General features: G+C 38.3%; 1 protein-coding gene and 2 long non-coding RNA genes across 3 annotated transcripts; 1 reads left to right on the forward strand and 2 right to left on the reverse strand.

Moving 5' to 3' along the window:
• Positions 1–6,361: 6,361 nt before the first annotated feature.
• Positions 6,362–7,369, reverse strand: LOC123309541. The gene is made up of 2 exons (XR_006537268.1): positions 6,964–7,369; positions 6,362–6,894 (listed from the first exon to the last, which is right to left on the reverse strand). It is a non-coding gene; the product is annotated as an uncharacterized LOC123309541 (long non-coding RNA).
• A 6,967-nt stretch (positions 7,370–14,336) lies between these two features.
• On the forward strand, positions 14,337–111,948 carry LOC123309801. The gene is made up of 3 exons (XR_006537290.1): positions 14,337–14,381; positions 19,506–19,573; positions 111,856–111,948. It is a non-coding gene; the product is annotated as an uncharacterized LOC123309801 (long non-coding RNA).
• LOC123309800 lies at positions 35,703–42,599 on the reverse strand. The gene is made up of 2 exons (XM_044893071.1): positions 42,278–42,599; positions 35,703–42,187 (listed from the first exon to the last, which is right to left on the reverse strand). The coding sequence occupies exon 2, from the start codon at positions 41,457–41,459 to the stop codon at positions 36,246–36,248; it is 5,214 nt and encodes a 1,737-aa protein (XP_044749006.1). The 5' UTR covers positions 41,460–42,187; positions 42,278–42,599; the 3' UTR covers positions 35,703–36,245.
• Positions 111,949–138,833: the final 26,885 nt, after the last annotated feature.

Raw genomic sequence — 138,833 nt, forward strand, 5'->3', positions numbered from 1 at the left:
ATGCAGCTATCCTAACTGATGATAGAAAAATTCTCGAAAGATGGAAGGAGCATTATTCACAGGTCTTGAATCAAAATAACGACTCGGATTTATCCATTTTAGACCTGCTTCCCGCGTATAGTCCGATGACATCGCTTGATGACGAAATCTCAATGTCGGAAATCATAAGTGCGATTAAAAATATGAAAAATGATAAGTTACCTGGTCTAGACGGCATTCCAGCGGAGATATTCAAAGCCTTGGATGAAGACATTGTCAATAGTCTCCTAACACTATTCCGCAAGATCTGGAAACAGGGAGATGTGCCACAAGACTTCAGAGACGCTTCAGTTATCAACCTCTATAAGAACAAAGGCGATACGTCGAATTGCAACAATTACACGGGCATATCATTGCTTAGTATAGCCGGTAAAATTCTCTCGAAGATTATGGCTAATCGTGGTTCCACTCTTAGAAAAGCTATTACCTGAATCCCAGTGCGGCTTTCGACCAAATCGAGGTACGGTGGACCTAATTTTTACACTGCGACAGCTACAAGAGAAGTCCCGTGAACAACAATCAAGGATTTATACAGCCTTCATCGATTTAAGCAAAGAGTAACAACTCTTTGATTTAAGTAAGGCATTCGACTCGGTGAATCGGAGAGCGCTATGGAAAATCATGGAACGTCTTGGAGTACCCGAAAAATTCCTACCATTGTGTAAAAGCCTTCATACCAACAACACCGCTAGAATACAGCATAATGGCTCCACAACCGACCATTTCTCAACCAACTCCGGAATAAAACAAGGCTGCGTATTAGCGCCTTTACTGTTCAATATTTTCGCCATAGCTGTATCGATAATTGCAGACATGAGTATGCCCGTAAGAGGTGTTGGGATAAGATTCAGATTTGATGGAGGCCTGTTTAACCTGAAGCGCCTAAGAGCAAAAACCCGTACCAAGTTCATCACGGAACTTCAATATGCAGACGACTGTTCACTCATCGCTAGCAGCTCAGAGGATCTACAGATAATGATGGACACCTATAAACATATATACGAAGCTTTAGGCCTTAGACTCAATATCGACAAGACCAAAATCCTGGTAAGTCCGCCAGAAAGCCTTCAAACAGATATCAGCCTGGAGAATGAAACTCTAGAACAGGTCGAGCAGTTCAAATACTTGGGAAGCCTCATAAATATTAGGGCTAGCCTAGACACGGAAATACAAAACCGTATCAATTCGGCATCGCGGGCATTCTGGAAGCTAAAGGACAGAGTTTTTCAAAATCACGACCTCAATCTGAAGACCAAGACAGCTGTTTACAAAGCAGTGGTCCTCCCAACGCTTCTTTACGGAAGCGAAAGCTGGACGCCCTACAGGCGACATATTAAACAGCTTGAACAAACGCAACAACGTCATCTAAGACAGATAATGCACATCAGATGGTGCCACAAAGTTTCGAATGCAGAAGTCTTGCAACGAGCGAGTTGTACAACAATTGAGATTCAAGTAACGAGGGCCCGACTCAGATGGAGCGGCCACATTCTGAGGATGCAAGACACAGGTGAAAACTTCAAAAGGTCAGTACGATTCTGAGCCCGTAGAACAAGCTTTGACCGCGACCAGACAGACTAGGGATACGAAAATAAAGCCTCTGCAAGATAGTGGGACGGTGTATGGAATTATGAAGAACATTGAACAAAAACATTACACTGTGGAGCAATCGACGATCCTCCAAAGAGAGAAACTGATGTCTCAGAAGCAATATACCGTCAGGGGTACCCCGAGGTGGATGAAATTTATCCCGTCTAAAGGAAAGATATTTCAAGAATCTCCTTTGAAACCTCTCAAGCGACCCAGCGTAAATCGATGGTGTTTGTTCCATACGGCACAAGAATAATCCAGGCCAGATCTCACTAAGTAATAATAGAGGGACTTCATGCGGTCCACGTCCGAAAAATGTAGTAGAACTCGTAGATTTCGACAAATAAAACCCAAATTCTTCTTCACTCCAGTAGTAATGATCTCAACATGTTTGCCGAACGAAAGTTTTCTATCGAATGTGACTGACGGGCAATGACGATGCAATCATCTCAGCTGCTCTTCAGGAAACACTAACAGTAATTCAGGGTTGGTGTGATGGGGGGCAGTTAGGCGTGAACCCCTGCAAAACCTTGATTGTTCCCTTTACCAGGAGAAGAAAGTTCCAAATTTCTCCCCCAATTCTCTATGGTAAGACTATTCAACTCATAGAGGAATCCGAATATCTAGGCATTACCCTGGATAAGAAGCTTCACTGGAACTCCCATGTGGAAAGAGTCTTCCACAAAGCCAGGCACTCCCTATGGGCCTGCCAAAGGATTTGTGGAAAGACTTGGGGGATAGCGCCGAAGCAGCTCCGCTGGCTATACGTCACGGTGATCAGACCATTGATCACCTACGGCTGTATCGCCTGGTGGTCCTGCACAGAACGCGTCCTAACCCAAAACAAATCTTCGAAACTCCAGACAACGGCATGCCTCATGATTTCGGGGGCATTCCGCTCTACCCCAACTGCGTCCATGGAGATGCTATTAGACCTTCCTCCCCTTCACATTTTTATCCAGGTAGAGGCAAGACTAGCAATCACAGGCTCCACCACCTTACCGTAAATGAGCCTGACAAACTCATTTTCTTGCCCAATCGTCTTTCAGTCCAACTGGAGACAGACGAGGTGATGGACATGAGAACTGATCAGATAATCACGAGAACCAGCACGGATGGAACCTTCAGTTCTCTGATTCCAAGCAGAGACGAATGACTCCGTCACAAGGAATTCTATCTACAAGGACCTTGCTGGTTTACTGATGGCTCCAGAACCCTAGGGATCTGGAGCCGGAGTCTCTACAGTCGTAGACCGCTGACCGAACTCAGTGCCAGTCTGGGAAAGTCGGCGACAGCATTTCAGGCAGAAATCTTCGCTATTGATCTATGCGCCAACCATTTGCTTAACATTGGTTGGGCGAGTAGGTCAATAAAAATCGTAACGGATAGTCAAGCTGCAATTAAATCTCTCGCAGCAGACAAATGCAACTCGGCACAGGTATTTGAATGCAGATCTAAACTATCCAAATTGGTAGGTTCACCGTCTGTTCCGATATTCCTGAACATTACTGTCAGTATTTCAGAGACGATGCCTATTGGCCCAGTCGTTCGAGTTCTATTGTTATTCGATTGCTGGCCAGTAAAACCAGCAATATCGAAACAGGCCCTCAAACAGACTGCAACTGATTTGGGTACCTGGACGTGGACATTCTGGCTTCAGTGGCAACGATGCATCGGATGCTCTAGCCAGAGAAGGCGCAACATCAACGCTTATTGGTCCGGAACCTAGTATAGGAATTTCCAATTCCTTGATCAGGGACCGGAACAACAGCTGGATAAGGCTAAAGGTCCTGGAGTACTGGCGCAACCATCCTGGACTGCGTCACTCGCATAGTGCCTCCCAGCCCGTACACCAGTCGTTGGCTAGGATTTTCTAGAACAAATCGGAGATCTATAATGGCGGCTTTCACAGGACATTGTAGACTCAGAGCCCATCTCAAAAAGCTTAGCATCGTCAATGACCCGATCTGCAGACTCTGCTTATAGTCCAGGAGGCAGGGTCTCTTTTTTTCAAGGAATTTCATCCCGGCTGAATTTAATACTGTAGGTTGTAGTCACATTGCAAATGACGAAACCGATCGTCGGCTTCAATACCATCGGTGGGTGCAGGCGTGGGAGGCGGCGGAACTCGGGAAAAAATGCAAAACTTCAAGTGATTTTATCCCTGCTGAAATTTTCTATATGTAATATTGATGTTAATTAGAAACATAATAGTGAAGTCAGCCGATCGGCGGAGGGTGGAAAATACGTCAGTCGAGCGCGTGAACTTGGGAAAAAAATTTGAAAATCATCCCGAATGAAAACACCTCCATATTTCTTACATATATGGAAATATAAAAATGACCGTCAGCTGCGTGTCTAGCGGGGGAAAGACCGTCTGACGGTCTTTCCCCCGCAAGACAGTGTGTTTTTCACTGAAATAGATTTTTTTTTTGAAGTTGTTCTTTTATTTAACAAATCTTATCACTATTTCAGTATCTTTGATATCGAAACCTACAGTTTTATATCAGCAGTTCACTGTTCTACCAAATAATTTTATGGCAATTCATTATTGCACCTGTCCTATGGAGTGACCTGCCGTCACACGTAGACATTTGTCTACAGCAAATTCGTGGTTTTCCAATCTCTATATTGAGACTCTGAGCAATAGATGATGCTTCGGAAAAAATTTCTGTGAAGCATGGATCATCGGAACGATGTTTTCCACATATATCTATAATTAAATTTATGTGACGTTGAACATCTACAAAATTGATAAAAACACCTTGTAGTGTATTTGCTATTGATTCCAATATATTTGAATATTTACTGGCTATCGTTAAATAAACCACAAAAGTGAAAGAATTTATTGCAGCCCATAACTGAGCAGCTCTTTTTGTTGTTGAGGAATTCATTGAAATTTCTTTTTGAATATAGTTTCAAAGTTTTCAGCGAAAACTCGCAAAGATTTATATCTCTCTGACCAATGAGTTTCACAAAACAAAGGATAATATTGAAGGTGTTGTGCTGAAAAACAATAAGGCGACCAGAATCTCACGGGGGGGCATGGCCCCCCTGGCCACCCCCTGCGGGCGCCCATGATGCTACCTACGAAGAAGAGGTCCTATATGGACTGACCTGCCGGAACATCTGACCTGAACCCTCTGGACTTCTTGTGAGGCCATCTTAAGTCCAAGATTTTTGTGACTCGGCCTGAAATTTGGACGAACTACGCCAAAGAATTGTAAATGAGTGTCTTCAAATAACCATGTTAGAGACGGTTTTCAGTCAAGATGGTATTATTGTATGGAAGTCATGGAGGAACAGGAAATGCTAGAATAACCTTCTTACCAGATTTCCAATATATACAAGATTTGCCAGATCCCTAAACATTTCAGCACCTACAAGAATGATACATCATTTCAACCTGATGCCTGCCTGCTACCTACTCTGTTATCCTATGCTCTCCAAGACAAGAAAATCTTTGTAGGTAAATTGAAAACATTCAAATATCCCACTGAAGATGTGAGACAACTGCACTCGATATATTCCTAGTAACCCAATGAACAGGAAATACTAAAACCACCTGCTCACCAGATTTCCAATATATCCAAGATTTGCCAGTTGGTTTTGAATCTGAGATTGAGTAATTTAACATTGACTTTTAGTCTTATATTCCGGAGTGTGTTTTTCACTGAAATAGATTTTTTAAATGTGTTCTTTTATTTCACAATGCCTATCACTATTTCAGTATATCTTTGAAATCGAACATTGAAATGAGGGAAAAATTAAGATCAGAGTAACATTTTACTTGGTAAATTTCAAAACAGACAGTTAAAATCAGTATAAATGAAAGAAACAAAATTTTACTATCCCTATCAGTCCTTCGTATCTAGAGTAAGTATACATCATAGTGTGAAGAGAATATGCAGAATTAGATTAAAGGAAATCTGGACCTCTTTAAATGATGTGATATTAGATATCGGGAAAAGAAGTCAAATTCCTGGGTCTTCTAAATATTCTTCATTGAAGTCATCCTAGCTTTCGTTCAGTTTCTGAACTTCTTCAGAAACTAAGAATAAATACATACAATATTTTAATTAATGGACATTGTCCCTGAAGAAGTCCAGAAACTGAACGAAAGCTAGAATGACTTCAATAAAGAATATTTAGAAGACCCAGTAATTTGACCTCTTTTCCTGATATGTAATATCACAGAATATGGAGAATATTTACGATGTATTATCAAAGTTCTTTTTCGGTTTTATGAATGAAATAAACATTTCGTAAATTCAACCTATAGTTTATATTTAATAATTTCAACACAATGAATTAACATACGATATGATTCTCATTGTTTCAATAGGCAATTGTGAAATATTTCTTCTTCGCAAAGCTTATTATATCAGCAGTTCACTGTTTTACCAAATAATTTCATGGCTATTCATTAATGCACCTGTCCATTTATTATCCACTTTCAGACAGAGTTTGAGGAGAATCTCTTGTTTGTATAAAATAATAATGGCTTGTACTTAGTCTCTCGTAATCTATATTATATATTGGTGTTGGGAAAAACCCATGCAAATTTCAAAACAGACACTTCGAATCAGTGTGAATGAAACTTATCCATCAAGAAACAAAATGTTACCTATTAGTTCTTCGTATCTAGAGTAAGTATACATCATAGTATGAGGAGAATATTTGGAATGTTTGATAATACATCTTATTCGGTTTTATGAATCAAATGAACATCTTGAAAATTCAACCTACAGTTTATATTTAATTATTCCAATACAATGACTTGACATATGGTATGATTCTCATTGCTGTATTAGGCAATTTTGAAATATTTCTTATCGGCAAAGCTTATATCAGCAGTTCACTGTTTTTCTCAATAATTTTATTGATTTCACAGGTATCTGTTATTCCATCTGTCCTTTTATTATCCACTTTCTGAAACCATAGTTTGAGGAGAATCTCTTGAATGGCTTGTTTGTAAATTATACTCATTGTTTGTACTTAGTCTCTTGTAATCTATATTATTTATTCGAGTTAAGAAAAATCAGCATTGAATGTGATAGGTTTTAAAATTTTCTGATTGCCAACTGCCCTATTCGCCTCAATCAGTAGAATTTATATGTTAAGATGACATTATAACTAATCGTCATCACATTCTCATTTAATTCGAAAATCTTGGTACATTTGAGAAGTGAGGTTCTCTTGCCCTACACTCCTCTCTTATAAACAAATACAGAATATTGCAGTATTTTGATCATTCAACACTACCTGAAAACAAAGGTTGCATTTGATTAAACTTAGTACTATGAGAGAATGATACAATTTATGGATACCTACTTTTATTATATATAGAAAATATATTCCGTTTGATCAGTGAATGTATCCTAGAGAGCACTTTCAATGCATTTCATCATATTATCATTGGTCCTACTTGATTCGTCGAAATGATTATTCAAATTGATTTCATTTTTGAGGAAAGTCGAAAAATTTCCAGATTAAAGGTTATGTAAACAATCAACCGTTTTGGTACTGCAGAATTAAATGTCCAAATTCTCTGTCAAATTTCAGAAATGATAAGACAAAGATGAAAGAGTGCCAGTTCCGAGTCGTTCCGAATCGTTCCGACCAATCTGGCCAATCAGGAGAAAGTGGGCGTCATTTTCGGTCGAGTGACTCTTCGATGCAGAGAACTTTCTATTGAATAAACTTTCGATCGAAAGACTTTTCGATTGAGAGAGCCGTACCGGTGTATTTCCGTGTCTAAGTAAGCCCTAGTATTCATGAAGCTTCCCAGGTATTTGAACTGCACGACCTGTTCTAGAGTCTCATTCTCCAGGCTGATATCAGTTTGAAGGCTTTCTGACGGATTTTGGTTTTGTCGATATTGAGTCTAGGGCCTAAAGCTTCGTATATAGGTATGTTTATAGGTGTCCAACATTATCTGTAGATCCTCTGAGCTGCTAGCGATAAGAGCGTAGTCGTCTGCATATTGAAGTTCCGTGATGAAGTTTGTACAGGTTTTTGCTCCTAGCCGCCTAAAATTAAATAGGCCTCCATCAAATCTGAATCTTATTCCCACACCCCTTACAGGCATACTGATGTCAGCAATTATCGAGATAGCTATGGCGAAAATATTGAACAGTAAAGGCGCTAACACGCATCCTTGATTCATTCCAGAGTTTGTTAAGAAATGGTCGGTTGTAGAGCCATTATGCTGTTATCTAGGGTTGTTGTTGGTATGGAGGCTCTTGCACACTGCTAAGAATTTTTCTGGTACTCCAAAGAAATAACCTCATTATTCACTGAATCGAATGCTCTGGAAAAATCAGTGTGGCAGAGTAGCCAACTTTCTGGTAAAAGAGCGAAATTTCATTAAGACTTCATCATGGGTTCAAATATTGATATTTGTACTAATTATGCCTGCTTGGCTGAAAGTGGAGTAAGAGCTGCTGTTTTCACTTCAAAAAGTCTCGTGGCATTGATCAGATCTGCTAAATAGATGAAGTTTACGAGCACAAGTGAAATAACAAAGATAAGAATGAAGAAACTTGAGCTCAGTAAGCAGCATTCAATAGTACTGGTATTAAGTTTATGATAATGAGTAAAAACAACTTTCTCCCAAAGACGGGTAGTATTTTTTTTGGTTCTGTCCGAAATAAAAGAGAATGGAGGCAAGTTTTCACTCGAAATGCTCAACAGAACTCACATCAACACTTAGTTCCCACCAGCATTATCTAGTAGAAGCTCGTGGAAAAATTCGATACGATACAAAAGCGAAACATTGAAAACCGTCAAAACTAGAAGTAATAAAAAACGCATAAAACGCAACAAAGAAGGTCCAGCCACCGCAGACCTAACATTCTCCACACTCCACTAACTCGCCTCTTTGTCAGTTATAATGAACGTGGTTCTGAACGACCACTAAAACCCAAATGCATGAGGTGAGTACGGATACGAATGGATTGCTTCTCTTTCTGGCTCCCATGAATGCCTTTATTGTCATCGGCGGAATAAAATAAGGCCTGAAAATTGAACTAATAAAAAGTCGAGACCAATACATCCTTCGGGTAATACATATCATATTGCTGTTGCCCTTCACATCGACGGTTATATACGCCAAAGATTTGCCGCGTCAGAACTTTCGAACCCTTTCAATCTCGAGCCCTTTGTCGATTTCTTACGTAGCCACTACTGTCGGCGGATTTCAGAAGGTATTGGCACAAAGGAACCGCTATTAAATTGATGATCCGAAGGACGCTTTTGCGGGGGTCGAACCCTTGGACCACCTTTCATGCTTTTCGCGAATCTTTTGTGAGTTTTTTCTTCTTTTTCTGGTAGACGGTGTACTAGTTCATAATTGCATGTTGGTCATGTGTGTCATATTACGAGCGTGGGAATTATGGCGTTGCAGTTTCACGTGGTATATGTGGGTTCTTGATTCGTATTGCTTTCAGCGAGAATGACGTTTGTTTCAATCGTAAATTTTTTTTGCTCCAGTAGAAATCCGTTGATTTGAGGTTATTTGATTGACCACAACCAATCAGAACAACATTATCCTTAAAAACTTTGCCATGAATACAATTTGATAATAATAAACATGTGTGTTACAATCCAAAAAATCGAAATAACGCTACCCCTATAGTTTTCGAATTTGAAGATTCCCTATTATCAAATACCTAATACTACATTGCACTCTTAGTACTTGATTCATATAATACGTCTTATTGAGTCGACAGAGAGTGCATTTCAATGAGTAATAAGAGGTGGGATAGCTGTTATTCAAGCTGAATTATTTTGCATAATAAAAGTAGCTACAGCTTTGCGGCACTCGTTTTTTACAGGGATGGACTGGATACACTTCTTTCGTTACCTCAATTCATGCATTATCTACGGGCATCATCAAAATCTGAAGGGACAAACTGAGGTCAACACTTGATTGTTACTTCAATTCAGAAAGACATGAAGGTTTTCCCCCCTTCAAATTCGATAACGATTTCCATCAGTAATATTCTAGTGAATAATTCGATCCCGATCCTGGTTTCCGTTCATTCAAGTACAACATAGTGGTGCATGAATAGCTACTGCATTAAAACAGAGATGGCTAATTTTCAAAATCTGTAACGCCCACCTACAAGGGTATAATTTCCTTGCCCAGAGGTGTTTAGCAAACGGTTCAAACTGGCAATCACCATAAATAGGTATATTTTGCATTCAGAAGCTTAGATTACTCGTTTTCATTCATCAGAGCAAATGATTATTCGTATTTAAGGAAATGGAGGTGTAGTTAAATGCACCCTGCACATATTTGAATTTTTAATGCTTATGTTTAATTATTCCAACTGATGATACCAGTATGGGTACATTGATCTAGAAATATATAGGGGTAACTGAAGTTTTTCTGCTTGATTCTCTGGTTTGGAAGAAAAGCTCGGATATATTCATAAAAAGCACGATTTTTATAATTGGATTAATTGAAATCAAAAAAGAATCTCTCCTATACAACGAGTTGTATAAACACATTTATTTTTTTTCACAATAATCCTTTCAGATGAAATTGTGGCTGCCCATATTGATTTATGAGCTCACTATGTCTTCTTCATGATATTACAGTGCTCTCACAATAAAGCTTTCGAAAAAAATCCTTTCATCTTTATTCTCTAGTATGAGTTGTCTATTAATTTCAACTACCACGCTCCTTCCATATAATTCATCCTCAATTTCATTCAATCAATCGAATGGAGAACAGAAATCATCAAATTATAAAAAAAAAACGATTATTTCAATTCCTATTCAGGGATATCAGATCACAGGTACCGCCGACTATCAGAGATCTGCCTCGATCTAACTCCTTTTATATCCCTCGACGGTCTACAAATTTAAAACAATCGAGACAGGAGCAGGTGTCTCGTAGAAAATGGAAGAGACATGTGGATGAACTGAATCGTGTTGAAAATTTTGATTAAGGGTAATCAGTCGTGAAATTGAAATATTGCGGTTCGTGCAAGACGGGGCTCTTATCTGGAAAGGTTATAATCGTAGAAAAAATGAGGTGGATTTTGAATGGGAGTCTCCTGGGTTAGGTAGTTTCTTTGTTCCATGGAAAATGATTTAACCGGTGGATTTTTAATAGAAGATCGTTCGTTTGGAATTCTGCTTAATACATATTTAGAACAAAATTGGTTGTGTATCGAGGGGATCTCGAGAACTACTGGGTGAGTCTTTGACCCGTACAAATACACTGCGCAAAAAAATTAACGCACATTATGGAAATCTCAAATTTGTCCTACAACTGAAGGTGTTCTCAATGATAATTATTTTTATCAGAATTATGCATGCATGTGTTATCCACTTTCAACGGTTTTCTTCAATACAGATGTTTTTTCCCAGCAGGAATAAAAAAAGATGATATTATCAGATTTTGAATGTATTGGCTCCATTCTAAATTCAGTTGTTCTCGATCAATTCTAGTGATCAATAGTTTTTCTTTCGTTTGATTTTCTACACTCGATCGCTATGCAACGCGAAACACGCAATTTGACCCAAGAGGAATGTGCCCAAGCGGTAGTTTTGCGAGAGGAAGGGTGGATATGTTGCAGCGATTCAGGGAGACAGGTATGAATGTCCGAAGACCAGGACAGGGTAGACCACGGGTAACAACTGCCATTCAAGAACGTTACTTGAGAGTTTCTTCGTTGAGACAACGGTTTGCAACCGCTCGCCTCCTTCAAATTCAGCTTGAGCAAACTCATGAGGTGCAAATTAGCACTCAGACAATAAGAAATCGCCTCAGAGAATATGATTTAGGGCCTCGTGTCGCGGCAAGAGGCCCAGCTCTTACCCCAGCCCATCGAAGGGCGCATATCCATTGGGAAGAGGCCGATTAGGAAAGAGTTCTCTTCACAGATGAGTCTAGATTCTGCCTCTACCATTGTGATCGACGTTCCCTTGTATACAGACGTCCACATGAAAGATATGCTCAGTGCAATTTCCTGAATACTACTGGTTTCGGGGGAGGATCGATTATGGTATGGGGTGGAATATCTTTGACTGCTCGCACAGACCTAGTGGTCCTTGATAATGGAGCTATGAATGCTGATAAGTATATAAAGAACATTCTTGGAGGGCATGTAGTGCCATTTGCCCCATACATTGGTGAAAATTTCATTTTTATGGACGATAATGCCAGACCCCATCATGCGCGCATCGTTCAGGAGTAACTTTAAGAGGTTGAAGTCAAGAAGTGGCCAGCAAGAAGTCCAGATCTCAATCCGATTGAGCAGGTTTGGGACAGCCTCAATAGAAGACTGAGAAGTTCAGAAAATCATCCAGCTACTCTTAATGAGTTAGGAATCCAACTCGGAGAAATCTGGGAAGGATTAGATCAGAACATTTTAAGATCACTCATTTTGAGTATGAACCGTCGTTGCCGAGCTGTAATTAACGCAAGGGGTGGAAATACCAAGTATCAAATCACTTATCAGTATTTCAGTATTTTGAAAATTGTTCATTTCTCTTCTTTCACATAGGATTCGGTGAAATCCTGAATTTTTCTTCCATTCAATGTGTCTTGTTTCGTTCAAAACCTTCCCGAGAGAACATAAAAAATAAGTTATAAAGTCAATGTAGAGTTAACTTCCATTAAAATTGAGATTTTCAGAATGTGCGTTAATTTTTTTGCGCAGTGCATTTCAACAGTAGAATCTTGTGGTCAAAAGGAACAATTTTCTCCTTCACCATTTTTTCCGAATCGGCTCGGTTAGAATAAGATACAGGCTGTTGAAAAACCAATGAAAATGTTATTTTTAGTTCTATCCCAACAGTTTTATCGAATGGAATGAATTTCCGGATATAGTTTTTCATTTATCTGATGAATCTTTTTCGAACACACAATATTACCCACGTCTTCCAGTTTTCTCATTATAACCTTTATGTACCATAAAAATACAAAAAATTCAAAGAACCCAACTCTTGAAACTGAGATTCTAATGAATATTCGAATGTTTTTCAAAAAATGCATTTAGTTCTCGTAGATCGAAATGCACTGGCCCACTGCCCTCCAGAACAAAATGGTTTTGTATATGTCTCGTCTGAAATGTCACAGCAATTACACAGCTTACCTGGCCCACTGCAGACATTGAAAGAGTGGGGTCCAATAGTCAACTTTAGGTACCATATTTTTCGCTGAATCCGAAAGACTTGAAAAAATCTACGGGCTGCATTAATTTCGTTCCCAAATTGAAGAGCTCTGGTCAGAACCAGGAAACGATTGGCCCAAGAAAGATTTGGGGAAACCTAGGCTGATAAGAGGCGTCCCAATCATCTAGAAGGCCCAGAGTCAAGGCCTCTTCGTATTACATCAAGACGATAAAGAAACCGACGGAGAATTTCCCGGCAATTGCCAGGATTTCATCAGAAAAAAGCGAGGCGAGAGAATAATTGCACAATGTCCAATATCTTCCGTTATATCCTTTCACCTCCCCTAATAGAGCAATTTTCGTGCCGTGGGAACGCGTAATTTGGAAAAGTGCCACTTTAGATTTATCGGACCGGTATAGATTGTGTTATTTCTGAAGATCTGATATAAAAGTGCCACCTCCCTCAGCACGCGACGGAAGGTGTAACGCCGGTTTTACTTTTCGAACCATTGAAAATTCCTTTGTTCGCTCTTTGTTGTTTGCTGACAGTGTTGTAGTTAATATTATTTATTGACACGCAGCGGGCTTGCATGATGGTCAAACGTTTCATATTCTCACCTACTTTTTCGAAAAAGAACAACATACCTTGGTTGTAGATAACAATCAGAATTATTCGTTGAAACAGATAGCACTGATTTTATGGTCGAAATTTAGATGCGACACAAATTTAGGTGATATTTTATGAATAAACACTATATAGGTCAGATATGCACGTCTGATTAGTTATGAGGTGTCAAATAGGGACCTTTTATGACGTTTTTTATTCTCTTCGATGGAATTTTCCTTCCACGGAATATCACTCATAATTTTTGTTGATGTTCTGTGACTGAAAATAATTTTCTTTCAGGTGCTCCAAATACTTCTCTCATCTTCTTCCATCGGATTCAAAAACGTTGTTCAAAATCAAAGGGTTATAGTTGAAATAGTTAAAATTACATTGCAGCTAGTGAAAATCAAATTCGGAAATTCTATGACAGAACTTTGATGTCATAAATGAATGAATGACACTTGTGAATCAGTGATAAATTGAAATAATATTCCTTACAATAAATGGATTTGAATCAAAAAATTGATTCCTCATCTCGAGAATGAAGAAACTGGTTTTCAACGAACATAATAGTAGCAGCTTCTTATGTACTTCAGGATCATGTCCATTGGAAACAGAGGTAGGCAAACACTGCAGTGGTATTCAATTATGTATATGTTTATCATAGAACTGAGGACATAGGGCTGAATTCACTAATCATAACTCAGATATGAGACTTTTTCATTGCATATTTCCTCAGGGAAGTAACAATAATAATATCGATAATTGTAACAACTTCGTATAACCAGAATACATCGATACAAAAATAATACATCAGCGCTATAGAATATACTGATACTCTGTGATATAATTTTCATCTCACAGATATGAGTGACACTTGTGAATCAGTGCTAGTGGTACATTGAATTAATTTTCATTTCTTCATAAACGAAATCGACCAATTCCTTATGTCGAGGAAGAAGATACTAATTTCCAACAAATTGAATAGCAGACCATTTCCATGGGAAACACAGGTAAGCAAACACTGCAGTGGTATTCATTTATATGTTTATCACAGAATGAGGACATTGGGGTAAATTCACCCATCATAACTCAGATATGAGGCTTTTTCATTGCATATTTCCTCATGGAAGTAACAATAACAATATGGATAATTGGAACAACTTCGTATAACCAGAATGCATCGATACAAAAATAATACATCAGCGCTATAGAATATACTGATACTCTGTGATATAATTTCCATCTCACAGATATGAGTGACACTTGTGAATCAGTGCTAGTGATATATTGAATTAATTTTCATTTCTTCAGATGAATTTCATAAACAAAATAGACCAATTCCCCATGTCGAGGAAGAAGATACTGATTTTCAACAAATTGATTAGCAGACCATTTCCATGGAAAACACAGGTAAGCAAACACTGCAGTGGTATTCAATTATATGTTTATCATAGAACTGAGGACATAGGTCTATATTCACTAATCATAACTCAGATATGAGGCTTTTTCATTGCACATTACCTCTAACAATTATAATATGGATAATTGAAAAAAGTTCGTATAACCAGAATACATCGATACAAAAATAATACATCAGAGCTATAGAATATACTGATACTCTGTGATTAATTTCCATCTCACAGATATGAATGACACTTGTGAATCAGTGCTAGTGATATATTGAATTAATTTTCATCTCTTCAGATGAATTTCATTAACAATATCGACCAATTCTTTATGTCGAGGAGGAAGATACCAATTTTCAACAAATTGGATAGCAGATCATTTCCATGGGAACCACAGGTGAGCAAACATTTCAGTGGTATTCAGTTAAATATGTTTCTTTACTTTTATTAAATGATGAATTCATAGTTCAACTACTTTTGAGAGATAAATAGTATCTGTAAACAAACAACGTGAGCTAAAGTAACCCACCATTATGAATCAGAAAAGATTCTTGGCATTATTTTCGAACCGAATATCAAGGTAGCTCTGTGCTTCTGAAGAAGCGGGTTGGACGAAAGGGAACAGTCCATTATCGTCATTGAGGGGAGTCCCTAAATAATTTTGACGTTTTCAAATTAAGTGCTAACTATTGTGAAGGTTTTGCTGCAAAAGATTGATAATTCAGATAGTGAAACTGAATTATTATGTACACCTCCAAAAATAAAACAAGCAGCTGATGTTACCATACAGAATTTATCACCCGAAAATCCCAAAAGAAGTATAAAGGTAGGTATATACAAAAAATTTTAAGATTGGTGAAGCAGTAAGAATATTTGTCATCATTTTGGCCTATTGTAGTGAACGTAGCATTAAAATATGAAGCATTTCCTCCATGATATAAAAAAATATTCAACAGAAGGAGACTATTAAGATTTGTCAATATACAAGTTCTTCCTGTGCACTTGTATCTTAGTATTCATTGTTATAGTCGTAGATGACGTGTAGTAATTAACTTGTGGTAAGGATCATAATTCATTTGCAAACTTAATCTGCGTGAATTTTGATCTACAATAGCTCGTTGAATAAGAGTTATACTATTATCATCGAATCAACATAATCGAAAGAACCTAGGCACAAATGTTTTATGGTTGCTGGAGCATATTGAAATTCTGTGACCTATCTTTCATGTCAGAAAATGATTGACAATTGTGAATCAGTGTATACGTGATAAACTCTGGTAATTTCAATTCCAATAAGTTAATATGATCGAAAAGTGAAACCGATTCTTATCACGGGGAGGAAGAGACTAATTTTCAACGAATTGAATAATAATTTGTACCCCAGGACCATTTCCTTGGGAAACACAGGTAGGCAGACGCTGCGGTGGTATTCAATTAGACTTGTTTATCATCGAATCAACATAATCAACAGAACTGAGGCAGATATGGCTGAATTCTCGCTCCACTTATTATTTCTCAGGTTTAATGGAAACGGTCTTACTAATTGACCAGCTGTGCCGCTGTTTAGCAAAAGTCAGTTGGCTGAGGTGTCTAGCTGCGTGTGGTCTCTTTTAAATGAATCCCATTATACCCGGGGCACTTTTTCATTAGTATGTCAAACAATTCCATATAAATCATCGTTACTCCTCTGTGATATGATGTATTTATTCTCTATTCCAATTACTCACGTACTGGAGTGGCGGGGTAAAAATTTGTTGTTTAATTATGTGAAATAATTCAACATCCTCAGGTTCGAGAAACTCCAAGTTGAAATTTTGATCGTATCTTATTCGTTGTAGGAAGTTGGACTGATGTGAATAATGTCTGGTATCGGACAAATTAACGTTTTTTCCTAATTAGGGAATTTAATATCTTCATTGTTGAATATGGACGATCGCGTTAATTATCAATTTGTGAGGGGTGGGACTCTGTATCGTGAATAAATTGGAGGGAAATGTTGTTTCTCTATATCTTTTTTGACATCTCCAGTCCCTGTCGTGGTTTTCCAACCAATTGTATACCATTCAGTAGTATTTTTATTAGAGGATCTATCACATGAAGCTCTTGTATTATATCAAAGGTTTTTCTCAAACTGTTATGACTTGCCTTGGTATAACTCTTGCATCATAAGTGATTACTGTCTCACAATTATGACGTAGGTACATCCAAGTTTGTCTTTCACGAAGACTGAACTTGAGTTCTTCATCTTCTCAACCGAGTGTTCAACAGTAGCTTCTGACTTCACATCACTGATTTATTCGTGTTTTTCTTGGTACTGAACCTTATTCCTCATCAAAATATGAACCCTTTACGAACTTTTTAAATTATTATCTTCAAATTTTGTCGCATGGAGAAGTCTCCTCGATATTACAAATTATATTGTCAAGCCCTTCTCTAGAATCTACGCGCTGCATCAAATGAACGTAAATATTCCGGTTTATTTACAGAACTTAAGGTGCTTTACCCCTGCAGTCGTTACAATTCATTGTCTGAGAAGATTTTATAGCTGGAATATAGAGTGTTGTTCGAAGTTTACCTGTTCCCTTTTTACCGCTCCTGAAAGGGTTTTTACTTGAATGGCTAATTGGGTAGTTATCTCGAGTTGTATTATGATAGATAACGTAATTTGCAGTAAATAGAGGGTAGAGCGCGTTTTGCGATTCCTGCCGCCGGTCGGAGTTCGAAGTCTTTTCGAAGGTTTTTTTTTATCTTGAAGAACTAGCTCCCCAACAATTATACAGATTTGAAAACTGATCCATGGATCTATATCTTCTGCAGAGCAGAGACCGAATATGAAATTTTATTTCAGTATTCCGATAAAAAAATCCGAATAATCCATCCAAAACTCCCGGAAAAGATGGAGTCAGTTGAAAATTCGTCAAGACCAAACGGTTGTGCCGAAATGGATGAAGTTCTCAGATTTTACACTAGAAGAGTTGCTCTTTCAGAATATGTATCACGTTTAGATCTACGATAATTTTCCTGGAAGAAAAACTATTCGAAAGCTGACCTTCGAAAAATTCCCAAAAAGTTGGGTTCAGTTAATACTTCCTCAAGAGCGAACGATTGTGCCGAAATGAATGAAGTTCTCAGATTTTATACTAGAAGAGTTGCTCTTTCAGAATATGTATCAGGTTCAGACCTACGATAATTTTCCTGGATGAGAAATTACTCTAAAGATGACCTTCGAAAAATTCCCAAAAAGTTGGGTTCAGTTAAAACTTGTTCAAGACCGAATGGTTGTGCCGAAATGGATGAAGTTCTCAGATTTTATACTAGAAGAGTTGCTCTTTCAGAATATGTATCACGTTCAGACCTACGATAACTTTCCTGGAAGAGAAATTACTTTAAAGATGACCTCCGAAAAATTCCCAAAAAGTTGGGTTCAGTTAAAACTTTCTCAAGACCGAACGGTTGTGCTGAAATGGATGGAGTTCTCAGATTTCATACAAGAAGAGTTGCTCTTTCAGAGTATGTATCACGTTCAGACCTGCGATAATTTTCCTGTAAGAGAAATTCTTCTAAACATGACCTTCGAAAAATTCCCAAAAAAATGGGTTGAGTTAAAAAACTTCCCAAGACCGAACGGTGAAGTTCTCAGATTTCATACTAGAAGAGTTGCTCTTTCAGAATATGTATCAAAACGCGATCTAAGATAATTTTCCTCGAAGAGAAATTACTCTAAAGATGACCTACGAAAAATTCCCAAAAAGTTGGGTTTAGTTAAAACTTCCTCAAGACCGAATGGTTGTGCCGAAATGGATGAAGTTCTCAGATTTCATACTAGAAGAGTTGCTCTTTCAGAATATGTATCACGTTTAGATCTACGATAATTTTCCTGGAAGAGAAATTACTCTAAAGATGACCTTCGAAAATTACCAAAATGATGGGTTCAGTTGAAACTTCTTCAAGACCGAACGGTTGTGCCGAAATGGATGAAGTTCTCAGATTTTATACCATGAGAGTTGCTCTTTCAGAATATGTATCACGTTTAGATCTACAAAAATTTTCCTGGAAGAGAAAATACTTTAAAGATGACCTTCGAAAAATTTCCAAAAAGTTGGGTTATGACTTCTCCCCTCCAAAAATCTCTCCTGAAACTGCCACGACACATGTGGTTTGAGAAAGGGGAATTCAAGACTGTAGCGCTCTATTTCTTTAGAGCAAAATTATACATCGATATTTCGCACAATCTATAATAATTAGTACCTGATTCTGCCTGATTTCTTATTGGATTATAGTACCTAGTTGATTCCCGAAGTGAAGAGAGTTCTTTTTCGAAAAACCTCCTTTCAACATCGTTATGATAAAATTGCCTACAATTATGCCATAACACTGGTCGATCAACCGAACTAGTCAACCACCATCCCTCAGAGTGTTGAGAGAAAGAACGCCTCTTCGAGGAAGAGTAGATGCTGAGCATGGTTTCGATTTTATCTGATCTCCTCAGAGCTCTAGAAAAAAGAAAAGTTAAAGGTTTCAGCACACCTAGTTGCTTTGATATCGAAGCGTAACTCAATTATTTTCCAGAAGCACCCATAATATGTCCTCAAGCGCTTAGTCAACTTGTCTGGAATTCTGATCACCTAGTAATTAAACCGTACATTATTGCCTTACATCCATTTTATTCGCGTCGTCTCAGCATGAGCCCTCCTCTATCGTCCATTAACTATACCGTCATTTTTTCAGGAGGAAGACAAACGTCATCCATGACTGGTAATCCAATATTACCCAGTGTGGGGCATATGAAAAAACTGGTAAGTAGCGCATTGAGTTCAACCGTCACATTTTTTACAGCACACTTTACGACGATGCCCGTGTCGTATAAAGCCGGAATATATGAATATGACTTTTCGGGAATTTGTAGGTGCCAGCTCCGCGTTCATAAAACGATCCGTGTAGCTTTTATTTGATTATTTATTAGATGTATAAATGCCTACACTTCATTTTACGATATTTATGAATTGCTTTTTTAGTGTCTCCAATATCAATTTACTTTTCGGTTCTGGCCGTTCCGGCTCGGTTGTTTTTCATTTTTAATTGCAAGAGTTGGACTGTTACGTTTTCGGTGTTTCGATAATATTTACATTAACGCGGGCCACGCTGTATGTCATGCGGGGAAATGGAAGAATTATTCTAGAGTCTGGTATTGGGCGACTGATATACAGGTAACATACTCCATGCAGGGGTCGTTTATGGATGAAAGATGAAAATTAGAGTGTGGTAACACCTACGTGGTTATGAACAAGTCATTTCAGCAATGAAAGCGTTAAAAGGAGTATGTTTCTATTATACCCAGGATTACAAATCTAAATTTCTTTTGAGAAAAAATATCAAGATACTTCTACACATTCTAATATATTCGGTTTTTTCACTTGTAACAGCGATTTTCATTCAAGAGCTGAATAAATAACTCGGCTCTACCATGTTTTTAGAAAATAGCTGATGAAATTCCATGCTTCCTCGTATTTCAGTATAAAATTTCAACTAGAGCTCTTTTTTGGTTTATATTCAATTTGTTCTAATGATCGGCTCTTGACTGTATCGTAATTCTCTTTTTTCTTGCTTTCTCTTTTTGGTTGTATAGTTATTATTCTTTTTGAACTCTTGTACGTCTTGCACTGCCAGTGTGTTTTTTTTCTTTATCTGTATGTATCTGAGATGTATAGGCTCCTGCCTCTTCTCTTACCAATATTAAATAATAATAATAATAAAAATTATGTAGGAAAGAAGAAACCAAGTCCGAATCACACCTCTTCTGAGGAGGGCAGTGTGAGGTTTCTTATCCTCCTCAGCGCGAGACTCATTAAAACCTAAACTTGCTTCTTCATTGGTTCTAGGCCTTTGCCAATAAACCATTGGTCCCTTGGTCGGTGTATTTCTTCTTGGACACTATCGTGCAGAGTTTTATGTGTTTATTCTCTGGTGGATATCATTTCATTGGATTGTTTCACCAAGCTTCTGTTCTTATTTGAATCTCTTCTCAATTTGTCTCTTGGCTACCATCTGTAAATGCTCATTCTTTTTCTGATGGGTTGTAGGCTCCTGAGTTCTAGATTTGGATGTCCTTTCACAATTTGAAATGTGTGCTCAGCCTTCCTTTTCATAAACTCGATGTATTGACTGTTCCTAACAAAGAGAATCTTCTAGGAGCTAGGGCGTTGCTTCCTTGCGGTCATCCCACATACTGGACTTTATTAAAACTTTTCAAATTGGGGGCGAGCTGTAGAGGGCTTTATTATTTGAACCGGGGTCATTGAGGCTCATTTAGCCTCTCGGGAACTGCGACCATGTAGATCTTTTGTTGTCTACCCTACTCATTCATATGAACCCAAGGAGATCGTCAATCCTTAGGGGCCTTAGCCGTTACCTCGTGAGTATCCAGGACCGGTTTCCCTATATGAATGGTTCTTGGGCCAGCCAGCTCTGGACAGCATACCATGTGTTCGGCTGTTTCTGCTTCTGATCCACAGAGCCTACGAATCGCATCTGGTGACTTTCTCATACTGTACAAATGATAATTGTACCGAGAGTGGCGTGTCAGCAGTCCCACCATCACCTGAAGCTCAGCTCGTGACAGCTTTAACAGTTTTCTACTGTAGTTCATTGAAATCATCAAGCATTTCTTTGACTGAGTAAGTCCAGGAGTGTTTCTCCAGAGGGTTATTCTGTTGTTCAACATCCATTATTGGAACGCTGCCTTATATTGGTATTTTCCAACAGAAAGGCTCAGGTCCAGCAGGTGTTACTATTGATGCTCTTTTTGCAAGTTCATCGACGTTTTACTTTCAACACCACAATGCCCTGGTATCCATAGTAGAGTCACTTTTTGCCTCTGGTCAGTTGCTTTATGGTATAACGGCACACCCATGTCAGCAGAGATCCCTGGCAGTGTGATTCAAGGGACCTCAGCGTGGCATGGCAGTCCTTGGTGATAGAGTTATGTCTCAGTGTGTAAAATAGGGGGTTCATTTCCCAAGGCTTTAGAGATCCTCAGTTTAGGTTCATATACGCCAATGCCGGTGCCCCTTTCTGCCACCACGTGGGTGACTTTTTGTTCAAACGATTTACGAAACTTATTGCTCTAGGACGGTCAGCTATGACCGTTTCTATGTTTCTAACGGACAGAGTGTTTCAAAATCACGACCTCAATCTGAAGGCCAAGACAGCTGTTCACGAAGAAGTGGTCCTCCCAACGCTTCTTTACGGAAGCGAAAGCTGGACACCCTACAGGAGACATATTAAACAGCTTGAACATCTGAGACAAATAATGCACATCAGATGGTTCCACAAAGTTTTAAATGCAGAAGTCTTGCAGCGTGCGAGTTGTACAACAATTGAGACTCAAATAACGAGAGCCCGACTCAGATGGAGCGGCCATATTCTGAGTATGCAAAACACAAGACTTCCCAAAATAGCTCTGTATGGCGAATTCACAGTGGGAGCTCGGAAACTAGGAGGCCAGTATAAGCGGTTTAAGGGTATACTGCAGCAATCCCTAAAATCAGTTAATGCCAATCATAACTGGGAACAACTAGCGTTAAATAGAGCACAGTGAAGGTCTTTGGTCCACGCAGTTATAATGGAGACTAGAGAGAATACAGCGGCGGCCAGATCTGGTTGGTGAATATCCATGCCCGGACTGTGGAAGGATCTGTAGGTCACGGTTGGGTCTCTTCAGTCACATGAGGGCACGCAGTCGCAACCAGCCCTAAGAAATTAGGGTTTGATAGCACCGATTTTTGTTTTGTTTCAACCGTTTCAAAGGGCGTTTCGACGAGGACTTAGCAGCTCTTATCGACAACAGCACAATTGACCTTGGGGTCGCAGCGCAGTGTATCCTATAACTCCAAAAAACATAATTCTGCGTCTGGAGTCATAAATACATCATCGAGACCTCTCTCGTCCAGGCCACAGAGACGAGGGGCGCCCATTTAAATTACAAATGCAATCACGGCGGAGTGACTCTGCGGGCACGAATATGCCAGCTTATGTCCGACCCCGAAATTAGGAACGTGAGCGGGTCGTAAAAACGCGAAAACACTCAAGGAACCGGGACCCACGCCAAGACGTCATCGACGCCGCTCATCGCGGCGATCGTAAAATTGAATTTTCGACAAAACCGAACGTGTCCCCGACCCGAAGAAGAAGAAAAAATCGTCCGCGGCACTTTACGGCCCCCGGGACGTGTCCGCCGTGGTTTCGGCAGAAGTGGGTGCTTCGGATTTATGTACAGCGTGAGGCATAAATTCGGGGACGAGGAGACTTTTTCGCGGGGGAATTTATGTGGATAATTTGGGAATCATGAATTTTCGACGGTAGTAAAAATTGTTTATATTCCGCTTTTAACGTGTATAAAAGTTTATGCGGCCGTCTCGTGTTTAATGGAAGACGCTGTCGGTTGTGTCGTGAGAGCTGTGCATTTCGTGGCATCAGTGTCTTCGGGGAAGTCGATGGAAAGATATGCGGGTTTCTCACATTTTGTAATAAAAATTTAAAGGGAAATCAAGTGTATGAAGTTAAGGCGTTGGAAGAGTTTGCGTCATATATAGAAAATGACAAGCTCTTCTTCTTGTGCAGCCACAACGAAGGCTAAGGTCCAACGATATAGGGAGTTGTAGAGAGTCATACCAGACAATTCAAACCATCATTAGGGGACATGCTTGTTTGCACGTGGATATATTGAAAAATTCTTAGCCTACTATAGAACCAAACAAAATTTCAATGTTAAAATATTTTATTACTCAACATATTCTCCTCTCAATTGGATACATTTATTACAGCGAACCTGCAACGTCTCTAGACCTTTCCAAAAAAATGTTTCTGGTTAGCTCTGCTAACCAGACATCCGCAGCTCTTATTATCTCCTCGTTGGAAGAAAATTTACGACCTTTTAAAGTTTTTTCCAGTTAAGGAAAGAGATGATAGTCGGATGGAGCCAAATCTGGTGAATAAGGGAATTAGTCTAGTAATTCAAACCCTAACTCAAGAATTTTTTGCATGGCAACATGAGATTTGAGTGTAGCATAAACAAATTACCTTTGGATAGCTTTCCGCGTCTTTTCTCTTTAATTTTCACCCGTAGAGTGCTCAGTTCTGTCGAATAGTAATCTCCGGTTATTGTTTTACCGTTATCCAAAAAATTAATCATAATTACTCCATGGCAATCCCAAAAAACTGAAGCAAGAACTTTTCCATCAGACTTTTGGTCACTAAACTTCTTAGATCTTGGAGAACCAGTGTGTCTCTATTCCATCGATTGTTGCTTTGTTTCTAGATCGTAGAAATGTACCCAAGTCTCATCTATAGTAACAATTCGGTTTAAGAAGTCTACATCGTTTTCAAATCGAACACAGATCGAAAGCGATGCTTCTATCCTTGCACGCTTTTGGTCAACATTCATTTTGCAGCAATTTGTCCAAATTGACGTGCACTACATGATAAACGCGTTCGTATAAAATATTCAGTGCTTCAGATCAAATCAGTTTTAGCCCAATTCGACGGTCTGATGAAATCATGTCATGAACTGCATCGATATTTTCGGGGACTGACACAGAAACTGGCCTTCCCGATGGGTCATCATCTTCAATAGAAAATTTAGCTCTTTTGAAGCTAAATCTATAAATCAATACTATTTCAAGTCGTTCGTGTAAGTTCCTCGTATTCCTTCTATAAGTCGTCTAGATCTAATTGAACTTATCCTGGAATGTTAAGATATTGTAATATTGCTGCTTATCATAATATATGTTGGCTAAATGACACCATAATAGTACCTACCATGTGATTTAGAGATCACTTGTATATTTAGTCGTTGTGGGAATATATTTGTAATGATAGGACTGTTAAAAATACATGATTGATGGTGCAACTGCAACGGATTAAAGAATATGCATTTTGCTATTCACTCATTCGCCTACTACAATGTATGTGAGAACGTTTTACTAGATGAAGATATACCAACGTATAACAATTTCCGTATTCCTTGGTCCGATAAATCTTCAATCCTTAATGGATTCAACGTAAACGATATTGTTAGGTGAATACCGGGAAATCGTCAATGGTTTCAAATGAAAATATGGCAAATTGCTTTAGGAAAACTGAATTGCTTTTGGCCTGGAACTATTTATCCAGAAAATAAGAGTTGAGTGAATGTGAAAAAGTGGAATCTCAAACACGATATTTTTGGTGCTCGTGTTTTTGTAGGATGTGTGGGCAGGAACTGGCGCAGGAATATACAGGGAAAACACTGTATGCACTAACGTAGGAGTTCAAAGCACTGAACTCCTGAGTCATGGACCCAAAGCTGGCATTGGAGTGTCGAAGGAAACTCAATGAAATAGTCAAGAACAACAAGGTTTCCTTAGTCTAGGTTCCAGGTCGATCTGGAACCTTCTGGAACTCGCTTACTGGCCCAGAGCCTCACTGGTATGGGAAAATGCACCTATAGGAAAGAGTTTCTGGAAGAAAGAAAAAGGAAACACTCTTGGGGAATTTTCCAGGAATGAATCAATCCAGAAAACTTTTCAGAATGCAGGCAAAGAAGTATTTTTTCTAAGAAAGAATAAGTTAAGCCTCCTCACCGGCTTCTTTACAGCATATTGTCGCCCTAGAAAACATATGATGAGAATGGGTTCATCAGAAACTGATGAGTGTAGATAATATGGGGAAGAAAACTCCTATTCTCCTGGTAACAAAATGCCTCGTCATTGCAAGCCTGCGCAAGGAATGCCTTGGACGAGAAAATTATAACAATAATGAGGACCTATCCTCCTTGAAGCCCTCTCAGAGATACTGAAGTTCATTGGAACTCTGGAGCTGTGAGAACAGCTCTGATATGGGGCACCTTGAGGTCTATTGAAGGTAACGAAACCACTAGTCAATTATTACCTGAAATACTCAGAATAGCTTGTGGTATTGGTCTAGCAACTGAGGTTTTTTAACACTATCATTGTAGGAATGTTGAAATTGAAACGTGTTTTTGCATAACTCTTTTGTGAGCTGTTGTCTCTTCTCCAACTAATAAAATCGTACGAAAGTTGCTGAAACACAGAGCTCACTCATTAGAAACCATCACCGGGCTCCTCGCATTCTTCTCTCCGCGCTAACAGCCAACCCTAAAAACAAGAAAGGCCATCAACTGGTCCGACGAGTTACGACCGGTATAACTCATAAGTTACTGTCACATCGGCCAAAACGAAACTATGCGCCATCGTGTAACGAAAACAGAAGCGTCGAACCGCAAATCTTACACAGTTGGTGTTTATAATTAGGTGACGATGCGAGATCAAATCACATATGAATGTTTAGCACGTCCCCCTGTTTAGCTCTCATTGTTTCCAGATTGCCTTTTTTGCCGCCGCGGACTCGGAGAGTGAAATGCCTCTACGCCATGTCTGCCTTATTAAGTGCGCGATTCATTTTAAAAATGTCGACTTTTTGCGCCCGCGGTCGAAGGAGTTGAATTAACGTTTTAAATGGATTCTCCGTTCTTGCTGTATTAAAAGTAAATGACGAAGTGGCTCGGTATTTAAGAGGAATCCTTGGACGATTCCGAATGCTCGGAAATGGTTTTTCTGTCAATTGTCGTTATTGCGAACGTCTGTGCCTAGCGGCTGGCTGGAATCGCTGTTGTACGTACTCTTATGGGCAACTCCGTCTTACCTGTTTGGGGATTTTATCGCTAGAGTATGCAGGCCCTGGAAGGATATCGAGAAGAATAGTTCTTTCGTCTTGAATGGATCTTTTCTCGACATAACAAAATCATTTGGTAAACGACAATTCAGTCAGGAGTTTTTCCAACATGAACAGCATCTTTAGATTCACATACAAGGAAAGATTAGACTAGCGATATACCCATCTAGATCTGAAAGATCCAGATAGGCTATTGCCTAACCTACCCCTAGCTAAAATGGAGGTCAGTTAGATGCTGAGAACTGGACATGCCTAGATGTTATGGTAGCAAACGCCACATGCAATTTCCAGCGTCCTTCTATGAAGCAAAAAGATTGGTTGAGAGGGACTCAGCTACCTGATAGTGTAGGATTGGACATAGACTCAAGATAGGCAAAAAATCCATACAGACAATCAAACTGCTTCCGAATCAATGTCAGTTGCCAACTCTGTGCCAAAGCTTAGATTCAGATCCACTACCTCGATTAGGATTGGGCAATACACTGCACTGGTATGCAGTGGGCTAATTAATGGGCTACAATAGATTCTTTCAGTGAGACACTTAAAACCTTACGGCAGCGATGGATTGTTTGCTTGTTTGACCCTCTGTAGTCCTCGCCGTTATGGTGGTGAATATGAAGACAACTCTTAGAGTCTGGGAACAGAAACAATAGCGTGGAAGTGGACAGCTTGGATATGGTGGAAGATGCTAATCATTTCTTTTTCATAGATGGCAAAGCACAGGCAGAAGGTGCTGTTAACACAAACCCTAACGGCTTATTGTTCCTGATAAAGATCTATGTTCTACACTAAACAGGCTTCTTGTGTCATCAGGAACTGGTGTGAGGATTGTGGGATCTCGTGTCAACTGGTCCATCCTCTGAGGAATCTTTTATATTACAGGTGGAACTTTATGCTGCTCTTATCAGCAGGCTGGAGAATATAGGCCGGGGGACAAGGGAAAATAAACGAGAGGCAGACAGGTTTGCCAACCAGGGGTTGGCTCAGCTAGAACTGGCGCTACCAATCTTTGGTACACTCTTCATAAGATGACTAGACAGGAAAATTTCCACTAGATAAAGCAAGGAAAGTGGTCTCAGGCAGTCGAAGCTTCTCATTGACGTACTAGCCTCTGAGTCTGAAGTGAAAAAACTCCTGAGTCTCGAGAGGAAACAACTGATCCTGGCGACATCTATATTTACTGGTCACCTGTTCAATAAACATTTAAGATCTCATTGGTTGTTCTTTTTGCCGCTGGTGCACGGATGAAACATTTGAACTTATTCTGTTCACCGGCAGTAGCCTTACAGAATTAAGGTCAACATACTTAGGAATCACAACTCCCACTATTCTTATGGTAAGAGGGTCTTCTCTCTGTCGACTCGTGGTATATCTGTCGGTATGTCGCAGAGTGTGAACGTCTCGAACTGTATGGGCTACTAAGCCTCAGTTCAGCCTAGAAGAGGCTCCACGCATTGCACGTGAAGAGGAAGAAGGCCTTCAACGAATGTTTCTGGAATACCTTTGCTGCTAGATTGAAAATGACCGACTAGATTTTACGAAGGCAATGAGACGAGATGGAATACAAGCTGTGGATGTTATAGAAACATCCTTCATAAGGAGATAAACTCTCTCGTGAGGAAAAATATCGGTTGTTTCAAACTGCACAAATAGCGAATGACGTGTTCGAATTCAGAATCATAATATTCTAGGGTCGAAGGGAAAATGGATTTAAAAAACATCCCTCGGTTCTGACCAGCAAAATTCTCCGGCAGTCGCTTCAGTTTATCGTTTTCGTACTCGTGAAATAACATAGTTTCGCGGACGTAACGTACTGGTTTATTACTTCCACTCGCATCAAAACCCGCAACGGTAAACTCGAAGTTTGAACGACTCGTATAAGTTATTTCGGAAACGGTTATTTTTCACATTTCAATTACGTATCATTCCATTCGAACTGTGTATATGTAAATTCGGATTGCGGCAGATACGGTCGCAATTTCGCAACAATACAGAGGCCCATTCTTCATGTTTAATATTTGGCCGCGGGGAATCGGGGCAGTTATTGCAGTAACTCCATGAAAATTTAAGGCCTTCCTGCATAGAACAATTTCCCATTGCAACTGTTACGTTGCAGTCGTACGAAACGAATCACTTATTTACGTCGGCTGAATGGAAATGTTATTGTTGGCGTTGCGGCGCGCAGGGTGATAATGACGATGAGTTACCTTACGCAAACGTGGTCAAGTTCGCGGGTGATTGATTCGTTTGATATTCATGGGTTTGTGTGCGTTTGTTTGCGCTCGTGCGGATGAATTGTCGGGCGCGGCGCCGTCCGTTCATTCATCTTCGAAATCTGCATACTTATAGAGCGTGTGTTCAAAAATATTCGTCAAGTAGGCCGTGGAATTTTGAAAGTCGATATTCCAAGTCTAAACACACTTCTAAGTAGGGAGGCAATGAATACAGTTGCTGTAGCTCATTATAAATCCTGCCGAATTACTTTTTCGCGATGTGTTGACGTTCAAACAGAAAAGTAAGTGGTCGACGAATGAAGAAAATCCCGGAGAATTGTCCAGCATTGTTTAAAATACGATGACAGAAGTTTCACGAACCTAAGTTTGGGTTTTATCTCAACCGCTGACTGCTGGAATTCCTGTTGGCATATGCCACACGATTTTGAAAAGAAGACATCAACTTGTTTCCATAAAGATTGACATATTATCAGAAAATTGTGTAGGTCGACCACCTACCCTTGTAGCATCCAGAAAAATCGGAGTTTGAGATATGCATCTGTCAACGGAAAATTGTGAGACCTATTTTCTTTGATTGAATAACAACCGAATATTATGAAACTGGAATGTTCCATAATTTTTTACCAAAAATTTTTCCAACCGCCTCAGATTGTTTGGATTCTTGTGATCTGACTCAATTCTTTTCGCACTTTGGTATAGAAATCTGCGGGTAGCTTCTTCCTGAAGTGTGGCTTCCCATTTTCCATACAAAATTTCGTTATATAGGTTAATGTCATCGTTGTTTACACTTGGAAAGATAAACGTTCAGTCATACAACATCAATCTTCGAAATTCCATAGCCTAATTGACGACGAATTTTTCTGAACTCACGGCATTCGTATTAAAATCATAGAGTCCTGAGCTCAGAAGATCAAGATTCAACCCAAATCACCCCTTACACAATTACAGGATGAATAATTCCAAAATATTTTGCCGAAAACTATTCGACATCTTTCTGTAGGTACTATTTGGCAAGACGAGTTTCGCGCAATTACCAGTGGCGTACAAGAGAGAAAGGTGACTGTTTAACCTCTCCCATATTGTACGCCACTGACGGAATTGCAACTTTAAGACAATTGTTTGACCCTTCGATACTTTCTACCAAAATACTGTACCTACTGCATTTTTTCAGATTTTTCAAGTAAACATGAAGCTTTTATTTTGATTTCAATGTGTATAGACCATATTAGTGAGGTTAGGCGGGAAATTTGAATCGCGATCCATCCGTGGATCTGGTCCCTGAATTCCCTATGCATTTCTTATGGGGCTAAAAATGCCGCGTACTTCTCGCCTGTTTTTGGATAATTTAGCGAATTCCTTAAGATTTATTTCTTTTGGAATGTGTTCTATGATCCTTTCTTAACAAGTTGAAAACAAAATTTCGTAATAAAATGGTATATTTTTTTAATAATGGATCAATATAAAATTGGTCAGCAAGATCCATGGAAGTTTGTCGTAGCTTCATTTCGTTTCTAACCTCTGAAGCTGACATCATTCTAACGCGCAAGCGTAGCATGTCATTTTCTTTGTTACGGTCGTAGATAGAGGAAAGAGAAGATACCGCATTGCGCAGCTACGAAGGAGAACTCTCTGTGTCCAACATCAACTTGTTTTTGTTTACGTTTACCCCAATACGAATTTATCTTTTTAGGCATATTTGCCACAAATTACACAATTTCCTGGCATGCCGACAACGAAATTCTTGATACTCAAGTCTTAAAACGAACGAAACACTATTACATCGAACACAAATACGATAATTAACATTCAAATATTGGGGTAAACGTAAACAAACATGGAGTAGATGCACACTAAATGTCAACAAAAACATAGAGATGTTGGACACACCTTTCCTGTTGTTGACGTTATCTTCCCCTTCCTCTATCTACGGTTACGGTTCATGATTGACGTATAGCAGAAATGATCTACGACATACGGATATATGCCGTATAATTATGTGTTCAAATTTGATTTTAGGACATATAAAAGTATATTGTGATGTAAAATGTACTTGGAAACAACCTCTAATAATTGCGGCACCCAATTTTGCATGTCTATATATTAACATTTACTTCTAGCTAGCGATATTCCATCTTAAAGTCGATTCCTATGTAAAAAAATTTGAATATGGATCTCCCGCCAACTGAGTGATTCTAACCTCACTAATGTGGTCTATTGGCAATATTGTTGACTTTATATACATATAAATTAGAATATTGATCTAACTTCCATGAGGTTTGAGGGTACTCGGATCTAAATTTTTTTCTTCTTATTTGAAGAGTGAATTTTAGGGACTAACAAGATTTCAATAAAGATATGTAAAATTTTTGTATGTGTATTAGTAAATTATAACAAAACGTCCCTTCTAAAAGTAGTTCATTATCAAAAGCACACTGACACTCAGAGAATGAAAGAAATTTCCATTTGAAAAAGTGATGATTTATAACAGTCATTCTAATATTCCCATGAAATGAAACTATTTCGGATTGAGCTATTCATATACGAATCAAGCAACACCATCCACATAATACATCTACATTACTAGATGAAAATGGGTATCATTTGTTACGGTTTCGATAGTATCTTGACGATGTTTCCTACCAACACTTCATTATGTTTCAGATGAGTTATTTTTTCATTCTCATTCGGGCAGAATGGAATAATCATGAATTTAATTATGAACATAGGAAAAACGCGTAAGAGGTGTCATTATTGCTTTAGTTAGAAATGCGGTAATCTACAATTACAGAGTGAGTGGAAAGTAACGAACAAAATTCGTATTTTTTGTACGAGACTATTCGTAGCAGAAACGGATTAACAATAACTCATCAGAAGTGTCAGTGTGAAGTTTCAGGTCAAGAAAGTAAACTAGAGTTTACTCCTAAAAGGAATTGTGAAAATCGAAAAATTGGAGTACCGAGCCTTCATCAAGTACCTGTACTTAAAAGGGTTAAGAAGTATGCAGATTTACGAAGATATGCTTAATATCCAATGTCCTTCGTATGCGACCGTGAAAAATTGGACTGCAAAAGAGGTAGATTTTCCGTTGAAGATGATGACCGATCGGGAAGGCCAGTTTCTGTGTCAGTCCCCGAAAATATCGATGCAGTTCATGACATGATTTTAGCAGACCGTCGAATTGGACTAAAACGGATATCTAAAGCACTGAATATTTCATACGAACACGTTCATCATATAGTTCAAGTCGATTTGGATATGAGAAAAATTGCTGCAAAATGGATCCCTAAATGTTTGAATGTTGACCAAAAGCCTGCAAGGGTAGAAGCATCGCGTTCGATCTGTGCTCGATTTGAAAAAGATGTAGACTTCTTAAATCGAATTGTTACTACGGATGAGACTTGGGTACATTTCTACGATTTAGAAACAAAGCAACAATCGATGGAATGGCGACACTCTTGTTCTCCAAGACCTAATAAGTTTTGTGTCCAGAAAACTGCTGGAAAAGTTCTTGCTTCAGTTTTTTGGGATTGCCATGGAGAAATAATGATTGATTTTTTAGATAAGATTCGAACAATAACCGGAGATTACTATTCGACATTACTGACCACTCTACAGGAAAAAATTAAAGAGAAAATTCGCGGAAAGCTATCCAAAGGTGTTTTGTTCTTGCAGGACAACGCCCCTGCACACAAATCTCATATTGCCATGAAAAAAATTCGTGATTTAGGGTTTGAATTACTAGAACATACCCCTTATTCACCAGATTTGGCAGTATCCGACTATGATCTCTTTCCTCAACTGAAAAAGAGTTTAAAAGGTCGTAAATTTTCTTCCAACGAGGAGGTAATAAAAGCTGTGGAGGTCTGGTTTGCAGAGCAAGAAGAAACATTTTTTTGAAAGGTCTAGAGACGTTGCAGGTTCGCTGTAATAAATGTATCCCATCAAGAGGAGAATATGTTGAGTAATAAAATATTTTGACATTGAAATTTTGTTTGGTTTTATATTAGGCTAAGAATTTCTCAATATATCCTCGCAATCGGTAATCCCAGCTTGAATTCAATTTTTTCTTGTAAAAAAGCCATTACGCTCTTCATGAGATAATCTTTTATCGTTCCCTACTAAAAGAAACCCCGATTAAGCGTGGAAAAACGCAATCTCCAAAACGTCCATTCGCAATTCCATTTAAATTCTTCGTATTACCGTGAAACTAATAATGATCATAATTTTGATTGCGATTACCGAGAACGAACCTGGACGGACGTCCATCCTGGAAGCGGTTTCGTAAAGAAATCCCTTCGATGTTTCGCGTGAATTACCGTCGTTCAAAAAAAAAACAGCCGGTCCATCCTAATCAAACCGTTAAGTCACGAAGCGACCGGACGATCAGCGGCAGCGCGCAGGGTAGGCTAATCTGTGAGTAAGTTATTCATTTTATTATACCGTGACAAATGTAGGTTTTTATTGCGTTTTAATTTGAGAACGACGTTTCAACGTAATCCGAAAGTTACGCTTACTGCTTTTCAATTTACCTCTGAGAACATGCCGCAACGAACAAAGGAAAGTCGGGACTCCGATGCGCCCGGACGATGGTGACTTAATTAAAAGCGAGAGTAAATAAGTGTCACGTGAACGGAAGAGGGTAATATTTTTAATTTCGAAGGGACCGAAGACGGCAGGATGGATTCGTCGGGTTTATTATTTATCGCGCTATTCTTTCCGCGGTAAACACGTCGTTCGCTATGGGCATTTCCCAGGGAAATTGTTTAGTTGAGTGACCGGCCATTAGTTGGGGCAATCGCTTGTTTTTGGACCGTGGAGAACCGGGGAGGGGCGGTTGGATTTATGCCTTATAGTGGGTGGTGGCATTGTGTGCCTAAGGACCAAGTAGAGCTCATGAAAGTAGTCGGGTATTTTAACAGTAGCTAGGGAAAATTGTCCAGCCATATACACTGCGCAAAAAAATTAACGCACATTATGGAAATCTCAAATTTATTCCACAACTGAAGGTGTAATTATTTTTATCAGAATTATGCATGCATATGTTATCCACTTCCAACGGTTTTCTTCAATACATATGTTTTTTCCCAGCAGGAATAAAGAAGGATGATATTATCAGATTTGGAATGTATTGGCTCCATTCTAAAATCAGTTGTTCTCGATCAATTCTAGTGATCAATAGTTTTTCTGTCGTTTGATTTTCTACACTCGATCGCTATGCAACGCGAAACACGCAATTTGACCCAAGAGGAACGTGCCCAAGCGGTAGTTTTGCGAGAAGAAGGGTGGACATACACAAGAGTTGCAGAAAGGTTTGGAGTTTCCCATACAAGTGTGTCCAGAATGTTGCAGCGATTCAGGGAGAGAGGTATGAATGTCCGAAGACCAGGACAGGGTATACCACGGGTAACAACTGACATTCAAGAACGTTACTTGAGAGTTTCTTCGTTGAGACAACGGTTTGCAACCGCTCGCCTCCTTCAAATTCAGCTTGAGCAAACTCATGAGGTGCAAATTAGCACTCAGACAATAAGAAATCGCCTTAGAGAATATGATTTAAGGCCTCGTATCGCGGCAAGAGGCCCAGCTCTTACCCCAGCCCATCGAAGGGCGCATATCCATTGGGAAGAGGCCGATTGGAAAAGAGTTCTCTTCACAGATGAGTCTAGATTCTGCCTCTACCATTGTGATCGTAGTTCCCTTGTATACAGACGTCCACATGAAAGATATGCTCAGTGCAATTTACTGAATACTACTGGTTTCGGGGGAGGATCGATTATGGTATGGGGTGGAATATCTTTGACTGCTCGCACAGACCTAGTGGTCGTTGATTATGCAGCTATCAATGCTGATAAGTATATAAGAAACCTTCTTGAAGAGCATGTAGTCCATTTGCCCCATACATTGGTGAAAATTTCATTTTTATAGACGATAATGCCAGACCCCATCGTGCGCGCATTGTTCAGGAGTACCTTGAAGAGGTTGAAGTCTCTCGAATGGAATGGCCAGCAAGAAGTCCAGATCTCAATCCGATTGAGCATGTTTGGGACAACCTCAATAGAGGGCTGAGAAGTTCAGAAAATCATCCAGCTACTCTTAATGACTTAGGAATCCAACTCGGAGAAATCTGGGAAGGATTAGATCAGAACATTTTAAGATCACTCATTTTGAGTATGAACCGTCGTTGCCGAGCTGTAATTAACGCAAGGGGTGGAAATACCGAGTATTAAATCACTTATCAGCATTTCAGTATTTTGAAAATTGTTCATTTCTCTTCTTTCACATAAGATTCGGTGAAATCCTGAATTTTTCTTCCATTTAATGTGTCTTGTTTCGTTCAAAACCTCCCCGAGAGAACATAAAAAATAAGTTATAAAGTCAATGTAAAGTTAACTCACATTAAAATTGAGATTTTCAGAATGTGCGTTAATTTTTTTGCGCAGTGTATTAAAATTCACTGAATTGTACCTGTGCCCGCTGACGAAAAACTGAACATTTCATGGCGAATCCTTGATTTCTGAGGTCTTTGCGACAAGACTTGATCTCCATCGAAGAATTATTCCACAATCTCGCACTGCATTTCAGCGATATCCGAATTGATTTGTTCGTGTGCACTGATATGGAAAATAATTATTTCCCCTGGCCTTCTTCAGCGGTCTACCAGTCTTTGCGGCTGAAACTATCGGATATCGTGCAAGTGTCAGTAAACCTGTTCACTGAACTATTAGTGCGTATCGGTGAACAAACAGAATACTGGACATTATTAACTTTCAGTGCAGAGGCGTCAGGTGGAACATTACTACCCGTCTGGAATTACTGAACAAACACAAATCAGTCAAACTGCTCGGAATGAGATCGATTGGAAGTGTTAAATGGAATTATAATCATGGTAATTCGCTGTTTAAAGGACTTAGTAAAAGAGATAAGAATGGATAATGAAGAGAAATACAAATGTACTGTCAACGTAGGAATGAATGCTGGTTAAAAAAAAAAGAAAGAGAATAATTATGAAACAATATACGAGCAAGTACACCTCGAAGAGAAAAAAAATAGGGCAACTGCTTACCTCGTTATTTTCTTGATTCCTGGATGTTCGGAGTCGTGTAGCTATGGATCACAGCAATGGATCGTATTTTCTGATTGTCGTAGTAAATATTAATAATAATTTATCGAGCGAGAGTACTCTCTAGTTCGGCCGTAAGAACAATACTGATTCCACATATGTCCGAAAAAACAGCAGTTGCGGATGTTTTCGTGGTGTAACTTGCAATCACCGCGAAATTCGAAAATTATTGACGGAAAACAAATACTTCTTAATTTAATTTGGCCCATAAAAACAAATAACAAAATTTTATTGATAGTTTTATGAATTAGGAAATTTAGATTCCCAAACATTCTCCCCCACCAAAAACGAATGTTTTTATCCCAAATTCAACGAAAAATGAATACAATCACGAAATAAATAATGAAAAATAACTAATTTTTCAGAAATAAAGGAATGTCCAGATTAATGAACAGGCAGTGGACATACTTTGACCACTGGACGCTGCACAGTGCCGCCGGACGCTGTTTTCAGTGTAACAACCCGTGCAACACCATCATCACCATGATGTAATTTCATGATTCGGGCCAAAGGCCAACGAAGAGGAGGTTGTTGGTCGTCTTTTATCAGAACCAACGAATTTTCATTAAGTGAGGGGTTGGATGTAGACCATTTTGATCTTTCTTGGAGCGAATGAATATATTCTCTGGACCACCTTTTCCAAAAATCGCCTTGAATGCGTTGGATTAACTGCCAACGATTTAGTCGATTTATATTTAAAGAGCTCAGGTCAGGATTTGGAATGGAGCTGACCAGTGGCTCAAAAACCAAAAAATGACCTGGGGTTAGAGCTTGGAGGTCATTTGGGTCTGTGCTAACCGCACAAAGAGGGCGAGAATTCAACACAGCCTCTATCTGAGTCATAAGGGTGTAAAATTCTTCATAACTCAAAACTTGGGTACCGATGACCTTATAAAAGTGGGTTTTGAAAGATTTTACCGCAGCTTCAGCTAAGCCGTTAAAGTGTGGTGCGCTTGGTGGGTTGAAATCCCAAGTAATTGAGAGGGTTTCAGCAGTGACTTGAGCTAGGTTGATCATTTCATTATAAGCTCCTTTAAAATTGGTGCCTTGATCACTTCTAATTGACAAACATTGTCCGCGTCGAGATATGAATCTCCTAAATGCCGCCAAAAATGTATCGGAACTGAGGTCGGAAGTTACCTCGAAATGAATGGCTCTTGTGCTACAACACACGAAAACACAAACGTAGCCCTTGTACGTTTTTGCACCTCTAGTCTTACTCATCAGTAAGGGAAAAGGTCCGGCAAAGTCGAGACAAACTGAGGTGAAAGCGCGTAAGGGAGTTACTCTTACACTCGGTAAATTTCCCATGAATGGATTATAGGATTTGGGTTTGCATCGAAAACAACGAATGCATTTTGACAAACATCTGTAAATCGCACTTCTAGGGGAAAGAATCCAGAAGCGTTGAAGTAATAAATACTGCATTGTCTTTAAGCCCGGGTGTAAAGAAGTTTGATGAGTCCATTCAATAATTAGATCCGTGAGTCTATGGACTTTAGGTAAAAGTAAAGGATGCTTAACGTCGAACGAAAATGGTGATTTTTGCAATCGTCCCCCAACTCTTAAAAGACCATATTGATCAATGAATGGAGCAAGCTTGCGTATTGGTTTTGGTAAAACCTCATTTTGTTTAATCTTCAGCCTAATTTCGGCGAAAACATCATTCTGAACCACCCTAATGAGATACTTTAGCGCATTATCACTTTCTTGAGGACTAATAGAAAGGTTAAACATTGAGATATCATTCCTTTTCAATCCGTTTGATACAAAGCGCAAAATATATGCTGTTATTCTCTGTATTTTTGGAAGAGATGAGAATCTTGAAAGCAAACAGAGAATAACATTTTCCGTGGTAATGAGTTTTGACAACAAAACAGTGGGCGCTCTTTCTTCCGGAATCTCAACACCATTTGAAGAATGAAAGTTATTCTGAGTAGGCCAATGCTCTTCAGATTTCAACAAAAATTCTGGACCATCCCACCACAGGGAAAACTGCGAAAGTTGCGCCGGTGATAAACCACGACTTGCACAATCTGCCGGGTTCAGATGGGAAGGCACATGATGCCAAGATGAAATGGAGATTATTTCTTGGATATGTCTCACGCGATTGGCAATAAATGTTTTCCATCTATGCGGAGACGAAGTAACCCAAGTGAGAACAATCATGGAATCTGACCAGACATATATGTCATTGAAAGTGAATATGCCTTTGAAACTTTCTATCACGAATGCTATGAGATTAGCAAGTAAAAGAGCTGCTAGGAGTTCCAATCTTGCGATTGATTGAGTTTTCAGAGGAGATACTCTACATTTGGCGCAAACAAGGGTGGTTTTAAAACTATTGGAATTCCAGAACCTGAGATATACCACACTGGCATAGCCAATTTCGGACGCATCACAAAAACCGTGAATTTGTACTTCAGAAGTCCTATCGAAGCCAAAGTATCGTGGTATCTTTATATTACCGAGACCGGGTAGTTCTACCTTGAATTGTTGCCACACTCGCTGTATGTGTTCAGGAAGCTCTTCGTCCCAAGATACGTGGGATTGCCACAACTTTTGGAGAAGCTGCTTTGCAAGCAGCAAGCATGGAGAAACGAAACCCAAAGGGTCAAATATTCTACTAACCTCGGAAAGAATCGACCGTTTGCTACAGGTTTTGTTGAGAGGATAGTATGAATATGAAAATACATCCGCCTTGGGATTCCATTTAAGACCTAGGACTTTGATGAAAGAAGGTTCATCTTTATCGAATGTGCAGTCGGTCAACACATCGGACCCAAAATCTTGAATAAGACTGGGATGATTACCGGCCCATTTGCCCAGTTCGAAACCACCTTCTCTTAAAAGATTAATGAGCTCCAATTGAAGAGCGCGAGTATCTTCGACGGAATCGCTACCGAGGAGCCCGTCATCAATATAAAAATTCTCTTCTAAGGCTTTGGCTGCTTTGGGAAAGCGTGCCTTTTCGGACTTGGCTAACTCCTGTAACGTTTTCAAAGCAAGATACGGTGAACACGAAACACCGTAAGTGACTGTTCGTAAATAATATTCCCTTAAAGGCTCAGAAGGATCAGATCGCCAAATTATTTTCTGAAATTGCCAAAACTCTTTATTTACATTGATTTGGCGGTACATTTGTTTGATATCGCAAGTAAAGCAGTAACGAAAGTAGCGAAAATTAAGTAGGAGACAAGATATATCTTTTTGAAGCTTGGGTCCAGTATACAGAGTATCATTCAGAGAAACACCTTGAACGTCACGTAAACTGGCGTCGAATACTACTCGAATTTTGTAAATAACGGAAGAATTTTCAATTTGTTCTTTGAAAATTGCATGATGTGAAATATAGTATGAAGTAGGGGATTTAAATTCTGATGTTGGGACTGGACTCATATGCTCTCTGTTGATATAATCTGTCATGAATTCCACGTATTTTCCTTTGAGGTTTGGATTTTTCAGGAATCGATTTTCAAGCATACAAAATCTTCTATAGGCCTGAGTGTAGGTATCACAGAAAGACGGATTCTGTATTCGGAAAGGAAGAGGAACTGAGAATCTGCCTGTAGGCTCCCGAAAAGTCAAGGAAGAATAAATTTTCTCGCAAATTTCATCCTCAGGTGATACACAAGGAGGTTGAGGGACATTTTCGACCTCCCAAAACCTTCGCAAAATATGATCCACATTTAAATCCACAGACGAATGAAGAGATGTCAAATGGCATTTTTGAGGAGATGTAGAGGTTCGTCCTTGAAGAACGTATCCATAGATGGTCTCCAAGGCTACCGGTTGATTGGGTCCACCAAAAATTCGTTTGGACCTCAAAAGGAAAGGAACTAACTCAGCTCCTATAAGCATATCTATAGGACCTGGTTGATAAAATTTAGGGTCCGCTAATTTGAGCCCATGAATATGAGTCAAATCTCGAGGATTAATATGAAATTTGGGTTGGTTCGAACAAACCTTGGGTATGATAATGGCTTCAAGAGAGAAAGTTGGACCAGACTGATCACAGGGCTTGATAAGGCAAGAAGTTGTACCCTGAGTGGTGGATGATGTCATCCCATTTAGCCCTTCCACAGGTATTGATATCCTTCTTCGAGGAAGTCCCAAACGTCTAACACAAGTGTCGGAAATAAAGTTTGCCATAGACCCTGTATCCAAAAGTATGCGAATTTTCTGGAAATTTCCGTTGAAATCCTTAACATGTATCACACAAGTAAATAATAAAATCGTTGTTAATGTTGAAGCCGTAGAAGAGTTTGTACTGACGAGAGATGTTGGAACAATAGATTGAGTTTCCCCCACCGAGTTGACGGGTTCACTCTGATTGGATGGCTGAAGTGAAGGACTTGAACCTTTTGATGATTTATCGAAATGCAGAGTAGTATGATGTGGTAATTTGCAAATTCTACATTTATGACTAGAACTACAATTTCTGACAGAATGAGGAGAAATCAAACAATTAACGCATAGATTATGTTGTTTGACCAAAGAAAAACGTTCTTGGGGAGTTTTGGCTAGAAATGATTGACATTTGTATAAGGGATGAGAAGACGAACATAAAAAACACTTAGTGCTTTGGCCAGATGGACCAGGCTGGGACTCGGAAGCAACGAAGCTAGCCACAGGCCCTCTACTAGGGGCTCGGGAAACCCGCTGAGGGATCCCACTGTTTGCATATTGCAAATTGGAAGTAGTGAATTGTACAGATTCCAAAGCTGTACATTGTCTCTCTAAAAAGGTAACCAACTGTCGATAAGTAGGAATCTCATGATTTACACTATTTTCTAACTCGAAGTCAGTACGTGTTTTAACATCTAATTTGTTCATAAGCATATTAAATAATAAGAAATCCCAATGATCGACAGGGAAATCGAGAACACGTAAAGCGGCAACATTTTCCGTAAATATATTTAAAAGATGTCTTAATTTCACAGATGTCGGTTTCTGTACTGGTTGGGCATTGAAAATATCATTATAATACTGACTGGCAAGTATTCTTTTATTTTGGTATCTTTTCTCTAAAATTTCGTATGCAATTTTATAATTTGCATCAATGAGAGGAATGCCTTTAATAAGTGCTAAAGGTTCGTGACTAAGGGATGTTAAAAGATAACGAAACTTTTCAACATCAGACAAATCAGTATTTTCATGAATGATGCTCTTGAATAAGTCGAAAAAGCTAGGCCAATCTCGAAAATTGCCTGAAAATGTTGGAATAGAAAGCTTGGGAATTCTGGCTGAAGGCTTGCAAGGTTGTAAACTAGTTTTTGATGAAGTGTTTGAAGAGGTTCCCGCAGAATTTTTCAATAACAAATCATGTTTAATTGATTTCACGTCGTAATATGCCTGATCAGCCGCGATTCTGAGTTTATCGTACTCTGAAAATTCTTCATCTGAAATTAAACCAATGATTGTATTGTGTGATGATCGAAAATCCTCATAAGCGCCTTCTATTTCATCAGCTCTGGCTAAAAACTGCGATTTATAAGATTCATTTGTTGATGCCTGAATGCCTATTTCTTGAGCTTCCTTTAAACGCGAATAGGCTGTTTGGCGCAGTAAATTAGCTCTAGTTAATTTGCTGGACATTATGAATCAATATAATATAATAATCTGATATAATAAATATCCGAGGTAATAAAAAACTGAACAATGTAAATCGATTGCTAGATTTATGAAACGTGTATTAATAAATGTGTGGAAAAGGAAAACTAGCGTTTACTTCAGAAGATATGGTCGACAGTTGAATAATACAATATGATCTACAAATTTTCAAAATGTACAATAGTAAATGAAATCTGGTGTAAGTACGTGATGAATTGCAGTAAATATGGGTCAATAATGAATGATATTCGAAAATTGTTACCCAGTAATTACGATTGATATCAAAAGCAAGTAATAATATTCGAAAGGAAGTAAAGATAAGTTGAAAAGTATGTAAATAATACACTTCAAACAGCTCCCGAAGGCAAAATACAGCGACCGCAACAAAATGTTGAACTGAATAATTGAAAATATTGAATTTGTCATCAAAATAGCATCCACTGTTTGAATGAAGAGATATTATAAAAGATGAAGACAAATTGAAAACATTCGTTTTATAATTCCCGTTGTAAACAAAGATGAAAATGCACCATGCGCGCTGTGACCCTGACCTTGAACCGGTCTGCCCGTGAAATGAAATGATTTTCACAAGAGACGTATGTCGCAAAAAATAAATGAAAAAAGGTAAATTTTGGCCAAATTAAATTATGAATGAATTTTTCTGAAGGAAACAACCCGGCAACGAAGGACCAATGTCAACGTAGGAATGAATGCTGGTTAAAAAAAAAAAGAAAGAGAATAATTATGAAACAATATACGAGCAAGTACACCTCGAAGAGAAAAAAAATAGGGCAACTGCTTACCTCGTTATTTTCTTGATTCCTGGATGTTCGGAGTCGTGTAGCTATGGATCACAGCAATGGATCGTATTTTCTGATTGTCGTAGTAAATATTAATAATAATTTATCGAGCGAGAGTACTCTCTAGTTCGGCCGTAAGAACAATACTGATTCCACATATGTCCGAAAAAACAGCAGTTGCGGATGTTTTCGTGGTGTAACTTGCAATCACCGCGAAATTCGAAAATTATTGACGGAAAACAAATACTTCTTAATTTAATTTGGCCCATAAAAACAAATAACAAAATTTTATTGATAGTTTTATGAATTAGGAAATTTAGATTCCCAAACATGTACCTTAAACGTTTGGAATGAGACATAATTTCCTGTAGCTTTTTTATGACTTTTCTGAATGACCACATGCTTCTCATTTCTTGAAGTTTTTCTTTTTTTTTCAACCTTGTACGAGGATGTATTGATATCTAGTTAGCCTAGACCAGTTCCATGCATAAAAAACATATTGCGTTACCATAGCAACGAACAATAACTCATTAGAAGTGTCAGTGTGAAGTTTGAGGTCAAAAAAGTGAACCAGAGATACGCAATAAATTAAAAGAAAGAAGATGTCCACCGAAATTGTGAAAATAGAAAAATTGGAGTATCGAGCCATCATCAAGTACCTGTATTTGAAAGGGTTGAGAGGTAAGCAGATTTACGAAGATATGCTTAATACCCTTGGTGATCAATGTCCTTCGTATGCGACCGTGAAAAATTGGACTGCAAGCTTCAAAAGAGGTATGTATGTATATATCGGGTTAGAACGTCCTACGACGTTGTCCGATACCCATTTGCCAGTGCCTCCTATCGTTGCAGGCTTCATCATCCAGTCCCCTCTCACTCATTGATTTTCTCACTCCCTCAATCCATGTTTTCTTCGGTCTTCCTCTCTTTCTATGTTCCGGGGGAATCCATCTCATCACTTTCTTTGGTAATCTATGCTCTGCCATCCTTTGGACATGTCCGTACCACACTAGCTGCTTCCGCTCTATCAATTCTGTGACCGTTTCCTTTACTCTCATATTATCCTTTATTATCTCATTTGGCACCCTCTCCCGTCTTGATGTTCTTGATGCCCGTCTTATTGCGTCCATTTCTGTAGCCTCTATTCTTCTCCTCATCTGCTCTTTCATCCGCCAAGTTTCCGATCCGTATACCAGAGTACTCTTAATCAGGGTATCATATATTCTCATTTTCCTCTGCTTTCCTATCTCTGTGCTCCATAGAATGCCATTTAGCGAGTTAATTATTCGTTTAGTCTTAATAATTCTTGACTTGACTTCGGCGTCATCTGTCCCCTCTGTATCAAAAATGACACCTAGGTATTTATAGCTTTCGCATTTTTTAACAGTTTGTTTATTTTCCAATTCAAGATCTGTGGTCTCTTCGCCGACGCATAGGTATTGTGTTTTTTTTCAAAAGAGGTAAATTTTCCATTGAAGATGATGATCGATCAGCAAGGCCAGTTTCTGTGTCAGTCACTGAAAATATTGATGCAGTTCATGACATGATTTTATCAGACCGTCGAATTCGGCTAAAACGGATATCTGAAGCACTGAATATTTCATACGAACGCGTTCGTCATGTAGCTCACGTCAATTTGGACATGAGAAAAATTGCTGCAAAATGGATCCCCAAATGTTTGAATGTTGACCAAAAGTGTGCAAGGGTAGAAGCATCGCGTTCGATCTGTGCTCGAATTGAAAAGGATGTAGAATTCCTAAACGTAATTGTTACTATGGATGAGACTTGGGTACATTTCAACGATCCAGAAACAAAGCAACAATCGATGGAATGGTGACATTCTGGTTCTCCAAGACCTAAGAAGTTTCGTGTCCAAAAATCTGCTGGAAAAGTTCTTGCTTCAGTTTTTTGGGATTGCCATGGAGTAATCATGATTGATTTTTTGGATAAGGGTTGAACAATAACCGGAGATTACTATTCGACATTACTGACCACTCTACGGAAACAAAATTGAAGAGAAAAGAAGCGGAAAGCTATCCAAAGATGTTTTGTTTTTGCAGGACAACGCCCCTGCACACAAATCCTATGTTGCCATGCAAAAATTTGTGATTTAGGGTTTGAATTACTAGAACACCCCCCTTACTCACCAGATTTGTCTCCATCCGAGTATCATCTCTTTCCTCACCTGAAAAAAAGTTTAAAAGGTCGTAAATTTTCGTCCATCGAAGAGGTAATAAAAGCTGTTGTGGTCTGGTTTGCAGAGCAAGAAGAAACATTTTTTTTGAAAGGTCTAGAGACGTTGCAGGTTCGCTGTAATAAATGTATCCAATTATGAGGAGAATATGTTGAGTAATAAATAATATAATAATAAATATGTTGTCATTGAAATGTTGTTTGGTTCATTAGTAGGCTAAGAATTTATCAAAATATCCTCGTAAGCGTATGCTCTCTGATGCCAAAAAAAAAATTTTACAAGGTTGGGCAGAACAAATTCATAAAGCTGCATATCATCCACTTCGAAGTTATTCCCCTGCAAGAACCCCTTTCCGTCATCCAAGATAATCCCCAATCCATCCCCTTGAAACAACAGGAACACTGTATCGATCGTTTTTTCGGCAGTCCCCCCCAACCATCTTCCAAATCGAGTCCACAACGCCGGACATATTGGTCAGTTGCACTAATTACAGAGGGTGATAACCGTGCGAAATGGTACACATGCCGTTCATGATCTACGTCCCATTCTAATATGGTATACACAAGATCTTAGCCCCGAGGATTTGATGGAAACGTGATCTGCGACACGTTACACGTAAAATAGATGCATCGGCATGTACAACAGCAGTCAATATACATCCGAAATTCAATTAGGCAGTTCTTGATGATGTTACGTGTATGTCTGGAGCAGACGTATCAGGCCTTCCAGATGAGCTACGAGGATGTATTGAAAAATTTTCAGCCTACTATAGAACGAAACAAAATTTCAATGTCAAAATATTTTATTACTCGATATATTCTCCTCTCGATTGGATACCTTTATTACAGCAAAACTGCAACGTCTCTAAACCTTTCAAAAAAAATGTTTCTTCTCGCTCTGCAAACCAGACCTCCACAGCTTTCATCACCTCCTCGGTAGAAGAAAATTTACGACCTCTAAACTTTTTTTCAGTTGAGAGAGGACCCGAATGGAGCCGAATTTGGTGAATAAGGGGGGTGTTCTAGTAATTCAAACCCTAATTGACGAATTTTTTGCATGGCAACATGAGATTTGTGTGCAGGGGCGTTGTCCTGGAAAAACAAAACACCTTTGGATAGTTTTCCGCGTCTCTTCTCTTTAATTTTTGCTCGTAGAGTGGTCAGTAATGTCGAATAGTACTCTCCGGTTATTGTTCTACCCTTATCCACAAAATCAATCATGATTATTCCATGTCAATCCCAAAAATTGAAGCAAGAACTTTTCCAGCAGATTTTTTGACACGAAACTTCTCAGGTCTTGGAGAACCAGAGTGTCCCCATGCCATCGATTGTTGCTTTGTTTCTGGATCGTATAAATGTACCAAGTCTCATCCATAGTAACAATTTAGTTTAAGAAGTCTACATCGTTTTCAAATCGAGCACAGATCGAACGCGATACTTTTACCCTTGCACGCTTTTGGTCAACATTCAAACATTTGGGGATCCATTTTGCAGCAATTTTTCATGTCCAAATTGACGTGAACTATATGATGAACATGTTCGTATGAAATATTCAGTGTTTCAGATATCCGTTGTAGCCCAATTCGACGTTCTGATAAAAACATGTCATGAACTGCATCGATATTTTCGGGGACTGACACAGAAACTGGCCTTTCCGATCGGTCATCATCTTCAATGGAAAATTTACCTCTTTCGAAGCTGGCAGTCCAATTTTTCACGATTGCATACGAAGGACATTGATAAGCAAGGGTATTAAGCACTTTGTAAATCTGCTTACCTCTTAACCGTTTTGAATACAGGTACTTGATGATGGCTCGATACTCCAATTTTTCGATTTTCACAATTTCGGGGGACATCTTCTTTCTTTTAATTTATTGCGTAGCTCTGGTTTACTTTTTTGACCTCAAACTTCACACTGACACTTCTAATATGTTATTGTTCGTTTCTATGGTAACGCAATATTTTTTTACATGGAACTGGTCTAGGCTAACTAGATATCAATACATTCTCGTATGTGAGAACATGAGATGGAGTTGATTTTTCGAATTAGGAAAAATTTCCCCTGAAGCTTGAGAAGCAGCTGACAATTTCTCACCCTCCTCTTGAAGTTCTGGATCTACTGATTTTGAAGGAATATTCGAATCTCTGGAGACATTCCGTGTAGGTCCAGATTTATTGGGCGATATCATCGGGCAGGTTTTAGAATTTCGAAATACAATGATGACATCTGACGGAAAGGCACAGGGTAATCTGTTGATGATACCCTTACCTGTCGCCTCTTCCTCGTGAAGGTATTGTATATGTGCCTTAGAGTAACTGCCGTTTGTCACGCAATGTAGTTCCACGAAAGCACACATCACTTCCTCCTGATTAAAAAAATACCAAGAATTAATAAATCACGATAGATAATGAGTAACGTGAATGGATAAGGAGATGAATGAGGACTATGACCAGATGATGTCATTGGATGGATAGGACCGTTAATTGGTGTGCAATCCAAGAAAGATCGAAGTATGTGGAGTTAGAAAAAGGTTCTAATAGGGAATTATGAGACCTCTGAGTTTTAATGGAAATGTAAGAAGAACTCTTCATCATAATTAAAATCACGTATTATTTTGCTGAGCTTCAATTGCCATGATGTGGAAAGAAAGTTTACCAATTACGTACTCTAATGATTGTCCAGTAATTATTATCCATTGACCCTAACGTTTAATCGAATTCGTTCAACAATGGCGCAAATAAAATCACGAAATTAATTCACGGTTGTAACTGTATAATATATATGGCAGGCAATCAACTTCCAGTAATGAAAAAACCGCATTTCAATTGGTATAAATGCACACAGTTTCAGATAATACCCCTATTAGAAACTCAATATAGGACATTCAACGTTGATTCACTATTCATGATATTCGATGGGTCAACAGTAAAATAAAATACTAATCACGAATTCAGGATCTATTTGAGCTGGTTTATGAGCAGAATATTCATGTTTGATTTGGGATCAATATGCGATGTGAATTTATGTGGCAGATATTTCGGCGCAAATAACTGTTTGCCGGGCGATTTTAGATTTGTTCAACCGGCCATCGGTTTTTGGTGCGTGCACAATTTTGGGGCGGTATTTTCCTATAAGCTACGAATCGACTGTTTGATCAGTCCATGATTGAAATGTGTGCCCGTGGTGGGGGAGTCGGTCGATCGAATTTCACGAAAACAAAATTGAATTTCATCCGAAAGAATGGTCTGATTTTTGATGAAGAGGAAGTATACGGGGATATATTGAAAAATTCTTAGCCTACTAGAGAACCAAACAAAATTTCAATATCACAATATTTTTTATCTCAACATTTTCTCCTCTTGATTGGATACATTGATTAGAGCAAAACTGCAACGTCTCTAGACCTCTAGAAATGTTTCTTCTTGATCTGCAAACTAGGCCTCCACAGCTTTTGTTACCTCCTCGTTGGAAGAAAATTTGCGATCGAACTGTTTTTCACTTGAGGAAAGAAATGATAGTCGGATGGAGCCTAATCTGGTGAATAAGGAGGGTGTTCTAGTAATTCAAACCCTGAATCACGAATTTTTTGCATGGCAACATGAGATTTGTGTGCAGGGGCGTTGTCCTGCAAAAGCAGAACATCTTTGGATAGCTTTCCGCGTCTTTTCACTTTAATTTTTTTTCGTAAAGTGGTCAGAAATGTCGAATTGTAATCTCTGGTTATTATTCTACCCTATCCAAAAAATCAATAATGATTACTCCATGGCAATCCCAAAAAACTGAAGCAAGAACTTTTCCAGCAGATTTTTGGACACGAAACTTCTTAGGTCTCGGAGATCTTGAAGGTCGGCATTCCATTGATTGTTGCTTTGTTTCTGGATCGTAGAAATGTACACAAGTCTCATCCATAGTAACAATGCGGTTTAAGCAGTCTACAACGTTTTCAAATCGAGCACAGATCAAAAGCGATGCCTCTACCCTTGCACGCTTTTGGTCAACATTCAAACATTTGGGGATCTATTTTGCAGCAATTTTTCTCATGTCCAAATTTACGTGAACTATGTGATGAACGCGTTCGTATGAAATATTCATTTCTTCAGATATCCTTTTTAGCCCAATTCAACGGTCTGATAAAATCATGTCATGAAGTGCATCGATATTTGCGGGGACTGACACAGAAACTAGCCTTCCCGATCGGTCATCATCTTCAATGGAAAATTTGCCTCTTTTCAAGCTGGCAGTCCAATTTTTCACGGTCGCATACGGAGGTCATTGATCGCCAAGGGTATTAAGCATATCTTAGTAAATCTGCTTACCTCTTAACCCTTTTACATACAGTTACTTTATGATGGCTTGATATACTCCAATTTTTCGATTTTCGCAATTTCGGTGGACATCTTCTTTCTTTCAATTTATTGCGTAACACTGGTTTACTTTTTGACCTCAAACTTCACACTGACAAGATCAAGAGATGAGCAAAATTCAATCTAAAAAGCGACTTTCGAAGAAGCATTAGGTACATAAATTTTTTCGGTAAACTCTACAAACTGGGCAACTTAAACAAGGATTATTTGGTTCGAGGTCCTGGACATTCAGAAATCAGGAGAGAAGATGGAGTTGATGGATTAGGGAAGAATAGGAGTTTTAACTCCATTCGGTGGGATCAAAACTCCTCGTAGAAAATCGAAAATTTTTCTTAACGTCCTCAGAAACAGACTATACCTACTTCTAGGACCCGAGAAGAGCTCAGTAAGATAATATCGAAAGTTTCTGGAATCAAAATGCATCCTTGGAAAACCAAGAGTTTTTCGAGGTTTTACGAATTCTGCACACACAGTGGTTAGCCTCAACTAGAAGGATCCAGAAGGCTGACTAACGGACCAATATAACAATCAGGACTTACCGTCCATGACAGTGCGCTCTTCAGGACGGAGAAAAAATTGATTGAAATCGTTTTGTTTCAGATTTCCGGTTGAACGGTCAAGGAAGCCCATTCCTTTGTCGAAGCTCATATAATGGAACGCAAATTTCTTTCATGCTTCGTTGGCCTACTGAAGCTTATTGCTACGAATCTTCATTCATCCGTCTACAACGTGCGTAATTGAAAAAACCGCTACAAACGGCCGTCATCTTCGAGAAGAACTGGGTTTTACGCCTATAAATATGTACTCGTGCATGTCTGGGATGACCAAATCAACTTCGTGTTTTTTTGAGTTATATTGGAGCACACAACTTTGAGATTGGCTTGAGGATTTATATTTGACATAATTTTTCAATAACAATCGAATGAAATTCGAGATTTTTTTGGCCTGTCAATTCAAACGCTCTAGTCACGGCAAACTCAACAGGAATTAATTGTTAAACTAACCCAAAAGACGCTACACAATCTTATAAGTTTGTCCCTCCACTCATAAATGGTAAGAAACAAAGAAATCCCAATTTACAGGACTGTCCCAAGTCACCTGAATCTACCGGCATCTGTGAAATTTGAAAAATTGTATTCTTAGGCTAAATACAACTCTGTTTGAAAGATCCACAGATTTGTAGTGTCACAGATTTAGCTTGGGTCGTGAAGGTAATTTTATTTTTCCAGGGGTGGTACAGCTCATAATGAAAACTTAAAATGGCTAGGTATTTTTTTTTATTTGGACCGAATCGGAGAAAATGGTAAAGGAAAAAAGTGTTTCTTATGACCTCCAGAATCTGCTGTTGAAATATTCTTACGACAAGGAATCAACTTGTATTTGATTTCCCATAAATGAACATTTGGTGGACAAGGATCGGTACCTAACTTCTGAAACGATGACAAAATTTTCGTTCTTCCTCAACTTTTGCGGAGCAGTATACTTATTTCGGTCCTTGCTCTCTGAAACTTGGCTGGAGTGAATTGAAACTTTCAATTCGATCCACATCGCAAATGGAGAATGATGGTCCTCCTGCAGAAGCGATATGCCCGCTAACAGCATAGGTTCCCATTTCTTATCTATCCGAACTCGAAGATACACTTTGGGAGCTCGTAACCTACCTACTCTTGGAAATGTAGAAAAGGGAACTCGAGCCACGGTTTAATAAATGTTTCGTCTATACCCCGAGTTCTTTGCTAACTTGGGTGATTAGTTAACCTCGTTCACTCGTAACAACTTAATCAATTTAACCGGTAAACTTAATTTCAACGATGCACTGAGTAAGTTTCCATGTCCTGAAGATATAAACAAGTTTTTTCTTCTTCTGGGACTGCTAGGTAGTTTGGTATAAATTTACGGATGGAACAGAAGTTTACTGAGCTAGGTTCTTGGCGGATTCAAGAACGAAGATGTGTTACTGGTTGTTCAGTGGAGTTTCTCCGTCAAATATATCGGATTATAAGTGAGATCCGAAAGATGTTGTTGTCACACAAAAGGGTTGAATGAGAACAAGCAGGCAGAGTAGTATGTATCTTATCGAGCGGAGATATGCGACGATATCTATTGCTCTTCCCTACCTGAGCCAGAGGACCCCTCAACAAACGAAGAACATCAATTTGTGATCTAACGCTATCTCCGTAGCCAATCATCGCGGAAATTTCAATTTTGTGGGTTTCAGTTAGCACATACACATGAGAGCGATTTCGATATTTCAGTTCGAAAATGAGAAAGGGGTTAGAGCCTGAAACAAACTGGAAAATGAAATATGGAAAACTGTGTAAACAGTATAAGAAATCTGGGAGTTTGGTAGGAAAATATAAGTTTTCAAACACGCTGAATTTGTTGCAAGCAATTCCGAATACCTGTCTCTTTTCGTTTAGATTTTCATAGTTGAAATGGCATTTTTCAAAATTTGCAAATTTCAATCTGCGATATCTCCTGTTATATTCCTCCGATCCAATTGGGATTTCCGGTTATATAATCAGCGTTGCCTAGGCTTCTACTCTAGCACAAAAACTCGATATCGAAAATCTCGATTTTTTGGGTCAAAAATGAGCAAGGGGTTAGACTCCCCTAAAATGACCTATTTGCTACTCTGTCTGAAAATTAGGATGTTCCATTACTATCCTTGGATATGGAGTGCATAGAACTTGTTCCGAAGATTCTGGAAAACCAAACAGTTGATGCTTCAATAGAGAATTGCACTCCAGAGAGCTCTTCGAAGTCAACTCGAAAATGAAAAGTGGAAAAACAAAAAATATTATTTTCTCCTAAACAGGGCCAGATATTTGAAATTTTGGTATGAAAATATAGGTTTTCGAACACGCTGAATCTATTGCGAGCATTTTCGGGAGCCTATCTCCCTTCGTTTAGATTTTCATCTTGGAAATGGCATTTTTTCAAAAATTGCAATTTTCAATCTGCGATATCTCCTGTTATATTCGTCTGATTCAATTGGGATTTCCGGTTATATAATCAGCGTTGCCTAGGCTTCCACCATAGTACAAAAACTCGATTTCGAAAATCTCGATTTTTTGGGTCGAAAATGAGCAAGGGGTTAGACCCCCTAAAATGACCTATTTGCTACTCTGTCTGAAAATCAGGATGTTCCATTACTATCCTTGGATATGGAGTGCATAGAACTTGTTCCGAAGATTCTGGAAAACCAAACAGTTGATGCTTCAATAGAGAATTGCGCTCCAGAGAGCTCTTCGAAGTCAACTCGAAAATGAAAAGTGGAAAAACAAAAAATATTATTTTCTCCTAAACAGGGCCAGATATTTGGAATTTTGGTATGAAAATATAGGTTTTCGAACACGCTGAATCTATTGCGAGCATTTTCGGGAGCCTATCTCCCTTCGTTTAGATTTTCATCTTGGAAATGGCATTTTTTCAAAAATTGCAATTTTCAATCTGCGATATCTCCTGTTATAATCGTCTGATCCAATTGGGATTTCCGGTTATATAATCAGCGTTGCCTAGGCTTCCACCATAGTACAAAAACTCGATTTCGAAAATCTTGATTTTTTGGGTCAAAAATGAGCAAGGGGTTAGACCCCCTAAAATGACCTATTTGCTACTCTGTCTGAAAATCAGGATGTTCCATTACTATCCTTGGATATGGAGTGCATAGAACTTGTTCCGAAGATTCTGGAAAACCAAACAGTTGATGCTTCAATAGAGAATTGCGCTCCAGAGAGCTCTTCGAAGTCAACTCGAAAATGAAAAGTGGAAAAACAAAAAATATTATTTTCTCCTAAACAGGGCCAGATATTTGAAATTTTGGTATGAAAATATAGGTTTTCGAACACGCTGAATCTATTGCGAGCATTTTCGGGAGCCTATCTCCCTTCGTTTAGATTTTCATTTTGGAAATGGCATTTTTTCAAAAATTGCAATTTTCAATCTGCGATATCTCCTGTTATATTCGTCTGATCCGATTGGGATTTCCGGTTATATAATCAGCGTTGCCTAGGCTTCTACCCTAGTAAAAAAACTCGATTTCGAAAATCTCGATTTTTTGGGTCAAAAATGAGCAAGGGGTTAGACCCCCTAAAATGACCTATTTGCTACTCTGTCGGAAAATCAGGATGTTCCATTACTATCCTAGGATATGGAGTGCATAGAATTTGTTTTGAAGATTCTAAAAAACCAAACAGTTGATGATTCAATAGAGAATTGCACTCTAGAGAGCTCTTCGGAGTCAACTCAAAAATGAAAAGTGGAAAAACGAAAAAAATTATTTTCTCCTAAACTGGGCCGAATATTTGAAATTTTAGTATGAAAATATAGATTTTCGAATACGCTGAATCTATTGCGAGAAAATTCGAAAGCCCATCCTCCTTCGTTTAGATTTTCATCCTGGAAATGGCATTTTTCAAAAATTGCGAATTTCACTTGAGAATTCGTCAAGACCGAACGGTTGTGCTGAAATGGATGAAGTTCTCAGATTTTATACTAGAAGAGTTGCTCTCTCAGAATGTGTATCACGTTTAGATCTACGATAATTTTCCTGGAGGAGAAATAATTCTAAAGATGACCTTCGAAAATTCCCAAAAAGTTGGGTTAAGTTAAAACTTCCTCAAGACCGAACGGTTGTGCCGAAATGGATGAAGTTCTCAGATCTTATAAAAGAAGAGTTGCTCTCTCAGAATATGCATCACGTTTAGATCTAATATAATTTTTCTGGAAGAGAAATCACTTTAAAGATGACCTTCGAAAAATTCCCAAAAAGATAGGTTAAGTTGAAACTTCCTCAAAAAAAAAACAATCCCTTATGATAATCTCAATAATAAACCACCATTTGCGGAACAATATAGGAACCTCTTCAGTACATATAGAAAAACCAAGACAGCTCTGAAAGCGAAGAAAAACGGGGAAAATATTTCATTTTCCACCCCTCAGAATCACAGGCGGACAATTTGCATATCGCTCGGTCCCGGCAGCGAGCTCGGATCCTCCGTTGTTTTTGTTAAATAAGAAGACTCGGCCGCAAATGCAGGGATTGGATGCAGTTCTCGTGTCGGAGACAATCTAATTTTCTTTATTGAATCCGTCGGTCCGTATATTTTTCCGAAACTCATCCTTTTTGACAGGTGAGGAGTCTTTTGTCAGCCCGAATTTATTCGGATGTTGATTTATCACCGGCTTGTGTTTCGCGCGGAATGAATAAATTTGAAAAGGTAATGGATATGATGTTTTATTCAATGCCGTCATTTCGGAGAGCGTCATTATGCGGGTTTTCTTTCACGACTGTAATTTTGAGCGAAATTCGATTTTTGAATGCCTCATGTAAGTGAATTTTTTTAATTCAGTTTTTTTCTTTATTTAAAAAAGAGTATAGTAAATCGAGGGCTGAATATACCATTATCTTTGAACCGAAAACTTACAGGCAGTGCCCTGATCGTTTGGGCTCGCCCAGATGCTCTCATGCATACCGAAATAGAAAATCAATCATTTCGTCATTCCATTTCCTACTTTCGACGGAAGAATCCCGACTCTCCCAGTCTAATTGAATGGATATTATTCGATCAATTGAACCAATAATGCCTTCTTGAAATTTGCATCGCTCCGCATAACCACAACTTACTGTACGATCGTTTCTATGCCCCTCTATACGGCTAATCCGTTTCCGATATGGGCCGGTAACTGTACATTAAACTGAACAACAATAAACAACGATAACTAATAAAGTTAACACAGCTATTGTTGCGGTTGCATATTGAATGAAACGAGGGCTTATCACGATTTCCACGACGCGGAGTACAATGATACCGTTTTCTTTTGTGGTCGGAGCCAGAGAAGATCCTCCATGAATCACTTGCATTAGTTTATCATCGTTGGTCGGGATGGCTTTTATTACAGTACAATTTCCGGAAGCTCTGACTGCAGTCTCTCCATTGGAGGAGTTTTAAAGATCTGGTGAAATCCTTTTGATGGCGTTCTAGTCCGAAGGATTAAGAAACATCGTAGATGTAGTATATCGCTATATGGCGATATACTAATGCATATTCAGAATTAAATTCTGAAAATAATCCCAGAGGAAACTTGCTTCTTGTACACCGCTAAAGAGTTGATACGGATCACTGAATCTTGTTATTTGAGAAATTTTCGCTCCAACAAGATGTTTCTGATTCATCGAATATCCGAATATCATCAAACTCTAGGTTTGAAAAACAGGGATATCAAGAAAGAATCAGTGTAGAGCTAGTACTCGTTGGTGCTCCACGAGTTCGTCTCAAGCATTTTTCTCTTCAAGGCATATTTATTGCAAGTCTGTCTGAAAATCAGAATGTTCTATTACTGTCTTAGGATATGAAGTGCAAATAATTGGTTTTGAAGATTCTAGAAAACCGAAAAGTTGATGATTCAATAGAAAATGGAACTCCCGAGAGCTCTTCGAAGTCAACTCGAAAATGAATGGTGGAAAAACAAAAAAAAAATAATTTTCTCCTAAAGTGGGCCGAATATTTGAAATTTTGGTATGAAAATATAGGTTTTCGAACACGCTGAATCTATTGCGAGCAATTTCGAATGCCTATCTCCCTCCGTTTAGATTTTCATCTTGGAAATGGCATTTTTCAAAAATTACAATTTTCAATCTGCGATATCCCCTTTTATTTTCGTCTGATCCAATTGGGTATTCCGATTATATAATCAGCGTTGCCTAGGCTTCCACCCTTTCCACAAAAACTCGATTTCGAAAATCTCGATTTTTTAGGTCAAAAATGAGCAAGGGGTTAGACCCCCCTAAAATGACATATTTGCTACTCTGTCTGAAAATCAGGATGTTCTATTACTGTCTTTGGATATGGAGTGCATAGAATTGGTTTTGAGGATTCTAAAAAACCAAACAGTTGATGATTCCATAGAGAATTGCACTCCATAGCGCTCTTCGAAGTCAACTCGAAAATGAAAAGTGGAAAAAGAAAACAAATAATTTTCTCCTAAACAGTATCAGATATGTTGAAGTTCGGTATGAAAATATAGGTTTTCGAATACGCTGAATCTATTGCAATCACTTGCAGAAGCCTATCTTCCTTCGTTTACATTTTCATCTTCGAAATGGCATTTTTTCAAAAATTGCAATTTTCAATCTGCGATATCTCCTGATATATTCGTCGGATCCAATTGGGATTTCCGGTTATATAATCAGCGTTACCTAGGCTTCCACCCTGGCACAAAAACTCGATTTCGAAAATCTTAATTTTTTAGGTCAAAAATGAGCAAGGGGTTAGACCCCCCTAAAATGACATATTTGCTACTCTGTCTGAAAATAACGATGTTCTATTACTGTCTTTGGATATGGGATGCATAAAATTTGAGGATTCTAGAAAACCAAATAGTTGATGGTTGTATAGAGAATTGCACTCCATAGAGCTCTTCGCAGTCAACTCGAAAATGAAAAGTGGAAAAACAAACAAAAAATAATTTCTCCTATACAGGGCTAGATCTTTGAGATTTTGGTATGAAAATGAAAGTTTTCGAACACGCTGAATCTTTTGCGAGCAATTTCGAAATCCTATCTCCGTTCGTTTAGATTTTCATCTTGGAAATGGCATTTTTCAAAGAATGCAATTTTCAATCTGTGATATCTCCTGTTATATTCGTCTGATCCAAATGAGATTTCCGGTTATATAATCAGCGTTCTCTAGGCTTCCACCCTAGCACAAAAACTCGATTTCAAAAATCTCGATTTTTCAGGTCAAAAATGAGCAAGGGGTTAGACCCCCCAAAATGACATATTTGCTACTCTGTCTGAAAATCAGGATGTTCTATTACTGTCTTTGGATATGGAGTGCATAGAATTTGTTTTGAGGATTCTAGAAAACCAAATAGTTGATGATTCAATGGAGAATTGCATTCCAGAGAGCTCTTTGAAGTCAACTCGAAAATGAAAAGTGGAAAAACAAAAAAAAAATATTTTCTCCTAAACAGGGACCGATATTTGAAATTTTGCTATGAAAATATAGGTTTTTGAATACGCTGAATCTATTCCAAGCAATTTCGTGAGCCTATCTCTCTTTGTTTAGATTTTCATGGTTGAAATGGCAGTTTTCAAAAATTGCAATATTCAATCTGCGATAACTCCTGATATATTCGTCTGATCCAATTGGGATTTACGGATCTATAATCAGCATTGTCAAGGCTTCCACCCAAGCACAAAAACTCGATATCGAAAATCCCGATTTTTTGGGTCAAAATTGAGCAAGGGGTTAGACCCCCCTAAAATGACATATTTGCTCCCCTATCTAAAAATCAGGGTGTTCTATTACTATTCTAGCATATGGAGTGCATAGAAGTCGTTCTATAGATTCCATAAAACTAGACAGTTCATGCTTGAATAGAGAATTGCACTCCAGAGAGCTCTTCGAAATCAACTCAAAAATGAAAAGTGGAAAAACAAAAAAAATTATTTTCTCCTTAACAGGGCCGGATATTTGAAATTTTGGTATGAAAATATAGGTTTTCGAACACGCTGAATCTATTGCGAGCAATTTCGAAACCCTATCTCCCTTCGTTCAGATTTTCATCTTGGAAATGGCATTTTTCAAAAATTGCAATTTTCAATCTGCGATATCTCCTGTGATTTTCGTCTGATCCAATTGAGATTTCCGGTTATATAATCAGCGTTGTCTAGGCTTCCACCCTAGCACAAAAACTCGATTTCGAAAATCTCGATTTTTTAGGTCAAAAATGAGCAAGGGGTTAGACCCCCCTAAAATAACATATTTGCTACTCTGTCTGAAAATCAGGATGTTCTATTACTGTCTTTGGATATGGAGTGCATAGAATTTGTTTTGAGGATTCTAAAAAACCAAATAGTTGATTGTTCCATACAGAATTGCACTCCAGAGAGCTCTTCGAAGTCAACTCGAAAATGAAAAGTGGAAAAACAAAAAAAATTATTTTCTCCTAAACTGGGCCGAATATTTGAAATTTTGGTATGAAAATAAAAGTTTTCGAACACGCTGAATCTATTGCGAGCAATTTCGAAACCCTATCTCCCTTCGTTTAGATTTTCATCTTGGAAATGGCATTTTTCAAAGAGTGCAAATTTCACTCGAGAATTCGACAAGACCGAACGGTTGTGCCGAAATGGATATAGTTCTCAGATTTATAACAAGAAGAGTTGGTCTTTCAGAATATGAATAACATTCAGATCTGCGATAGTTTTCCTGGAAGAAAAACGACTCGAAATTGGACAAAAAATTCTCAAAATTCCCACCAATAAAATGATGGCAATTGCCCTTCTCTCTTCGTTCCATAGTTTGAGACAAACAACATGGGAAATCGTGGATCCCAGATCTCTTCATGTTTAGCCACTCAAATCTGTTCCTCACCGTTGACCTGGCATAACATACACACGTGACGTTCTCTTGGACCATTCAATTGTTATCGACACACCCTTTACGTATTCCCAAATGCATTCCCTCGGCCAAAGTGTTGGATCGTAATCATAACAGACGTCCATTAAGTCGATTTGTGTTTAATAATACGCCTCATTACTGTTGTGGACACTGTGTAGTCCATCCGGGCGTGGATTGATTATTCAAGCCGCCTCCGTACTCCGGAACCGGACCTGTTCCGGAGAAACTGCCCCGGAGTACGGTTTACGGGATTAGAACAGGGCACTGGCACGTATATTCATGCTCTGCTACCGGAAGTTGGTCAGCGATAATGCCGTAGAAGCTGGTGCTATTGCTTCGTACCGGTGTGAAGTGTGGTAATTAAAAAAAATCCGGGTCGGTGTGGTATCTGGCCGATAGATAGCGATCGACAATTAATTGGATACCTAATTAATTTGGTATAATGACGGTTATTTTAGTGTGGAGTTCTTCGAGTGTGAACTCGAAGATATCGATCATTTTCTCTCATCGTGTAATTTTGAGAAATATCACAATAAGTCTGAAAACATTTTACTGAACTGCACAACTAGATGAATTCGTGAAGGTGACGTCTACAGGGTGAGTCTTTGAGCGGTACAAATATTTCAACAGTGGATTCTTGAGGTCAAAAGAAACACTTTTTTCCTTTACCATTTTTTTCGAATCGGCTCGGTTTAGAAGATACAGGCTGTTGTAAAACCATAAAAAAAATTCATTTTTAGTTCCATCTCACAAACAGTTTTGTCGGATTAAATGAATTTCGGAATATAGTTTTTCATTTGTTTGATGAATCTTTTTCGAACACAAGATATCACCCACGTCTTCCAGTTTTCTCATTATAACCATTAAGTGCCGTGAAAATATGAAAAATTCAAAGAACCCAACTCTTGAAACTAAGTTGGACGCTATCTAATGAATATTTGAAAGTTTTGTGAAATAGTAGTATTTTTCATATTTTCTCGTATAATGCGCCGTTTTCGAGAAATTTGATGTTCAAAAATTTAAAAGTAGAGTCATTCGGGGCAACTGTGCGCACTTTTGCCTTTCAAGCCATACACCTGTTTCAAATGTTGAAGCTAGGAAAATTAAAACATATTCATAAGATAGAGAATTTTCTAATCTATAAGAAAACATCAATAAGCAAACAAACAAAAACGTTTTCTTTCCGCAAACAAGAATTTAATAGAGAAAGTCGGAGTGCGTTCACATGCCCCGTATTGCGGGTAAGTGTGCGCACCCTCACGGGGTAAGTGAACGCAGTGCTTAGTGAACCACACAATCAAAACAAATTACAAAATAATGTCATCAAAATATTACAATATTAGAGAATGCTGTTTATTGTCAATACAGAAGCGCCTTTTTACAAGCAGCGGATTATTGTTCTTGCCACAATTCTTGGTGAACACAACATTTGATACATTCCCTTGTTGGTGGCTCTTCATATTTTTCTGAACAAATAGGACAATATTGATCGAGTCCTAACCAAGAAAATCAACAATGTCATAATTTATTCCTCACTGAACTAATGCCCATATAATGAATCTATGCGCACACTTACCCGCGCACACTTTCCCCAGTAAGCCAAAATTTGAATTGACGTTCTTATAGAGTTGAGCAGCTAAGAGAACCTAAAATTTTTTATTATTATATATTTAGATGAATATGCGCATGATCGAATAAAATATTGTTCAACACTGAGGGACTCGGAACTTGGACCTGGCAGAATTTGCAGAGATGCTAAAAATTAAAAAGAAAACTAGTGAATTTCATTGATTGCAAATAAAATGTTAAAGAAACGTGGCACGGCGCACTCCTATGAAAAACTAGTATGGCGATTCTGCGCCCTTGCTTCACCCAAATGAACCCCTCTTTCAAACATTGCTTAGCCGAGATATACGCACTGCGCACACTTACCCACTGCGCTCAGTTACCCCGAATGACTCTATATGTGAAATTTGAAAATTTGGGTACTTTGGCTGGATACAACTCTGTTTGAAAGATCCACAGATGTCTAGTGTCACAGATTCAGCTAGTTATTCTGAAGGTAATTTCATTTTTCCACTGGTGGCACAGCTCATTATGAAAACTTGGAATGGCTATATCTATTTATCAGGGCCGAATCGGAAAAAATGGTATGGGAAAAAAGTGTTTCCTTTGACCTCACGAATCTATTGTTAAAATATTTTTACGAGACAAAGACTCACCCTATTTAATATTCCTCATCATTTTTTTATTCTTGAATCCCTCGAACCTCCGAAGTTCGCCCAAGATCGCCCATCTTGTAGCATGTAACGTCATTATTCAACTAAATTGCCAATTTGAACTTTCTCAGTGTGCCCTTGTCGAATATCTCGCAGGCACCGTAGGAATTCCCCAAGTTTCAGATAAGATTCTCAAGAATTTATAAAATTCAGTGTTTCAAAGCTGAATCACGCACGTCCCCGAACAAAGTCCCGGGAAGAATGTCCAAACTAGGCCTAAGTTTCCGCTAGAGGACGTCCCTTAATACAAACTCTTTCACCTCCCTTCGCGACTGCGGCATCAGGGGCGTAACAGATGGACCCCATTCGATGGAAAAATCTTTTCAGTCGTTTTACGATAGTCATTTTACAATGAAGAAAAAAGTTTATAATTTTTGAATAAGAATGGTTCCTTTCGACTTCAATTGACTAAAATATTTTCACACAAGGTCTGTAGATAGTTTAGGGAGAAAGTCCATTTTCTCTTAACTCCAACGTTTAATAGGCCATCATGGTGAATCGCCCTGCATCTACTTGGTAGAGAAACACAGTAGATTCGTGAGTTCTGTTACGAGATGAAAAAGTTTTAACGTTTTTGCTAATTTTTGAAAGTTAGGTTAGATTGGGTTGACTGAGGTAAGGTTAGGTTAGGTTACTTTAGCAACGGTAAGGTAGGCCTTGATGAGTCAAGATTAGCCAGGGTAAGGTTGTATCAAAGAGTATCAACTCTTTGGTTGTATAATATAGGATATTTGGTGATGGAAATGAACTGTTTCAAGACGAAAGTTGAAAATATTGAAGAACTGTGTAAAATAAGACTACCTATTTTTCTTTTATTTCCAATGATAAAACTTTTGAATCAAGCAAGAGAAATCGAGTTGTATCGTATCAAAAATTGCCGGAATATCAGCCGATGAAGATCCTCCCAATCTTCATTTTCAATGGACAATTCAATAACTCAAAAATGAGGAAAACTCTTCGATCCAAACTGATGTCGATTTGTTTTTTAGAAAGTTTCCATAGAGGAGGTGAATTGTGAAACTCACACATCCCAAAATTTGAACATTCTCTTCAGGAAACAACAAGAGATTTAGTTATCCGCTAATTTTCTTCACGAACACTTCTTACAACATGAATTCAGCTCAACTGATCACGGATTAACGAAAATTTCAGTCATTGATGGACGCTATAAGGTGTGACCCATTTTTTGGAGCGACCATAGCTCGATTCAAAAATTCTTCTTTCTGTCGAAACAGTGGCATTTTTGAAATTTCAGATTCATTCCCGGATGATACGAAAATAATGAGGTTACGTGTGAATTTTGTGACTTCCTCACGTGCGTGCGCAAACGACACCTCGCAATCGTACGCTCTTGTCTTTTCCAAAACGATTTCAATTATTCACACCCCATTATTTTATAATTCTCTTCGGAGGGATTTAGCGTTAGTGTTGTACTCGTTAGAGGGCCTTGATTAAAGCTGCATTATTTACAAGAAACCAACCTAGTTTCGTCTTCTGACTAAACAATCGGGTACGCGCGGCTTTGTTTGAACTGTAAATTGAGCAAGTGGCGGATTCGGTCCCCCTTAAAACTTGACGAAAATCCCTGATTAATAGAATGGATCCAGGGCCTGGCGGCTCAGCCTTCAAGGATTTGTTCATTTGAATATTCCTCCTATTATTTGGGTAACGGCGGTTATTCTTCGCGGAGGTTTACAGACGGCTGAGCATTCAACCCCGAGATTTTCGAGTTATCAATCAGAAACTCGTTATATCGCTTCGCCCCCAAAGTGGATTTCTCCCGGTTGCGTTGATTGGAAAGCTTCGTGATGGATGAAAGAAATCAAACAGTTCGAAATCGATTCGTTAATTAATAAGGACGCCAGGTTGCTGCTTACTTCGCTTGAAAAATTTCATATTTCTGAGTACCCACAATATATATCCACCAAATGAAATGAAAGTTGACTAACCGAGTTCATACAATTTTGCGTATGATTTTTTTATTTATTTTATCATGGGAATACAACAAGTGGATTTCACGCCCATAATAGATACAAGAGCTTACCCCAGTAAAAAACCCTTTCTCCCCTTGACTGAGTTAAGGGTGTTTACCAAATAAGCTGAAACATTTCATACTGAAGGGCATCTCCCACTGCATACTGCATAAATTGATCCTTTCCTCGAAGAAAACGAAATCCCAGGAAGTCTGTCAAGGCAATTGCCATTATTTCTTTTGTTATTTCTACGCTATTCACATGCATGCAAATTTCCAGTCTAACAATGCCTTAAGTAAGCAAAATTTGAGAATAAATAGAGCAGAATATGAATTCTTTCAGTATTTAAATTATATTCGAGTATGATGTAACATCGAGTGTAGCATAAGTTCAATAAACATTTAAAAAATCAATCGTAGTTCGTCATATTCAAAGAGTCATGCTCCAGACCCAGTGCGCAATAAATAAAATACAGTTTACTCAGAAATCCCAACAGAGTCCTTTCCAAGCTACCAGAAAATTTTATCTGAAATAAAAAAAAGCAAAGCAGAAGAATGAGATATAATATTATAAAATTAAGTTCTATATGCCGGATTGACCTGAAATTGCCAACCCAATTCGAAAAAGATTAGGACACTGCATGAATAGACCTAAAACCATCAAGAGTTGGATCATAAGGGTTTACGCGACTTCAGTCTGAAAATCATATTTTGTGGAATATAGGACAGAATTGGACATGAGTCGAAAAAGAAGTGAAATTCATTCTAAGAGTTCATAACTACACTCTGTCTACGAACATGTTTGAAAGAACTGGTAACCATTGGATAGGTTAAGATCTAATAGTTCCAGTATAATTCTGATAGAAAGATTTAGCTGTGCATAAATTTTTTGCACCTAAGCGATATTAACCCAAACGGGGCAACAATATTCATCAACCGAAAAAACCAAATCTAGGACTGCCGTTCGAAAAATAGTTGCATCAGCACCCCATGAAGAACCAGCTAGTTTATGCAAGATATTATTAGTAGTTTTCAACATCAGACGCAAATTTTCCAAATACGCTTTTAAATTCAGCGAAGAATCCAGCTTAACTCCTAGATATTTTGGATTGAAGTTATGTTCCAAAAAAGAATTAATGAAAACTACGATCAATTATCTATATTTTTGGTGATTATTCAAATGGAAAAACGAAACCTCGGTTTTATTTGGGTTAGGTCGCAAACGCCACTCAAAAAAGTAAAAAATATGCATCTCCAAAAAACACCAACATCAACTCCACTTTTAACGATGATTAACTAGATCTTGAATTGAAACATGAGGATCATGCAACGACAAAGCAGGATTTATCATTCACTATATGGACCAACTTGGTGCTATCCTGCTGGTTCTCAGATTATAATCTAACCTAACATTCTGAAACTGAAAGTGTCGACACCTTATTTACAAACATTGCTGAAGCCATAGCAGAAAACAAATCCATTCTCTGTCAACAAACAGCCATTGTCGTCAGAAATGAAGTTCTCCATCGAAACCAAATGAGCCTAATTAGAATGTCGCATGCGATGATAAGCAAACGCGAAACGTCTAGATTCGTAAAGTCGTGATATATGAAAATATGACACTTCCATTTCCGAACAATGGTGAAGAATGACTCCGCTGGGAAAATATCTAAGTACAGTCACGTTGTCGGACATTTTGTCAGGAAAAGTGGCCCAATCAGGCAAAATAATAGGGCTGTCACACACACGTAGGATTTAGAGTGAAAAATGCCACACATTTGTCTCGAAAATTAAACATGCAAATGCGTGAGACCTTTTGTTATGCACAACCGGATATTCCATAATATTTCATTCTATTATGTATGCGCCCTGTAATATTATCGGGGAAATGGAAAAATGGCGAGGTTTTCCAGATTAATGGACTATTTTTCAAAGTCTAGACTAGTTCAACGCCGATCGATTTCTCGGATACCATCTTGAGCACTCGACAAATGAATACTGCACCTACGTACAGGGTATCTCAAATTCCTCGATTTTGGCTCTTTCTGGTACTTCTAGACTAGATAGGGAAAAACCTTAAAAGGAGGTCTATAAATGGAAACTGTTTCACGATATCTTTATTTGTCTTGAAGATATAACCGAACTTCGATATTTTGCCATGACTTTTCGAAAATTTCTGAAAAGGGTAAGGGTACTTTTCCACTGAAAATAGGTCACACCGTATATTCATCCAGACCTCATTCGAAATGCAGCAACATCACTGCGAAAAGACGCAACCTACGATCGCCCTAATGATGTAGAATAACAGTGAACCTACAATAGCATTTTGCTACAGATCGTTAACCGAGTTCATCTAAGATGTTTATTCAAGTCACAGCACCATTAAATAAAATTTTAAATAGCATGATACAGTGCGGCATTAAAAGCTAACTATGTATTTACCTCATATACCCATAGTTTTACGATTTCCGTTTTCTATTGTTAATGATGTTTGGACTGTCGTAGAACGTAGCGAGGAAGTAGATGTTATTAGTGTAATGAAATGAGAATGTGTATCTTTTGTTAGGAGTCTTATTGTAGATTGCAGTCTTTATGGACGGGATTTTTTTGCGATTTCGTTCGCTACCCTAAAAAGCATTAGTCTTTAGGAAATTCACAAGTGGAAACTATCGTGCTATGATGTTCACACGTGAAACAAGGATAATTTATCTGACAAAATTGTTCCAGCTATTTTTACACAGAAATTATCGTCTCCTCCCACCTGCGATGCTACCTCTTCAAGTTTTTTTGTATCATCTGTAGGAAAAAAGTTTCGTACAAAAGTTGCGATACCATGCTACCTCAGAGGGAGGTTGTCAATTCATCAAATCAATGCAATAGTCATGAAATCATAACGAGAATCATGAAGTTGAAAAATTCCACTCAGTCGAATCAAAACAGACAGTTTAATTTTCAACATATCGACCGCCTACGAATCCAATATATAATGTTGAATGGAGCACTCCAACCATATCAAAGTTGTACGTACATCCAATCAACGATTCATATTTTTCCGTAGAATCATTAAAGCGCATTGTATCCCCCTTCTATTTCCGTCCCATTTTCGATATGATCGTTGAAAATGTACCGTTCGTGTAATGAACTATTTCCGTCGTCATTAAATTTTCACAAGCAACTAAGTTTCATCATCCTGCAGAGGAATAATTAACAGGTTATGAGTACGATTTTAATAGTTGGATTATCGGTGTTTCAGCCGAACTATCGATATTCACGATAGTTGCCATCGTTGTGGCTTGCCTCCTCAAGAGGGCGACTTAATGTGGATTTAATGCCTTTTTAATACACCTATCTGTCTTTCTATAAATATACAAGACTTGAATAATGATTCTCGCTTAATGATTATAACAATAGAGCGGATTATTTAGACCTTTTTAGTGATCGATACTGGAAACAATGATTTATATAAATACCACCGGAATTGACACTCATAACCTTGAATTGATAACAACACATTTATCTAATAAAAGTATGTTTTCATTGGAGTAATTAACAATAAGCTCAGGCAGTTTTCAAAGTTGAGTTCCTTATAATAGAACTTACAACTCATTGAAAAAAAAACATTAAACGAAGAATGGCCAATATAAAACTGTTAAAACTACGAAATAATCATCCTTTGAAGTTCAATTCGATTCAATGAAATCTGGAGTACGGGCCTGTTCCCGATATATTCGAGGAGGAAGTAACATCCAGTATAACGCCGATACTGCCGATAGCTGTTGTAGTGAGCAGAGACTCTGTAGTGAGCTAGTAGAGACCTTCGTATCATTTCTGAAGGATGAATAATATTCACTGAAGGATATTATCTCAGAAAATCGATAAGGATTTATGAGAATCATTCGAAATCACGAAATCGCACCCACAGAACATTAGTAGGACCAAAGAGTAACAACTCTTGTTGTTGTCACTCTTTGGTATGACCCCATAGACATACATACTAGGTCTGTGCATAACTCCAACTCCCTCTGTGATCGGCCCCAACTTCAGTCTGCAAATAAGACATAGAGAATCTCTATGTCTATGGTAAAATATAGAAGAAGCCCATAAGCTGCCCTTATTTTGGTCTAGAATTCTGTGTTTTGGAGAGCTTTCAAAATTGTATTTTTGCGGGAATTTTGATTATTTCGGTTTAGTTTCAGGAAATGGGAGAATTTCGCATTCCTTTTTTTTTTGAGTTAGGTGCCCTCAACTAGAGAAGATATAGCCGCGCAGTTAACTTCACATCGTGCGTAATCCTGTTCAGAGAAGCGAATTCGTAATTTTTCATTCAAATAAAGAGGCGATTGTTGCTTTGTTTCTGGATCTTAGAAATGAACCCAAGCCTCATCCATTGTAACAATTCGGTTTGAGAAGTCAACATCGTTTTCAAATCGAGCACAGATCGAACGCGATGCTTCTACCCTTGCTCGCTTTTGGTCAACATTCAAACATTTGAAGATCCATTTTGCAGCAATTTTTCTCATGTCCAAATTGACGTGAACTATATGATAAACGCGTTCGTATGAAATATTCAGTGCTTCCGATATCCGTTTTAGCCCAATTCGACGGTTTGATAAAATCATGTCATAAACTGCATCGATATTTTCAGGGTCTGACACAGAAACTGGCCTTTCCGATCGGTCATCATCTTCAATGGAAAATTTACCTTTTTTGAAGCTTGCAGTACAATTTTTCACGGTCGCATACGAAGTACATTGATCACCAAAGATAATAAGCATATCTTCGTAAATCTACTTACCTCTTAACCCTTACAGGTACTTGATGATGCTCGATACTCCAATTTGTGGATTTTCACAATTTCGGTGGACATCATCTTTCTTTTAATTTATTGCGTAACTGTGGTTTACTTTTTTGACCTCAAACTTCACACTGGCACTTCTAATGAGTTATTGTTCGTTGCTATGGTAACGCAATATGTATTTGTTTTATGCATGGAACTGGTCTTGGCTAACTAGACATCAATACATCGTAGTGTATAGAAATGAAGAAAAATTAGAATTGTCCCCGATAGCTGAGACCTCTTATGGAACATGTGGAATAATGAAACATACGATGTCTCCCATTTTCCAAATAACACAGAACAACCGAAACCCGTATCCCACACCCCAAAATTCCAATTTATATGCGAGACACACCACCTTCGCAACTCCACGAGAGACGCAGGTGCATGTCGGAACCGAAATAATAAAATGTAAATATTTGACTTGTTCGACAGCCTGTTTCACATTTACATATTTCATAAAGATGCAACGCGAAACCGTTCATTCAATTATCAATACCCCATTTTAATGGTCTCTCTCTCCTCCTGCTGGAAGACAGCCGGTACGCGCGTCACCTTCGAGGGGTAGATCGTAAATGGGAAATCTCGCGAGATCATTAATCACACCTTATTAAAATGTTAATCAGAGGACGGGGAATTGATGAGTCCGTTTTCTACCTGGGTTCCATCGGAGGTACCCCCGACGAGCAACAATCCGAAGATATAGACGTGAACCATATGGCTCCGATGCCTGCGACTGACCTTATTCTGTTTAATAGTTCTTGGTGCTCTCCCTGGACGCCGGCGATAATGATCATCGGCAACAGCCAGTGTTCGAACTTTCATTTTCCATCAAGAGTATGATATCGAACAGGTGGATTGGTTCTAGCAGGTTATAATGTTTCTCAGGGACCAATTGAATCCATTCATTGTATTAAAGCCAAGAAAATTGGAAAAGTAGTCAGCAAGACGATAAATAATAGATGATATATTGCACTTGGTGGTACTAAGTTTCGATGATCGCCTTCCAACAATCTGCGATAGTCTTGGCTGACCTACAAATCATTCTTCACTTTCTGAGGTTCATTATAATTCCTCTACTCCCATGGTCTTCCGAATCTTAACCAAGACCAGCAAGCCAATTGAGCATTGTTCCCTGAGGACATCCATAAGGATACCCTCAGTATGAACTATAACATGACTAGTATAACTGGTGCCTTGCACCATTATCATCATCATCATCAGTATAGTGCTATAGCCTTACAGAGCCTTGACTTTCTCCAGCCTCGTCCGCCATCCTTTCCGATCTCTGGTAAGGACCTTCCAGTCAGCAGCACCAATTTTTCTGACATCCTCAGAAACGCCGTCTTTCCATCTCAGCCTTGGTCTCCTTCTAACTCTACTACCGACCGGCTGGTATGGCCTCAAATTTTCTTCGCATTGACACGTTGTTGTCATAGCGTGTTACATGTTCTGCCCATCTTAGCCTGCCAACCTTGATTGTTGATATTATGTCTCTGTTTCCTGACCCTCTTTATAAGTAATACAGCTCAAGATTGTATCTTCCTTGCACCATTATAATTATTATTATTTGAACCGGGGTCGTTGTGACTCGGTTAGCCTTCCAGAAAATATGCGACCATGTATATCTTTTGTTGTCTACCCTTCTCGTTCATGGGAACCCAAGTAGATCGTCAATGAGGTGTTGGTGAAACTCACAACATCCTTAGGAGCCTCATGAGTATCCATCGTATAGTTCGCTGAAATCATCACGAATTTCTTCGACAGAGTGGGTCCAGGAGTGTTTCTCTAGAGGGTAGTCTGTTGTTCAACTGCCATTGTTGGATCGCTGCCTTATATTGGTCTTTTCGAAGCCCACAGAAACAGCAGCTTTTAATCGTGATGTTTTTTTTGCTAGTTAATGGGATTTTTCATTTCCATCAACACCACAAGGCTCTCATCATCATCATTGCTGTATCCCGTTGCCGGGAATGAATCCACAAGAGATCAAAAAAGGAAAAAAAAAACGAAAATAAAAAGAAAAAAAAAGTGCGAACAGACTTATAATTTTTCAGGGCTAATTGCGACTGTGTGCTCTTCTGTGACTGTAGAGACCCAACCGTGACCTACATATCCTACCACACTCCGGGCATAGATAGTCACCAACCAGATCTGGCCGCCGCTGTATCCTTCTCGAGTCTCCATTATAACTGTGTACCAAAGACCTCCACTGTGACCTGTCTAAAGCTAGTTGTTCCCAGTTATGATTGGCATTAACTGATTTTAGGGATTGATGTAGTGTATCCTCAAACCGCTTATACTGGCCTCCTGGTTTACGGGCTCCCTCAGTGAATTGGCCATATAGAGCTATTTTGGGGAGTCTTGTGTCTTGCATCCTTAGAATGTGGCCGCTCCATCTGAGTCGGGCCCTCGTTACTTGAGTTTCGATTGTTGTACAACTCGCGCGTTCTGCATTCGGAACTTTGTGAAACCATCTGATTATCTGTCTTAGATGACGTTTTTGCGTTTGTTCAAGCTGCTTAATATGTCGCCTGTAGGGCGTGCAGCTTTCGCTTCCGTGAAGAAGCGTTGGAAGGACCACTGCTTTGTAAACAGCTGTCTTGGTCTTCAGATTGGGGTCGTGATTTTGAAACACTCTGTCCTTTAGCTTCCAGAATGCCCGTGATGCCGAATTGATACGGTTTTGTATTTCCGTGTCTAAGTTAGCCCTAGTATTTATGAAGCTTCCCAAGTATTCGAACTGCTCGACCTGTTCTAGAGTTCCATTCCCCAGGCTAATATCTGTTTGAAGGCTTTCTGGCGGACTTACCAGGATTTTGGTACCGATTCTCTGGTACCCATAGTAGAGTCACTTTATTGCCTCTTTCACCATACCAGTAGTTTACTTCAGGATTGAGGAGCTTCGCAGGTACGTATTCAGATCTTTGCAACATTTCCCTACAGGACCTTAGCAAGGAGGAGAATTGTTTTGTAAACCAGAACCCAAAGGAAGAAAGGAACTTTGGAAACAGTAATATTCATTCGAGTGATTGATGAACCAAATAACTCAATAACGTCGCGGAATGAAGGCATTTTGTTAATTCGCCAGAGGAAGACTTCTCGACAACAACGATTCATTACCGTCGACGGGCACATTCGGCAGTTCTTTCCTGTCGGTAATCCGCGACCGAGACAGCTAATTCCATTTCGGCTTTTGCGAAATAACAATGGACTGCTCGATAGGTCGCCTCCCGGGCCGAGAGTGGAAAAAAGACGGCGGCAGGAATCGGAACAAGGCTGAACCCCATTAATTCGGAAGACGGAAGGCAATAAATCGCAATCAGGTCGGACGCTTTGCCGGGTCGGGCACCAAGTCATAGCGCGTTCCTCCGTGTCGTCTATGGAGGTCGAAACAGCGCAACAATGGATGTGGGACGTAAGGATTTATTGCACTTTCTCGACTATTTGAATTCTCACTCAGGCCTCTGATGGGGCCTGAAACTAACTGATTCCGGGCATGTGCCCATGTCGTTCTTCTACTCGCTATTGCGGCCCGATGGACCTGACTGGGATGTGCAAAAGTCGGAAGCTTCAGAACCCCTTCTTTTTGGACGAGGGAAAATTGATTACTGGACGTTACTCGGTGTCGAAATTATAGGGGTTATGTGGATTCTGAAAGGGAGAATAGAATCTTCTTCTAAGGAGGAGGATTTCTTATTCCTCTTACCCCAATGAAGTGTTGTTTCAGAGGGTAACGTGAATTTTTCCTTCGAAAAAGGTTTAAAATACAGCTGTGCAAATGGATTCGTTGATTTTATATTTTAAAGGGGCTCGTGCTATACTGCGTACAGAGCTGTTTTCGCAGTAACGAAGATGCATCGATATCTAGTTAACCTAGACCAGTTCCATGCATAAAAAAAATATTGCGTTACCATAGCAACTAACAATAACTCATGAAGTGTCAGTGTGAATTTTGAGGTCAAAAAAGTAAACCAGAGTTACACAATAAATTAAAAGAAGGAAGATGTCCACTGAAATTGTGAAAATCGAAAAATTGGAGTATCGAACCATCATCAAGTACCTGTATTTGAAAGGGTTAAGAGGTAAGCAGATTTACGAAGATATGCTTAATATCCTTGGTGATCAATGTTGTTCGTATGTGACCGTCAAAATTGGACTGCAAGCTTCAAAAGAGATGAATTTTCCATTGAAGATGATGACCGATCGGAAAGGCCAGTTTCTGTGTCAGTCCCCGAAAATATCGATGCAGTTCATGACATGATTTTATCAGACCGTCGAATTGGGCTAAAACGGATATCTGAAGCACTGAATATTCCATACGAACGCGTTCATCATATAGTTCACGTCAATTTGGACATGAGAAAAATTGCTGCAAAATGAATCCCCAAATGTTTGAATGTTGACCAAGAGCGTGCAAGGGTAGAAGTATCGCGTTCGATCTGTGCTCGCTTTGATAACTATGTGGACTTCTTAAACCGAATTGTTGCTATGGATGAGACTTGAGTACATTTGTACGATCCAGAAACAAAGCAAGAATCGATGGAATGGTGACACTCTGGTTCTCCAAGACCTAAGAAGTTTCGTGTCCAAAAATCTGCTGGAAAAGTTCTTGCTTTAGTTTTTTGGCATTGTCATGGAGTAATCATGATTGATTTTTTGGATAACGGTAGAACAATAATTAGAGATCACTATTCGACATTACTGACCACTCTATCGAAAAAAAATTAAAGAGAAAAGACGCGGAAAGCTATCCAAAGGTGTTTTGTTTTTGCAGGACAACGCCCCTGCACACAAATCTCATGTTGCCATGCAAAAAATGCGTGATTTAGGGTTCGAATCACTAGAACACATCCCTTATTCACCAGATTTGGCTCCATCCGACTATCATCTCTTTCCTCAACTGAAAAAAAGTTTAAAAGGTCGTAAATTTTCTTTCAACGAGGAGGTTATAAAAGCTGTGGAGGTCTGTATTGCGGAGCAAGAAGACACATTTTTTTGAAAGGTCTGGAGACATTGTTGGTTCCAATTAAGAGGAGAATATGTTGAGAAATGAAATATTTTGTCATTGAAATTTTGTTTGGTTCTATAGTAGACTAAGAATTTTTCAATATATCCTCTTATAGTTCTCCGATCCATTTGGGGGTTTCATCTATATAATCAGCATTGCTTAGGCTTCCACATAAGAACATGGTGCCGATTTTCTTCCAACGAGGAGGTAATAAAAGCTGTGGAGGTCTAGTTTGCAGAGAATTTCAAGAATCCCCCAAAGGATCAGGCGTTTGCCTCCTGGACCACGTAAATTGGAAACATGTTAGTGATAACGTTTCGTTCTTCAGCTATAAGCATCCCCATATGTAGCAGTAGCTATTCCGCTCGTACTTGTTGCGTACACATCCATTTTTCAACAAAGCACACGCCTATCCATGTACAGACGCTTCAGACGCTCCACATTCTGGAACGAACAGCATCAAATATTCATCCTTCTGTAGTCTCCGACTCCTCCCGAACGCTGTATCGGATTACTATTAAAATATCCCTTTTGTGAATCGAGCATTTAGAATATATCCTATTTCTCGACGGGAAGCGTTCCTCGAGATCAAAGATAAACACCCAATTTCGACGGATCGTTTTATTAAATGTCTTATTATTTTGGTGGAGTTCGAACGAAACTGTTATTCGAATTTTATACAGAAAAGGGGCTATTTCAGAATATAGCCCGACGGTATTTCTTCGCGCTACTCGAAATAGCTTCACAGTTTGTTGGTTCCCCGACTCGTAGGTTCGAAAATATGGGAATTTTATATCCGAGGAATATCCGATGGATAATCGTTTTCGCTTTATTGTGGATGCGGGGAATTTTGAAGTCGATTTTATGATGTGCATTCCAGGAATTCGAATTGTGAAAGATGCAGAATACATATCGCCTTATTTATGGACTGACGAACTTTCACAAAAGATTGACCATTTCCAAAATTATCCAAATGTTGCTTGAAAGAAACTCACGCCTCCAACCCTCTTTCGAAAAATCGAGTGTATTGTTTTTTACAGTGTACCTGAACTCATGCTGCAACATGATGATAATATCAAATCGATTTAGAGAATTTTGGGGTCAAAAGTAGGCAAAATTAGTAGACACCTCTAAAATAGCATTTTGCTTCCCTGTGTCTGAAAATATGGGTGTTTTATTGCTGTCTTGAGATTCAGATTGCTTAGAAATATATTTTTAGAATTCGGAAAAGCAAGCAATTTCGTTTAATTTGGTTTCTCATCTCTGAAATGGCATTTTTCATGAAATGCAAATTTCTAACTACGATATCTCCTATTACGAGAATGTATTGATATCTAGTTAGCCTAGACCAGTTCCATAATTAAAAAACTATTGCGTTACCATAGCGACGAACAAATACTCATTAGAAGTGTCAGTTTGAAGTTTGTGGTCAAAAAAGTAAACCAGAGTTACGTAAAATATTTAAAGAAAGAAGATGTCCACCGAAATTGTGAAAATCGAAAAATTGGAGTATCGAGCCATCATCAAGTACCTGCATTTAAAAGGGTTAAGAGGTAAGCAGATTCACGAAGATATGCTTGGTGACCAATGTCCTTAGTATGCGACCGTGAAAAATTGGACTGCAAGCTTCAAAAGAGGTAAATTTTCCATTAAAGATGATGTCCGATCGGGAAGGCCAGTTTCTGTGTCAGTCCACGAAAATAACGATGAAGTTCATAACATGATTTTATCAGACCGTCGAATTGGGCTAAAACGGATATCTGAAGCACTAAATATTTCATACGAACGCGTTCATCATATAGTTCACGTCAATTTGGACATGAGAAAAATTGCTGAAAATGGATCCCCAAATGTTTGAATGATGACCAAAAGCGTACAAGGGTAGAAGCATCGCTTTCGATCTGTGCTCGATTTTAAAACGATGTAGACTTCTTAAACCGCATTGTTACTACGGATGGGTACATTCCTACGATCCAGAAACAAAGCAACAATCGATGGAATGGCGACACTCTGGTTTCCCAAGACCTAAGAAATTTCGTGTCCATAAATCTGGAAAAAGTTGTTGCTTCAGTGTTTTGGGATTGCCATGAAGTAATCATGATTGATTTTTTGGATAGGAGTAAATTAATAACCGGAGATTACTATTGATTGACCACTGACCACTCTACGGGAAAAAATTAAAAAGAAAAGACGCGGAAAGCTATTAAAAGGTGTTTTGTTTTTGCAGGACAACACCCCTGCACACAAATCTCATGTTGCCATGCAAAAAATAGGGTTTGAATTACTAGAATACCTGCCTTATTCACCAGATTTGGCTCCATCCGACTATCATCTCTTTCCTCAAATGAAAAAAAGTTTAAAAGGTCGTAAATTTTATTTCAACGAGGAGGTTATAAAAGCTGTGGAGGTATGTATTGCGGAGCAAGAAGACACATTTTTTTGAAAGGTCTAGAGACATTGTAGGTTCCAATTAAGAAGAGAATATGTTGAGAAATGAAATATTTTGACATTGAAATTTCGTTTGGTTCTATAGTAGACTAAGAATTTTTCAATATATCGTCTTATAGTTCTCCGATCCATTTGGGGGTTTCGTCTGTATAATCAGCATTGCTTAGGCTTCCACATAAGAACATGAAGCCGATTTCGAAAATCTCGATTTTGCGGGTCAAAATGAGCAAAGGGTTGGACCTCCCCAAAATGACAAAGCACCTTCAAGTGATCGAATATGGTTTATAAATTTCGTTGTAGTAATCTTTTTAACAACTATGAATTTTCTTCAAGTATCTGCACATCTGTTTCATTGTGCATTCGAGCAAAATAATTTCATTAGAATTTGTAAGCAACTACAAAACGTGAGAATACAAATCTACCGCTATACAAAACGAACTTCGTGCCAGTGAATATTGATAAGCTTCTTTCATTTCTTGAATGGCTTTGCATGTTTACCATACGGCTTCATCATGCCAAAATTATAATATAAAGTTGCAGAAATGCATACAGATGATCGGTAGATGTATATCTACATTCTTATAGGCGTTTTCAGCGTCATCGAGTCCTCATTATACATATTCAAATCGTCTATACGTATATTCTGCTTTCAATGCATTCAGAACTGTTATTATGTAGAATATGTTGCAGTGTGTCCCCAACCGCGTTCATTGAATTCGCAATATTGGCAGCCTTGTATACCTCCAGGCTCCTCTGTGAGTAATGTTCGGATTGTGTTCCGTGGTTGAAATAGCCTGATTGCTCATTTAAATTATTGTGAATACTTTGATGGTAATTATACCTTCAACAGCAGATTCGTAATTGAATCAGTTGGACGTGGGCGTTGACCACTCATTTCCGATGATGCATTTACTTTGAACACAGTGCATATAGATTATTGAAGAGGGTACAAACCATTCGAGCTGAAGTGCCGTTGGACGAGCATAACCAAGGGTTTTTGTTTGTTGCATAGGTAGCCAACGATTACTGTACATGTTATGATCTTCTTTATCAGTACGAGGATATATTCAAAAACTCTTAGCCTACTATAGAACCAAACAAAATTTCAATGTCAAGATATTTTATTACACAACATATTCTCCTCTTAATTGGATACATTTATTACAGCGAACCTACAACGTCTCTAGACCTTTCAAAAAAAATGTTTCCTTTTGCTCTGCAAACCAGGCTTCCACAGCTTTTATTAACTCCTCGTTGGGAAAAAATTTAGGACCTTTTTAACTTTTTTTCAGTTGAGGAAAGGGATGATAGTCGGATGGAGCCAAATCTGGTGAATAAGGAAGGTGTTCTAGTAATTCAAACCCTAAATCACGAATTTTTTGTATGGTAACATGAGATTTGTGTGCAGGGGCGTTGTCTTGTAAAAACAAAACACCTTTGGGAAAAGACGCCTTACGCGTCTTTTCTCTTCAATTTTTCCCGTAGAGTGGTCAGTAATGTCGAATAGTGATCTCCGGTTATTGTTCAACCCTTACCCAAAAAATCAATCATGATTACTCCATGACAATCCCAAAAAACTTAAGCAAGAACTTTTCCAACAGATTTTTGGACACGAAACTTCTTAGGTCTTGGAGAACCAGAGTGTCGTCATTGCATCGATTGTTGCTTTGTTTCTGGATCGTTGAAATGTACCCAAGTCTCAAATATTTGGGGATCCATATTGCAGCAATTTTTCTCATGTCCAAATTGACGTGAACTATATGATGAACGCGTTCGTATGAAATATTCAGTGCTTCAGATATCCGTTTTAGCCCAATTCGACGGTCTGATAAAATCATGTCATGAACTGCATCGATATTTTCGGGCACAGGCACAGCAACTGGCCATTCCGATCGGTCATCATCTTCAAAGGAAAGTTTACCTCTTTTGAAGCTTGCAGTCCAATTTTTCACGGTCGTATAAGAAGGACATTGATTACCAAGGGTATTAAGCATATCTTCGTAAATCGGCTTACCTCTTAACCTTTTTAAATACAGGTACTTGATGATGGCTCGATACTGCAATTTTTCGATTTTCCCAATTTCGGTGGACGTCTTCTTTCTTTTAATTTATTGCGTAACTCTGGTTTACTTTTTTGACCTCAAACTTCACACTGACACTTCTAATGTGTTATTGTTCGTTGCTATGGTAACGCAATATTTTTTTATGCATGAAACTGATCTAGGCTAACTAGATATCAATACATCTTCGTAAATAGTTTATTTTATACAGATTATTGTAAAGGCAACCTGTATAAGCAGAAGTAATATCGAAAAAATACCGCTCGATCTTCACAGAAATTCACTACAGGATGGAATGCCTCCACTAGAACGTTTCGGACATATTGGCCATTGTGTTTTAGTGCAGAGCCATATGCTGTTGCGGTATATTGGTAATCGTTTCATCTATAATAACCTTAAAGTAAACCGGGGTCTGAGATTGATATAAAATTCGGTCGTAAAATTCCATCAGGGCCGGATTCACAGAAGTGAGGTTTCTGTAACATGATATTAGATGAAAATCGATAAGTGAAAATCTAAATTCAGTGCGGAAGAGTAGCAGGACGATTGTTTCTGACTTGTTGGTCTTCATCAGTCGTCGATAACCAACATGAAATACACCAGTGCACTCCATGATTCATATGTTCATCAATTATTGAACTTATGACTTACAATTTGATCATCGCCAATTCTTTAATTCATTGCAGAGCTTGTATTTCATTTCCCATTTTTCACTTCATGTATGACAATTTTTTTTCCTCAATCATCAAGTTTAGTATTTCCCAATTCGAAATTCTCAGTTTTTGATCCTGAGCACGGCTCTTTCTCAATATTCATGGGCCAAAAATCCTCAATAGTAAAAAATCCGAAACTTCCTCCGACAGTAACAAGCCTCACACGCCCTTTGAACCTCAACTGCGTACCTAACTACGCGCTTGTTCGAAACACAAATAATGTTTAACAATGTCGCCTTCGGAAGTATTCCTCAACCTCTTTCCCCACCTCCCCCAGAGGGTTCGCCCGCCTTGAACAATGCAGGGATGGGCTGATTTAAATTTTTATTACACTCTTAAATCGCGAGAAAAGGTTTTCCTCCTGCTCGTACGCTTACATATGTTCGTAAATGGGGAAAGTTCCGAGGGAAATGTTTTTCGCCGGGAATGTAGAAACAACAGGTAAAATACGTTTGGTGGAAGAGAGCGGAGGAACTTTGTCTGGGGTAACTTTTTTTCTTCTGTTTGGTATCGTCTGATTCCAGAGGTAACAATGCTCTAACTGCTATTTCCAACGGTTTATTAACTAAATTGTGGTACCTATACTCCATTCACTTTTATTTTAGCAGTCGGTTGGCCATGGAAATTTGACACATTTCACTCAGTATAGTACGAAAATGTGAGGTTATGACGCTTGTCAAAACATTTTTGGGTTTTAAATCAACGCTATGTTGCCCGTTCTACGTAAAAGTTTATGTTTTTACGTATTTTATCACAATGTCGAATCTCTTTGGAAAATATGTGACGAACATAATTGAAGTTTATACAAACTGATTGAAGGCATACCAAATCCAGTTATTTTCATGGAAAATACAAGAGATCAGCATAATATCATAATATGCACCAGCTCGAGGAAAGTTAATGTTCCTTATTTCATTTGGCTGAAGTTTGAATATGTTACATCAGTTGTAGATTTCAAAAATATTAACCCGAAGATGAAATGCATATGATGCAGTGGTTGGAAATTAATTCAACACAATTAAAAGAATGTTGAATTCTTCAACAGAATCATCTTGCATCAACATAAGTAAACGGCATTAATGGATGTTTCAAGTCAAGATGAACTTCACCTTTGAACAAAAATTTCACATGAATAAATAATTAACAGGATAACTGGTGCGTATTTGTGGCTGTTCATCTTAATATATTGATATTGATTAGGTCGTATTTATTGGTACCTTAAGACATTTACAATGTATAGGACAAGTCAAATGAAAATTAGAAAAATCAATTTTCAGGAACTCATTCTACGATGACATTCATCGAAAATCCTGTAGCAAACTTTTCTCACTCATTCACTCAAACATATTCTCAAATGCCACCACTTTTTTGGGTCTCCCAATAGAAGGAAATTCTTTGTCATCCTCTTCATTCACAATCTTTCTGATTGTGGAAATATTCAGCTGAAATATAAGTCGTTTAGATTCAGATGAAACATTATAAAATTCTCTTACATGGAATAAATGTGTTCGCTACCTTCTGACGTATTGTAGACTTTAGAGAATATCAGGGTATAAGGTATAACTATTTGAATGAGCGGACCTGAATTCTAAATAGCACTTCCTAAAACCCTGGCTCTTTTTTCAATTACTTTCGGCATTTTTGTAATATTAATTGATATTAGTTGTGGCAACGGCGTTATGACATTAACAACAGTTCATGAGTGCCAACCTAACTTCGTTCTAGTTACAAAAACTTGAGAAAATTATTTCATGGCCAACCGACTGCTAAAATAAATTTGAATGAAGTATAAATTAGACTAATGGTTTGTTCTAATACTTGTTCAAAAATTTTTGAGAGCTTGATACATTTTCTATAAATAGGGTTCAGATGGAACCGGAAAAAATGGTTTGGGTTCTTTTGACCTCAAGAATTAACTGTTAAAATATTCGTACGAGTCATAGACTCACCCTGTATACAAAAGTAACGCAGAAATCGAGATCCTTTCAACTGACTCAGTTAGTAATTCAAACAATAGATAAAAGATGGCATATTTATGTCACCTCTAGGTAAGGAAACCTTCTATATATCCAAAGCAACTAGATTCTCTATGACAATCAACATTCCTCTAGGAAGATCAATACTCGTAGGATCCGATAAATTAGGAGACCGACCTTTCGATTCGTCGGGACCTTTAATGAGAGGAAAATCCATCCGAACCAACCCCTAATCGAATTTTCCGGTGTCAATTCAGCTCTAACGGTCGTCGTCGTCAAGGACCCATTTCATAGTCATGAGAGAAAACAAAACTGCCATCCCCACTCGAGTGTTATTAATTATACCCGGTGGTCGAATGGCACAGACTGAATCGGTGCTCAATCTTTCAAAAGGACACGAATTCACGGCCATAGAGAGGATTCGGTTATCTGAATAAACGAGAGACATCGTTACCGTATGCGGGTGGATGGCTAACTTCATTGTGTTTCGTTCGAATATGGGCGACTCTGGGGTTACTTGATAAATGGATACATGGGGGTCATTTGTATCGGGTACGGGACGTGGACAACGCATAGACGTAGTTGTAGTACGTCCCGGAACACAGAATATAATATATTCCTTCATGAAGTTATAAATTATGGAGGACCACGTAAGAATGGACTTGATAATGAGCCAGCACAATGTCCTTCGAGCCCACGTTGTCTATTCTTTGCGTACCTGTTATTAGGATAATGTTTATGCTTTGTGTCCCTAAGTGGTAGTTAGAAATAATGTCACATAAAAATGAATTAACATCGATTCTTGCTGGTCGTTCACCAACCCTGGTGGTCGAAAATGATCGGTTTTCACGTGGTTCATGGTAATCGTTATTGTGACGATATAAAAGAAACAAGGTTCCCTTGAATCGGATAACAACAAAGGCTAGAGGACAAATGTAGTAGTTCTTCATGTTTGAATCTATTTCCATTGAATAACCTCCTTCTACACCGAGAATTTTGACTTGAGAATAAGTAGAGACAAATTCAGTGACAGTTGTAAGGGTAAAAGAATTATTGGAACTCTGTTTCGAAGAGCTAACGAACTAGTGTAACGTGGTTACCTCGAAGAAAACCTATCTCGAGCGCCAGCTATTCTTTTCACTAGGAAGAACAGCAAACCTACCAGAGTAGCTGCTAGTCGGAGACAGAGTTCGCTGTTATCTAGGGTGGTAGCGATAACGAAGTAATCAAAATTAAATTGTGTAAAAGTTTATTCACACCTTCGGAAATATGTGTAGGTATGAAATATGAGCGAATCTATAAGCGAACATACATTCGGGAAATTCTATCCGGTCACGAGCACTTTATAAAGTTTATACCGGGTGCAGTGAAAAATCAAAGGTTTAATAAAATGCCAACCAGAACTGACGGAATGAATACTAAGGACTTGCTATACGGGATTTCACTGACGACGAGCGGTATCTCTTATTCTTTACCCCAAGGGCTATAACGCGCCATGACTGATAGAAAAGAAGAGATTTCGGATTCAATGTTTATAACCCGGACAGGGGGGTTGACGGGACTTTCCCTTCAGTACCCCAAGGGCTTACGCACCATGACTGATGGCGTAGTAGATAAACGTCGAAATCTTCAACGGCATGCAAGAAAAACAACGTTAAACACAGATAAACGGTTTTTCACATTTACTCTGCCTATCGGAATGAACGTACTGAATATTTGAGAATTAAAATATTTTCAGAGACGGAAATGTAAAACTAAAGGAATGCACTGAAATGAACTCCAATTTTCCTCAGAAAACTGGGGTTCATTACACTAGGTCTTGGAGTTAGAAGCTCATCTGTCTATGAGATCTGATATTCACATCAATCTTTTCAAGGTTCACCTACATGAAGCATACAGCTCCTTATTCCCGTTCAAAACAAACATTGAGGTCCGTTGAAGTGGAATACTCGCCAGTCGAACAGCCAAAGTCTGATTTATCCCTCCCCGCCCGAAGATGTTGCTACATCCCCAGACGTCGTTTTTGTGCGTCTGAATAGCCCAACCCCTTCCGAACTAACTTCTGCCCTGGACGTCCGATCGTGGGTTTTTGGGCAGTTCGAATTATCTATTCTATTGCTGTATCAGCGCTCTCTGTCCTCGACCTCTTTGATTTATACGCGTGTTTACTGCTACCCGAAAGTTTTATGGAGTTTTCGGAAGTCCGAGAGTGTTCCACCTAGATTTGCATTATATCATCCATATCTATCCCCGTGGCAGTGCTCTAGGATGATGGGAGTAAACAGAGTTTTAGCATTCTGAGTATGTGTGCGGAAGTTAAACTTCTAGCGACTGAATAAATCACGAAAGAAGTGTTTGTACATACATGGTCCCTGCATGGAGAGAGACGGGAGGAATGTTTGAAACTGTCGCGAATATCGTACTGAGAGGCCAGCACACTTATACAGGGGGCTAATTGAAGATACTGGAGACGATTCCCAAAAACACTGATTTCTTTATGAACTTTCAAATTTCAAGTAAGAAGTCACTTCCTGCATTTCTGCGCAATCTTGAGTAAACACCCTGTATAATCCCTGCCTGCCTGCAAACATATGGTTCGTACGTGTCACTTTTTTCTGATAACGTAAAATTTTCATTTGGTTGTAGAGCATGATATTCTTTAAAATAGCAAAGAAAAAACAATGTAACTGACAACACAGACGATAACGACAACGACCATATGCATGAAAAAAGACCAAGATAATGCAACGACAACTATGACAATGACAACTATCACCAACACCAACTACACCAAGAATAAGGCCGGTGAAAGTGAAATCATCACGAATTTCTTTGACTGAGTAAGTCCAGGAGTGTTTCTCCAGAGGATTATTCTGTTGTTCAACTGCCATTGTTGGACAGCTGCCTTAAAATGGTATTTTCCAAAACCACCGAAAAGCTCAGGTCCAGTAGGTGTTAACCTTCATGCTCATTTGCAAGTTCATCGGATTTTTCATTTCCTTCAACACCAAAATGCCCTGGTACCCATAGTACAGTCACTTGCCTCTGGCCAGTTGCTTCATGGTATTGCGGCACTCCCAAGTCAGCAGAGATTCCTGGCAGTGTGATTCCAGGGACCTCAGCTTGGCCTGGCTGTCTGTGATGATACAGATATGAGGTTCATTGGGTATACGAAAAGTATAACAATAACCGCCACTTTAAAGATGAATATTAGGACAAATACAACAACAACAACGACAAAATAATGATAACGAAACAACAATAAAACCGAAAATCAGACGATGACGTCGCTGACCAAAATGATAATGACAAGAAAATGACAACGATGAAGAAGGCGAAAACATCGACTATAACGACAAGGATCATGTTAAGGATAACGGCTACAATGATGTCAGGTACATAAAAACGCCTAGTATCAAAAACAAGCACAACGACAAAGATAACGATGAATATAACGATAACGCAACTACAAGGCATCAGACAACACAAGCGATACCGACAGTGCAATGACAGCGACTTTAAACATGAAGAGCAAAAACTAAAACTATAAGGATAATATCGAAAATTATGACGAGTACAACAAAAATACCTATAGAAACAGCTGTAATCAAAACAGTAACGAGAAAAGGCACAAGGACAAGGACACAAATATGATAATGATAAAGAAACTGCAAAACCTATGTAATAACAAGACAGTGATAACGATTACGAACATAAAACATCAACTATAACTTTACAAGGATCGGCTGTAATTAAAACAGCAACGAAAACAGGTACCAGGACATCAACATAGACAAAGATAACGATAACGAAACTACAACGCTGACTGTAACGACAAGACAGTGACAACTATAAAGAACGTGAAGGCGAGAATAAAAACTATAAGCACAAGGATGACATTAACGATAAGTACGAAACTACGACAAACAAAACATGGGTTTTTCATCCGATTATCGCCGATTTTTTCTCGGTTAGCCTAACGGCAATAGCCCATGTAGAAATTCCGCGAAAAACATGGGTAGTCTGATATTTCACACGCGAACCGTCCGTCTTCTCCAGCCTTGCGGTTTATCCGCAGACGTCTGAGATATGGTTTTCTCAAAGTTACCGTTATTAATATTCGTAGATTGTTTCATTGCCCGACCGGAGGTTGAAAAGGGTTAGAAAGAGATCCATTGCGTCCAGACCGCAGAAGGACGAAACTCTAGGCGTTCGTAGTTATCCCAAATTCGTAGAAGCATCGTTGTCGACATTAATAACACGAGTTGGATCTGTCGGATACGCCGTGGTACCGATTTGTTTTGGTATCTTGTGGTCGACCGGTGTTGGATTTGTCTCCCTATCCGTTTCATTCCTGTTTTGACGTGGATTGTCTGCGTAATCTAACGATCTATGCGGTCGGGTTTTGATGGAGATGGCGAGGTGAGTCTTCTGTTTGGAATTTTTCTGCGAATTAGCTGACCAGGTTCTTTATCTTCGGTTGCCAAAATTAAGCTTATTATACACTGCGCAAAAAAAATTAAAGCACATTCTGAAAAATCTCAATTTTAATGAAAGTTGACTCTAGATTGATTTTATAACTTATTTTTTATGTTCTCTCGGGAAGGTTTTGAACGAAACAAGACACATTAAATGGAAGAAAAATTCAGGATTTCACCGAATCTCATGTGAAAGAAGAGAAATACTGAAATGCTCATAAGTGATTTAATACTTGGTATTTCCACCCCTTGCGTTGATTACAGCTCGGCAACGACGGTTCATACTCAAAATGAGTGATCTTAAAATGTTCTGATCTAATCCTTCCCAGATTTCTCCGAGTTGGATTCCTAAGTCATTAAGAGTAGCTGGATGACTTGCTGAACTTCTCAGCCTTCTATTGAGGTTGTCCTAAACCTGCTCAATCGGATTGAGATCTGGACTTCTTGCTGGCCATTCCATTCGAGGGACCTCAACCTCTTCAAGGTACTCTTGAACGATGCGCGCACGATGGGGTCTGGCATCGTCCATAAAAATGAAATTTTCACCAATGTATGGGGCAAATGGCACTACATGCTCTTCAAGAATGTTCCTTATATACTTATCAGCATTCAAAGCTCCATTATCAAAGACCACTAGGTCTGTGCGAGCAGTCAAAGATATTCCACCCCATACCATAATCGATCCTCCCCCGAAACCAGTAGTATTCAGGAAATTGCACTGAGCATATCTTTCATGTGGACGTCTGTATACAAGGGAAAGTCGATCACAATGGTAGAGGCAGAAACTAGACTCATCTGTGAAGAGAACTCTTTCCCAATCGGCCTCTTCCCAATGGATATGCTCTCTCGCAAAATCCAAACGCGCCCTTCGATGGGCTGGGGTAAGAGCTGGGCTTTTTGCCGCGACACGAGGCCTTAAATCATATTCTCTAAGGCGATTTCGTATTGTCTGAGTGCTAATTTGCACCTCATGAGTTTGATCAAGCTGAATTTGAAGGAGGCGAGCGGTTGCAAACCGTTGTCTTAACGAAGAAACTCTCAAGTAACGTTCTTGAATGGCAGTTGTTACCCGTGGTCTACCCTGTCCTGGTCTTCGGACATTCATACCTGTCTCCCTGAATCGCTGCAACATTCTGGACACACTTGTATGGGAAACTCCAAACCTTTCTGCAATTCTTGTATATGTCCACCCTTCTTCTCGCAAAACTACCGCTTGGGCACATTCCTCTTGCGTCAAATTGCGTGTTTCGCGTTGCATAGCGATCGAGTGTAGAAAATCAAATGAAAGAAAAACTATTGATCGAGAACAACTGATTTCAGAATGGAGCCAATACATTCAAAATCAGATAATATCACCTTTTTTTATTCCTGCTGGGAAAAAACATCTGTATTGAAGAAAACCGTTGAAAGTGGATAACATATCCATGCATAATTCTGATAAAATAATTATCATTGAGAACACCTCCAGTTGAAGAATAAATTTGAGAAATCCATAATGTGCGTTAATTTTTTTGCGCAGTGTATTATAGACGATATCTCTTCTCGACGCAGGGTGATTCATGTATACCACCTAGGAAATTATCTGAAAAACTTGGTGTTAAATAATCCAATAATCCTCTTCCATTACAAATCACCAGGTATATGAAAAAATCGCACAAATTACAGAATATCCCGTAAAAATTCGGCCTGGCCAAATTCCTCCGTTCAATTTCACTCGATGCCGGAGTTTTCTCACTCGAGACGAAATGGATTTTGGAGTGTTCCACCCCTAGAGGCCGCGTCCAGGCTTCCTTCGACTTTGCATCTGAAGGCGATGCAAATGAGAGAAAAATAAAAGGGAGCCGAACATTTTCATTTCTTGTCGGGGTCATGAATAATTTTTCCATTCATGCCGGTCGAGGAGAGGGAACGCTTTCAGATTTTCTTCCTTTTTTAACGTATAATTTTCGGGCTCATAAAGGAGTGTTTTTGGTCGTGTCGGTCGAGTTATTGGATTGAGGTGCAGATTCGGGATTTCCCTCTTGAAATTACGTCCCGGGAGATTCTAGGGACGGAGTTTGAAACTGAAGATAATACAGGGTGAAGTAAAACATTCTTTCCCATTCGGCCCTGACATAAAGATGTAGTCATTTCAAGTTTTCATAATGAGCTATGCCACCACTGAAGAAACGAAATTCCTCTCAGAATAATAGGCTGAATCTGTGACACATTTGTATTTGTGGATCTTTTAAACAGAGTTACATTCAGCCAAAGTACCCAATTTTCGGAATATCACAGATATTTTTCGAATTACTCGAAAACAAAGAAATATTTTCTTCGCCCCATCCACTTTCCTTACGGTCAAAACAAGCAATATTTCCCATTTTATCATTGTAATTTTATAACGGCCGACAATAATATCAAACCATATTGCCTACGACCCAGATTCCATTCCGCCTGCGAATTTTATTATCATCGAAGATATAACGAAGAATTATCGGGCTTTGCTTTTTGGCAATAACAGCCAGCTACTGAACGTATATTTATTTGATTTATTAGAGAATGCTTTCTACAACATCTGGCCCGATAATAGGAATCTCCGCTACGTGAAATTTATCGGAATGGAAGTAAGATGCAGAAACGGTCCAGAGAAAGCGATGTGGTCCGTCTCCAGGGGAAACTCCAAGGGTTGAAATATCCTTGTGTTATTTTCCAACGGTGCTATTATCATCCATCGATTTAATCTCATGAAATTTATTTATTAGTTCACCTGACGTTTCGCCTACAATCACGAGATGCATCTTCAGGAAACCTCTGTTCGAATCAAGCATAGAAGACGAAGTTCCTCTATGGTATTTTTCTATTCTAACGAAAAATCAGCAATTTCACGGGGTGGATCAGATGGCAGTGGATGCCGCTGGCAGCGAACAACTGCACCTAACAAGATAACCCAAAAGAACCCCGGTGATGGACCGCGAGAGCGTTCACGAAATATATTTACGGTTATGGCGTCCTCTTATTCATAAACTCCGGAGGTGATTTACATACAAAAAAGAACCAACCCCTTGTTAAAATAAACATATATAGATTCGTGGGCGTCCATTCTCTTGTGTGTAAAACACAATATACACATAAACAGCGCGGGACGGTTCGCGCTGCCCGGCATTGTAAATTAAATAAGAGGGCTGGGCGAATTCAATTTTCGGTTTCGGAGCCGGTCAATTTCGAGTGGAGGTAAGAAAGGGTTCGACTTGTAAGTTTCAATTTCCATAATTCAATTAAGGATGTGACGTTCAATCGAAGAGGGAATTATACAAGGCGATCGAATTGCGTTTCGATTTGATGGTTCATGTAGAAGTTGAGAATAGAGGTAACACAAAAATCAAGACCATAAAAGAGGAGGTAATTTAATAGCCACATAGATTATGACATTTTTGGCTTACTAACAGAGGGTATCATAAAACTTTGATTGTCCGATCACCGATTCGACAGTCACACAGTGATTTCTGAAATAAAATCACTGAAACGTTTTCATTTCTGAATAAATTGAAGAAGTAGCAATTGAGAATAATTGAATGGACGTATTTACATCATAATTTGATGCCAAAATGATATTTGAATGATCGTGACTGAATTATCGATTGAAAACAAATTGACGTCTATTCGTAAATCAAGCGTTGATTTCTTGATCAAGCTTTATGAAACCCGACCTATGAGAGGTTTGAAATATGAACAACTGTACAATTCTAGGTGATGAATAAATGCAACCCATGGTTGTATTCTGCTTTTCATCTCTGTAAGTTACAAATCTGTAGCGTACTATCGATCTGTCAGTGTTCGACTGACAGATTCGTAAATAATGCAATTCTGGAAATGTTCCTGTAACTATCCTCTTTAGAGTGTTACTTTTGAACTATTTATCTTGACTAGCTACGGCTACAGATCACTAAAAACGTCCAGAATTGCAATTTCCCTGTAAGCTTATGGAAAGTTACAGATTGGCTTGAAGATGAAAGCAGAATACCACCATCAGTGGCATTGCTATAGTACCTAAGTTGAGGGAAGCACTTCAGATACTCGAGAATCCAGAAGAAACAAGTGTGACAAACGTATTCAACAACTAAAAGAAAGAGTATTGAAGCAATATGAACCTCCAACTTCGAAAATTAATTAGTTTACTAATTTTGAAAATAGAAATCGACTGATGGAGGAATTTTTCTCAACAAGTATTGGTACAAGATTAATGACCTGATTGCAGTACTCGTCAATCAACAAATTGATCAGATTTAGTATGTGGTTTTGTGTATAATTCATAAGGTGAGAATAATTCTGATATTAACATCAAATTTTTTCTTGTAGCTCATCAGAACCAAGCGTTGCATACACAAATGCTCCCTCCAAAGACTTTCTTTCTCAGGGGAAGAATCACGAGAAAGCAAATCGTCATCTGTGTGAACGAGCTCGATAATTAGAAACTTATATCGCCGAGCCTCCATAATATATCCCTCATCGTAATATCGGACCGTTAAAATTAAAACAATTAGAATTTTTATAGGTCCCAATTCGATAAACGGGCGGTACTTTTGACAACTTAACAGCTCCAAATATTTCACCGGACTGATTTATAGCGCTGGGGGTCACAAATCTCCAGGAGTATGTGTATAAATAGCTCAACGCAGCTCAATTAAAACGAATTTTTCAATTGGATAATGATTAAGCTGGGAACAGTGGAGGTTTTTGATAAAAAATGACCGAGGTTCGGTTCTCTATAGCGGAAGGATTTATGTGTTATGTTTCTTGTCGGGGAGGAATAGGATGAGATTGATTTCAAAACCGGCCAGTTGGAAACTCAATCTTGCGTTGGGAATGAATTGAGGAGAAATTCAGTTTGAATCGAATGAGGAAACTCCAATGAAATGAAAATGATATGAAGACTGAAAACTGGTTGTATTTTATTATTATTATTATGGTTCCACTTCTCAGTATATGTGAAGTGAAATGTTGGCAGCTAACAAAAAAAGTGAATTATTTCAAAATCGCAATTTCATGTAGATTCAGAATGTGATATAAAAATTGGGTAACCAAAAAAGAAATTCAGCTCAGAATCTTTTTCCAACACAGGATATCACCCACATCTTCCAGTTTTCTCATTATGACCACTACGTACCATAATATTAACTCAAAAACTGTCATCCAGATGGAACTTAAACTACTACGAATATTCAAAAAGTTATTTTAGAGGCAATTTACCAGTTTAAAACTCAATTAGATGCCTATTTTTGTTTGTTTTTCGATTTCAGTAGAATCTCCTCGTTGGATTGAATCTCCGGCGAAGTTACGTCGGTGCAAACTTTCAAACAGTCGACCGATAGACTCAATTTAGAGTGGAATATAATTCCTTGTTCCGATATGAGCGAGAAGAAAGAATGGCAGACGTAATAAACATTCATCGGGGTATATACCGCCAATTATCCCGTAAGTTATTGGATTGGATACACGGTTCTTCCATTCACAATAAATAAACATATAAAGAAATAAATAATGGAGTAATAAGATGTTAACGCTGCGAAAAATAATAACCCGACGTTCAGTTGGCGGCAATTGATGGTGCGTGCAACGAAATCTTCTTCTTTCTTGTCAGCGAGCTTCAAGGTTATTCGTGATGGAAGTAAAGGGGGTTGAAAGAGGTTGAAACGAGAAGGAAGACTATAGTCTTGTTCCAGTCGTACAGCATTCAGTATGGGAAATACGTTGAGGCGGAATATCTGAATCTCGCGTCATTTTGGCTGTCATGACATCGCATTGGTTATGTTATAACAAATCCATAGATGATAAGTATTCGGGAGTTAGTGAACATGAAATGTTCAACAGTTTCCCAATAACGTTCAAGGACTTGATAGGAAAGGAGGACTTCTCAGTGGTTCCTCAACTTTCTGTGCGTATAGATAATTTGGGGATGCCCACGAGGGGAGACCGAGAAGTCTCGTCTCTATGAATTCCGGTCTTAAGGATCGAAATGGATGAAGTTCTCAGATTTCATACTAGGAGAGTTGCTCTTTCAGAATATGTATCACATTTAGATATACGATAATTTTCCTGGAAGAAAGACTATTCGAAAGCTGACCTTCGAAAAATTCCCAAAAAGTTGGGTTAAGTTGAAACTTCCTCGAGACCGAACGGTTCTGCCGAAACGTATGGAGTTCTCAGATTTTATACTAGAAGAGTTGCTCTTTCAGAATATGTATCACATTTAGATCTACGATAATTTTCCTGGAAGATAAATCACTCTGAAGCTGACCTTCGAAAAATTCCCAAAAAGTTGGGTTAAGTTGAAACTTCCTCGAGACCGAACGGTTCTGCCGAAACGTATGGAGTTCTCAGATTTTATACTAGAAGAGTTGCTCTTTCAGAATATGTATCACGTTAAGATCTACGATAATTTTCCTGGAAGATTAATTCCTCTAAAGATGACCTTCGAGAAACTCCCAAAAAGTTGGGTTCAGTTAAAACTTCCTCAAGACCGAACGGCTGTGCCAAAATGAATGAAATTCTCAGATTTTACACTAGAACAGATGCTCTTTCAGAATATGTATCACGTTTAGATCTACGATAATTTTCCTGGAAGATAAATTCCTCTAAAGATGACATTCGAGAAACTCTCTGAAAGTTGGGTTCAGTTAAAACTGCCTCAAGACCGAACGGTTGTGCCGAAATGAATGAAGTTCTCAGATTTTACACTAGAACAGTTGCTCTTTTAGAATATGTAATAGGTTTAGATCTACGATAATTTTCCTGGAAGATAAATTCCTCTAAAGATGACATTCGAGAAACTCTCTGAAAGTTGGGTTCAGTTAAAACTGCCTCAAGACCGAACGGTTGTGCCGAAATGAATGAAGTTCTCAGATTTTACACTAGAACAGTTGCTCTTTTAGAATATGTAATAGGTTTAGATCTACGATAATTTTCCTGGAAGATAAATTCCTCTAAAGATGACATTCGAGAAACTCTCTGAAAGTTGGGTTCAGTTAAAACTGCCTCAAGACCGAACGGTTGTGCCGAAATGAATGAAGTTCTCAGATTTTACACTAGAACAGTTGCTCTTTTAGAATATGTAATACGTTTAGATCTACGATAATTTTCCTGGAAGATAAATTCCTCTAAAGATGACATTCGAGAAACTCTCTGAAAGTTGGGTTCAGTTAAAACTGCCTCAAGACCGAACGGTTGTGCCGAAATGAATGAAGTTCTCAGATTTTACACTAGAACAGTTGCTCTTTTAGAATATGTAATACGTTTAGATCTACGATAATTTTCCTGGAAGATAAATCACTCTAAATATGATCTTCGAAAAATTCCCAAAAAGTTGGGTTAAAATTTCCTCAAGACCGAACGGTTGTGCCGAAATAGTTCGTATTGCTCATATCTTGAGATAATCAACAACGTGTCACTTTAAGATACTTTGTTCCGAAATACATATCATCCATGGGGAGGACCCCAAGATCAATTTCTCGCACATTTCAAAATATCGCAACAGTATAATAAGAACATCCCACGCGTTCCTCGAAAAAAAAAATCGAAACCGCCACTTACTCAACCTCCTAACTGCCACTTCGTCCCGTCCTCGAAACAAACCCCTTGAAATTAATAGAAAATACGACGACCGTTCCCGTTTTGTATTTCAGATCTTTCGCTCTTAATGGCCAGATCGCGGCCGCTAACGACTCTCTTAAACATGTCTAAAACGGCGCACGAAACGATCATATTCGAATAAATTCCGGCAAAACGTACGAGGGGGTTCGAGTGGGCGTCGGATACTCAATATAGGATAGGATCTGGATGTCGACTGGTCTCCTTATGATTGGAAAGTGCTGGTAAGGACGCGAATGATGGACTATAAACGGGAGAACGTACACGCGAAGGAGTTAATGATACGGTTGACACGAGTAACTCGGTATTAAGTTGCTGTGGATGGATTCGCTGGGTTTTTTCTAACGATCTGATCGGCTGTGTGGGTCTGGTTCAATAATGAATGCTCCAACAATCGAACGAGATCAAGATTATTCGTCGAATGCTTTCACTAATTGAAGGTACGAGGATATATTGAAAAATTTTAGCCTACTATAAAACCAGACAAAATTTCAATGTCAAAATATGTTATTACTCAACATATTCTTCTCTTAATTGGATACATTTATTACAGCGAACCTGCAACGTCTCTAGACCTTTCAAAAAAAATGTTTCTTCTTGCTCTGCAAACCATACCTCCACATCTTTTATTACCTCCTTGTTGGAAGAAAATTTACGACCTTTCAAACTTTTTTCAGTTGAGGAAAGAGATGATGGAGCCAAATCTGGTGAATAAGGGGGGTGTTTTAGTAATTCAAACCCTAAATCACGAATTTTCTCATGTCCAAATGGACTTGAACTATATGATGAAGGCGTTCGCATGAAATATTCACCCCTCGTTTCATAAAGCTCGATCGGGGAATCAACGCTTGATTGACAGATAAACGTCAATTTGTTTTCAATCAATAATTCAGCCATAAAAATTCGGAATTCAATTATCGAATCAAATTATGATCTATATACATCTATTCAATGATTCTAAATTGCTTCTTGTTCAATATACGTAGGAATGAAAAAGTTTTAGTGATTTCGTTTTTGAAATCCAGTGACTGTCAAATCGTTGATCGGGCAGTAAGAGTTTTATGAAACCCGCTGTCAGTGCTTCAGATATCCATCTTAGCTCAATTCGACATTCTGATAAAATCATGTCATGAACTGCATCGATATTTTCGGGGACTGACACAGAAACTGGCCTTCCCGATCGGTCATCATCTTCAATGGAAAATTTACCTCTTTTGAAGCTTGCAGTCCAATTTTTCACGGTCGCATACGAAGGACATTGATCACACCGAGGTTATTGAGCATATCTTCATGAAGCTGCTTATCTCTTAACCCTTTTAAATACAGGTACTTGATGATGGCTCGATACTCCAATTTTTCGATTTTCACAATTTCGGTGGACATCTTCTTACTTTTAATTTATTGCGTAACTCTGGTTTACTTTTTTGACCTCAAACTTTTAAGGTTATAAGCATACAGAAGAACTAGGATCACCAGATCAGCGCACAGTATGCAGATGGAAAATTCTCCTTAAACCGCTCGATAACTCGCTCTCTACTCCATCCTAACCTTCACCCATGTGGACTCAGTCCGTAGGAAGTCCTCCCTTCGCAGACATCCACTTATACGATGCCCATTATTCAATCGTTTGATACGAGTGACAATAATAACAATACTCACGTTAGAAAAAAGGCACATTATTCATTGTCCATTGTGGTACTTTTTATCGCCAGCTAAACGATTGTGAGCGCGGAGTCATAAATTTATCAGAACGCACTAAAGTCTCAACGACTGCCATACCTACATATATGTGGTGGTTTAGAATATACTACATATTGAATAGTATCTGGCAAAAAGATAATGCGTGACATGTATAGGATATATCTGGGATAATTGCGGTTGCCGTAGATCTTCTTGGGGTTTATATTCCGAATGTTCTGTCTTTGAGATGGGAGAAATGTTGACAACCAAAGGCCATGTTAGTTAATCAACATCATCTGGGAATTCGTATGGGTGTCATTTCTTTGTGACTGAGAAGTAGGGTTAAGTTGAAACTTCCTCAAAACCGAACGGTTGTGCTGAAATGAATGAAGTTCTCAGATTTTATACTAGAAGAGTTGCTCTTTCAGAATATGTATCACGTTTAAATCTACGATGATTTTCCTGGAAGATTAATTTCTCAAAACATGACCTTCGAAAAATTCAAAAAAAGTTGGGTTCAGTTAAAACTTCCTCAAGACCGAACGGTTGTGCCGAAATGGATGAAGTTCTCAGATTTTATACTAGAAGAGTTGCTCTTTCAAATTATTTATCACGTTTAGATCTGCGATAATTTTCCTGGAAGATAATCGATTCGAAATATGACCTTCGAAAAATTCCAAAAAAGTTGGGTTCAGTTAAAACTTCTTCAAGACCGAACGGCTGTGCCGAAATGGATAATATTCTCAGATTTATTACTAGAAGAGTTGCTCTTTCAGAATATGTATCACGTTTAGATCTACGATAATTTTCCTGGAAGATTAATTTCTCAAAAGATGACCTTCGAAAAATTCAAAAAAAGTTGGGTTCAGTTAAAACTTCCTCAAGACCGAACGGTTGTGCCGAAATGGATGAAGTTTTCAGATTTTATACTAGAAGAGTTGCTCTTTCAGATTATTCATCACGTTTAGATCTGCGATAATTCTCCTGGAAGATAATCGATTCGAAAGATGACCTTCGAAAAATTCCAAAAAAGTTGGGTTCAATTAAAACTTCCTCAAGACCGAATGGCTGTGCCGAAATGGATAATATTCTCAGATTTACTACTAGAAGAGTTGCTCTTTCAGAATATGTATCACGTTTAAATCTGCGATAATTTTCCTGGAAGATTAATTTCTCGAAAGATGACCTTCGAAAAATTCACAAAAAGTTGGGTTAAGTTAAGACTTCCTCAAGACCGAACGGTTGTGCCGAAATGGATAAAGTTCTCAGATTTTATACTAGAAGAGTTGCTCTTTCAGATTATTCATAACGTTTAGATCTGCGATAATTTTCCTGGAAGATAATCGATTCGAAAGATGACCTTCGAAAATTCCAAAAAAGTTGGGTTCTGTTAAAACTTCCTCAAGACCGAACGGCTGTGCCGAAATGGATAATATGCTCAGATTTATTACTAGAAGAGTTGCTCAGTTGCTCTTTCAGAATATGTATCACGTTTGAATCTGCGATAATTTTCCTGGAAGATTAATCTCTCGAAAGATGACCTTCGAAAAATTCCAAAAAAGTTGGGTGAAGTTAAAACTTCCTCAAGACCGAACGGTTGTGCTGAATTTGAATATGTATCACATTTAGATCTACGATTCTTTTCCTGGAAGATAAATTACTCTAAAGATCCCCCCAAAAAGATGGGGTCCATTAAAAATTCGTCAAGACCAAACTCTGGAGCCTGGGCAGATGAAATTTCGAGATTTATCACAAGTAGAGTATCTCTTTGAGAATATGTATAACATTCGGATTTTCGATGATTCTTCTGGAAGATACGCTACATTTGTTGGGAGAAAATTCAGTTTGAGGACTGAGGGAGCTATTTTGAAATTAATTATTCCTCGGATGATTCAATCAAACTGTCTAACATGCCCAAAAGAATATTGCTTCCGAGCCTGAAAGAGGTTTCGTTCATTGAATTTTTTCCATCGCGAGAAAAACAAACGCCATAATGCGACTCATAAACTCACACTTTCCACTTATGGGTCGACGACAAGAAACGCCGAATGGTTTTTCCTCAGACATCCCGATATACGACTGCTCTTCAGAAGGGACGTCGGCCTGATAATTGAAATAAATTCAGACTTTGTTTATACTGCCCGTCCATATCCGGAAAAATCCTCTCCGAACTTTTCCGGCTTAGCGAGAGTTTATGCTCATTCCGCTAACTAACTCCACGTATTTTCCGCAACAGCGGTTTTTATATCGGAGTAGTTTTAAAGAGCCATGACAATAAACACCTCAGAGTCTTTGTTTGCTCGACCGGCCTTGTTGACACAATATCGAGCTCACAACAGCGCTCTTCCTTTTATTTTTTATGGTCCATAGTCATTCCTTGAGAATTGCCAAAAGAGAAGGATTATCGAGTCTAAACTTTGCACCAGAGAAACGACGTAGTTACAGTGGGTCGCGGATTACATGTTGTGATTCGGAAAAGGCGCAGAGAGAGGATGTATTGATATCCTGTTAGCCTAGACCAGTTCCATGCATAAAAAAATATTGGGTTACCATAGCAACGAACAATAGCTCATAAAAAGTGTCAGTGTGAAGTTTGAGGTCAAAAGAGTAAACCAGGGAGTTACGCAATAAATTAAAAGAAAGAAGATGTCCACCAAAATTGTGAAAATCGAAAAATTGGAGTATCGAGCCATTATAAAGTACCATCCAAAAAGAATTTTGTTTCTTACCTAGAGGGTCATTTTATGCGTTTGTTTCCAATTATTGAGGAATGAATTTTTTGAAATGGTCACTCAAATCTTTGTTGAAGTTTGTATTCTCACAGAAAGTCCTCTTACATTACAATTTAACTTAAAATGACTAATCTTCATATTTTGCCGAGTTCTATTCACTAGGATGTATTGATATCTAGTTAGCCTAGACCAGGTGCATGCATAAAAAGAATATTGCGTTACCATAGCAACAAACAATAACTCATTAGAAGTGTCAGTGTGAAGTTTGAGGTCAAAAAAGTTAGTATCGAGTCATCATCAAATACCTCTTTTTAAAAGGGTTAAGAGGTAAGCAGATTTACGAAGATATGCTTAATACCCTTGGTGATCAATGTCCTTCGTATGCGACCGTGAAAAATTGGACTGTGAGCTTCAAAAGAGGTAAATTTTCCATTGAAGATGATGACCGATCGAAGAGGCCAGTTTCTGTGTCAGTCCCCAAAAACATCCATTCAGTTCATGACATAGTTTTATCAGACCGTCGAATTGGGCTAAAGCGGATATCTGAAGCACTGAATATTTCATACGAACGCGTTAATCTTAGAGTTCACGTCAATTCGGACATTAAAAAAAACTTCTGCAAAATGGATCCCCAAATGTTTGAATGTTGATCAAAAGCGTGCAAGGTTAGAAGCATCGCGTTCGATCTGTGCTCGATTTGAAAACGATGTTGACTTCTTAAACCGAATTGTTACAATGGATGAGACTTGGGTACATTTCTACTATCCAGAAACAAAGCAACAATCGATGGAATGGCGACACTCTGGTTCACCAAGACCTAAGAAGTTTCGTGTTCAAAAATCTGGTGGAAAAGTTCTTGTTCCAATTTTTTGGGATTGCCATGTAGTAATCATAATTTATTTTTTGGATAAGGGTAGAACAATAAACGGAGATTACTATTCGACATTACTGACCACTCTTCGGGAAAAAATTAAAGAGAAAAGACGCGGAAAGCTATCCAAAGGTGTTTGTTTCTGCAGGACAATGCCCTGCACACAAATCTCATGCTGCCATGCAAAAAAATCGTGATTTAGGGTTTGAATTACTCGAGAACACCCCTTTTTCACCAGATTTGGCTCCATTCGACTATCATCTCTTTCCTCAACTGAAAAAAAGTTCAAAAGGTCGTAAATTTTCTTCCAACAAGGAGGTAATGAAATCTGTGGAGATCTGGCTTACAGAGCCAGAAGAAACTTTTTTTTTTAAGGGTCTAGAGATGTTGCAGGTTGGCTCTAATAAATCTATCCAATTAAGAGAACAATATGTTGAGTAACAAAATAATTTGGCATTGGAATTTGGTTTGGTTTTATAGTAGGCTAAGAATTTTTCAATATATCTTCGTAAAAGTTATGACAGCAAATTGAACTAAACGAAGTGAGTTGCGAGAACAGTAACGCACAATCTGTTTGTCTCTCTCAAGTTTTTCGTAAAATGATAGTACGGGATTTTATTATTCGAAGAAATTTATGCAGGAACTTTCGTGAAAGAAGCCACATCGGTCAGGTCGAGGGACTGATAACAGCAAGACCAAATCCTTCCACTACATCAGTCAAGCAATGTTTTCATCCACCGCGCGAATAAAAATCCCATTAGTCCGTCAGGAGCGATGCAAATCATCCCGAAAAAAAAATTTATGTTGATTCCCTCAGAAGAATGCAGACGGAATTAAGCCGTAAGTCTCTCGCGGTCGAACCAATATCAATAAAAATTCTTATCGGACTTATATATAATAGATGACCAGAACACCAGAGTTGATTTTTTATTACCAATCAAGCTGAAAGAGTGCCGCAGACCTCTCGGGCTTCTGGCATAGCCAGAAAGCCCGTCGAATTTGAATAATATTAAAACCAGAAAATCGACTAATTAGTATCGGAATGATCCGGTCGCATAAATTCTTGATTGCTGATTGGTTTTCAAATTGAAAAACGACTCATGGTTATTCATAAGCTGAATTATCTCGCGTAGGACGCTTGTTTAAATAGTACACGGATAGATGCGTCATTTCTTTTCTTGGTTTCTACAAAATATGAGATATAACACCACTGGAAAATATAGCATTAGTGGTTAGCGGCCAAATATTAAATTGAATGGGTGTAGAGAAGTTATTACTTCGACACAAAAAAGTGGATGTCTTCAGAACCAACATCTTCAAATGTATGTTGAAAGATAACCACTCGAATAATGGCTACTGAAGTTTAAGTATCATCAGATGCAATCAAAAGAGCAATAGTAGGTACTATTGCTCAGTAACCAGTTTGCAATGATTCCCAACAAGTTGGTTTTTGGTACAAGTCTTCACAACGTTGTTAGAAAAATTATGTGAAAAGTCCTCAGTGTAGTTTGTTCTTATGGTTCATTTTTATCCGAGGTTGAAGATCACAAAATTTGGATTTTCGCGTTCAATAAATATAAAGGTAAAAGCTTCTAGAAAACGAAGGAGAAAAAGTTGTATATCGTAAAATACACAACTTACGGCCGGATTCATAATCAAACCTAAAGTCCCTTTTTTAAAGCTTCCTCATTTTAAGCTTAAAGCTTCCTTTTTTGTCATTTTTGGTAGGGTTGAAGGAAGCTTTAAAATTAAAGTGACTTTAGGTTTGATTATGAAACCGACCGTTAACTCTATTTGTTTGAAAAGTCAACACAAGTTGAGCAAAATTATTCATGGCTTTTTACGTCCAGTTTCATAATCGAATTTAAAGTCGCTTTAAGCTTAAAACTTTCTTTACTGTAATTTTAACGGCCGGTTTCATATTCAAACCTAAAGTCGCTTTAATTTTGAAGCTTCCTTTAACCCTACTAAAAATGACAGTAAAGGAAGCTTAAAGTGACTTAAGGTTTGATTATGAAACTGGACGTTAAAATTACAGTAAATAATTACATGGAATGGTCTCAAGAATTGCAATTTAAGGTCCATCAGGTATCTGGTGAAAAAAATTTCGGAGTTATTTTCCACAGAACTTCAAGAATCGATTCAAACCATCAATAGAAAGGTAACAACTGACAGAGTTCTCAAAAAATCGATTGAAAAGAGTTTTCCCCCCATAAATCAATTTTTTCAACTGCGCGCATTGCATGTTCATGTAGGTAGGTGAACGCGAGGCATGAACTTCGATTTCCCGATGCCGGAGCAATGAAAATAGTTCCATTTCCAGTTGTTTAACCATAAAAACTTAATTCCGAATATGATTAATTACCCACCGCCTCTCGTTTTTCAGTCCGACCATTCACGATATCATAATTATATTCGAGTTAACGAACTGTGTAAAACTGAGCGGAGATATAAATATCAAGGATAGGTATAAAATACCTCTTCCTTCACACGTACGAGCCTGGCATTAGTTACATGGCGTGATCAAGGGAATATAAGATATTTTACGCAAGAAAATAATTTGTCAAAACGATTAAAACTGGGAAGAATGCGGCAGTGGTAAGAAATAATTGGAAGGAATAAGTTATAATAATATGGCGGCGATCTGAGTCAATTAAGATTTACCTCACGTAATCTACAATTCTGTTAACGACGAGAAAACAAATACGCATCAAACGTTACGTATTAGAGAGATGGAGAAATGAGTTTGTTCGGTAGGCAGTCAGAACTGTACATTAATAAAAGGAAGAAAAGAAATATTTACAAATATGCAGAATAACCTACACCAAGATTGAAAAACGTCAGAAACGTTGGCATGTATTTCCGGGGAAACTGGTCATGTGGCAGCTTTGGTTCCAGGAAATTTAAGCTTACTATACGACCATCTATGGAATAAAAGATATGGCCATTTTAAGTTTTCATAATGAGCTGTGCCAACCCTGCAAAAACAAAATTACCTTTAGAATAACTAGCTGCATCTGTGATAATACACATCTGTGGATCTTTTAAACAGGGTTGTATCCAGCCAAAATACCCAACTTTTCAAATTTCACAGATATGCTTCAATTTTTGAACATCAAATTACTCGAAAACGGCGCATTATATGAGAAAATATGAAAATTACTTCCATTTCAAAAAACATTCAAATTTTCATTGGATAGGGTTCAACTTTGAAAAGGGGAAAACTGGAAGACGTGGATGATACCTTGTGTTCGAAAAAGATTAATCAAATAAATGAAAAACTATATTCCGAAATTTATTTCATTCGATAAAACCGTTTGTGACATAGAACTGAAATTAACATTTTTTTAATGGTTTTTCAACAGCCTGTATCTTTTAAACCGAGACGACAGGAAAAAGTGTTTCTTTTGACCTCAAGAATCTACTGTTGAAATATTTGTACGAGGCAGAGACTGACCCTGTATACAGGGTATTTCACGAGTGGTTGGTCATAGGCTAGTGGTGAATGCAGCTCATCTAGGCCTTTCAGGAAAGTTGCTATTTTTGTACTTTAGGCCATTCGTTTCGGAGATACAGGCTAATTTATGGATTTTCTCCTTAATTTTCGATATCTATAACGTAAGAATGAGTGGTCCTATTTCAAAGTAAGTTTGTGGGCTCGTTGACTTCCAATAAACCTTCAAGATGGCAGATGCAATATTCAGATAATCAAGACAGTCCTCAGAATATTGAGATTCATCTGTCAAATATCAAAATCTATATTTTTTTGGATCAGTTGAAAAACTTTTGCTTTCAGAATTGAAAAAAAGAACATTTTTGTCAATCTATTTCAATTTTCACATTTTTGAGAATACGGTCCTGTGTTCAATTCTTTAGTTATAATTATCATTGCTATCTGTAGACATTTTAGATAGCAAAAGCCGCCATTCCAATTATATTTCCTTCTGAGACATGAACACACCAAATGTTTAAGCACGTTGCCTAAAAACTATATTTAAAATTATGAAATTTTTCGAAATTATCAAATAGGTATTAGATGGAATGACGGGTAAGAACGATCTAGGAAAATGTAGGTATTATTTCGAGATTGTGTCTGCTCTGCAATATGGAGAAGTTCATATTGCTCAGAAAATATGCATTTTTTGTATATTGAATATTCATTATGTGACTTGATTCCGAAGAAGGATATAACCAGTCTTCTGCCTAAGATGTGATAATTCTCTAAGAATTTATAGTTCAATAATACATTTTTCAAATATTTATAATTTTTAGGCAGCGTACTTGGTGGGAGATGAGGATTCAGAATGCTGAATAATTGAAAAGAGGGCTTTTATTACTTTGAATCTCAGTAGAAGGCATTGAAAATTATATATAAAAGTGAAAACAGTATTGCTTTCTCAAAAGTGAACCAGAAATAAGATTTATTTTGTTCGTTTCCCTTTTGGAACAAGTGTGCCATGCGAAGTGAAAATTAAATTTGATTAAAAAATATGTTTTCTTCGATTCTGTTAACAAAAATTCTTCAAGTGATCCAGAAAATATAGATTTTGATATTTGAAAAATAATTCTTTTGAGTTTTATCCTGATAATCTGCGAATTGCCTGTGCCATCTAAAAGGGCTATTGGAAGTTAACGAGCCTAAGAATTTTCATCAAAATCGTACTACTCGTTCTCAAGTTATGGATGTCGGAAATCCATAAATCACCCCGTATCTCTGAATCTGATGGCCTTTGGGTACAAAAGAATCAACTTTTCTGAAAGGCCAAGATGACTCTCATCCATCATGAGGCTATGGCCAACCGCTCGTGAAACACCCTGTATAGCAACCCTCGTAGTGTAAGATTGGACAAAAACAAAAAAATATTGAATTGAAAAGTTTGCCTGAGAGGTGGATAAAAGTAGAAGCAAGCTATGGAGAATACTTTGCACGATATTTCTTCTGGAATAAATGCGTCTTTAACCATAAGAAAACTTCAAATATATGAATGAGCAGAATTTGCTTTTCCAGGTGGATGTACCAACTCATCCTCTCTCTCCTCTGATCATCCGTTGTTATCTCGAATGCGATACACCGAACAGCGTTCCATAATATCGGCTCGGGATCGATTCCCCGTATATTTTTCCTGACCATGCGAATTCCACGAGCAAAAAAAAAAATAATATTGCCATCCAGCAAACAGAACCGCTACCGTTCGACGGATTCATTTCGCGACATCGCAACATCGGCCTCGAAAAATTTCCATATTGAAACATATTGCGGAGAGATTGACTCGATTTCCAATTTTGCGGTGAACATTCCTGTGCGACAGGATCAAATAAAGATGCCCGGAATGCCGGCGTGTCGTAATAACATAACGACGTTTTTGATAAAACATATTATTGAATTCGAGATACCTGCCTTTAATATTTTCAACAAAGATTATAGAGTAGAAAGATAGGAAACGCCCTCATATCGCTAGTACTAAAAACCGACTACATTTTGGCCAGTGAAAACACGCGTGACAATAAGATGGCGTTAAAAACGCACTATCAATACAGGAAAACTTTTTGATAACAGTTTTCTGTTTTTTAATTGAGGGGCGCGAAATTCGAATTCTTTTTCTCGAAATGCATTCCAATATTGACTTTGTTTCTATCAGAAAACAAACATCCTGAGCGACAAAACAAAAGTATGGTTTTGCTTTGTGATCAGGATGTTAGTTTTCATCTAAATATTGTTTGGAATCAATTGATATCAACAAAAAATGCTGTTGGATGTGCTATATGTTTATTTGCAATTCACAAAAAATTTACAAAAATTGAAATAGTGGGCAGTAATTGAAGCTTTAACTAGGACACTAATGCATATGGTGATTTGCTATACGTCGAAGGTGTTGTTTCTGTACAATAGGTTGTTCTGAATTAATGAACTTAGTTGAATTTGTAAAATATACATATATCAGAAATTAATATGAACCAATATTCAACATACCATCATAGCATACATATTCCAGTTACTTACATATGTAGGTATTATTTAAAGAATTTTCAGAACCTTACAGACATATGCAAGACCTGTATGTAAGTATAGTTTCTTGGTGCTTTTTTTATGATTTCCTTATGATATGGTCTCTTCATGACACAATATACAAATTGATTAATGAATGAACAAAACACTCACAGCAGGTTTCATAAAACTTTGACTTTCCAAACAACAATTTGACAGTCACTCGGTTCCCAAATGGAAATCAATAAAACCTCTGCATTTCTGAATATATTGAAATAGTAGTAATTGAGAATCATTGAATGGACCTATAAAGATCATCATTTCCCCTTAATAGGCCGTTCATGCAAGGGATGCTTTCTGCATACAAAAATTTACGTCGATGTTCTCAATTGACCTGCAGTAAAATGTTCATCACACATGGTGTAGTAAGTAGTGTTTGCTGAATTATTGTCTTCAAGCTCTGAGAATTTTATCCACTTCGGAGCACTGAAAATAAGAATCAATGAATGACCGATTCACATGTTACGACTTTTAATACGTACGCTTCCATTTTCCTTAGTTGAGTGAAAAACTTAATCACGTAAAATACATTTTATTATTTGATCCACCGTTCTTCACCGTTCAATAATTTTCGAACAATATTTTGATGTTCTCACCAAGAAATAAGACAAAAAACTCCAAAAATCAGCAACTATAATAGAACGAGCCAGATAAACAAAAAGCGGAATGAGAATCAAAACAATCAAAACCTCTTTGATCAAAATTGACGTCTGAAAGCTTAAAAAATGTCATATATTTCTGCAAATGGTACTCAAATTAATATTTTAACCAGTCCTAGCGTTTTAAAAACACGCGTGACACACAGATGTCGCGCAAATCGCTTTATTCGCCTCGTTTCCCATCTTTCTACTCTATAATCTTTGATTTTCAATTTTCTATAAGGGGAATATGGAGACGTTGCCGAGAGAAGCGCCCTTTGTCAGTACGCGAGCGAAAGTATAAGTCTTTAATAAAACATTCGGCCTCTTTTAAATAACGATTAGACGCATAGTATGACGAGGAGTGGGCGCTGTCGCGTAATTTTTAAACAATAGGAACAATGGCACCTACGACGAGGCGCAAGACACCTGACATATGCCTGTAGTAATGAACTCTACACTATTGGGTTCTGTTATGTCTCACAACAGTTCTTACAGGCGTATCCTCCGCTATTTTATTTGTCATTCACTGTTGTGACAGCCGCATATAGTAGCGCTTATGCGGCTGCCAAGGTTTCATTCAGGTTCTTGCATAACATGGATCTTCGCATCCTTCACCCTGAGCTTGTGGCTGATTCAGTCGGCAAGGATTCATGTATTTCCGCCGTTTCTTACACAGCTTTTCTCGAATTTTTGTTGTGTGGGATGTCGAAGATGGATTCGTCTTAATTCTAGAGCAATCGCACAGAAAAGAGACTTAAAACATGTGGTTATTTTGAAATTTTGTAGCACTACCTAGTGAAGAGATCTCCACAGCTTTTATTACCTACTCGTTAGAAGAAAATTTACGACCTTGTCTTCATTTGAGGAAAGAGATGATAGTCGGATATGGCCAAATCTGTTAAATAAGGGGGATTTTCTAGTAATTTAAACCCTAAATCACGAATTTTTTGCATGGCAACATAAGATTTGTGTGCAGGGGCGTTGTCCTGCAAAAACTAAACACCTTTGGATAGCTTTCCGCGTTTTTTCTTTTTAATTTTTTTCCGTAGAGTGGTCAGTAATGTCGAATAGTAGCCTTCGGTTATTGTTCAACCCTAAACAAAGAACTCAATCATGATTACTCCATGGCAATCTCAAAAAGCTGAAGCAAGAACTTTTCCAACAGATTTTTGGACACGAAACTTCTTAGGTCTTGGAGAACCAGAGTGACGTCATTCCATCGATTGTTGCTTTGTTTCTGGATCGTAGAAATGTACCCAAGTCTCATCCATAGTAACAATTCGGTTTAAGAAGTTGACATCGTTTTCAAATCGAGCACAGATCGAACGCGATGCTTCTACCCTTGCACGCTTTTGGTCAACATTCAAACATTTGGGGATCCATTTTGCTGCAATTTTTCTCATGACCAAATTGACGTGAACTATATGATGAACGCGTTCGTATGAAATATTCAGTGCTTCAGATATCCGTTTTAGCCCAATTCGACGGTCTGATAAAATCATGTCATGAACTGAATCGATATTTTCGGGGACTGACACAGAAACTGGCCTGCCCGATCGGTCATCATCTTCAATGGAAAGTTTACCTCTTTTGAAGTTAGCAGTCCAATTTTTCACGGTAGCATACGGACATTGATCACCAAGGGTATTAAGCATATCTTCGTAAATCTGCTTACCTCTTAACTCTTTTAAATACAGGTACTTGATTATGGCTCGATACTTGGATACTTTGGCTTAATGCAAGTCCATTTGAAAGACCCAGAGTTTTGTAGTGTCATATAGATTTAGCTAGTTATTCTGAAGGAAATTTTGTTTCTCTAGGGATGGCATAGATCATCATGCAAACTTAAAATGGCTACATCTTTTTATCAAGGCCGATTCGAAAAAAATAGTATAGTAAAAAAGTGTTTCTTTTGATCGAATGTTATTTCATATTTGCAAACATTTCAAAGGTAAAGAATATTACTATGATATGCAGGAATAAATTGCTAGATGAACCATTTGAAATAAGACCGAAATTATTGTTTGAGTAAGTCGCCAATGCGTTGTATCGTTCCGACCACCCAGTAGAGTTTTGAAAAATTATTATAGATGCAGTGTCTGTTTCCATTATTGTACAATTTCTTATAACCCTTTGAAACTTGTCAGTCGACTCTGCAGCACCCTATACTTGGCTCAAACATAACATTGCTACTATTATAGGTTCTACAAAAATTGAGCATCATCTCGTGAATACTTTCCATTGTTATGGACAAGTTTTTCAACATTATCTACTAATTTGACCCCAACAAAGTTTGTACAGGACTTCGTTTAGGCACATCACAGCTAGAGGCCGATTTTCAATCAAATTCAATTGGTTTTTCTTCGGATATCGTCTATAATTCCGAAACCAATTATGAATCCACAAGGCAACTGAAATTAACCTAAAAATCGGTACCAAAATTTTCACGTATTTCATTCGGTGTATCCTTCAAGCCTTCCTATGATAGAAATCTTCGAATTCCCACGTAAGCGGGCTCCGCGTAATCGATAAAGTCTGCGAATTTTCCGACTAATACCAACAATGTCCCCGCGGTACGCAAACCATGTCGCAAGGTAATCAAATATTGATACTCCGATACCGGTCTGATAAGGAAAAGGTACAGAGAACGGCTTCTTGTCGCGGTGCGTCGTCAACCTTATCGGCAAACACCATTCCCATCCGACTTCTTGCGAAAGCTCGCTGAGAAGATTACCCACCTGCATAATGAGGAAGCTGCATCGCTATCGCTAATGGTTCTTTTATCGGAGACGAGGTAAATGAATGAATTCTAAAATCAACATGCCCACTGTACGGCGCAGTTTGCCGGAATGGGTTCGGTCAGATGGAAGGATGTACGTTACGTTACGTGAAGAGCGTATTTAGAAAACATTGCAGTAGAGAATTAACATGGAGAAGTTATTTTGAATAGAAAAAATTATGGATATCTTATTGTGACGTGGGAGAGGTCACCATGTTGTGAATTTTGTGAAGATGCTAGATTTCACAAAGGTTTTTTAACTACCCTCATGTTCTGGTTAATCTACAAGGACTTGGAATGGGAACCAATTACAGAATTCATGAAGAGAGAGGCGAAGAGGATATTCGACAGAGCCAAACAACATCCAAATGAAGAACTACGAAGATTAGTCGACTACGATCCAACAGAAGAAGCTAGAAGGTCAAGAACCTACCACCGAAGACCGAGAGATCAGTCAAGGATTTAAAAAGTAACCGAAGAAGAGCTTAACCTATAAAAGATATAGGCAGCATACAACTATCAACACGACTATGATCGTGTGAGAGTCCAGAAACCATAAGAGTCAACTGGTTAATAGGCAAAATGCCCGGAACCTATGAAGAAGCAGTTAAGGGTTTTTAGTGGGCCTGGAGCTCAGGAGAGTGAGAATCCCCACACTTATTCCCCCTCAGGAGAGAGTGTTTCGTCTGACTTGCAGATTTTCCCCCTGCTACACAAAGAAAATGTTCTGGCAATAAAATTGAGTGTTTTTCCAAGAATTGGAACAAAAGGGAACATTAATAATGAAAATACCAAATATTCAGTTCGATTTTGAAGAAAAAACCTCCACCATCCAACATCTACCCGGCATCAACTTCTATCATCAAATCCAGCAGAGTATTGGGAGATCATAGTGCAGCATTATTCCTTGACATTAGTAGAGCTTTTGACAGCATATATGACACTTTATAAACTGAAGAATATGAACTGTCCTGATTATTTGATATGTCTGCTGAAGGAGTACGTAATGAACAGTCAAGGTGAAGTTGCTCGACCACACGTCCACCTCTTTTGGCAACTAACAGGTAGTCCCACAAGGATCACCTCTGGCTACTCTTTTCAGCAGAGTTTACTGCTAGGATATCCAAAATTCCACCGAATTCATTTCAAAGCTGTACACACGACAATTGGCAGATGATACATCTCTTGTCAGTCGCGATAAAGCTATTGCAAAACTGTAGACAACAAGTTTCGTTAGACGAGACGATGACTTGGGTTAACCACACAGAGGCTCTACGTAAACCCGGAAAAATCCGCATTTTTAACAATAAAATCTCGCCAAACTCTACAATATTGAAGCTTGGAAGCACCAACACAAGATGTCAAGAAACAGCTATGTACCTTGATGTTAACTTAGATCAAAAGTTGTACTTCAAAAAACATGCAACTAACATGAAGCAAAAGTGCATCAGCAGGAGTAAACACTGATGAAGTTTGACACATAAAAAAGAAGGAATGGGCAAAATACGGATACCCACATACTATTCAAGGCAATATGTCGCCCTTTATCGGAATAAACCAACCAATATACCTTTCTGCAACTGAGGCAATAAAGAAATCCACTTCATAACCAAACAGCCTGCTTTATGAAATATCAACAATTAAACCTAGAGACCTCCGCATTAAAGAACTTCCTGAAAAATTTGCTGAACAAAACACAACATGGAGATTTTACCAACTAGGACGAACTTCATTGTTGCTGAAATCATAATTTTGTTGGTTCACAAGAGATCAGAGAGATGATTTTATTTTCAAACCAATGTATGTATGTCTGGTAATACCAATATAAGGCAGCGGTCCAACAATGGGAGTTGAACAGAATAATCCTCTGCAGAAACACTCCTGGACTTACTCAGTCAAAGAAGTTCGTGATGATTTTATCGACCTACGCCAGAAAACTGCTGAAGCTGTCACGAGCTGAGCTTCGGGTGATGGTGTATCATTGTATCATATAGGAAAGTTATCAAAAGACATTTGTAGGATCTGTAGAGCAGAAGCAGAAACAGCTTAACACATGGTATGCAAGTGTCCGGAGCTGGCTGGCCTAAGAACCACTCATATGGGGAAACTAGTCCTGGATACTCACGATGTAAGGGCTAAGGCCCCTTAGGATGTTGTGGGTTTTATCAACATCATTGACGACCTCTTGGGTTCCTATGAATGAGTAGGGTAGAGAACAAAAGATCTACATGGTCGCAGTTCCCGAAAGGCTTATCTCGTAGAGCCAAAAGCTTACGTTGTTCTAACACGTCCTGTATCTGTGCATCCATGGGGCTTTCTCTATGGAGGACAAACCATTCTCACTGAAACTTCATAAGCTGTTGAACATTTGTAAGTGAATATCCTACAATTCGATACAGAACCGTCCCAAAACAGCTTCGGACGCATCCTTACGTCGACGTTTTTCTCTATACGCCTACGTGACATATCGGAATGGATAATATTAGATAGTGGAAGTCGAACATAACGATAGCGTCTGAATGATGAATAGAATAGGTCGGTGATTACAATGTACACGTGAATGGGGTGTGAGGTCATTAGTTTGCGTCATTGTCAGTGAAGGGGCACACATGGCGACATTTATATTATGTGTCCGTATGGCTGTGTGTGTGGTGTCTGAGATCTCGCTCGCGACTTTTCTCATAAATAGCGACCGCACCTAGGGCATTGTTCGCGTTGCTTCAGTTTCGCCAATGGAGAATTGCATTTGCATCTGCCAGTTGAAGTTTCTTCATTAATTCAAAGACGAGGCGTATTCATCTACGGTCGTTTTTGGTTGTGCGAAAGTTTTCAAACAACTGTCTCGAGGAGCAATACGAATAATCCTCGTGACGACTTTACCTTACACCACTACACAGAGGGACATAGATAACAGAAAGTCCAATATCAATGAATTTATTGGGAATTAATTTCAACTGAGCCAAAATGGAAACAATGTTTAGGAGGAAAAAGTATTTCTTTTGACCTCAGAAATCTTCTGTTTAAATATATCCTACAAGTCAAAGACACACCCTGAATATCGATTTTTCCGAAATGATTCACGGATTATTAAATCGCGCTGGTTCAAAAAGGCTCAAGTGCTGAAGCACCATCAGCACCACATAATACTCAACTTTCCTTAATGATAAACCTCAACTCAAATCGACAGTTTACCGCGTTAAATCATCGAAATGGTAGTATTATGAATGAAAAAGTGATGAAATCCAACGTTCATCCGACTTTATACGAGCCTCTAATAAAGAACGGGCTCATTTATGGAGATCATGTCGCTGCCTGGGAAGTTAACCTGGGGATTATATTGAGTTATTGACATCCTGAAAATTTCATAAGCTGATGTATGGCATAATCATGGATCGGCCGAAATAAAAGACGTACGAGACGGGGGATTAAAACATATTAAGCACATTAAAGAGCCATTTGGAACGGAACAAGTGCCATAAATTAAATTTCATACATTTTATATACATTTTAAAACAAACAGGGTGATACAGGGACACTGGGCGTATTATGCATGAGAGAGGATGTGAAAAAATCGAAACGAATAACTCAACAATTCGACGAACTTGTCGAAGTCACTCGAATTATTCACACTCGTGCGATATGTTTCGAATCCCATGGATTTTTAGGTTAGGTTCATCTAAATGATCACCTAATACTCTAACCAAGAGTCAATATAAAAATCAACAAATATTACGATCTAAAACGAACTTTGTAAAGATGGACTGGCCAGGAAGAAAACAATGTTTAGCTCGAGGAATGATTTGATCTAAAAGGAAAATTTCAATACTTCTCAGCTATTTTCACAAGGGTAGAGGTTAAGCTGATTCTTCTATAGTTTACTACGTTCAACTTAACGCCATTTTTGAAAACTGGCTTTCTTCCAGTCAGAGGGCGGTCTTCATTCAATGTTTTTTCTCTACATTAAGAAAGTTCTCCCTTGGGAAAGAGATTAATCAGCAAGGTAATCAGGGAAAACTTCGCATCTGATACCTGATATAATTTCTAATCTTTTGTTTCGACACAGACTACCGGGAGAGTATAAATAAACCAGGTGGGCGGTAATACCTAAACGAACACGAAAGAATCAGCAGTCCGTAATAATGATTTATACTGTTTACGGTGGCACAGATCGTAAATAATGGAGTAATTCTAATTTATTGTCAGTTGTGTATGCAAATCGTATAATAGGATCAGTGTTTATTGGTCGCATATTGGTGGCAGTTGCATATAATCGGTTCAAATTTTTTGAGTTATTGAGGTTCATTTTTCTGGGATTATAGATATCATCCGGTCACTTTCGACTTCTTATCGCTCGTTATTACGCCTCAAAACGGTCGGTTTGACGTTGAGGATGGTTGATGGCATGTGAAAAGCCATAAAGGGAATCTATTCTGCTTTCTATACACAATGATGAATTTGTCATTTGTAAAAGAGGAAATCTGATTAACAAGGGATCATAAAAAGTTAGAATAATATGGGCACTTGCACTCCAGGCACAAAATAAGAGCCTTTTCACATTGACGTATAGATCCACTTAGTTAAATAATGATAATGGAAGTTTGGAGGAGGCTATACTTACAATCGAATTTATGAACTATGTTTTTTGCTCAAAAACAGCTGTCAGACTCATCCATAGAGCTAGGCTAACTAATCTAAGAGCTATCATAGATGTCAGGATAGTGTAGACATAGACCTCACCTACACAAACTTGACCTCGTCTACAAACCCCCTGTAGGCTTTGCTTAGAGGAGGACGAAACTATCTCAATAATTCTAGTTTTGTCTTTCATGAGATCTCTGTGAAAGTGACAGAAGCAGTTATGGCTAAATACACTCCTGGACAAACAGAATGTTAACAAAATTCCATTTAATATAACTTTTCAAGGTGAGCATCGATTTTGATTTGTTGTCTATTTGTAGCCTTCTTCATCTAGATTCTTACCTGATCTTGAGTCGGCAGAAATGTTTATCGAATTTGATGGTATAGAGGGTAGAACTGAAATTTGTAATTTCCTCTAAATTTCTGAACACCCTGTGGAGTTAATTAGTGATTCAATCGAAATTCCTGCCGACTCGACATCAGGTGATGAAATGAGCTACAAATAGACAACCAAATGATCAAAATCGATGCACACCTTAAAAATTTGGTGAAAAATTATTCTGTCCGGTTTTTTTTTGTCCAGGAGTGCAGTTAGGCGATGTTAAGCCTTGTCGACATGTCGACTATCTGTTATGACTGTCTTCAGTTCTCCCATTCCGTATTCAAACGGACCGTCGTCCTTTTTCCACCTCCGTCCTGCGTTTTCTATTAAAACTCCTAAGTAAATTCATAAATCCGTAATAATTTCGTGATTTTTACGACACAAAGGCCATTAAACGAGCTCCGGGGAAGTACAGGTAATCTAATAAACTTCGTTCTTTGTTTTCAGCTAAATGGGATACTAAATAATTTATGCAGCTAAGGAGAGCGGGCGTCTGAGGATATTTCTTGTACACCATCCTCGAGGAAAGAGGGATCCGGACCTGGGACATATTATGTCTGGGCATGCAAGTATCTTGACTTAATATTTAACGTAACGTGGTGGAGCTATATTAATTACTCAAGGTAGAGGTGAAATTAATCATACTTCTCGGGACTACTTGACTTTTATATCCAGCGGTCACGGAGATGATTAATTTGGACGGGTCCCCTTTAAAAATGGGACCGGATCACTTTCCGGTTCTTCTACTCCCCCATTTGTCCTGTACCTTGAGATCCTTTATATTGCTCCTCTGAATTTGCGGGAATTTTACACGCTGAATTTGCGCGATCTCGTTTGTAGTTAGCAGACAGCGAAAATCTCTGTTCGATTTGAATATCGCTGCTTATGATGATGAAACTTTTAGTTCAGGTGATGAAACTACCAGTTCTGATGATGAAACTACCAGTTCTGATGATGAAACTACCGGTTCTGTTTCGATTCACTTTTTAATTTTGATTTTAATTTCCGAGAGTCGTAGCTAAAAAAATTTATTCAGATTTAATATGGGACCCTTGTTGATGAAGCTTTAGGTCGAAATCTTACTTTGCGTGGAGGGAATTTTGGGTTCAGATTTGATTTGGGGCCTCTGATGATGAAACTTCTGGTCAATACTTTACTTCCAAACTTCGTGAATGAAATTTTGATCTCATTTTTGATTTCCGATTTTTGATGATGAAACTTTTGGTCAATTTTTTACTTGCAATTTCGGGAATGATGAAACTTTTGTTCGAGATTTTACTTTTGAACTTCGTATATGAAATTTTGGGCTCAGTTTTAACTTACGATATTTGGTGATGAAACTTTCAGTTCAGGTGATTGTCCATGATGAAACTACCAGTTCTGTTGCTATTCAGTTTTTAATTTTGATTTTCATTACACTAGCGAATGTTAGAAATTGAAAAACTCATTCAGATACTTCTAAATTGCTAATCAAATTCTAAGCAACCATTTGGCCAACCCAGGATAATGAAATGTCGGGCTCAGATTTAATATGGGATCGTCAGCGCGGTCAAAATCTTACTTTGGCATTGCCTGGACGAAATTTTGTGCTCAGATTTGATTTGCGGCTTCTGATGATGAAACTTTCGGTCTATATTTTACTTCCAAACTTCGTGAATGAAATTTTGATCTCATTTTTGATTTGCGATTTTTGATGATGAAGCTTTTGGTCAATGTTTTACTTGCAATTTCGGGAATGATGGAACTTATGTTCGAGATTTTACTTTTGAACTTCGTACATGAAATTTTGGGCTCAGTTTTATTTTACGATATTTGATGATGAAACTTTCAGTTCAGGTGATTGTCCATGATGAAACTACCAGTTCTGTTGCGATTCAGTTTTCAATTTTGATTTTCATTACACTAGCTAAAGTTAGAAATTGAAAAACTTATTCAGATAGTTCTTAATTGCTAATCAAATTCTAAGCAACCATTTGACCACCCCACGATAATGAAATTTTGGGCTCACATTTAATACGGGACCGTCGGCGTCGGTCAAAATCTTACTTTGGCATTGCTTGGACAAAATTTTGTGCTCAGTTTTGATTTGCGAGCTCTGATGATGAAACTTTTGGTCCATATTTCACTTCCAAACTTCGTGGATGAAACTTTTGGCTCATTTTTGATTTGCGATATTTGATGATGAAACTTTTGGTCAATGTTTCACTTGCAATTTCGGAAATGATGAAACTTATGTTCAAGATTTTACTTTTGAACTTCGTATATGAAATTTTACGCTGTTTCAATTGACGATATTCGATGATGAAACTTTTGATGAAACTCGCGACCTCCGTGGAGAAAATTGTCAGCCTAGACTTAAATTTCAACTTCAAGTTGATGTTTTATCGATAGAAATCACAAGCTTTTTAACGAAACTAAGTATAGCAAATTGGGAATGGAATACTGAAACATCCTACTGATTGCTGATTCGAAAAGAAATGGCGCATCCACGAGAATGCATCGCAGATGAAATGTCTATAATATTCTTGACGTAAACGACCACCTATTTGGCGTCTTCATTCTTACGAGCCGGCATAATTATGTTATTCACTTAATGAGAACTTTTTCGAATCTCCCAAAGCGACTCCAATCTACCTAATTAGTCAGAAATTTCCTTTCGGTCGCAATCGGAACTGCAAAAATCCCCAAGACGTCACGGAGCAAGTTCGAAGAGAAATATGTCGCCTTCGTTTCGCTAAACCGAGTGATTCATCTTCATTAACGGGTTGGATTGAGGAGTCACGTGTATGATGCATGCCATTAGCGTTAGAGTGGGCCTATTTATTATTAAGAGACTACCCGTCTCTCGTTCGCGAACTTCTTACTTCCGAATTTCCCTGGCCTATTCGAAATTCATTTTTATTTCCGGCCGTATTCTCTGCGAAACTAAGTTTTAAAGTCTTCAACTCCGGCTTAACCTGCTTCAGTTCCTATCTTTACGGGGTTTTTCGTCCGTGACTTTGGCTAAACTAGACGTTACATGATTATGGACTCAACTCGATTTTCTCTCGAAGTTGTTCTCGAGGAGGTTTTCTAGGGTGCTCTGCAGATCGCCGGAAAGTAGGTTGAATGTACGATAACCTCGAGAATCTTTCAGTAGTTTTCCCGAATGGTTATGGATCCATTTAAAATTAATCAGACGCGTGATTTTGAGGATCTATCGGACTGGTCTATTCTGTTTCTGCGGTGGGACACTTTTGAGACATAAAGGGTGAGTCTTTGACTCGAATAGATCTGAATGAATTTGGCCAGTGAGATCACCTGGTATATAAAAAGGGCCGATAGTGTGATTTCCATAATCCAGCTCAAACATTCAATTTTGAAGGAAGATGAGTGTGCACTCTATTTTTGGATTTTTATCTGACCAAGTCTGAGAGTCATTTCACTGATCACTTCACAGAACTGGAGTCAGCGATCGGGCTCATCCTCATTAAATTTCTGGACCAAACCTACGTTTCTCATTATTTTGTGAGTGAAACACCAGATACATCGGACAATTTCCTAGTACTAAGTTCGAATCCATTGCTACATGACCTAAGACATCTACGTCCCTCGCTTCGTCTTTCATGTACCCTGTTTTTGTTTCCGACTGAACCAGTTACGTCGAATTTGGCAACCAATTGTACAGGGTGGGCAAAATTGGCGATACCTGTACTACAATTTTTCAACCCAACGAGACAGAGAAAAATGAATGTACCATTCGTGTCGTCTTTTTTCGGGAAACTAATAACGCCATCAACTGCATTCCTCTATCTTCTTTTGTTTTTGAGTTATAGGCCAAAATTTAAATTTGGGCGATTTCAACTTTGGTCATTATCTCCGTTTCTGTTCGTGCTAGGATGTTGAAACGAAGACACAATACAGACACTTTTTTGATAGCAATCCAGTGGTGTACTATGATTTTTCCTACAGGTTTATTTGCTGAGCTATAACATAAAGTTGTGTTTTTTCTTATGAAAATAGTAGTTTGAAATGACTTAGAAAGAATCGCCATTTTTTCAGAAGTCATTTTAAACTACTGTTTTCATAAGAAAAGATACATCTTTATAAAATAGCTCAGCAAATATACCTGTTGGAAAAAATCATAGTACGCCACTGAATTGCTATCAAAAAAGTGTCTGTATAATGTTTTCATTTCAACATCCTAGCTTAAACAGAAACGGAGATAATGACCAAAGTTAAAATCGTCCAAATTTCAATTTTGGCCTATAACTCAAAAACAAAAGAAGGTAGAGGAATGCAGTTGAAAAAGTTGTATTTCGGGTATCTCCAATTTTGCCCACCCTGTACAATGCTGATTCTGTACTGTACAGCTGATACATTTTTTCCAAGATGTCCTTCGTTAAATGAAGCCGCTGATTCTTGCGCAGAGTCCTTATTTCTAAGAAATAATTTTATCATTTCCACTTTTTTTTTTACGGAATACACAATTTCAATTCCACTACAATTTTACAATCGCTTTGACACATTTGTAACCTTCTTAAAATTCACGATAGGCTCAGATTAATCAAAAACATGGTTCTTCTACTTTTTTGGATAAAAAATTTACAACATTACTACTAAAATACCTTTGAAATGTGTCGGATACGAATAATATTCTCGAGATGGAATCCACATTGCCCCTTTCACCATTTTTGCTGTAAGTTCATTATCGTTGTATATTTTGAGGCGAAATTTTAGGGTCAGATACTACTCGATACGATCTTCAAAATAAGTTATCGCAACACCCCTCATCCCTACTGAGAATCAAGGTTGAGTACCCCCATAAGAGGATGAAAAGAGCCCAAACGTTGTTCCCCATCGAATCAGAAATCAACGGGTCCAAGCGATATTCCACATTTTCATTTTACTCGGAAAATCGAGAAGTAAGTTGCAAACCTTCCATCAGGTAATTGAGGTTGGTGTAAGGTTGTGGATATCTTGTAGGATGTCTTCAAACTGGGTTTTAGGAACACCCCATCACTGTGTGAGTGACTGATTGTTTAGCAGCGTTGCATTTAAACACTATGGGGTTCCAGATCTTCCCCATAGCATGATGAGAAACTTGCTGTAAAGTCATTTGAGATGAAGGTCTTCTGCTAAGAAGTTTTCCTGATGACTAATATACAGAACGGGTCCAGTGAAGAAACAATCGGAGGCTGTCAAAGTGTGCGAAGGTCTTCCTTAGTAGGAAGGCCTTTGACAGAACATAAGCTCACTCTTCTAGCAGAAATCGAAAATTGACTCCGTTTTTGGATCGCCTCAGTGGACGAGGCGAGGCAATTCTTCGAGGTAGAATTTGAAAATTGTCTCAATGGTGGAAAATTGAGGATGGAAAAGACTTTTGTATCAAGATTAACATCGAGTACACTCAGATATGGAGCTTCAATCGTTTCAGGATTTCTTCTCTCAGTGCTAGACCGAGTTTCCTCAAGAAACTAATAACTTGAAGACAGAGATCTGCCGTCACGTCACATCCACGTTTCGGCACATCCGAATCCTTCATCTTCGGCTACCAGAGCCGCGTCATTACGTGTCCCGTAAGAAGATGAGAAACTTCCGAAATCCAATATTGTCGCAGGACCCCCCGCTTCCCGCGAATCAAAGCGGACAGAAGTTGTATTCAAACAACCTCCTTAAGACTCTCCACGACGAACATTTCGTCCCCGTCTTTGCATAAGAATGGCCCCCGCCCGTTCAGACGCGAGGAGATACACCGCCGGTCGAAGTTGGAATCTTTTCGCAGCCTCCGAGGACGACGCGCGGCGCGCGAATTTAAATATTGAAAGGACCGCTCGCTCCGACACACGACCCTCTGGGAAATAAGAGACGGGGGCGATCTTTGCTGCCAATCGAGAAGACAAATCAATCATTATTCCACTTTCGCATCAGGTCTCTCGCAAAGGCCGGGAGATTTCGATATCGTACCCCGGCCGGCGGCTGGTCCGGTCCTTCGATCTTAAAGCAGGGTTCCGGACTCGGAGGGTCCGAATCTGCGGATTACAGTTTTGAAAGTATAATGGGCCGGGTTTATTGTTTTTATTGGCCGTTTGTCGTCGGCTCGGCCCGGGGAAATCTGAGAACGACGTTGGGGAAATGGGGAACAGGAAATTCGAGGAGGCATTGATTCCCATGCTCCCTTTCGTCATGAACGGCATGCTGGGTGACAGAACAACGAATCGAAGACTGCAGAGCGGAATATTTTTGAAAATTGGATTTATATGGGCGATACTTGATGAAAACTCATAATTGAATTAAAAACAGATTATATAATCTTTATAAAAATGAGTTTTCAAACCACGACACGTGTTTCGCTATCTCAAAAGCATCTTCAGGTGGGGTAAGGTAAAGTCCCTTTACCCTGCGCCACTCACCCAGATTGCTCTTGTGATAGCGAGTGAAATAAATTCAATTGATGAATGGAAGTATAATTAATCGGATCACTAATTCAGTTTTTCAGTATGGCCAATTATCACAACAATTGAGATATATGCACTGAGAGTAACCTTTAGTAACGGTCAAATCACTGACAAAACACTTTAAGTATCAATAATGCAAGTAGACTTACCAGTAGACTAGTGTAGAAAGCACGTGTATTATGTGTATGTTTCGTAGAGCAGCGTAGAGCGTGCTGGCAACTTAGGTATGGCTGATTTCGTTAGAGTGATCAGAAACGAACTGACTGGTCGAAGTGTGTTCTTGCCGGCATCGCTTTTACTCTGTGGTCCAAAAGAGGGGCTTAAGTCTGGCAATATTGACCTCATTGAGCAGAGTCAGCAAGATGGAGTCAGAATATGAGCAAAAATCGAGGTAGACCATTTCGCGCATACAATTGCATTGTCAATTATATGACATGATATTAAACAATATGAGTTGAAAAATATATACACATATATACAAAGAACAGGAATAGAACAGCGAGCGTGTCGTGGTTTGAAAATTCATTTTAATTAAGATTATTTTATCTGTTTAAAGTTTAACAAAGAGCGATGGGAAACTCAACAACAGTGGTGAATTTGCCTTAAGACTGAATTCGACATTCTACATTGCAAAGCGCCCAGGGTGGCCAAGGCTGCCACTGCAAATTGCACTCCAGCAAGCCCTTCGAAGTGAACACGAAAATCCCAAATGGAAAAACAAAAAAAATACATATTTTCTCGTAAACAGTCTCAGATATTCGAAAGTTTGGTATGAACTTTAGGTTCTCGAACACTCTGAATCGATTGCAAACACATTTCAAAGTCTTATCTCCCTTTGTTTAGATCGTTGAAACAGAATTTTTCGAAAATTGCAAATTTCAATCTGCGATATCTTCTGTTATATTCCTCCTATCCAATTGAAATCTCCGGTTCTATAATCAGCATTGCCAAGGCCCCTACAGTAGGACAAAAAAAGTAACCAAGGGGTTGGACCCCCCTAAAATGACTTATTTACTACTCTGTCTAAAAACCAGGTTTTCCTACTACTGTCCTAAGATATGGCGTATATAGAATTTGTTTGGAAGATTCTATAAAACCAAACAGTTGATGATTCGATAGGGAATTGCACTCCAGAGAGCTTATCGAAGTCAACTCGTAAATGGAAAGTGGAAAAAAAAATTATTTTCTCCTAAACTTGGACAGATATTTGACATTTTTGTATGAAAATATAGGTTTTCGAACTCGCTGAATCTATTGCGAGCAATCTCGAAAGCCTATCTTCCTTCGTTGAGATTTTCATCTAGGGAATGGCATTTTTCAAAAATAGCGAATTTCACTTGATCTTTTTCGAGTCAGAAAAAGTACTGTTGAACGGAAACAATTCTAAATTATATGAATTCTGAAAACAAAAGACATATACGGCCTCCGCCACAAACATGGGAAACATGGTCGGTGTAGAACAATGTCAAAATATTAATCGGTAACGGTGTTCTTTCCAAAGTACTTCGATTGTCAGGTCCCATCATGAAAGTATCGTTGAAGAAATTTCGTTTTTGTGGCGGAGCAAAATCTGCCTCGTCACATCCCTCTCCTTCGTCGGCAAAAATATAAACGTTTTATTTTTCTAATGTCGATCTCAGCCTGTGAACAAAGAAAAGCTGCGTGGTTATTGCCCTCAGAGTTATTTCATGACCTAATGAACTCGAACGGTTAGAAGACTTTTAGCCTTCTCGGATTTTCAAATTGGAAAATTACAAACAGTGTTATATATCCGAAAGTTTGGTAAGATAATACATATAGGTTTTCGAACACGCTGAATCTATTGCGAAAACGTTCGCCTATCTCCCATCGTTTAGATTTTCGTCTTGGAAATTGCATTTTTCAAAATTGCAATTTTCAAGCTGCGATATTTCCTGTTATACTCGTCTGATCCAATTGGGCTTTCCAGTTATATAATCAGCGTTCCCAAGACTTCCATCCTAGCACAAAAACTCGATTTCGAAAATTTCGACTTCTTGGGTCGAAAATGAGCAAAGGGGTCAGACCCCCCCTAAAATGACCTATTTGCTACTCTGTCTGAAAATCATGATGTTCTATTACTGTCTTAGGATATGGTGTGCATTGAAGTTGTTTTGAAGATTCTAGAAAACCAAACAGTTGATGATTCAATAGAGAATTGCACTCCAGAGAGCTCTTCGAAGTCAACTCGAAAATGAAAAGTGGAAAAAAAAATATTTTCTCCTAAACAGTGTCAGATATTCTGACACTGCTATAAAAATACAGATTTTCAAACATGCCGAATCCATTGCGAGCAATTCCGAAAGCCTTTCTCCCTTGCGTAAGCCCACTACCCATACTATTTCTTCACAATATCAGCCAAGTTTCAACGTTGTCCTCGACCACAAAAACCGCACCGCGTCATGCACAATGGCTACGATAAGATTCCCCAGTGGACCAACTCAATTTATATTCTATTTACATTATTTTATAATATCCCCGCATATCTTTCCCAGTCCAATTCTTCGTTTTGGCCTAGTCCGCCCCCTGCTGCTTTGTAAATAACCATTTTCGACCGACTTCAGTGTTTGTTCGGTCATTTCAGTCCTTCCACCTTCACTAATGAGATTATTTCGATTCAGACATCCAAACCCATCTCCCGATTTCGATTATTCCTGAAATATTGCCACTATAAACGTTACACTATTCCATAAATTCTACCTGAATTAATTCAGTTTCCATAAAAACAATCGTCCTGTTCCTTTTTTTTGTAATTATAATGTAATAGACCCGATTGTGCAATATTTCAGGTTGTCTAAGGATAACAAAAAACGAATTGTATATTAAATGTCGATAAATTATCGACTGGAAATTAATTTACATGCATAATGAAATATAATACCTTCCTCTCATTTGAATTGTTGATGATTTATTGGAGGAATAGATGGGAACTATCACTTTTGATGTTAATAACGGGCTAATATTCTGTTACGGAGGGTTCGCACCGGTGCCGTTTTCGAAATACCGTTTTCTGTTAAATTAATTGGGTTTATTTTCGAACGCGAGAGGATGTGAGAGGTTGATTTTCGCGCTGGAACATCGATGCTATGAAAGCTATCGAGGTGTCTCATCTTGATTCTTCACGAGTGAAAGGATCGCACCATTCAGATAAAATAAAATGTTCATTCTTCATGTGTAATTAAGTTTTTTCGTATTTTAATTGCGCTAAGGTATCCATTATTCAACTAAGTACATAATATCCATCATTATGAGCAAAGAATGGAATTAAATTCGTTATGATAAAGATCCATAGATCTTGGTGAGCTTCAGAGAGAATTAATGAAATTAAGTCGAGAGATTCCAGATGTTCTTACTTGTTCGACCCAGGTATTCTTTCCGAACGTTATTGTTTCACGGAAATAGCTGAAATTTTCTGATTTTTACTCGAAATTACGAGGATGTATTGATATCGTTAGCCTAGATAGGTTCCATGCATAAAAAAAATATTGCGTTACCATAGTAACGAACAATAACTCTTTAGAAGTGTCAGTGCGAAGTTTGAGGTCAAAAAAGTGAACCAGAGTTACGTAATAAATTAAAAGAAAGAAGATGTCCACCGAAATTGTGAAAATCGAAAAATTGGAGTATCGATCCATCAAGATGTTTCGTGTCCAAAAATCTGCTGAAAATGTTCTTGCTTCAATTTTTTGGGATTGCCATGGAGTAATCATGATTGATTTTTTGGATAAGGGTAGAACAATAACCGGAGATTACTATTCGACATTACTGACCACTCTACGGGAAATAATTGAAGGGAAAAGGCGCGGAAAGCTATCCGATGGTGTTTTGTTTTTGCAGGACAACGCCCCTGCACACAATTCTCATGTGGCCATGCAAAAAATTCGTGATTTAGGGTTTGAATTACAATAACACCCCCCCTTATTCACCAGATTTGGCTCCATCCGACTATCATCTCTTTCCTCAACTGAAAAAAAAGTTTAAAAGGTCGTTAATTCTCTTCCAGCGAGGAGGTAATAAAAGCTGTGGAGGTCTGGTTTGCAGAGCAAGAGGAAACATTTTTCTTTTAGAGTCTAGAGACGTTGCTGGTTCGCTGTAATAAATTTATCCAATCAAGAGGAGAATATGTTGAGTAATAAAATATTTTGTCATTGAAATTTTGTTTGGTTCTAGAGTAGGCTAAGAATTTTTTCAATATATCCTCGTACTCTGTAGATCAATGAGTGTGATCAATAAGTTCTTTGGCAATCGGGCATTCTGGATGCAATGTTCGATAGAGAACGAGGCATCCTTTCAGCATGATATTTTGCATTTTTCTCTCGACACTATTAGTGGATGAATATATCCCCCATCCACACAAGCCCAGTGTCGTTCATGTGTAAACACAATCGGGGCTTCTAGACTTTAGTTTCGTTCGCTTTAACGTTATTTATGTATCTTGGGGGCCCTCTTGCCATATTGAACGGGTCGAATCGATGAGAACGAAGATTATGTCCGGGGGAGTTGACTAGACAAAAAGAGATTATTGTATGAAATTCGGATGGAATTATACTGAGCCTCTGATTTATTGCGACAGCATGTTCCGTGGAATTTTTCGATGAATAATATTCTGGGGCACCGGGGAAACGGAAAAGAGGTCGACTACATAGGGTTTGTCGGGTAGAAGATGTTGCCAGTTTGACATCGACGCTGGTACAGATAATCGATCCATATTTTATTCGTTCATAGAAAATTATTGGGAAAAAATTCGGACGTAGGTGGAGTATGGGGAGTCCGTGAAAGTTGAAACCCTTTTCACTCTAAAGCCACTTACGAGGATATATTGAAACATTTTCTGCCTACTATAGAACCAAACAAAATTTCAATGTCAAAATATTTTATTACTCAACATATTCTCCTCTTCATTGGATACATTCATTACAGCGAACCTGCAACGTCTCTAGACCTTTCAAAAAAAAAATGTTTCTTCTTGCTCTGCAAACCAGAACTCCACAGCTTTTATTACCTCCTCGTTGGAAGGAAATTTAAGACTTTTTGACCTTTCTTTCAGTTGAGGAAAGAGATGATAGTCACATAGAGCCAAATCTGGTGAATAAGGGCGATGTTCTAGTAATTCAAACCCTAAATCACGAATTTTTGCATGAAAACATGAGATTTGTGTGCAGGAACGTTGTCCTGCAAAAACAAAACACCTTTGGATAGGTTTTCGAGTCTTTTCCCTTTAATTTTTTCCCGTAGAGTGGTCAGTAATGTCGAATAGTAATCTCCGGTTATTGTTCTACCCTTATCCAAAAAATCAATCTTGGTTACTCCATGGCAATTCCAAAAAACTGAAGTAGGTACTTTTCCAGCAGATTTTTGGACAAGAAACTTCTTAGATCTTGGACAACCAGAGTGTCGCCATTTCATCGATTGTTGCTTTGTTTAGGGACCGTAGAAATGTACCCAAGTCTCATCCATAGTAACAGTTCGGTTTAAGAAGTCTACATCGTTTTCAAATCGAGCACTGCAGAACTGTTTTGATGGCGGCCAAAATGGAGCCACCACTAGTTGTGCCTTGTTACGAGTATGTCGCAAGCCATTTACGATACCGGTAGCGCAAAATTCGAAATGAAATATTTGAGGTAGTTCAAGTCCCCTAACTGAGCAAGTCCCCCAGACTCCCCCTACCTAAAAATAAGTCCAAAAATGATCCAAATTCATTCCCAATTATCCTGGAACACTCTGTATACTTAAAAAAACACCTCATAACCAATACTCCCAAGCAGTCATCACCATCGATTCTTCGGGAATGCACAACGTCGCTTCAAAAAACCGAATTGTTCACGCTTGATCCTACAATTTCATCCGCTATTTCAACCTCCCAAGAACCATCATCAATCATAAGGAATGGCGTGGATCAGTGTTCGATGTTTCTCGATAAAAGGACGACAACTACCACTGACATGGCCGAGAGAAGGAGAAGCAGTTGTGTACGTTGTACTTGCCTTCTGAGTTGTGCGCTATCATAACTGTCAATCTGCGATACCAATTAAAATCTATCGGCAGATGAGTTATTCGATTCGGATTCCGATTTGGTCGCGTCCTGTCAGCGATCCGACGAGGTGGATGGGTATGAAAAAGTGAGAATTTCTATATGTGGCTGAATAGATTCATCAATTACCAAGGTACAAAGATACCTATTTTCATATTCGATAAACTGCCATTAAGCGTTATTACTAGAAAAACTAGCCAAATTTAGTAACAACCGAAGAAACAAGTTATGGAAGCAATTTTGCTAATACACTCATACTCCCAATTTCTTATAGATGGTGGACATTTTTTTCTACTTTTGATATACAGTCCCTGGCCATATTATCAGACGCATTGATTCGATGCAAAATCTCAATATTGAATTATTAAATTGAATGTATATGTTACATATACTTCATCTGTAAATGGTTTTCACATATAATATATCATATTCAATAAAAAATATTGATTTATTGATGATTAAACATGAAATTCTAATATTTTGCTGAGCCACACTGTGTAGCTATGAGAGCTTCATACTATCAATGCAGAATTGTTCGGTTTGCTGCATTCGAAGATGATGATTTCATATGTGGATTATCGAAATAACGTCCGAACCTGCAGAATGCAAGACGTCCACTGGATGACATAGTACTGATTCATACTTAAACTTATACTACCACATCAAAAATAAATGCCAAATAGAACAATTTAATGAAAGTCGTAGATAAAACTGACATTCTGTGGAAATGAAATTCAAATATTCTGCTTTTTCCTCGAGCAATACCAGTAAATATAAAAAAAAACCTGGGTGCGTCTAATAAACTGGCCAGGGACTGTATGTTGTATTGATGAAACCTTACAATTCTTGAATTGAATTTCTTTCAATTATTTCTGGAAGGCACTATCAATTTTACATAAATTTGTAGGAATTTTCTTGTCAGAATAAAAAAAGTGTTGCGTACATCATATAGTTCACGTCAATTTGGACAAGACAAAAATTGCTGCAAAATGGATCCCAAGTGTTTGAATGTTGACCAAAACGTGCAAGGGTAGAAGCATCGCGTTCGATCTGTGCTCGATTTGCAAACGATGTAGACTTCTTGAATCGAATTGTTACTATGGATGAGACTTGGGAACATTTCTACGATCCAGAAACAAAGCAACAATCGTTGGAATGGCGACACTCTGGTTCTCCAAGACCTAAGAAGTCTCGTGTCCAAAATCTGCAGGAAAAGTTCTTCAGTTTTTTGGGATTGTCTTGGAGTAATTACGATTGATTTTTTGGATAAGGGTAGAACAATAACCGGAGATTACTATTCGACATTACTGACCACTCTATGAGGAAAAATTAAAGAGAAAAGACGTGGAAAGCTATCCAAAGGTGTTTTGTTTTTGCAGGACAACGCCCCTGCACACAAATCTCATGTTGTCATACAAAAAATTGGTGATATAGAGTGTGAATTACTAGAACACCCCTCTTATTCACCAGATTTTGCTCCATCCGACTATCATCTCTCTCCTCAACTGAAAAAAAATTTAAAAGGTCGTAAATTTCCTTCTAACGAGGAGGTAATAAAAGCTGTGGAGGTCTGGTTTGCAGAGCAAGAAGAAACATTTTGTTTGAAAGGTCTAAAGACGTTGCAGTTTCGCTGTAATAAATATACCTATCCCGAGACCTATCCAATTAAGAGGAGAATATGTTGAGTAATAAAATATTTTGACATTGAAATTTTGTTTGGTTTTGTAGTAGGCTAAGAATTTTTCAATATACCCTCTCATATCACTTAGTATGTATATGAAAAGTCTTCAAATATCTAGTGGTCAACGGTGGTTCAACCTAAAAAAAACTCGATAACGAAAGTGATTTTCACAAAGTAAGAACGATTTTGCGATTTCGGGAAACTTTCTCAGGGTTTCGAGGTAAAATGAGCTTAGTAGCTCATGTTGTTCCACTCGAGAACGCTGAAAGTTCGCCAAGTACCTTATCGCTCGTAAAACTTCCCGTATAAATTCCATATGCCCACCCAGCACAAAACTCGAAACTTCGATATATAAGAAATCGGCTCCATTGGATGCGACTCCAATAACATAAGCTTTGACGTTAATTCTTACGGTCTCTTAATCTCGCGCTCATTTTAAATTCAAATGAGCATTAGCGATACCCATCTGAGTGAGCTCTCCGCTTATATACACCAATCGAATTCCCCACATTTTTTTTTTCACGTTTCTGTACGACGGCCGTTCGGGAAATGCGTTACATTAGAATTCACTTTAAATTCTAACTTAATCGCCTTTTAATTTGGTTCTTTGTCATCGGTCCTGACCGAGTCGGGCAGATAAGCTTCCTGTTTTTGTCAGAAGAAATCGATCGAACCCCGGCTGGTTACACCGCCAGTCGTCCCAAGGTTGGCATTATTTGTTGTTCGATTCCGAAAGTGTTTAATTAAAACCGTCGGAGCGTCGTGAGATCCTTGTCGGTTGACATGCAACAGTTTGGCCTCTTTGAAGCTCGATGGCAGAACGGATTCTGATTGAAATCCGGGGAATTCCAAGTGATACAGAAACTGTGAAATGACTGTTGAAAACTGCATCAATGGAGCGAGGATAAGTTGTGGAAGTTGCTTGAAGATTCTGAAAATCAACGTTCTCAATAACTTTCAGTGGACATGCTTTATAAGCAACTACATATTCATTCATTCATTGCTGTACAAATCTACAAAAAGACTCAAAAACTATAGGCGCGATCAAACTTATAATTTCTTAGGGCTACTTGCGACTGTCTGCCCTCCTGTGACTGAAGAGACCCAACCGTGACCTACAGATCCTTCCACACTCTGGGCATGGATAGTCACCAACCAGATCTGGCCGCCGCTGTATTCTTCTCGAGTCTTCATTATAACTGTCGAAAGATCTCCACTGTGATCTGTCTAACGCTAGTTGTTCCTAGTTATGATTGCCATTAACTGATTTTAGGGATTGATGTAGTATATCCTTAAACCGCTTACACTGGCCTCCTGGTTTCCGAGCTTCCTCTGTGAATTCGGCCTAAAGAGATATTTGGGGAGTCTTGTGTCTTGCATCCTCAGAATGTGGTCGCTCTATCTAAGTCGAGCCCTCTTTACTTGAGTCTCAATTGTTATACAACTCGCGCGCTGCAAAAAGCATTTAAAACTTTGTGGAACCATCTGATGTGCATTATTTGTCTTAGATGACTTTGTTGCGTTTGTTCAAGCTGTTTAATATGTCGCCTATAGGGTGTCCAGCTTTCGCTTCCGTGAAGAAGCGTTGGGAAGACCACTGCTTCGTAAACTGCTGTCTTGGTCTTCAGATTGAAGTAGTGAGTTTTAAACACTAAGTCCTTTAGCTTCCAGAATGTCCGTGATACGGTTTTGTATTTCCGTGTCCAGGTTAGCTCTAGTATTTATGAAGCTTCCCAAGTATTTGAACTGCTCGACCTGTTCTAGAGTTTCATTCTCCAGGCTGATATGTGTTTGAAGGCTTTCTGGCGGACTTACCAGGATTTTGTTTTTGTCGATATCGAGTCTAAGGCTCGAAGCTTCGTATATATGTTCAAAGGTGTCCAAAATTATCTGTTGATCCTCTGAGCTGCCAGCTGTAAGTGCGCAGTCGTCTGCGTATTGAAGTTTCGTGATAAACTTTGTACGCGTTTTTGCTCTGAGGCGCTTCAGGTCAAACAGGCCTCCATCAAATCTGAACTACATATGTACCGGATGGTCCAACGAAAACTTATCAACTCAAATTTCTGACTTTGAAATGAAAATGTGGATAATCCCAGTTTTTCTCAATTTTTATGATGAAATCAACTCATATTGGACGAGATGCAAGCTCAAAAAGAGTCCGAAATAACAGTGCCAAAATGGTAATCGGCGTAAATAGCTTCCGGTAAGCATTTAACATAATCCTTTCATCCTGCTCAGTCCGGAAATGGACCGCCAAATGCTTTCTGCACATGTAAATAGTCTTTGATGAGAACTGGGCGGGGATTATGTCCAGGCGTAGATGTTACGTTAATTAAGGATTACCTATTAACTGTTTGTTACGTTTGATCACTTGCGGCGCGGCTGTAATAAGTAAACCACAATTGGGCCGGAATCTAATTAGCGAATTGTTTGAAGCCTAAGCTGGCATATCTCAGTTTGACCGATCGTATAAGGATATTCGTGAGGCTTAAAATTTTTCCCCCTTTATGATGTTCAATTATACTCCATATTCTCAAAGAGCAACTCCTCTTATTATAAATCTCGAAATTTCATCGAGCTTTTTGCAGTGGCGTTCGTGGTGGAGGCTCAATTCTATATTTGAAATTGTGTGAGGTGTTTGTTTGTATAAAATAAATGGATATGTCTTCATTATGGTGATATATATACTCCATTCACTTTTATTTTAGCACTCGGTTGGCCATGGAAATTTGACACATTTCACTCTGTATAGTACGAAAATGGGGTTATGAAGCATGTCAAAACATTTTTGGGTTTTAAATCAACGCTATGTTGCCCGTTCTACGTAAAAGTTTCTGTTATTACGTATTTCTTATAACAATGTCGAATCTCTTCGGAAAATATGTGACGAACATAATTGAAATTTACACAAACTGATTGAAGGCATACCAAATCCAGTTATTTGCATGGAAAATACAAGAGATCAGTATAATATCATAATATGTACTAGCTTGAGGAGAGTTAATGTTCGTTATCTTCTTTGGCTAAAGTTTGAATACGTTACATCAGTTGTAGATTTCAAAAATATTAACCCGAAGATGAAATGCATATGATGCAGTGGTTGAGAATGAGTATTTCTCGAGGGAATTAACAGATAATTACAAGAATGTTAAATTCTTCAACAAAAATCATCTTGGAAGTTTCAAGTCAAGATGAACTTCACCTTTGAACAAAAATTTCACTTGAATAAACAATTAACGGGACAACTGGTGCGTATTTGTGGCTGTTCATATCAATACATTGATATAATAATAATAATTAGGTATTTATTGGTACCTCAAGACATTTACAATGTATAGGACTAGTCAAATGAAGAATAGAAAAATCAATTTTCGGGAACTCATTCTACGATGATATTCATCGAAAATCCTGTAGTGAACTTTTCGCATTAATTCACCCAAACATAAAATTCTTAAATGCCACCACTTTTTTGGGTCTACCAATAGAAGGAAATCCTTTGTCATCCTCTTCATTCACAATCTTTCTGATTGTGGCAATATTCAGCTGAAACATAAGACTTTTAGATTTAGATGAAACATTATATAAATTCTCTTACCTTGAATATGTTCGCTACCGTCTGACGTATTGTGGATTTTAGAATATCAGGGTATAATTATTTGAATGAGCGAACCTGAATTCTAAATAGCACTTCCTGAAACCCTGTCTCTTTTTTCAATCACTTTCGGCATTTCCGTAATAAAAATTGATATTAAATAGTTTTGGCAACGGCGTTATGACATTAACGACATTTCAAGTGCCAACCTTACTCCGTACTAGCTAGTTACAAAAACTTGAGAAAATTATTTCATGGCCAACCGACTGCTAAAATAAATTTGAGGATATATGCATTCCGAATTGGTTCGAATCAGGTTGCATAAAATACCAGAACGAGCTCTCATAAACGGACTTCTCCACGTTCGGAACGAGGAATAAAATGGAGGCACAGAGATATTTTATTGCGCAAACAGAATCTTCACAATTCTCACGACGCCATTATCGTGAAGATATTTTATACGAGAAAAAGGTAATTTTCATTCTTATATCCTGCGTAGCGAAGACCAGTATTTGCCTGAATGGTAATATCACTTCCTTGATTCTCTTTGAATGCGACGAAGAATGAGAGACGATAAGTTCTGTGGAACGTTCGCCTTAATGATAAGCATAATATAATGTTCTTTATTGTTGTTGAACTTGTAACTAGTACGCTCGATTGTGTTTTACGATTCGTCCCCATTCTCTTCTGTCCTACGGTATCTTCCCATGTCAACATTGTACAAATGAACGACATTAGATGTATTTAAACAAAGTATTATAATACAGAATGAAAATAGTTACAGAAAGCGAAACTTATTCAAGATTTAATTGAGGAAACTTCTTAATACGCTACCATGCAGATTGCATCCAATGGAATTGGATATACAGAGTGCTTTTTTGACTCGTACAAATATTAACAGTAAAAAATGTTATTTTAAGTTCAATCTCTCAAATGTTTTCATCGAATGAAATGAATTTCGAAATCAAGTTCTCCATTTATTTGATTAATCTTTTTCGAACTCAAGATATCACCCACGTCTTCCAGTTTTCTCATTATGACCATTACGTACCATAAAAATACCAAAAATTCAAAGAACCCAACTCTTGACACTATGTTGGACGCTATCTTATGAATATTTGAACGTTTCGTCAAATAACATTCTTAATATTCTTAATATTTTCTTGTATAATGCACCGTTTTCGAGTAATTTGATGTTCAAAAATGAGAGATATGTGTGGAATTCAAAAAATTGGGTACTTTGACCGAATGCAACTAACTCTTCAGATTCGTAGTGTTACAGATCAAGCTAGTTATTCTGAAGGTACTTTTGATTTTTCAGGGGTGGAACAGATCATTTTGAACATGTAATCGCTATATCTTTTCATCAGGACAGAATGGAAAAAAAAATAATGAAAAAATTTATTCTTTTGATCTCAAGTATCTACTGTTGAAAATTTTTTACAAGTCAAAGATTAACCTGTAAACGATTTCTAGTCTAAAACGAAAGTGACATTAATAATTTTGAATTGAGAGGGGTGCTCCATATTAGGTATTATCTGTAATGAAAATTTCATTGGTTTAACTGTGGTCCTCTGAAAAAATTGAATAGAAACTTTTTTAGTCTTATTTTGAGGTACTGAATAGAGTCATTCGGGGTAACTGAGCGCAGTGGGTAAGTGTGCGCAGTGCGTGTATATCTCGACATTGCAATGTATGAAAGAGGGGTTCATTTGGATGAAGCAAGGGCGCAGAATCGCCATATTAGTTTTTCATAGGAGTGCGCCGTGCCACGTTTCTTTAACTTTTCATTTGCAATCAATCAAATTCACTAGTTTTCTTGTTAATTTTCAGCATCTCTGCAAATTCTGCCAGGTCCAAGTTCCGAGTGCCTCAGTGTTAAACGATATTTTATTCGATCATGGGCATATTAATCTAAATATATAATAAAAAATTTTAGGTTCTCTTAGCTGCTTAACTCTATAAGAACGTCAATTCAAATTTTGGCTTACTGGGGAAAGTGTGCGCGGGTAAGTGTGCGCATAGATTCTTTATAAGGGCATTAGTTCAGTGAGGAATAAATTATGACATTGTTGTTTTTCTTGGTTGAGACTCGATCAATATTGTCCTATTTGTTCAGAAAAATATGAAGAGCTACCAACAGGGGAATGTATCAAGTGTTATGTTCACCAAGAATTGATGCACTGCTTGTTAAAAGGCGCTCCTGTATTGACAATAAACAGCATTTCTCTAATATTGTAACATTTTGATGACATTATCTTGTAATTTGTTTTGATTGTGTGGTTCACATAGCACTGCGTTCACTTACCCCGTGAGGGTGCGCACACTTACCCGCAATACGGGGCAAGTGAACGCACTCCGACTTTCTCTATTAAATTCTTTTTTGCGCAAAGAAAACGTTTTTGTTTCTTTGCTTTTTGATGTTTTTTTATAGATTAGAAAACTCTCTATCTTATGAATATGTTTTAATTTTCCTAGCTTCAACATTTGAAACAGGGTATGGCTTGAAAGGCAAAAGTGCGCACAGTTGCCCCGAATGACTCTATATATCAGAATTTATCACCATATAGGACACCCCGTATACTTCTGGAAGTGTCATCAAATAAGTGTGAGGAGCATGGGTATCCACAAAGTTTTCTTTCTGTGCCTTATGAGCACCAACTGAATTCCTTGTCCGGTCCCTAATTAAAATCCTTCCAAACGACTATACGTGGGACCAAGTGTGTTTCGTAACAACCCTCACATGGCCCATCCAGGATCACGTATTACGTTAGCTCCCCAGAAATCGCGTTCCCAAACTCGATTCTGTTTCTGAAATCCAAAAATTTCCGGATCCGACAGCGGCAGACGGAAACTAATTAGTTTATTGTCTTGTCGCAGCCACCCCAGACCCGATGCACTCATTAGCGTCGCCGCCCAGCTACGCCCATTCGGCGAAACTTGTCGACGCATACAAACACACCACTCACTCATCTTCCGGGCTCATTTCCGACCGTCTAGTCTGCTGGAATTTCAAAAACGAAGCAGGACGCGGTGATTTGTGGCGATGCTGGGGCTGTTGGGGATGCTGGGGCAGTCGTGGGTGGATCGAGGTTCACCTGTCGGCATTTTTCGAGCGAACAACCCTCGTGAGAAAGCCGTGGTTGTGTTGATTTCTTCAGGATATGGGTTTTTTCAATGAGGAATGAATTGTTATGATTATTTTCAATAACCATATACGAGGATATATTGAAAACTTCTCAGCCCACTATAGAACCAAACGAAATTTCAATGTCAAAATATTTTATTACTCAACATATTCTCCTCTTGATTGGATACATTTATTACAGCGAACCTGCTACGTCTCTAGACCTTTCGAAAAAAAATTGTCTTCTTGCTCTGCAAACCAGACCTCCACAGCTTTTATTACCTCCTCGTTGGAAGAAAATTTACGACCTTTTAAACTTTTTTTCAGTTGAGGAAAGAGATGATAGTCGGATGGAGCCAAATCTGGTGAAAAAGGAGGGTGTTCTAGTAATTCAAACCCTAAATCACGAATTTTTTGCATGGCAACATGAGACTTGTTTGCAGGGGCGTTGTCCTGCAAAAACAAAACATCTTTGGATAGCTTTCCGCTTCGTTTCTCTCTAATTTTTTCGTAGAGTGGACAGTAATGGTCGAATAGTAATCTCCGGTTATTGTTCTACCCTTATCCAAAAAATCAATCATGATTACTCCATGGTAATCCCAAAAAACTGAAGCAAGAACTTTTCCAGCAGATTTTTGGACACGAAATTTCTTAGGTCTTGGAGATGCAGAGTGTCGCCATTCCATCTATTGTTGCTTTGTTTCTGGATAGTAGAAATGTATCCAAGTCTCATCCATAGTAACAATTCGGTTTAAGAAGACTATATCGTTTTCAAATCGAGCACAGATCGAACGCCAAGCTTCTACTCTTGCACGCTTTTGGTCAACATTCAAACATTTGGGAATCCATTTTGCAGCAATTTTTCTCATGTCCAAATTGACGTGAACTATATGATGAACGCGTTCGTATGAAATATTCAGTGCTTCAGATATCCGTTTTAGCCCAATTCGACGGCCTGATAAAATCATGTCATGGACTGCATCAATAGTTTCGGGGACTGACAAAGAAACTGGCCTTCCCGATCGGTTATCATCTTCAATGGAAAATGTACCTCTTTTGAGGTATCAAGCATATCTTTGTAAATCTGCTTACCTCTTAACCCTTTTAAATACAGCTACTTGATGATGGCTCGATACTCCAATTTTTCGATTTTCACAAAATTTATTGCGTAACTCTGGTTTATTTTTTTGACCTGAAACTTCACACTGAAACTCCTATGAAGATGATCTATTTCAATTTAAAAGGGAGAGAACTTTCTGTAAAAATACAAGTTTCAACAAAGATTTGGGTGACCTTTTGAAAGAATTCATTCCAAAGTGACCCTCTGATATAAACCAAAATTCACCTCTCTTTGGATTTTTTCTGATTTTGCATGGTGGCCCAGATACCAAGGGTGCTACCTTTTCGAATTGGCACACCGTCAATTTGTCCCTTCCTCCAGAAGGTATCTGAGAAAATATCAGGACATTACAAGTTTCAAACATCCAAAACCGTTTGAATATCTCGTCAAATTCACTCATAAACAACCTGGAAATCACTTTAACGATCTTACATTCAAAGGCAGTAAATATCATTTTGACTAATTCACCGACATTTATGACCGCTTATATTTTACCTGCCGTGAAATATCAATTTTAAAAATGAATAAGTAATAATTTATTTAGGCAGTGAGTAGTGTGTGTGCATACGAAAATATGAAGCTGCCAAAGTCGTAAATACACAAACCAATTAAGAAAGCAAACAAGTTCCTTCACATTTTTCAACCGTTGTCGACTACGTAACCAGCCCTCTCGGCGTGGATTTTGACAAATATATTAACTGTTATTTCAATCCATGGGTTTAGTGCAACAGAAAGAAGTGAGTCGTTATTCCATCGATGTTTCTGTTGTCCGATAATATCGATATATGTATTCGACTTCAGAGTATCCAAATAGAAACATTGTTCATGAGAACAATGTTTAACATCATGATATTATTATAAAAACGCTTGGAGATAGATAGACAAGAAATACAAAATACCGTCAGAGTCAGGGAATTTTCACTTTGACACTGATATCTTCGGGAAGCCCACTGAAATTTAATAATGTCTTATGATTAAATTTCTTGAGTATAAAGTGTTGCTTCTTAGGCATTTTTTAACCCCTTTTTCAATGGTTCAATTTCATTTCAATTTATGCAGATGTGAAATCAATAAAATGAACAATTAATGGAAATATTATGAATAGGGAAACCAAACTGTGAATTTAAACATGGGCTACATGATTCGAAAGCTTAATAGGTGGAAAGATACCTTACAATCTTCAACTTATCGAGTGTTGAAATAATAAATATAGGCATAAAATTGGCAACTTTCCTGAGAATTTCAACAAAACTAGAAGCCTTCAAATAGTAGATACTCTTCTGACAAAATTTACGGCTTTTTTTCAAAACCTTTCAACAAATTGTCGAGCAGAAAACTTCCTGCGTTTTTTGTTCAACACATTTGTAGAAATATGTTCAGTAACATCCCCGCGTTCATCATCAGTCTACTAGAATGTCATATCCCCAAAAGTATCGCAGATCGCAGATGGCCATGCAAAGAACCATAAGGACACCCAAGCGACTTCCTGTTTTAGGAAAGTAAATCACTGACGTCAAATCGCACGTATCCAATAATTCCTACCGTTTCCTCACATGGCATCTGTTTTGACAGCAACGTCCTGCCCCTTTGTTGGCCACTCATTAAGAACTCACTGATCATGGGACATTTAGCGATGTTGCCAAGCCCTCCTGTCGAAAATCTCAGATGGTGATGGAAAATCATTCGAACTGAAAAAGATTTTAATTCGTTGGAACACTGAATGAGTGACCAGTTATGCGTTTCTCACCCTGTATATGTACCTAATTGCTCTTGTACTGTGTATACTCTGTACATTTGTTGGCAGTAAACTGTTGGGCACCCGTTACTATAACTCGATATTTGCCTACTAATGAATCATAAAGTTCACCCCAATAAAACGGATTTACGACCGAAATTTCACAGTAGTTTTCAGTGAACAATAGAGTTTCATCCGGAATAAGTTCAAACGCAATAAAATCTGCCTCGTAACTTTGATGCACCACCGTCTCTCCTATCTAGTTGCACGATTGTTGGAATTCGGAAGCCCGCTTGGGTTTCATTGTGGATTTCAGATAGCAGCTTTTTATTTCGTCGGAAATTTGAGGTCCTGAAGTTACCCAAAGGAAAAAATCAGACGAAAGATTCATTTCGAATAATTTGAGAGTACAGCTTTCATTCTGTTCCTTCACCTCAGATGGATGTAGAACTTTTTTATTTGGTTTTCGTGTGATATTCATACAAGGTGAATCCAAAATGTCAAGAAATATTCATAGGGATGAATGAACACCAAAAGATGATTGTTTTTGTCTAAGGAATTCATGTCCGAAATAGATAAATCCTTGTTCAGACTTGGCTAGTAGTTTAGTTGAGTTATTACTCGAATAAATTATTACTAGCCTACTGTGAAACCCTTACTGAGTGTGCTACAATCCTTAAAAACGACTTATGATAATCGAATATAGGATCTTGCTTATGCTTCTTTGATTTTTTCGATTCACCAGGGGTAGTTTTCAAACGGTGATCAAATTCACAACCGCATCGCCTTAACCCTTAGTGTAACAACCCCAAATCCTATATTTTGCATACGGAAGATGGGGTAAGTGATACCTCATGTGGGAGGCCTTTTTATTCCGTGTTCAGCATATCTAATTCTTGTTCATTCGATCCATTCGTTCTTGAGATACTATTCCAATTCAAATTTTGTACAGAATTGGTCATTTGGTTAAACATGCTGTGTGGTTTCATAGAATTCTATCTATTCTATCTAAAATAAAAAAGTTATGGCTCATTTTCTAAATAGACAAAATATCAGAGTTTGGTTATATCTTCAAGACAAATGAAGATGGATTTTTCACGAAAATCGAGCCCAGGACTCCTCTCAAAGTTTTCACCTATTAAAGTACCAGAAACATCCAAAATCAAGCAAATTGGGATACCCTGTACAGGGTGGGCAAAATTCGTTGTCTACTGAGGGGATCTTGAGCTTGAGAACTATGAGAGCTAGAACACATTTCCTAGCTCTTTTCAGATAAACAAAGAATGGTGAAAACCGCAGCTTCCTACGATTCATCGTTTTTGAATTATTATCAAAAAGTTAGATTTTGACGATTTCGGAAAGTTCTCATGACATTTTTGTCCTTGAAATCACAGATCTGGAACTTGAACCTTCTTAGGCACTTTTCTACGTAGAATCTACTGACGAAAAATTTGTTTTCAATTCAAAAATAACAAATTCAATAGAGGTTTGCATTTAAAAGGACGAAAACTCGCCTAATGATTCGAAACGAAAAAATTTTGAGCACTAAAAAAGTGCCTGTAGAAGATTCAAGTTCCAGATCTGTAACTCCAAAGACAAAAAGTTATGAGAACTTTTCGAAAAATCTCATTTTTTGCTAATGACTCAAAAACAAAGAATCGTAGGAGGAGGCTACGATTTTCACCATTCCTTATTCCTCTGAAAAAGAGAAATATGTCATCCGTTTTCTTCCAGCTTTTATAGTTCTCGAGATCACCTTAGTAGACAACAAATAGGGAATACTCCTCCTGACGAAAATGATGTATTTTTTATGAAATATCTTTGAAGCGTCCCTTTCTGAAATAACCATTTCCCAAAAAAAAATACATTTTAAGTACTCAAAAATGAAAATTAGCATTTAAAATTTAAAGTGTTTCATGTGGATTGCACAAGTTGGCAGCATCAACTGAAATATGCGTTGATAATAAAGGACAACAAATACACTATCTTGATGAGATGGACAAAGATGGCTGTCTATGAAGCCTGCGACGAACGAGGAAGGTCGTAAAATTTTATTGGATTATTATGACCAGTTGCTGTTGAGGCTCGCCAGTGAGTGCGCGCCTTATCAACAGCTGTTATTTTATAAACAAGCCATTGTTCTTTTTATTTACTAGTAGGCGCTGTTGCCAAATCGTAAACTAGAAACGAAGCTATTTAAATTTTGAAACCTCATATTTGAAGAATGATTTTGAATAGTTAGCGCGATGCATACGTGATAACCCAAATTGAGGAGAATTCGCCATGAAAATATTTGTTTTATTTTTCGAATTTCCATTAAAAAATTACCACGTATCTACGCAAAAACCTCCGCAGGAACATCCGTACAAAAAATTCCCGTTAAATGACTCATTTTACGCTTTCCGTCCTCATTTCATCCGGTGGACGTGATGTGAAAACTGACGCAGTACAAAGACCGAAGTTTCAACATCGGTCCAAACGCATTCAGCCGGTCTTCTCGACGTATAAGTGAATTAACAGAGAAAATTAGAGACGTAAGAATAAAGGACGCAATTGAACTCGGGGAAAATATAAAGTAGCATCATTTCGCGAAGGCGGCAAGTAATGAAGTTGACAAAAGAGGATGGGGGGGACGTCCCGGGGGTGGGTTGGGGTCGTAGACGGCGAGAAATATATAGTAAAGATACAAGTTAATTGAGATTCTCGAGCCCCGGGCAACACAATTACGCGTTCTTTTGAGTCATTTCGGAAAGTCGCCACCCTCCCCCCGCCCCGTGACGGATGCAGCCGTGGGGCGCGCTCATCCCTGCCGGCGAATTTATGACCAGAATCAAAAAAGGGTGTAGGTAACTGCGCCCCAGTTAAATTGGTGACGGAGGAGTTTCAGATTTCGGACAAAAAAGGAAACGATGATATCCTTGTTAATTCGAGCCGGTGCCCTAGTTCTCGTCCTTTGTAATTAAGGCCCGTAGTATGATTCGGCTCTTTCTGCATCAAGTCACATCTCGGAGCACTCTAAACGAAGAAAAATCGCGGAAAAAAATTCACGGCATCAGGGAGTTTCTGGATGATCGCAGCATCACTCTACCTACTTCATCTGAAGTAGATGGACCGAAAATCAAGTTTGGTAATCCAACATCCACTGAAACAGACCCAAAAAGATTCAAAAGTGAAATTCTGACTTATGGAATAGTCTAATGTGACAAATATTTTCCGAATGAACTGAAAACAAAACCTTTTTCGCAAAGATTATAAACTTAGGAAGCTACTAAAGAGATGTGAGCGCCATCTGTGTTTCAAATGTGTCACTGAGACCCTTAGACTGGTTGAACTATTAATTTGAGGGCCACTTGCAGAATCATATGAAATTTTGTGTGATTTCAGATGGCTTTTTTGATCAGAGAGATTTGGATTCACGTACCTTTTTCGTCTTTTACACCTCTATAAGTTTTTTTTTTTTTAATTTTGGTTTTGAAAATTTGTTGGGTTATATGTAAAGAACTGAAATCTGTATACTACGATGGTATACTGAATATTAGTTCATATTAATTTCTGATATAAATTGTTCAAATTCAACTTTTCCACAGAAACCTTTGACGTATAACAGATCACTGTCTATTCTCTATTCGTTGTCCATAATCTTAAATTTTTGTGATAGTTTTTTATGAATAACAAATGAGTTGA

This window comes from Coccinella septempunctata, chromosome 3 (assembly GCF_907165205.1).
Source record: "Coccinella septempunctata chromosome 3, icCocSept1.1, whole genome shotgun sequence".
In the NCBI taxonomy this organism is placed as follows: domain Eukaryota; kingdom Metazoa; phylum Arthropoda; class Insecta; order Coleoptera; family Coccinellidae; genus Coccinella; species Coccinella septempunctata.

Coding starts and splice junctions, on each gene's coding strand:
- LOC123309800 (XM_044893071.1), bottom strand. CDS start 41,459: ATGTCCAGCAAATTAACTAGAGCTAATTTACTGCGCCAAACAGCCTAT.